The sequence below is a fragment of the Delphinapterus leucas genome, chromosome 8 (genome assembly GCF_059928025.1).
Source record: "Delphinapterus leucas isolate spDelLeu-1000000601 "Yukka" chromosome 8, BTC_Dleu_Yukka2, whole genome shotgun sequence".
NCBI classification, from domain to species: Eukaryota; Metazoa; Chordata; class Mammalia; order Artiodactyla; family Monodontidae; genus Delphinapterus; species Delphinapterus leucas.
In genome coordinates, this window is record NC_143136.1 from 66,382,814 (window position 1) to 66,526,992 (window position 144,179).

At 37.1% G+C, this 144,179-nt stretch overlaps 2 protein-coding genes across 2 annotated transcripts; one reads left to right on the plus strand and one right to left on the minus strand.

The window, feature by feature from the left end:
* Window positions 1-867: 867 nt before the first annotated feature.
* On the minus strand, window positions 868-70,472 carry CSRNP3 (cysteine and serine rich nuclear protein 3). The gene is made up of 4 exons (XM_022569929.3): window positions 69,928-70,472; window positions 19,234-19,493; window positions 4,282-4,578; window positions 868-2,235 (listed from the first exon to the last, which is right to left on the minus strand). The coding sequence occupies exons 1-4, from the start codon at window positions 70,193-70,195 to the stop codon at window positions 1,198-1,200; spliced, it is 1,863 nt and encodes a 620-aa protein (XP_022425637.2). The 5' UTR covers window positions 70,196-70,472; the 3' UTR covers window positions 868-1,197.
* A 23,197-nt stretch (window positions 70,473-93,669) lies between these two features.
* Window positions 93,670-95,339, plus strand: LOC111172815 (small ribosomal subunit protein eS4, X isoform-like). Its single transcript, XM_089916743.1, is given in 2 exon segments — window positions 93,670-94,355; window positions 94,358-95,339. Coding segments are annotated over 2 exon segments (846 nt in total). The 5' UTR covers window positions 93,670-94,240; the 3' UTR covers window positions 95,089-95,339.
* Window positions 95,340-144,179: the final 48,840 nt, after the last annotated feature.

A 144,179-nucleotide genomic window follows, 5' to 3' on the forward strand; every position in this document is an offset into this window, starting at 1 on the left:
TCAGCTAGTCACTAAATGGAAATTTCATTATACGCTCATTGTGTAGAGATGGATTGATCACGCTGTAGAAAAAGGCTGGTTGCTGAGGTTCTGTCTCTTCCGTGTTTTCTCGGCCTCCTCTGCTTTTACCGAGTTAGGTCTTGAGAGTGGTGAAGGAAAACAGGTCATTTTTCCTTCATAAAGTATCACTGGGTGATTCCTCTATTTAATTATATGAACCTTATAATAGTTACAGATTAAAAAATGTTTTTTTAAAATTTTTCATCTCAAAGAGTTCTTAGTCCCCACCCCTCACAAGGTACCATGAAGGGGCACTAAAGTGCATTTTGATGCAGGGGAGTAGAGTTTGAAGGTGCTGTCCAAGCTAAGAACCAAGATGATGCTGTTTAAAAAAGAAAGGCAATTCCTTCTACCTCCATCTCTGGAGTCAACTGAGGGAGGGCAATGAACTAGACCCTCACCAGAGGATTGTCCTAACTGTTAACTTTAGAGAAAACTGTGTAAGGACCTGCACATATAGACTCATTTATTTGTCCAAAATAGCAAAAATAGGCCTATTTCACCCTTAAGAAAGTATTTGCAAATTTGATCAGACACGATCATAAAAATGTGAATGGATTCCAGAGGCAATCCATGTGGGCATGCTCGGTGGTACTAACTATGTGTCTTCAGCTTAAAAGAACATGCTGCTGTTCGTTTTCATCAAAACATGACTTCTAACTACCATAAATAAAATACGCATGGAACAATTAAATCTTTTTCTTACAATAATTACTTTTACATTAAAAAGTCACCATCATCTTCAGATATATCGAAAATTAGGACTCTAAATCTTATTATTTCCCAGTCTTAGTTAACAATCTTGCACAGGCCCGATAATCCAAAACTTGGAGCTCTGATCTACACAGCTTGGCAGGTTTCACACAGTTTCACAGGTAGGCAACTGTGAGATATGCTTTTTTAAAATTAGCATTTTCTATCAAAACAGTCTGAAATCGTTTAAAACCCTCATAGAGACTGCATTTGTGCAACGGCACAGTCACGTAGCTAGAAGGGAGAAAACAAAATACAGTCTGGAAGATTCACCACGGTCCAAGTTTTCTTGGTCCTCAGCTGAAACCACGATGAGCCCACGAAATCCAATTAAATACAGTGCTTTACATAGGAGAGGAGTTGGTCCAAGAATAACTTAAGCTACTAAACAGGGACAGTCTCCACCACGGGCGATTTGATGCACTCTTCGTGCAATCTGCTCTTTTCTGCGAGGCTCAAAGAATCTTCAGCAGGATGCTCTGAAATGTGACTGTCCCCATTCAATGCAGAGCCAAACCCTTCCTGGGAGGGGCCTTTCAAGTATGAGTGAAATTCCACTTGAGGATGATTGGACCTGTGTTCGGGATATAAGCTATTGCAGGGCACACCGCTGTCGTTTTCCGAAGAGGAGCAGCAAACGATGACAGAGGGGTTGGCAGCTGGGTAGTGGGAGGCGCCGTACGCCTCTTCCGCTTGTCGGGCATAGTCCACGAATTGCTCCGGGGTCATGGTGTAAGGCACCAGCGAGAGGGCACCGCTTTTGACAGTCTCTCTTTCCGAGTAGTTCTCGGGGATCTGGTTGGGAGTTCCTGGAATGTGGCTGTCTATTTGGTAATAGAGGGTAGAAGAGTTGGCATAAAAGGGAGCGCTTTTCGCGTGGCTTTCGTGGACAGCCGTGCCATCGGAGTAACAAAGGACGGAAGGAAGAGGGACCCCTTCGGCATGGGGACCCAAAGCTTCCACGAAACTGTCCCCTTTCTCGTCGTCGTCCTCGTCTTCCTCCTCGTCGTCCTCGTCTTCCTCCTCATCTGACTCGCTGGGGGCCAAGCTTTGGGTGCTGGAGTCCGTGACTCCGCTGCAGAAGCTGCTACCGTCCTCCTCTTCCTCTCCTTGGCAATCTAATTCCTCCGCCGACTGCAGGTGCAGCACTGCAGCCTGGGGTTCCGTTTCAATCTCAAAATTGTCTGCGATGGAATATCCGACGGAGTGAGCCACAGGGCCCATGGAACTACTGTGGGCACTTATCTCCCCGTGGCAGCCGTTCAGCGTGGGGATTTGCTGCTCTCGGTTTTTCTCCAGTTCAAGTTTCATTATTGTGTGCAAAAAGTGAGTCCGGACACGGATAGGATTAAATTCAATTCTACCTGCTGTGTTACTACATCCTTCTTTAGTGCAGCCACATGGGAAAGACATTCGATCCACCTTGGAGGGAAGAACACAGATTAGCCCCCTGGAACTCTTACAAATCAAATAAAAATCCAGTACCTCAGGGCAAAGCCTTTGAAATCTGGGATGACTTAAACCCACTTACGCCAGAACAAACGACAATCAAACTGCAGACAGAAACAAAAAGGGAAGTGAAGGCTTAGAACATGAGTTAACCTAATTTTAAACCCATACTCAAAATAAAAATGAGTTATGGTGTGTAGTTTTGTTCATTTATCCCTCCTGTGCTTTCTTTACTTCTGTCGCCATTCTCCGTTTCCCTCTTCTCTCCATCCCATTAATTTTGCTCCCATTTTTTTCAATGCTTCTGTCCTTTCCCCAAGCTCCCTTTTTTTCTGCTGCATGCCAGCTCACAGGCTCAGTTTTAAACAAACTTACTGCCCTCATCCCCACCTGCTATTTTTAGTCTAAATTACATGACATTCCTCATTCTAGCCAGGAGTTTTTCTTTGCTTATTATAAAATGAACTTCTCTGCCCAAGGTGTCCAGATTGACACCACCTTAGTATCAAGCAGTGTGATAATTCACTCTCATTGGTGTACCTTCTCATTCTTTTGGATCCTTGGTAGGTGATGCACGTATGCAACTGCAGGCTGCGATGCGTATGCACATTCATGATGGTGACTGGTGGATTTCTGTTTAGTTGCTGGCTCCCCGGCCTTCCCTACCCCTCCCTTAGACTACAAGCTTCTGGAGAGAAGGAGATGTTCATTTAATCAATATCCCATGATTATTCGAGTGTTTGGACTCTGTAGATAGAGTGATTAGGTTCAGCAAGTGTTGTTGGACTGAGCTCTTCACTCAGGTGATGAGTGGAATTCTGGGCAATCTAAGGGACTCCTAAGATATTTGCTGGCTTAGATTCCACCTTTATGCAGACCAGAGCACAGGCAACCAGAAAGAACTTGCCCTTCTTTCCACCTTATCCAAGCATGGGGTATTTCCCATGCAAGAGAGGAGAAAGTGGATTCTAGCACAGTCATCCCGGTCCCCACAAAAAGTAGTAGCAGATGTCGAGCCAGAATCTATAGCTACTTTCTTACCTGTGATTCCATTTTCTGTGAATCTACCTCAAGCAACTGTTCAACTGATAAGAACTGTCCTCTCCTTTTGTCTGCCTGAGAGGCTCTTATTGAAAAAGTTGAGTTTCTGCATACAATAAAAACCCCCAACTAATCATGGCGCACCAATGATATAGATGGATAGGAACCTGAGAAGCATCTAGTTCAGGGGTTGGTAAGCTCTTTTTTTGTAAAAAGGCCAGAGAATAATTATTTTAGCCTTTGTGGGCCATACAGTCTCTGCGACAACTACTCAAGCTCTGCTGTAGAAGTATGAAAGCAGTTATAGGCAACATGTAAACACACACAAAAAATACATGGCTGTGCTTCAATAAAACTTTACTTACAAAAACAGGGTGGCAGGCTAGATTTGACCTGTGAGTTATCGTTTCCCAACCCCTGATCTAGCCCAGCCCATTCATTTTAGAAGTGGGAAAACTGAACCCAGTAAGTTTACCTGACTTGCCAATTTCACATTGTGGCAAAAGGCAGAGCCAGGAGGAAAACTCAGTTTTCTTAAGTCCCAGTCTACTAATTTTTCCACTAATCTACACTACCTCTAAGCAATCATCATTTTATACCCCATGGATGGATCAGAGAATACAAACTTTAAATGTTAGGGATGTCATGATCTCCCTGAATGCTTGTAAAAAGACAAAATAAGTTTGCATAATAAATGAATCCAAGAGCAAACAATTTCAACTGACGATTGCAGCTTGGATTGCCTTTCACACTATAACATATATATATATATATATATATATATATATATATATATATATTACATATACCCCTAAATGTCATTGAATTAGTATTTCTCTCTTCTTGAATCATGTGTCTTGCCTTACCCCAGAATTTTCCTCCACGTGTGGGAAACTTCATTACATGGAACACAACTGCATCTTTAGGGGTTGGTGTATAATGTCATGCCTTCGGATTCCTCGAAATCCCAATCCTTACCTGACACTTAATGCCTGCCAGGCTGCAGGTACATGTTTCTGGATCACAGAACACCCGGCAGTCACAGCCACAGTCCTCTCGAGATAGGCGGATGGCTCGTAGCTCATGCTTTTCCTCCACATCAATCTTTTTCACCCCAGAGGCCCGCAGCAGTGCTCTCCGTTTTTTTGTTGGCAGGGGTTGGAGAAAGAAGTACTCATCTACCTCGGTGTTGTCTAGATCGATATCATCATCGGAAATGTCATCCACTGTAAGAGTGCTAGCTTCTTCAGATTCCACGGTGCCATTCTTCGTCATCTAGAAATACAAAGCAGCAAAAAAGAGACTTAGCATGGACAGGGTCTAAAATCCCTACTTCTGCGCTTGTTAAGAATGAAGCTATTATATAACATTATGTCCCCATAATCCATAAGTGTTTGTGGATAGGTGTGGGAGATTAAGAGGTATAAACTTCCAGTTACAAAATAAATGATTCATAGGGATGAAGAAAATGTTTGTGAGTCAAATCATTTCCTTTTACTTTTCTCTTTAGAGAAATTACAGGAAGGAAAATGAATGCATCAAAATGATAGGCTTTTAAATGGACACAAGACTTGTTAATTGGAACTCTTAACCTCTTAATGTTAGGAGGTATAGTTGCTGGAGCTTTCAGCCTGCGCGATGTGAAAAAGGCCAAAGGTTACAGATGCCCATCGGTGAAAGCTATTGTTAGACTCAGTTTGTGATGGGCAGATTTGATGTTGGAATAAATGTGTCCTTGTTCAGAGGTGATAGCATCTTAGCGGAAGCTACTGCCACCTAACTAAGCAAACATGTCCTTGAAGTAACAACCCTGTCTTTTGGGCTCCAAAGAAACTATGTACTAGGAAGTAAAGTTTTGCTGTCCTGTGCTGTTGGGATTACAAACACGGTTTCCCTACAGAATGTTCCATGAACGAGAGCTTGATGTGACTCACTTAGTCAGGTCACTGTGCTCTCAGTAAGACAAGGAGCAGAGGGCAGTGTGGCAGGCTCTTGCCAACAGGCAACCCAAACAATGAACTCCTCCCTCGAAGAAGTTCATAGGAAACTGCCCAGAGCACTACCTTCCACATAATAGCACCTGTGGACGACTGTGTCTCATACCCATAACTTTTCTGCTTCTGTGTATGTTTCTTTTCTAAATTAATTTCATCCATCGGGAAACCCTGAGTCAGTATTTCACTTCTTACTGCCATATCACCACATAATATATTTTCTTCATAAAAAAACATTTAGAAAGAGACATTTCCTCTGAATATAAGCAAGAACTATATTCTGGGAAGCAGCACAGGAATAAATGAAGAAACTCAGAGATTATTCAAGGAAGTTCTAGATAGGGAAGCTAGTTTGATTCTTTAACTTTTATATGTATCACTTTCATGAACTTCATTAACTGCAATTATTACTATGCCTTTTGATCTTAATAACAATTCAGTTATTACACAGTTAAAATACCCTGGTGACACCAGACATCAGTTTCTTATCTTCCTAGGAAAAATCCTATATTTAGATAAGAATATTTATTACTGACCAAAAATCCCAACCTGGACAACTCTGAATGTATTGAAAAACAAACAGAAGACTGATTTTTGCCCTCAGGTAGAGGAAACAACACAGTAGCAAGTGTATATTAAAATATATTGCAAAGGGTCCCTGAAATGCATTGTCAAAAGCTACTAATTTATGTATTTTTTTATATTTCAGAGCTTAAATCTGTGTTCCTATAAAGTTGGGCATTTCCTTTTATTGGGTTTTGTTTCTTGGTGTGATCTGTAATTTATTTCCTTCCTTGGAATTTCTTTATAAATGTATTGGTTAAGCTGTTTCCATTTTTCTGTGATGTCCACTAACAGTAACTGGTAACATCACAAAAACAACAAAAAACTTCATTTCATATCAACAGGGTTTGATTTTTTAAAAAATAATGGTTGCTGTCATATAATACATGAAATCTAAAAATCAACAAAAAGTAAGACTTCAGCAAACATTTAAAAACATGACAATTTTTAAGGCAACATGACTAACCAAATGGCATCTAAGAATGAAAAAGAAACAACTGTATCTCAAATAAACTACAGATGATGCTTATTCCAATACCGTATGATCCCACTCCTGGGCATTTATCTGGAGAAAACTCTAATTCGAAAAGATACATGCACCCCAGTGTTCACAGAAGCACTATTCACAATAGCCAAGACGTGGAAGCAACCTAAGTGTCATCGACAGATGAATGGATAAAGAAGATATATATAAACACACACACACACATATATATACATACACATATATGTGATGAAATATTACTCAGCCATGAAAAAGGATGAAATAATGCCATTTGTAGCAATGTGGATAGACCTAGAGATTATCATACTAAGTGAAGTCAGACAAAGACAAACATCATATGAAATTGCTTATATGTGGAATCTAAAAAATGATACAAATGAACTTATTTACAAAAGAGAAACAGACTCACAGACAAAAAGGAAATTTATGATTACCAAAGGGGAAAGGGGAGGGGAGGGATAAATTAGGAGTTTGGGATTAAAATATACACACCACTATATACAAAATAGATAACCAACCAGGACCTACTATATAGCACAGGGAACTATACTCAATATCTTATAATAACCTATAATGGAAAAGAATCTGAAAAAGATATATCTATATATACATATATATATGAAGACATATATACATATTCAGTTACATATATATGTATGTGTGTGTATATATATATATATATATATATATATATATATATATAAACTGAATCACTTTGCTGTATACCTGAAACTAACACATTGTAAATCAACCATATTTCAATAAAAATTAAAAAAATACAATAAAACAATTCTTCACTCATAAAAAAACAAATATAAGAGCCCTTAGAAATAAAATCTGCATTTCTTATTCCCACACTTAAATTACAATAAACAGTTTCATTTTTAAATAAAAATTCAATTAAGAATCTAAAAGTCCTTGATACACAGCTAGCTACATACTGTTCTTACTCTTGTTCAAGAACCCACAAGGGCCCTAATTTAGATTTTCAAAAAAATTTCACATTATCATTGAAGTGATCTGGCAAGGTTTTCTCCTCATCTATCCAATATCATCTCTGCCATTTCTAGTGAAGACTGGAAATATTCTAGTTCAGCCCGGTTAATTGGCTTATCCCTTTGTCCTCACGGTTTCTGGTTTGGTTACGTAACCACTGACAGATACTATTCTCTGCTGTCCCCTTGGAAGTCCTTCCCCAGCCCTCTCCTCCAGGATATGCCCATTTGCCCCTTTAAAACGCAGACCAAACCTATCGAGTTTAAATGCTCCTTTAAATCAGAGTATTACATACATTATTTTCAAATGCATTTTTCTATATTAGAGCAACAGGGAAATAAGTCAATGAGCTCTCTATTTCTGTCCATCAACTCATGTTCATCATGCTTTCAAGATCTTGTACAACAAACTCTAGGGAGTCTTCCATGATTTCCTCATCTGTTTTTGCTGACTCCTTTACCCCATTGGCCCATCTTCACAAGAATATTTATTTTGTACATTTTGTCTCTTTGACATGAGTGATACCTATAAATGTCTTCTTCCTATCTCAAAATAGAATCATTGAATTTTCAGATGTTAGTTCATCAAATACAGCCTCCTTATTTTATGCATTACTGAGGCTCAGATTAATTGTGTCCCTTCCAAGACATGCTTATAGAACCTAATTCCCTGACCCCTATTTTAGCATGCTTTTCCCTGTGTAAAACAGATAGATTCCAAGTTTTCAATGGTACCTAATGCAGTACAGGGACTGTAATGTGGAGTTAAACCTCAATGTGTCTAACAAGCTATTTTGTTTACAAAATAAATACATACAGAGTAACCAGCATATTCAAAGGAATGCTCTCTTTTGAAGTAGATTCCTTAGAAGCCAGTCTGGGATTTGGACCATTTCTATCTCAGTGTTCTTTTCCCAAAGAACACTGCCTTTCCAAGAGCTCAAACAAAGCTTGCCAAAAATGTGGTTTAAGGAGACCACCAAAGGATCCTGACCTTCAAGCCTGCTTGTGTGTGTGTGTGTGTGTGTGTGTATGTGTGTGTGTGTGTGAGAGAGAGAGAGAGAGAGAGAGAGAGAGAGAGAGAAAGAGAAAAGAAGAGAGATTGGAGTTGGAGGTGAAAGAAAGGTGAGAGAATCAGACATGAGACGATAATAGTAACAGTTCTGAATCTGTGTGTCACTGCTGCAAGCACTTTACCTGCGTTTACCCATTGACCATCACAAAAATCTCATGAAGTAGATATTAGCATTCTATCCATTTAACTGATGGGGAAACTGAGGCACAGGAATGCTAAATAACTTGTCCAAGATCATAAGCAGTGAGGTGTGTACCACATCAGAATCCTAAATATTTAACTCTACAGCTTGGGTTCTTAACTGTCTTGATAATTATATAGACATACTTTTTATATATTGAATATATATTCAGTAATCTTTTGTGCTTATTTTACATTAGGCTCTAAGTGTGTTGGTGCACAAGACATGGGTCTTGAAATCAATGGATTAGAGTAAAGAGAAGAGGAATCTAGTAATTTTAATCCAATTTATAAGGATTTCCTAGCTGAGCTTGAACACAAGGCATTGAAACCATGCAGGAGGGCCACCTTGAGGTGGGGCTGGTGATGGGGTGAGGAGGGTAGACTTTCACACCTAAGCTTGAATCTGAAGGTGGAGTAGCAGTTAGCTGAACAGGTGGAGGCAGAAGGTATTCCCCACTGAGCAACAACAGCTTCAAAGGCCTGAGATGGGACAGAGCATGCATTCATTGGCTTGCAAATTAGCCAGACTGGCTGAACTTTTGTGGCATCCCTTCCTGTCTTGATCCATAAGCAAAAAACAAAAAAGTAAATAAACATTAGGTTTTCAGAAAGTAGCATCTCCCTTCCCCTGCCTTAGCCATTTTACAGGTGAAAAGTAATGACTTAACTCATAATTTGATTTAGTGATCCTTATCTTATTTTATATTTATCTCACATATATGTGCATTTATTTATACTGTATTGGAAGTATCTTAAGGGGTGTGTGTGTGTGTGTACTTGCTTTGTTCCAATGATGCTACTTAAGATAGGACTTAGTTCTTGAGCCACTGTGTAAACTTGTCCAGACTCTACAAATGAAAGGACTGTAACTTTTCTTAAACAGAATTGAAACATCTCACTTTTGCAAATCTGTCTGATATGTACTGTTACGTATGAGTAAACAGTTCCCAAAGCGCAACAGAGTAAAACCTTTGCCCATCTAAATACATTTGCGGGATGGGACACATTACACATTACTGTCAGAATCGGCGGAGTGATTCTCAGACTATCCTGAATCAAGTCCAGGTCAGGCGGGGGAGTGAGTGAGTGGGGGGGAGGGGATTATCAACTCAGCATTCAATCTTTCGTGTTTTTTTTTGGCTATAGCATGTAGTGGATATATTCCACTGTAAATTCCTACAAGATGAACTTTTTGATGAATTAAGTGCTTGAAGAAACTAATTTAGTGCAAAATGATTATGGAGAGGGAAACAATACTGAAAATGTGGATGGACTATAATGCTGAAAACAAAACAAAACAAAATAAAACCCACAGAAATAAAAACACTTCCCTTCAGTGGTTAAAAGGTGTTCTTAGTAATAAAATCTCCTGGTTATTACAAAGTTCTTAACACATGTAACAATGACAGTGGAAACAAGAATGTGAAAGAATAATTCAATTCCACAAACACTGATTCCTGCCTATTATAATGATGATGATATGTATAATGAGTGGGCCAAGCTATCATATACTGAAAACCAGGTACTGAGCTCCCTCCATACTTTATATAAATTATCTCACCTGATTTGCAAACAATCTTAGGAAGTATTTTTACAGTTGAGAAAACTGGAGCTTTTGCTTTTGGTTTTGTTTTGCAACAGTGCTTTTTTCTTTTTTTTAAAATTGATCTTTATTGGAGTATAATTGCCTCACAATACCGTGTTAGCTTCTGTTGTACACCAAAGTGAATCAGCCACATGCATACATATGTCCCCACATCCCCTCCCCTTTGAGCCTCCCTCCCATTCTCCCTATCCCACACCCCTAGGTCATCGCAAAGCATGGAGCTGATCTCCCTGTGCTATGTTGCTGCTTCCCACTAGCTAACTATTTTACATTCGGTAGTGTATATATGTCAGTGCTACTGTCACTTGGCCCCAGCTTCCCCCTCCCACCCCGTGTCCTCAAGTCCATTCTCTATGTCTACAGCTTTATTCCTGCCCTGCAACTAGGTTCCTCAGTACCATTTCTCTCTCTTTTTTTTTTTTTAGATTCCATATATATGCCTTAGAATACGGTATTTGGAGAAAACTGGAGCCTTGAGAAGATAATTTGCCAACGTCTAGTTACATAGATAATTAGTGATTGCACTGAGAATAAAACTCAGGTCTATTTGACTCCAAAGCTTGAGCCAGGCTCACGAGACCAGTTTGGAGTGAAAATTCTTAGAGTAATAGGAAACCTGTATGGAAGAAAAGGATATGGTTGCAGCCACGCTCTAAGAGCTGATCTTAGCACTGCAGGGCAGGAGGCAAAGAGCAGACAAGCTTCCTTATAATTAGCTCATTCAGAAATAAAAAAAATATATGACTCATATACAGAGAACAGGAGCTCAAAAAAGAAGACAGGAAGCCAGCTGAAGATATGACATTCTCACCAGTTAGCATTTCCTTTGAGTTTTTATTTTGTGGGCTTGCGGAGGTGTTCTTTCTAATAGATATGCCAGCAAAAGAAGCTGGTCCAAGTGACAGCTACCACTGTTGAAATAATGTTACTTTTGATTTCCTCAGCTGACTTTTAACTCTTTTACCCTGGCCTGCGTTTAATCCGCATAGCATGCTGCCTAATTTTGTAGTAATATATTAGTGCCGGTAATTGGCTTTATGTATACCTCCCTCATTCATTCTACTGTGAACACATTGAGAACAAGGACCATATCTGTCTTGCTCATAACTCTGTCTCCAGCACTGTGTTCACTGCAACCTCATACTAATTGATTAATAAATATTTTTGAATGAATGAATGAACATCCTTAATCACTGTGCTATACCGCCAGCCGCTGTATGAGGTATCAGGGTTTACACGTGTATAACAGTGCTTCCAGCTAAGCAGCTTCTAGTCTGCTGGGGAGATGACCATGTAACAAATATGATACAGTGTGGTAAGTTCAATAAAATATATGAGCAAGTTATAGAAGCAGTGGGAAGGAGGAAATGACTGACAAATAAAATGGGAGGGGAGGTACAAAGACACAAAGTAGAATTATTTACTTCTTATTCTGATTCCACAGTCTCTATCAAGGAGAAAAACCTTTAAACAAGAAATGGGAAAACAGCTAGGAAGGATTTCATGTAAAAACAAGAGGTGGGAGAGAGTGAAAGAGTACTCAGCTGTTTTATGTAAGAATACCCAGGCCCAGGGTATTCATGTTTTAGAGCAATGAAAAAGCTTAAAGTTATGACTGCTCAGTCAAATATCTGTGAAGAGTCATAGGGAAAGGAATTAAAAGGTAATCAAAATGCAAGTGAATTATTATTTTAAAAAGTGCTAATTCTAGGGCTTCCCTGGTGGCGCAGTGGTTGAGAGTCCGCCTGCCGATGCAGGGGTCACGGGTTCGTGTCCCGGTCCGGGAAGATCCCACATGCCGCAGAGGGGCTGGGCCCGTGAGCCATGGCCGCTGAGCCTGCGCGTCCGGAGCCTGTGCTCCGCAACGGGAGAGGTCACAACAGTGAGAGGCCCGCGTACCGCAAAAAAAATGAAAACTAAAAAAAATAAATAAATAAAAATAAAAAGTGCTAATTCTAGACAAAATTCCAGAAAAGATGATTTAAACAGATGGTCTGTACATGTGAAAAGAGGGAACAGTGACTGTTGCCTGGGCTCACTAGGGAGAAAATGTCCATTTGTCAAATTAAAGCCCATGAAGAATCTTAACATATAAAACAGACAAAAGCAAGAGTGAGGCACCCAGAGCCCTGACCCCATGGAACACAATTAGAAAACCAGTGATCTAGTCTTGAGATTCTCTGACAAAATTTCTTATGTTCTGTACATGGAAGGATGGAATACAAGATGATTAATAAGGGTATGGTTGAATGCATGGATTTTTTAGTTAGATGAAACGTTGAAAATGTTTCAAAGAACAGCGATGCTCGGCTCCTTTGCACCACCAATGAGGGATGTGGCACCTACACATCCTATCGGCAGCAGTGACCCACCTGGCAAGGAATCTCCAGGGAGGTCGCTGTGGGGTGGTGACAGGAAAGTCTCCCCCTTTTCCTCTTGAGGGTCACTACTCTGAGAAGGTATCCTGAACTTGGCCCTGTCTTGTTAAATATAGTTTTAAAATAATATATTGGATGAATAACTAAAAGGCAGGCTAATCGCATCTTCAGATGACAAGATTAGGTTCATTAAAATAAAAAACAAAACTTTATTGATCCTTCCCTGTACACCATGTCTAGCACTAAAGAGGATTCTTGCCCAGGAGATGTTAAAAAGTTTTAATTTATGTAATGATGCAGACCTGATTTACCCGGGTTTTGTGTGTTTGCTTGCTTGTTTTTTGTTTGTTGTTTTACTTACCACCAGCATAATATGAACAAAAAAATTGATTAAGGTCCAGAAAGCTACTGTACCTTTAGTGTATACTGTGGATAGAGTATCCACAACTTGGGAGAATGTAATGTAACATACTGAACAAATCTCACTAGGAGTACAATGTCCAGAGCAAGTACCATATTTTGAGGTGGACATAAATAAATAGCATTATATCCAGAAGAAGGTAACCAAGGCCATAAAGTGTCTGAAAAACAGCAGGATTAGTGAAAAGAACTAGGGATGTTTAATCTTATAGGACAGAGACACATGGAGCCCATCCATATAGCCTATTATCAAATATTTGCGTGTCCATCAACACTGCTTTCAAACACTTGGAGTTTGGAGAACTGGGACAAGATTTATTCTACGTCCTTAGAGGCCAGAATTAGGGTCAAAAGGTATAATTTGATGATAGCAGTTTGATCAACAGAAAGAAGAGCTTTCTAACAATTTACAGCTACAAAATGGAATTGGCTTTCTCAAAAAGCAGTGTGCTTTTATATATAGTAGTGTATATATGTTAATCCCAACCTCCTAATTTATCCCTCCCCCCTTTTCCTCTTTGGTAACCATAATCAACTATGCTACAATAAAATTTAAAAATCAGTGTGCTTCAGGTTGCCAGAGATGTATAGTAAGAGGCTGTATATACAAATCTGCATTTTTATATGCAAATACACACACGATATGTATTTGATGAAAGGAATTCCTGGTTACATGCTACGAGCTGGATAGATAACCTGGTCATTAAGGTCTCTGGCAAACTGAAGTAAAACATTCATATCATTTTGATGTTCAGTCAAATCTTATAGTATAATTCTTTGGCTCATTAGTTGTTAATTGCAGGTGGCAAATTGGAACCAGATTAATCATGTCCTTGAAGAACCAGAAATGTTAGGTTGTTTTGTCAGCTAATAAATATTTTTACAACCTGAATTTACAATGAGTCTTTGGTTTACATATCACCCCAAAAGTCACCAGAAAGGATGATAATATCAACAATAAGACATATAAATTTTTCATACATTCCTTTATCCTCCCTTCTGGTTCGGACAAACTTTGTCTCTTTTAGCGGCAGCTAATAAGCTAAATGAATCCAAGAGTGTGCTGATAAATATTTAACAACTGGGTCTCTTAAAAAAAAAGGGAGGGGTGTTTCTAATTTGTTGTCGAATTTGTTTGTCTAATTGTGCTGTTAGTTTTGTGTTTGGCAAGTCGCACGGTGTGAATACTCCCATCGTGGGTGATTTTGAGCTACCATGGGGAAGAGATGAGACAATCCTCTTTAGCGAAGAATTTTTACAAGCTGGCTACAGCACACCACTGCATGAACTCCATATTTTAATCAGGAGAATCAGTTCAACAGATTTCTCCTCAATAAGAAAAGAAGATCAATGTTTACTGTACAGGAAGAATGTAGAGATGTGATTACATATGCTTAAGTTTTCCATTTAAATGAAAATGCCAGCAATATTTTGAAAGAACCTATTCTTAAATATATTGCATTTGCTCAGGGCTGAAGCCCAGTCTCTCAGGATGCATCACTTTGGTTAGGTGTGTCTTCTCTGTTCTTGTCAAAATAGGCTGTACATGTGACATGGCAAATGGAAATCAAAGTTTTGCATTCAGTGTTGGAGCAGGCCTCCACTGAGGGATGCATTCTGGAAGCACTGGTACTACGTATGCTCCTGAGTAATCTCTACAGAGGCTGACAAAGAAGTTCTGTAGGAATAAGTGGCGCTTAAGACTACCAAGATCAGCAGATTCTGACCCGTCTAATAAGAACTGTGGTATAAGGAAATAGTTAAAACCACATCCCCAAATTTTGAAACTATAGGTTAGAGATATTCGGTGTCAACCACCTCTCACAAACCTCTAATCCCTCCTATCTCCTAGGTATTTAAGAACTTTACCTGTAGGTTAGTTAAATCACAAGACTCTTAAGAGGATACAAGGGGCAGGGCTGGGGGTGAAGAGGAAGAATTATAATATTGTACAGGTAAATTTCTAAATGAATAACACACAGTCATAAATCTAAGATTTGGGGCGAAGGAGATTTAGATAGAGATATTTTCAAGGTTGCTCCTTAAAGGAAGAGTCACCATCTGGTAACTTTTTTTATGAAGAAAGACAGCAAACAACCAAGCATTAGTCAAGGAACACATGAGAAAACTGTATTAACTTTGGAAAGCCTCTGGAAATGGTACAAGAGTAGAGAAAGGCTTGATCTTAGAAAGGAGAGGAAAAACAATCAATGTTGAAAAAACATTGAGAAAGAGAGTCCAGTGAAAGCTGTGAAAGCTAAGGTACATTTCCTACACCAAGGTAGGAGAATCCAGTAAGATATAACCCCAGAGGCAATTGGAATGCCAAGGCTCTTTTGAAACATACAAATAGCCGCCTAATGCATTTTACAGACCCATGTGAAATGGGAATAAAGTCTAATGTAAGTGTTCAACAATGTGGCACAGATGATGAAATCTGAGTACTTAATTTGGAAAAAAGTATAGTATTAAGATGACTGCATTGATTACTGTGAAGAGTACAACATGTCTGAATGGGCTTGACAGGGAAAAAGTACTGTGCTCTGTAATTTAGAAATCTAAAGCTAGTTATTTCTTCTAGAAACATGCACTTTATTCAATAAGCTTTCTCTATTAATTGTTTCTAGGCAATGTTTGGAACACCAATGCCAACAACGAAAACTTGAACCCCCAAAATAAAATTGGATTTGTTCTACAAATCTAATTGCATATATTATTTCTTAATATATTTAACTCATAATTTGATTAAGAGATGAATCACTAAATAAGAAGACATTTTACAATGAAGAGCTAAATTTCTATCTTATTTTGTTTCCAAAGAAACATCAAGAAACATCAAGATGCGTGTCTGTGTTCTTTTTACTAACCTTTCACTATGAAGGCCCCATGGAAGGAGGTGTTGTTGTATAAATGCGCTCGCTATTTAGAACCTAGAGAGACACCCTGGAAAGATGCACAGGTAGAATGGAAAGAGAAACTTCTTACTCTTCTGGGGCTGTTGGTTCTGAAGTAAGTAGGAAGGAAACTACCCAGTTCCAAGTCCAATGAGTTTCCTAGCAAGGGCTTAGGAAAAAGTTTGATGCTGAGAGCTTTGGAAAATGTTTTTTGTCAGATGCTGCCTTCTCTTTCCTTACTCAATGGGCAGTTCGCTGTCACCCACAGAGGGCCACCTCCAGGCAAAACCGAAGTGGCAAAGTTTGTCTTTAATAATCCTCCCTTTCCTCTTTGGACCCCTCTCTCAGCTACTGACCCTCTCTTGCTGCTCCAGCCAAAAAATGGAATCAATTTAGTCACATTTCGTTGCTTATGCCAGAGGTATATTTCAAAACAAACGTCACATTAAAAGTGAAATTTCAAGTATCAGAGTGAAATTTTTGGATAGGTAATGTTTTTGGATAGCTAATGTTAGATTTGGGGTAGTTAAACCTTAGACACGCATAGTCAATGATATTTAAAAACTCATAAAAGTTAATACACTAGAGGAATCACAATTAAAATATGTTTTCCTTCATTAATTCCCCTCAGATTTTTTTAGCCAGTGAGTCCACATTGCCGTGATCTTTCATTCGTTTTATGTGACATGTGTTTCCGAGTTTTTGAATACTTTCAGTATAGTGAGGCTTAGATCAGATCACCTTAGAATCCCATTATCTTTTTGCTTGATATTCATTTGGAAGGAGTGATAATGTCCAAATGCCTTTTGTTTATATCTTCACCAAAAGGGAAAGCTGCATGTTTTCGGTTATCAATGACAAACCAAGACATGATACCCACTCGGATGAATGTCTTCCCAACTTCCAAAACTAAGCACAATGACAAAAGTGAATCAATAATAGAAGCCTCTTTTTTGCTTCTTCTTTAGCTTTTTAAAAATAAAAGGGTAGAAGTAACTGAATACAAATTATAGTATCAGAATATATCATTGCCTGGTATGGAGGAAGGACCCTGCAGGTGTGTAGCTCCCCCTAATAGTCATGGAATGTACAATGTGCTTCAAAGGTCACCACAATAAATCTTCTCTCAGATAGAATTACAGTCCCCCAGTTGTTAAAAAACCACTGCACACAGTACCAAACCCCAGAAAGGGACAACTCCCTATAGGTACAGAGATTGTCTTTCCCAACGCCTATAGGGAATAATCAATTAATTTTAGAATAGTAAGGAACAGGATAACAAAACCAGTTTTCTATTGAGTGAGCCAGTTACTTAACATCTTTGTGCTTCTTCTTCTTCGGCTGTACACATGGTCTCATAATTTACCTACCAGTGGGGTTTTGTTAGGGTTAAATAATGTTTATAAAATGCCTGGCAAATAAAAATCACTTAATGAATAGCAGCCATCACTATTGTTCTGCCAATATTTGAATCTGGGGAATGACTTCACCCTTTGGGTAGTGGGTAGAGTTGGTTTGCAGCGGGTTAGAAAGGCAGAGGGTGGATTTCAGAAGCAAATCTGAGCATTATCATTAAATTAGGCTACATGCAAAGCAATCATGGAGAACAACAGTAACAGTGTCTTGCTACCAAAAAATCTTAAGAGACTTTCATTGAAATCTGTCAAAAATACCACCAAAGGAAATATAAGGCACACTTTAGGCTAGGTTGTGTCTAGCTTCATTTAAGCAACTGCCTTCTTGTAAATTGGGAACAAAGCACATGCATACATTGCAAAATACATAAAAACAAGGTGTTTTGAAACACACATCACACCTCTGCCAACTGACTTCATACTGGAAACTAAAGGTACAGGTAACACAGATGTGCTTATGGTGGTTCTGCTATTTAACCAGTGATCCTTTATGTTTAGCACTCTGGATTTCCTAAGAAAGATTTCCTTTTTCATTAGATAAAGATGGGAGAGCATTTTCTACATATTGACAGGCTGAGGGCTCAATACAAACATAAAGAGTGTCTCCGGTTGAGGAAAAGGTTTTCTGAGCTGTGTTTCTCTCCAGTTAATCTCTAAGGTGGCACAACGATAGTTATCTCCACCTGGACCTCTCCCAGACATCACTTTGATAACTCAAAAGCCTCTCAAAAGCAGTATCTCCAAAAATGATCTCATTATATAGAGATGATCTCATTATATAGCCACCACGCACAGCCTCCACCCCACCCCCCCCGGCCTGAACCTGCTTCTCTTCCTGGATTCCTTGTCATATCCTTGTTATTGAGAAAAGTAATATCACCCACAACCCATTTAGTTTTGCAAGCCAGAAATTCAGGAGTCATTCTTGACAGTCCCCCTCTTTCCCTTCCTAATCCAACCCATCATCAAGGACTGTCGATTTTATTTCCTAAATTACTCCCTCTGTCCATCTCTCTTCCTCTCTCTGCCATCAGTCTAATCTAACCTACCATCATCTCTCTCCTGGACCACTGTAATAGCCTCTTACCTGGTCTGACTCCATAAGCTCCCCCAACATGGCTGCCCCTGCCCCGAAACTATCCTCACATCATAGCATGAACTGAATCACATTACCCTGCCACCCCCAACCCCACGCTTAAGACTCCTGTACGACTTCTGATGGCATCAGGATGAAGAGGAAAAAAATGCCTCAACCAGACTTACAAAGCCCAACCACCACCACCACCCACCACGTTATTCTACTTTCTTCATCTCTGCTCCAGCCATGCTAGCTCTGTGTGCTCACCGTGATTCCTCCTGCCATGAGGCAGCTTCAGCTCTCCCTGCCACCTGAACCACTCTCGCCAACACTTCCTGTCTATGTGTGATTTCAGTTCAACCATCACTTCTTTGAGGAAACCTTCCTTGACCTCTGGACCACATCAATTCCCTGTTACTTACTTTCATAGCACCTTGCAACTCCCCTTCATAGCACTTCACGAAGATGTGATTTTATTTTGTCTACATGATTAATATTTATCTTTCCTATTGATACGTAAGTCCCAGGAGAAAAGGAATCACATCTATGTTTCATACTACATAGTCCCAGCCCAAGCACAGGGTCTAGGATCTAAAGAAATATTCATAGGATGAATAAGTAAACAATGTCAGGTAAGTTTTCCACACTGCTTTCAGGCCACCATACTGTTTTTGCTTTAAAAAAGCCTCAGCAGACAGTCTGTTGTGGAAAATGCCCAGTTTAATCTGTGGATCTAAATATGAAAATGGTTAATGCAACCAAAGTGAGGTAAGGATGGGGGTTTGGCAAAAAAAAAAAAAGTGAGCGTCTAAGGTTTTTTTACCTTTAGCTTTAAAGAATTCAGCTTTTCCTCCCTGAGGTGTTCTCTCAGCATCTCGCGGTGGAGCCTCTCCTGCTCTCTGGCAAATTCGCCCAGGGTGTACTGGCGCACGCTGTTGTGACGGCTAGACATGCCCAGGGTGCTGCCGCCTTGGCTGGGCACGCTCGTGAAGCCCTGCCTCCTGGTGAAGTAGTACACGGTGACACAACTGAAATGCACATTCTTCGTCCTCAGCCGCTTCTCCCTTTTAAGGATGGAGGAAGCTGAAAGGGAAAGAGACAGTTCGGTGAACAGCCAGGGCAGCAGTCTTCAGAGGAGGCGAAGAATTAGAAATTGCCACTCGATGATCTTCAGTCTATGGGCAACCTTGTCTGGCTGGGAGACACTAAAAATGTGGTCTCTCAGAGCTGGCACCGGTTTCTCTTTCCTCTCCTCTATTTTCTTCCAGCTGTGGCGGACTAGACTTTCAAGTCCTTCTATAATGGTGGTCTATGCAAACTTTTAGGAAAGTTGCCGGTCGTCTGTGGATCAGTGGCACAATTTAATTTCTTATTTCCCCTAACCTTTTACGTTTTACTTTTATGGTTTTCACGTGAGCCGTAGCATACTATAATCAGAAAAGACACATACTACAAACGCTTTGGCTCTTATTTTGATATGGAAGGCATCTGGCATGAAAACCATGTCTGTTTCTAAATTTTAGAAAATTCCAGAAAGCAGTAAAAATGTACACCAAAAAAGGCTCAAAGGCACCATTTAGGTATTTTTATAATCTAAATCTAACCAAGCTTTCATTTGATGAAAACTCCAATAAATAACATTACAGACAGTGGGATTTTAATCCAAGTATACATTGAGAAAATTGAAAACGTCATGAGATATATCAGAACCTTTATTACTAGTTACAGGGAAATCAAGATGCACACAGCACCATGGAAGGTTGAGATACACACTGTATTTGAGGGAAAAGAGAGCTACACATTATAATCCTGACCTTTTGGAGTTGGAAGACATGCTAGACATCATCTAGCCCAGTCTTTTTATTTTGTAGTGAAGTAACCCAGTCTTACAGAATTTGAGTTATTTCTTTCATGAAGAAAGAAATGAATGAAACAGACAGAAAGAAACAATGGACTCCTTGGACGTAAAAAAATACATATATGAGCTAACATTTATGGACTATGCAGAGAACTTTACATGAATTATCTCGTCTTATCCTTATAACTCCTTGTGTTGAAATTACCCATGTCTCCATTTGAGGAAACCAATCCACCAAAGGTTAAATAACATGGCCAAGGTCATATAACTAGTGGTGAAACTGGGATTCATTATTCAAGAGCCCAGTCTTTTAACCATCATTTCACAGTAGAGAGCTGAGGTCATGCTAAGGGAGCTGAACAAGGCTGAGATTTGGTGTCCCATTGCTTCTGGTAGATGTCAACTGCTGCAGACTCCAAAGATGACTTTTTTTGGGGGGGGTTGTATATCTCTTTTTAAAAATTGTTTTATTTTTATACACTTTTTAAATGTTTCTTCCCATTTACAGTTATTTCAAAATATTGGCTATATTCCCTGCGTTGTACAATACATCCTTGCACCCATTTTACACTCAATAGTTTATACCTCCCACTCTCCCATCCTTTTATTGTCCCTCCCCCCATCCCCACTGGCAACCACTGGTTTGTTCTCTATATTTGTGAGTCTGCTTCTTTTATATTATATTCACTAATTTGCTGTATTTTTTAGATTCCACATACAAGTGATATCATATGGTACTTATCTTTCTCTGTCTGACTTATTTCACTTAGCATAATGCCCTCCAAGTCCATCCATGTTGCTGCAAATGGCAAAATTTTGTTCTTTTTTATGGCTGACTAGTATTCCATCATATATATATACCACAGCTTCTTTATCCATTCATCTGTTGATGGACACTTAGGATGTTTCCATACCTTGGCTATTATAAATAAAGCTACTATAAACATTGGGGTGCATGTATCTTTACGAATTAGGGTTTTTGGTTTTTTTGGATATATACCCAGTTCATATGGTAGTTCTATTTTTAGTTTTTTTTTTTTGAGAAACTTCCATACTGTTTTCCACAGTAGCTGCACCAATTTACATTCCCACCAAAAGTGTACAAGGGTTCCCTTTTCTCCACATCCTCCCAAAATTTGTTATTTGTAGACCAAAGATGATTTCTATTTGGAAGGCTGTATAAGCAATGAAAGAAAAGTGAATACAGCATCACTTTGGATTTATATAAGAATATTCTTTCAAGGGGTTCAAGTTCATTTATCTCATTTTTCCCCCATAAAACTCTCAAGCCAAATACAGAGAGGTGCTATGATACATCTCATTTCAAGGATTTACTAATTCGATAAATATAAACCAAGGGCCTACTGTATGCCAGGCACTTTCTAAATGATTGGACATACTGGTGAAAAAAACAGATGGTGATCCCTGCCTGTATGGAACTTCCACTTCCAGTGATGAGAAACTCAGACAGAAGAAACAGACTCAAAAGATTACAGAGCAAGAGAAGTAGGACATTTGGGCAAGAATTTAGCTTTCCCAACTTTCTCTCCTCTTTATTGCTTTACCTCTCCAGAAGAGATTGCCAGGAAGCAAATTTCAAGCATGTACGTAGTTCTCCCATTTATTTATGTACACGTTCACGGCAAAATGCTTGTACTCCTGGCAGCAGTGACAATTTTCAACTTAGATTTAGAAGCTCTGATCTGCTTCATAACTGTATGTTTAAATCATCTCAAAACAGAGAAGAATTTGTCAAAATGTAAAAGATCACTGTAAAAAGCAAAATTCAATAATCTGCCCAGTAATCTGCTACCCTATCTGACAGCCTCATCCGTCACCACCTTACAGCAGGCTAGAGACTCTGCTTTTTGGGTGATAACTTTCAACCTAATTTACTCTTAGTATCATACAAATGATGCCCTGAAGACATTATCTTTCAAGGCCATAATTTACAAATGAAATAAAAACATTTTAATGTACTCGTTTAAAATAATTACTATAAACACCTCTGATAATTTTATTACTTATTTTTTAGACAATTCATAGTACTCTAGACAAATTTCCTTTTAAAAAAATTTACTTAGATTTTGTACCTGTATTTTTAGATTATAAGAATTCTTCATGGACTTCCCTGGTGGAGCAGTGATTAAGAATCTGCCTACCAATGCAGGGGACATGGGTTTAAGCCCTGGTCCAGGAAGATCCCACATGTCACGGAGCAAATAAGGCTGGGCACCACAACTACTGAGCCCACATGCCACAACTTATGAAGTCCGCACACCTAGAGCCCATGCTCCGCAACAAGAGAAGCCACCACAATGAGAAGCCTGCACACCGAACTGAAGAGTAGCCCCGGCTTGCCGCAACTAGAGGAAGCCTGCGCGCAGCAACAAAGACCCAACGCAGCCAAAAATAAATTTATTTAAAAAAAAAAATTCTTCAACCTTCTGGATGAATCTATCGTACCATCCTTTCACCAAAAGCCAGATTACACTTTCCCCAAAAGACAGTTAAGAGATGTTTTTACAAGGCTTGGAAGAAGACAATAGTTGCAGAGAGCAGAAGCCCTTTACCTGGGCTCTTGGCATTTCTAACACTGTCAAAGTGCACTAGGATTAGTGCTTCCTCCTACCCACTAGGGTTTATAATTCAAACATGTGCTTATACTTGTTTTAGCACTTGCATGTTATAAATAGCACTGTAGAAACAATGATCAAAAAGCCTATGGGATATATTTAAGAGGAAGGCTTTGAAATGCCACAAGATCAGCCTTATGAAGGATATTTTAAGTGTGGCTTTCCTAAACTTAGGAGCCACTCACGTCTCTCTTCTGATGATTGAATTGGAGTCCCAGAATGGGCTCTTGTGGGCTATCTCCTGTCTCCAGGCCCCGATTTGACTAACATCACAGAATGAAGTTATCAAAAAGGAGTCTGTGTTCTTCAAGCCTGGGAAAAACAGATTAAATTCACTCAGCACATCTGCCTTAGGGAATCCGAAACCTCCCTGATATATCTACCTAGTAATTTGTGCCCTTTACAGAATGATTGAACTCAACTTTGTGTCTCTACAGAGTTCAGGGTTCATTTTACTACCGTGAGGTCAAGAGCAAGAAGAAAGAAGAAGGAGAAGGTGGCTTTCATTACTGCTTTGAAAAAGAACTAGTCTGTTTTCATACACAAGGCTAAGTTTTTGTTGCCTCTCAGCTCCTCTTCTTTTATCCCATTCACCATTACCATCCTGAAGCAGAAGTGTCTAAATGCAACAGTACTATATATCCTGCCCAGCACACAGCTTTTGGGACCACCATTATGGTGGTACAACAGGGCATACTGGTGTTGCTGTAAAATGATCACATATTATGGAGATAATATTGACCCTTGTAAATTAAAGGAATAAAAGGCACAGAGTAACTGACATTAGCCATCTGAAGACGCTACCCAACCTTAAAAAATGCTTTTAAAAATAAGTGAAGAAGAGAGTTGAGAAACTGACTAATTCACAATGGCAGGGTCAGAATGTAAGTAGATAAAATAAAATAAGCTGTACCATACATTATAATAAAGAGTTCATGATCAGAGTGGATTAAAAATGGAAGCCACTTGGGATTAGCAGATGCAAACTACTATATATAGAATAGATAAACAACAAGGTCCTACTGTAGAACACAGGGAACTATATTCAGTATCCTGCGATAAACAATAATGGAAAAGAATATGAAAAGGAATATATATATGTATATGTATAACTGAATCACTTTGCTGTATAGCAGAAATTAACACAGCATTGTAAATCAACTACACTTCAATAAAATAACTTAAGAAAAAATGGAAGCCATAGTGCAGCCACTCTGGGGCCAATGCAGCAATCTAGTTACCCTCCTAAGGCACACCTGGCTCTTTTAGTGTCAACAGCTATCAGCAAAGCCCTGGTATAGCTGGAAAGGCAGAAAGCAGTAAACAGAACTATGTATTTTGGCACTAAAGTTGGCACGTGGAGGTTGAGAGTTTATGGTCCAGTCTGATGCTAAACAAGGGGTAAATTGTGGAAAATATTAACTCTACCATTTGGGTCTGAAGTTAATAGCATACTTCTATGTGCTATGCTCAAAAGGAAAATACCAGGTGATTTGTAAGTCAATATTTTGAGTCTATTTTTCATTTATTTGGGGGAAATTCCGTAGAAGCAAAGTAAGATTGCTGAAATTAATTTGTTTATCTTGGTAAATCCTGGGCAATAAAAACTTGTGTTTTTGCATCATACAGACCAAATTAGTCAGGGGCTCTGAAAGTATGCATGTTGTTTCTTACCTTTTGAAGAACAAATCAAGATCAAATCAGTTACGAAATCATGCATGAAAACTAGCTTTCAAACAGAAAATCCAGTTTCATCAGAAAATATTTTGCATAGAAATTAGCATAACAGCTTAGATATTATATCAATTTCCAATGTTTAAAATTATTAAGACTAAAAAAAAATGTCCTCAGTCTTCACAAGTGACTTCTGAAAATTTCCTGTGATCATATTTTCACATCTTCTCCAGCTTGACGTGATTGTCAAGGTTGGCCCCTCTTGATCATGGTGTCACACACATGGTCTCAAATCTTAACCACAAGTAAGGAGTGAAAATGGATCTAGTAACCAAGAAACACAGGAATAGTTCCTTTGAAAATGAAGGCAATTTTGCTATCAAAAGCAATCCCTTCTTGTTCTAATTGTCCCCTTTTATTCCTTTAAGTCACATTCTCAAGTTTCTCAAATATATTTGCCCCAGTTGTGTTTATTTTGTTACTTTGCTCAAGTAAGGTACTTAGGGCCGTAGTAAATCATTTTAGTGGGAGCAATTCCAAAAGACTGATAAGAAGGAAATATCTTAAGGCATGGGTAAATGAGAGGCAAAATGAAAGTAAAGACTAATTGGGAATATTTTCCTTCCAGTCATGAACAAAATCCAAATTACCCTAAGTATGTAACATAAAGTGATGGCCAAATCAATGTTATGGTATTTTATACTCAGTATGTTACTTTATACTCAGTTATGAAGGATATAACGCAGGCAGAAACAATCACAAAGGAAAGAAAGAGACTTTCCCAAACACTGAACATGTTAGAGACAATATTGGGGTATTCCCAATATTTTGGAATTGAAGTGCTTTGCATTTCCCAAAATTTCATCAGAACTGAGACAGTCAGTTAAGTGTAAGAAAATGTCAGAATCCATCAAAGAGCAAACCAGCGGCTTGTTTTTCTTCTACTACTGACTTTATTTCTATGAAAGCAGCATTCAAAAGCAAAAATCAAGGAAGAGTAGCTCCAACTTGAAGTGATGCTCAAGTTATCAAGTCTCAATTTGTATTTGGTTTCCTATAGTGTGAATGATAGCTCTAAATGCTTTTCAAATTGTAGCGCATCTGTCTCTCCAGCTCCTAAATGCCATTCTTCCCCATCTCGACCCAACCAACCAATTTATGTATTAGTAAAGCAGCAAATAGACTGGAGAATATAAAATATGATAGACATACATAAGAACCAGTCGTCTTCATTCTGATGTCAGTCCTTCTGTAGAGGACTAGGTTTATAATTTGTAGACAAGATTAGGTAGTTTAACCATAAGTATTTTCCATCCTATAACAAGATGAAAATATTCACCAATGGATTACTTTTGAGACTAATAATGTCTTTTGTTCATTGCAGCTTCTGAGTGAAATAATTCAAGATGAGACCCTTTTGGTTAAATCCTTAGTTTACAAAAACAAAACAAAAAACCCTCTCACATAAGACTGTGTGATAATACATTTTCTATCAAGATATGTAAAAATATTGTATATGCATTTAAGCAAAAAAAAATTAACAAGAAGAGAAATAATATAAAAAGATGACCCTTGAGGCTAAAGCTTTGTTTTGGATCATGAACATTCATGTCACGTCGTCATCCACTGAGTCTGTCAGCTGCGTCCACACAAGCAAGCACGAGATCTGTGTGGAGGGAACCAGCTCTCTCCTGAGTCTCTCCTGACAGCTACAGCCCAGGCCACGCAGCACACTGCAATTATAGGGGTGGTTTAATAGTGTAATCATCTACTTGCAATCCTCAGCCTGAAAAAAAATAAGGTTTATTGCCCAGGATTTTGATGTAAATTCAGAAAGCGGCATATAAAAATTAAGTGCAAGCTTCGACCTTCCAGCTTTGATGTCATAAATAATTAAGATGATTAACTCACAAGGAGTGGTTGGTCATTTCTCAGAACTAGCTGTTTTTCATTCACACATTTTTATTTATTAAAGGTGCCCCCTGCACTTTCCCCCTAATTCTTGTGAGTAATCTAAAAAAATAGGGAGGAGGTCATTTTGTTCTCATACTTGTTAGGACAAAAGGAATAAATACAATAGTTTGGAGTTATAAACTTGAAATTAAAAAATTGGGAGAAACTAGTAAGGACCTAGTGTATAGCACAGGGAACTCTACTCAATATTCTGTAATAACCTATATGGAAAAAGAATCTGAAAAAGAATGGATATATGTATATGTATAACTGATTCACTTTGCTGTATTCCTGAAACTAATACAACATTTTAAATCAACTATACTCCAATAAAATTGTTTTAAAAATGGAAAGAACAAAATTTTAAAAAGAAATCATGTTCTCTCTTTTATATAATCTTAATATATAGTTGACTTAGCACTGACCCTCTCCTGCTTACATTAAACTGCTGTTCCACTGAAAATGTGATGTGACTTAGAAAGCGCTAGCCATCAACATCAAATGCAGTTAATACTGGGGATGGTGAATTGTTAAACTAAAACAAATTTAGATTAAACCGTAGATTAAAATAGCACCACTAACTGAGCGATCTACCAAGTTTCATTCTAATTTTCCTTTTTCATCAATTCATCCATCAAATAGTACTCGGCATCATGAATCTTGGAGTTTTAATTCTATATTTGACATAAAGTCTTCCTTCTGGTCTTTATATGATAAATTGTGTGTTTATATGATACGTCACTTAAAGTTTGCACATTAAAATCCTTAAGCAAAATATTCGAAAGACAGTATAATATTAAAGTGTTTTGCTAAATCTGGGCCCTGCATTCTGTTCAGTTCTGCCCCAAACAGACTGGAAGTTGGGAAATTTCTTTCCTGTTCCATATATTCAACTGGCCATCTGACCTTATTACTAGTGAGAACAGTTTCACAGAATTGTGATCAACATTATTATCACCTCTTTTCTCTGTTCACACTATGTATATTCTTTTAGATAACATTAAAATTTTACAAGGAACCTAAGATTTCTACAGAGCTGATATTAACATTTACATATGGAACATTCATTATTACTGAGGGCTTTACTGTCTTCTCATTTTTAAAGAATGCTTCTTTATTATAAGCATACAGTATTACTAATGAATTAGAGAAAATATTATCCTATCCTGATACCTGGAAAATAGTAAATTGTTAGATAATGTACTTAAATCAAAATCTGAATTCTAAACTTGCTGATCTCCATTATACAGATTAGATTAATGGGCACCTTCATTTCTCAGTCATTAGTATTTTCAGAATTATGTTTATCTACCTCACAGGAATATTATCAGAAATAATTACCTTTGTTAAAAGCCTTAGGAATCACAGATGGAAAGCATCACATATGCAGACTACTATCTTGGTATTGCTGTTAAACCAAGCAAAAAGTGTGTTTCTTTATTATCAGTGAGAAAATAAGTACCACCTACTTCCCAGCTTGTTCCTTTCATCTCTCATATGTGCAATTAAACCCTAAAACTTCATGCTTAAGAAATACATTTCTCTGCTACTAAAGTAACAGCTATTTCCAAAATATATAAACTTAAACTCTCACTTTATTAAAATCTCAACATGGATACCATCTTAAGACTATACCGTTTCTTTAATTGGGAAAAAAAGGTAGTCATTACTAAACATAAATATTCGCAGTTCTGGCTGCAGTCCAAGTTGTAAGCACTTTCCTCTGCTGTCTCAGCAATTCTCCTGATGTCAAAGACACATTAAAATAAATGGGAACCATATGGCTCCGCAGCAGAATACCCACGCTCTTACAACGGAGAGGGCAATGCAATTCATTACCACCACTGGAGAAATATTTTGGGGATATAGAATATCTCAATGCAAAATAAAGCTGCATGAGGCAGGTCATTTGATTAAAATGCTCACACAGTGACAGAAGGAGACATTTGCTATTCTTTGGCTCTACTAACCTGTTTTGCTGCTTTTTACATTTTCTCAGTACCACCATGAGCCTCTCCTGTTAGAAGGATTAAACAGCACTTCCCACCTGCTCAATGACTTTCCCACACAGTATCTCATCTGATCCAACAATACAGCCCCATCAAGCCTCACATATCTTGACAATCCAGGTCAGAACATCACTGAATAATGACAACAAAACAAAGCAAAATCCTCTAAAACAACAAGAGCAACAAAACTCTTCTAAGAGCAAGTCATTCTGGAGAACAACACTGGGTCAAAGATAGTACACTTGAACTTTGAACTTTCCCAGGAAGGATGAAATCTGGAATCACCTTTTTTTTTTTTTTACCCTTAGGCCTAAAAAGTCTTTATTATACTTACCCCCAATAAAAATCCAAATCATTAAAAACATAAAAGGAAGAAATTCATCAATGCTGTATTATTGGCTCCATATGTTAGAAATGCTAAATTTCAAAAAGAGATCCAGGGCTGCAGAGTTGGGATTAAAGCAGAGGCTGGGAAGGCAGCTGGGAGGGGGGCAGCTGGGGTTACTGAGGTGCCTTCTGTTTCCTGGTTGTCAATGAGTGATTTGGGAGGCTTGTAAACGTCAAAAAAAAAAAAAAGAAAAGAAAAGAAAAGAAAAGAAAAACTTTATGATTTTTCTACAAACATATATATTTTTTGATTGAGCATATTCTTCAAGTTCTCATAATCTCCTCCTTGTCTGTTTTAACACTTTTTAAAACTTCGAATAAGGAAATCTCTAAAGTATCACGTCTGGCATAAAATTACTACCCAATATCTAACAATACTAGAAAAATAAATTGAGACTCAGCTCAAATGTCAACTTCAGGAAGACTTTCATAGAATCCTTAAGATGAGGTAAATGCTCTTTCTACACATTTTCAGAACATCGCTGCCTTGATACAGATAATATGAGTGTGCGTTTCTCCTCAACTGCCTGGTAAGGACCTAGGGGGCAACGACTGCATTTTGCTCCCTGGGGAACCCTCAGCGTACAGCACAGAGCTGGGCATCGAGGACTCACTTGATAAATGTCTGCGTCACTAAATTCGATGAATGAATAACTGAACTATGGGCTAAATAAGTAAACATATACATTTCCTAAATATATTTTGCTTAATTTTAAATGATAAGATGACATTTGACAGTTTTCCCCTAAAGCCTCGTGGTCAGTGTCTTCCTTCCTCACTAATTTCTATTCACTTTATTTTCTAGAGACACCTTTCAATAAAAACCATTATATACTGAAGAGGGGACACATCGCCCTCATGGCTTGAGGGTACACATAACTTCTGTATTAACAAACCATTTGAAATATGCTATATTTTACATTTCACTAGACCTAACATACAAAACAAACCCTGGCACCATAATAAACCTCTAAATAATCCATTAATAATGAGTTGGTAAACCCATCTCTAAAAAGCAAGTAGCTGGCAAGGGAAAGAGTTATCTGAATATTATAAAACGGTTTTGAAAGAGAAATCCTGTTGATAAAATATCACTAACTGGACGGGGCTTCCCTGGTGGCGCAGTGGTTGAGAGTCCACCTGCCGATGCAGGGGACACGGGTTCGTGCCCCGGTCCGGGAAGATCCCACATGCCGTGGAGCAGCTGGGCCCATGAGTCATGGCCGCTGAGCCTGTGCATCCGGAGACTGTGCTCCGCAACGGGAAAGGTCACAACAGTGAGAGGCCCGCGTACCAAAAAAAAAAAAAAAAAAATATATATATATATATATATCACTAATTGATATTGACCTCTGGCAAAAACAGGATTGAAATTCGTGCCTTTAGCAGTTCATTAGTGATAGATCTACAAAACAATTCTGTCTCTTAGTATTTAAATTGTTATCTTCACCTTAAAGTAGTTACTTACCTTAAAATATCATATTGCACAAGATTTATAATTTCCTATGAAATTTTATAATAACATCCATATTCTAAGTCATCTAATTTTTCTCTTTTTGTTGATAGTGATGATTAAACATAAGTAAAAACCATGGTTGATGAGCTCCTGAGAAAAGTTGCAGAAGGAAGCAAGGAGGATTTAAATTTTTTTTTTTTTTTTTTTGCGGTACGCGGGCCTCTCACTGTTGTGGCCTCTCTCGTTGCGGAGCACAGGCTCCGGACGCGCAGGCTCAGCGGCCATGGCTCACGGGCCCAGCTGCTCCGCGGCATGTGGGATCTTCCCGGACCGGGGCACGAACCTGTGTCCCCTGCATCGGCAGGCAGACTCTCAACCACTGCACCACCAGGGAAGGCCGGATTTAAACTTTTATTGAAATATGAAAGCAAGATAGAATTGATACAATATGGGCTAGAATGTAAATTGAATGAAGGCAGAGATTTGTATTCTCTGGGACGATTTTACCTTGACACTAAAGAGTTATCTTGTTAACGTTTTGCAGATGGAGGCAAAAACATGAGTTTCTGGATCAGAAACAAACTACTTCATTGTTCACAGTACAGCAAGCAACATGAGCATCTTGTTCTTGTTGGTACTCCTTGTCCCCCAGATTCTATGGGGGCAATGTGGAGGGGTCAAATAGATGCTACATGCACAGTAGGTTTGCATTGTACCGAAAGCATAGTAAGTTTGGGAACCCACTGTTTTTTTAGTAAGCAGTAAGCAAGCCTGCTCTTTGTCTGGAAGGAAGGAGACATTACCTCATCCTTCAGGGCTGCCTGCTACAAATTCAACACTGAGAAATGGCCCAGGTATAGAGGAGACAGGGCAGTGCATTCTTGGCAAGGGTCTCCCAACAGATTTTTTATTTATTTTGTTCATTCATATATCCCAAGCACCTAGAATAGTGTGGGGATATATTTAATACATAGTTTTTTAATGAATGAGGGGAATTTATTGATAGGGTTCTACTTTTATTAAACTCTGTAATTCTTGCAAAATAAAAATTTCATAAGCACCTACATCATAACTATTTATTACTTAGTATGTGAAAGCAATATTCAAAACACATAAAGAAACAATTTTCCCTATAAAGAGTCTATGAACTAAAGAGTTTCCTAGAGAATGCTTCGTGAGGTAGTTTTATTCCTGTAAAGTATAGCATTGTTCCTCTCGGTCTCTTCATAGCTCACAGATACCTCCCTTTGCAAACATCTTGCCAAAGGAGAGAATAAGTCCAAAGTTCTTGGGAATGATTTTGGCAGCCCCCAGGAGTGGTACCAGTTACGATTTGCTATCACATCTATGGGGCATGTAAGGGAATACAGGTGTCCCTCAGTATCCATGGGAAATTGGTTCTAGGACCCCCCATAGAAACAAAGCCCATGGATACGCAAGTCCCTTATATAAATTAGTATAATATTTGCACATAACCTATGTACATCCTCCTGTATACTTTAAATCATCTCAAGCTTACTTATAATAGCTAATACAATGTAAATGCTATGTAGATTATTGTAAATACAATGTAAATATTATATAAATATTTGCCAGAGCATGGCAAATTCGTGTTTCTCTTTTTGAAACTTTCTGGAATTTTTTTCTGAATATTTTTGATCATTCATTGGTTTAATCCGCAGATGCAGAATCCATGGATATGGGGGGCCAACTGTGTGTATCCATACATGTTCTCAGGTACCTCTGGAGGTATAGAAACAGTCCTCCTTTTGGGATCTATGTTTTCCCTTTCCTATGCTACTCTTATGACATATGGGTTGTTACAAGAAATATTTTTTCCAAAGCTAAATGTGACCTCAGGTTCGGGCTATGTAAGGGAGAAGCAAAGGTGTAAAAAGGTTTCTTTTCCTTCTACATTTTAGGATTTTATATTCCTTGGGATGGAAGAGAAAAAATGAGCGGAATGAGTATACTGTGTTTAATAAAAGCAGGATTCAGCCTCTTCTATCTTCAAGAGCACCACTTCTCAATGATTTCTATGTTTCTTTTATTGTCTGGAGTGAACTCAAACTTGGAATCTTGGTTCTCAGCATCTTCCACTAACCAGTTCCCTGACCTCCCTCTCATGTATATGTGGTCTTCAATGTTGCTAAGTCCAAGTTTTAAGTGACTTTCACACGCAAAATACTCATCTCCAACCCCTGCCACAGACCAATTCATTCACCAAAGGGAGTTGGTGCTGGGAGTTGGCAAAAGGAAAAATGTGAGAAGCAGAATCAATTTGAGGTAGACCCTGCCTTGACCCCCAGACTTCTGGCCTTTGATCAAGAATTCAGTAGGGATAACGTAGGATGTTTTTTGAGTATGTGAATAATCTTGGAAGAGTTAAGGGACTATTATTGTTCCCAGATGGTAATGGATATAATTACTTTCCATCAACAGAAGAAGTTACCCCTTTTTCTTTTACAAGTCATTGAAATTAAGAAAGACTAGAGGAGGCCATAGGTAGCTTTGAGCAAAGAACTCTTTGGGGAGGGGAGGTCTGGGTACAAGGATCCAGGGTGCCCCAGGGCAGCTTAGGCATATTAGGGAAAGATAAACCAGGACTTGGTGAACTGTTGCTGTTATCTAGTTTAAAATTTCATGCAATCTGTTACTACAATCTATTGCTACACATTTCGATAATCTATACATAAAGTAAGGATGTTTGTACATATGCCAATTTTAATGATAAAGGTGTGCAATCACAAAGTTTGGAAACTTACTAGTACATAAGAGGTGAAATTGTAAAAGACAAACTTGGATAATTTTAAAATGTTGCTTCTATTATTGAAGTTTTATTTGTGTATTCACCGTGTGCCAAGGACCTTTCTTATTGCTTTATAGGTAGTAATTCATTGAATCCTCACACCAATACAAGCATGGTTTGAATAGGTAGAACTGTTCAATTTTGTGGCTAAAACTGAGGTCCAGAGAGGTGAAGTGGTTTACGAAAACCTCACAGCCGGTAGCAGGGAAGCCTGATCTGAATTCAGATAGTGTCAGTCCATAGCTCAAGCTGTTAATCTTGACAATATCCTGCCTCCCTTCCTTAGTTCCGGAATGGGCTAATACTCTTTTTTCTTCCTTCTTATATTCCATGAACACCTGCTCTCAGGACTCAGAAAAAAATCTAGAATTAGGGCAATGACAATCTAGCCGCATTATTAAGAAACCAGGAAGAGAGAAAGCAAGTTGTTTGTGTTTTAGAAGCCGTTAGAAGCAACACAGGTAGTAAGCCATTGTAAGCCTCTGCTGTTTTATCACCAGAATGCTAGTGGCCTTGAGCTATAAATCCTAATGACACAGGCTTTGGAGTCAGACACACCAGCAGGTTCATTGCTAACTTAGGTCAGTTACTTAACCCCTGTTTCCTTATCTCGAATCTCCCAGGGCCACTGTGACAAAGTAGAGGTTATAACCATGAACTCTGGAGCCAAAGCACTTAGTTCAAATCCTGGGTCTGCCATTTACTTGCTGTGTGACCTTGGACGAGTTACTTACTCCCTCTATGACTCATGTATAAAATAGTTTTAATAATAAAACCTACGGCATAGTGTTGTTACAAGGATTAAACAAATTAACATTTGTCAAGCATTAAACAAAGCTTGGCGCATAATAAGTACTATATGTTTGTTAAATAAAAATAAAGAAATTAATAAATCATTCATATAATTTGAATTCACATAAATCATTTATGTAGAGCAGTAGAGCGTCTGAAATGGAGTGATCGACGTTTGTTAACTATTCATTGGCAGGGACTAGTCCTGTAGGACAAGTGTTTTACAATGAAAATGCTTTGTTCTGTACTTTAAGTGTAGAATATTCTGAACTTTAAATATATTTCTTTTCATTTTTGGTACATTTTGGCCATTGAGTATCTGACATATATATATCTGACATAGCTGACATACATATTTTGGGAATTATGCAAAGTCCTAGGGCTGTCACTGAATAAAAGACAAAAGGTACCCCTAAGGGACATTTAGTCTAAGGAGGATATTTTAATCTTGATTTTGTGGAGGAGACAATGGAGGCTCAGAGTGGTTTTCATCCAAGGTCACAAGCTGGCAAATGAGCCTCACGTTCAGCTCCATCTGGCTTCTCGCTGGTGCCCTTTGCATTGCCCTGTTCTGCTCTTTCTCCTCAGGTGTCAGCATACCTGCTTTGCCATTCTCAGTTTTGCTCTCTCCTTGCTGTGGGTATTGCAACTCCTGTCTATACTTCAAAATTATAGGATTTAAAGAACACTTTTCTTTTTACTTGTTCCCTTCAACATGAATTGATTTACATTTATCTGTCTATTCATTTCTTTACTCACCCATATTTATCACCATTTATCTGTGGCCAGATCACGAAGATATGAAGATACAGTCAGTCCTCATTATTCATGGATTCTGTACTTGTGAATTTGCCTACTTGCTGAAACTTATTTGTAACCTCCAATCAATACTCATGGCACTTTCATGGTCATTCATAGACATGCCCAGAGCAGTGAAAAGTTTGAGTAGCCTCATGTTGTCAGCTGAGACTGAACAAGGGGACTGCCTGACTCTCTGTTTCAGCTCTCCTAGTGTAAACATGCATCCTTCACGTAGTATGTTTAGTGCCACAGGATTTGCACTTTGGGGCTTCTTGTTGGTCATTTTGCTGTTTAAAATGGCCCCGAAGCGTAGTGCTGAAATGTTCTCTAGTATTCCTAAGTGCAAGGCTGTGATGTACCTTACAGAGAAAATATACACGTGTTAATGAGCTTTGTTCGGGCGTGAGTCACAGTGCTTTTGGCCATGAGTTTAATGTTAATCAATCAACAATAAATATTATATAAGGTGTTTTGAAATAGAAACACACTAAACAAGGTATGTATTGATCAGTGAATGAAAATCTTATGACTAGAGGCTCCTAGAAACCTAGCCCTGTATTTCTCCTAGGAGCAGTGGTTCAGTATTTGCTAATTTGGTGTTTGCTGCAACTTTATAGAACACAACTACCATGAATAATGAGAATCAGCTGTACTTCTTCTTTGTTCATGGGCCATTTTCTAACAATTGACGGCTGAGCAAAGTTAATAAATAGAAAAGTGACAAAAATGGTATTTAAATGATTAAAATATATAAAAAGCGTTCAAACTCACTAATAATCAAATAAGTAAAAATCAAAACAATAACAAAATCCAATTTTATCCCATTTAATTAGCAAATAATACAAAATTGTAATAATCTTAAATTGTGGCAACAGTACAAAGAGATGAGCACTTTTCTATACTACTGATTGGTATATAAATTATTGCAACATTTTCAGAAAGCAATTTCTCAATGTATACCAAGAACCTTAGAAAATCTTCATCTTGTTTTGAATAAAAATAATTCTGAATCTAGAAATTGATCTTAAAAAATTAAGAAATTTAAAAAATTATTTATGTCCAAACATGTTCAAGTTATGCATACTGCCCAACTGAAAACCCCTAAATGCTCAACACTATGGAAACGGTTGAGTTAAAACAAGCCTCTGTCCATATGAAGGGATAGTTCTGTAGCCAACAAGATTAATAAGATTGTGCAGATGTTCTAATAATACTAGAAAATGCCTGATATAGTTAGTGTTCAGTAAAAAACAGTAGCAGATTAGAAAAAAATGCTTAACAATACATAGCAGCTATATAATAATACATGAAAGAAATACTGGGAAAATATACCACAATGCTAATATTGATCATTTTGGAGTGATAGGGTTATAGTTTTAAAAAATCCATTTCTTTATGCTGTTTTGAATTTTCCAACTCTTCTACAATGAACATCACAAAAAGCTGAAAACTTAGACTGTAAAATCTCCATTGTGCCCTTTAAGAACACTTCTATAGCTTTCTGAACATAAGACAATAAAATTGTTTAGTGCATTCATGAAGTGGCATTATTATAAATGAGTCATCTTATACCCCAGCACTTATGACCATATGTTTCACATTTTCTAAATTCCATTAAATACAAGCACAAGTACTTATACATAGAATTCCATATAGTATGTTTAAGAGCCTAAACTACTCCATAATGGTTATGAATATGTTATTCCTTGCCTGTCTCATCACAACCAGCTGTGAGTACTAATTTGGAGCCAGTGAGGATGAGCCTGGAAATATATTAATAACTTCATCTCCATTAGCATGCCAGGTATACAATTAGTCTGTTCTTCCTCACAGGGCATACTGACATCCACTGGATAGTAGCGTTTCTGCCAGATCTCTATATAAAGACCCAGACAGTTTAAAGCAGCCTCATTCTTGGTTCTGAATTCACATTCCATTTCCCTGTTAGAACTGAAGCTTTCCTATCAGAGCCCTGGTCTCTCTTAGTTCTTTCCTCCTACTCAGGACTTGGTCTTATTCCTTCAGTTCCAAGTTATTTTATGAGTTAGTGCTATATGGCCTTGTTGAATCTACTTAGAATCTTAGCTCTGTGACCTGCCTATTTCCTTGATCCCACAATATCTTCTGCCATACTTCTTTTCACCATATCAGACGTTTTAGCTAAAAACAAAAAATTGGCCTAGACCAGAACCATATGCCATGATACCTGTGGTATCGTGAATAGGACTGCTGATTTTCTTACATAGGGGTCAACCCTACTGCCCAGTCACTGCCCTCAATCCCAATCTACCAATCATAAACCACATCTCTGTGTGCTCTGCTCCAGCACTGGTAAAAACCAGAAGAATTTGTAGGTAATGAGTCAACTAATGCTTAATTCTCTAATTATTTAAAAAATAATACAAGTGTAGGAGAATTAGCATGATGGAATTTTGGAATGGGTGGAAAAAATATCCATAGAGTCTAAGTTTTGCTAGAATTCAAATATACATGTGACTTACATATATTGGGCTGGCCAAAAAGTTTGTTCGGCGTTGTCCGTAACATCTTATGGAAAACCCAAACGAACTTTTTGGCTAACCCAATACAAGTAACATAGATATATGTTTTTATAGTCATATATCCATTTGTGATTAGTATCTGGTTGATTTGCTAATTTGAGTCTAGCAAAGCCAAGGTTGTACACGGTAACAGTAATCACCTGTCCTGTCTTGTACATCAATGCTGTCAGTTATGAGAACTAAATGGAAGAGATGAACTTGAGTAAGGCAAATACATCAACATTACTGGGAAAGCATCTCAAGACATGTCTTATCAATGAAGTTAGAATGGTTTTCCTCATACACAGATCTCTAAAAACACACAGATCATCTTCTTATGTTATTCACTCCTTCAAGGAGTTCCTCACATATACGCTCCTAATTTATGCACACAATTATGTAGGCATGCATTCATACTCATTCACTGAAGAAACATATATTAAGCACCTATAACCCAGGCAATTTCTAGGTGGCTTCTGCATAAATTGCCAATCTGCTGACAAAACGAGTGTGCCGCTGGCCAGAGCCGATAAAGACAAGGAAGTTCATCTGACCCAATGGAAGACATTGTTTTTCTTAATGTCTATAGGAATACTATTAAAACAGTGTCAGGTGTTTACACAGATTCAGGAAACTGAGTTACAACAAAAACCAGGTTTCTTTACTCTTTAGTCTGCCACTCCCATGCTGTGTTTGAATGTTTGGGAGCAGAAACTGGAGGGAGCTAAATGGTTCTGCATAATGAAAGGATGTGCCTTGCAGCTCTCAGGGGAGCAATTCAGGGGGAAAAGAGAGGAGTATGGAGTGAGGAAGAGTAGAGCCAGGGAGAGGAGCAAGGTTACACATTTTGTTATGCAATGATTACCTATGACTCTGAAACAGATTTTCATTTCTACAGAATCATGCCATTCTCATCTGCAATCCTGGTGAACTGCACTGGACCATGGCCACAACATCGAGATGACTACTGTCATCTGTCACAAAATCTAGACCAGTCCCGACCAGTCTCACCATTAAGTGAGATACTGTGTGCAGACAAGATAATACTGTCTCATATGTAAATAGTATAATATATATAGTATAGTATAATAAATAAGATTAAGGATTCAAAATCCTGTCCTGGGTGTACCAACATTCTATGATGCCATGTTTCTACCTGCGTACAAATCACTCACTTGCACTTTCTCACTTGCTCTCTTTCTTTCTGCTTCAATGAACGCCAACCTCCTTGTTAAAGCCGACAATTATCCCAGAGAGTAAAGTCTCAGATGTGCCTCTGAGAATGAGGGTGAGGGTTTCTGAAGACTTTGGAATTTAGTTTCTATTTAAAATTCCTTCTTTTCCTGGGAGGAAAATAGAGGCAGGCTTTTACCAACCTGGATGAATCAAATTACCCCGTGTGGTACTGGGGTACATTTTTGATATCTATATATAGAGAGAGAAAAGAGTAAGAGTTTCTCCCAGTTCCACCCACTCACCTCCACTGTGATCACAGTAAGCTTTTCAAACAGAAAGCAAGAGGATGACCTCACAGGTGCCCCGGGGGCCCAGCCTGGCTGCACTGCTTTGGCAGCTCTCCCACTCATCAGATCCGCTGCCGAGGGCTTCTCAGTGTGGACGGTAATTCATAGGGGAGAGCAATCAGCTCCCTCTGCGGAGAACACCCAGACGGAGCTCCAGGCAGCTCCTCCCTCAGTTCCAGCCTCAGTGCCGGGAAGGCTCTGCTCAGGACTGCACTGGCCAAACCCACCAGTCTGCCGGGCCGGGAAGGCACCAGGCACTGTGAACATGCTGGGGGACACCAAGATGAACAACCCATGATTTCTTCCTAGACAAAAGGACAATATAATAAGGAACACAGAAGCATCTAAAATAGCAAGGCAAACACATCGGTGCTAGAATGGCTTTCGTCTACAGGTTGTGTTGGCATTGTTTCCAGACACTAGAGTGCAATTATTATCACCTAAAAGGTAAGTTTATTCATGTTGTTGAGAGCAAGGAGCATGCTTCACAGTCTTTATCTTCTCAGCCTCTAGCACAAGGCCTTGCACACTTCCTTGTGTAATCTAGGTCTCTGCTCACGTGCCTTTTCCTCAGAGAGGCCCATCCATCATTCTCCATTCCTTTCCCTCCTTTATTTTTTGTCAGAGTCCATATCACTGCCTGATGTGATACATTTGTCTGTTTGTTTTCATTATGACCATCAGAATATAAACTTACAAGGCCCTTATCAGACTTTTCACCACTGTATCTTCAGTGCCTGGAACATTGCAGAATAGGTGCTCAATACATATTTTATAAATAATATTTCACAACAAATAAATACTTGTAGAATGAACGAATTGCTTTAATACTGTTAACAGATGTAGGGAATGCTATGAAAACTCAATGGAGAAATTAATCTTGGCTGCTGAAGGATCAGGAAAGGTTTAATGGAGCAGGGCCTTGAAAGTGTGGGTAGGATTTCAACGGTACTGAAAAGAACCCCAAGGGTGCCAGGGACAGAACACATTCAGGGAACCACAAAGAGTGGATGGTTGCAGTTCTGTTCATACTTCAGTTACTAGTTAAATTTAACAAATATTTACTGAGCACCTTACTATGTACCAGGCACTATTCTCAGCACTGAAGAAATGAACAGAGGAATTAGACACAAGCCCTAGAATCCAACATACAATAGAATAGACCAGGTTGGTTTTAAACTCAAATCTTGTGATCAGGAGACCGGATTTTAGTCTGTTCCCAGTGGGGAGTCTTGGAAAGCTTGTAAGCTGGGGGATTGAAGTTATTATGTGGAAAACAAAGAAAGGCATTAGAATGTTGAATAAAGCAAGACTAAAGAAGCTTCAATTATCAGAAGAGATTTCTTTCTTTTTGTAATTAAAAAGTAAATATTTCCTGGTCAATTTCATAAGAAATCTTAGAAAAATAACAAGATCAAAATACAGTCGATGCCAGAAAGCTGAGGCTTGATGACAGACAATTACATTCTTCCTTAAAGACAGAAACTCAAGGGCTTCCCTGGTGGTACAGTGGTTAAGAATCCACCTGCCAATGCAGGGGATGCGTGTTCGAGCCCTGGTCTGGGAAGATCTCACATGCTGCAGAGCAACTAAGTCCGTGCACCACAACTACTGAGCCTGTGCTCTAAAGCCCGTGAGCCACAACTACTGAGCCTGCGTGCCACAACTACTGAAGCCCGTGTGCCTAGAGCCTGTGCTGGCAACAAGAGGAGCCACTGCAATGAGAAGCCCGCGCACCACAACGAAGAGTAGCCCCCGCTCGCCACAACTAGAGAAAGCCGGTGCAGAGCAACAAAGACCCAACACAGCCAAAAATAAAATAAAAAAATAAAATAAATTTATTAAAAAGAAATAGAAACTCAAAACCTGCTGACTCTGGGAGGTTAATGATCTATATTCCAACATAGTTACAGGTGATTTAAGTGATAGAAAGAAACAATAAAAGACAGTCCTGGCTGCCTTCTTTTTAACAATATTATTGCATTATTAGTCCTTTGGAGTTGAGCATCCCTAGGTTTCAATCAGTTGAAATGGTATTTATCAGGTAACGACAGAGATGAAGGCTTTCAGAGACAAGAAACCAGCTTCACCATTCCGTCAGCATTTGGTTCACTCGGGTGGTCCTTTTGCTAAGTTTAAGGTGACAGGAACATTTGCATTAAGTATGACATGAAAGAATGGTCAAATATCACAGAATGTATCAAAAAAAGGGAAGGAAAATAACATTTTTCACACATCTACCACAGTGCTCAATGTTTTTCAGGTTTTATATCATTAATTCTCGGCACAGCCCTACAGATAAGATAAAGGGCTTCTACTCTGCAGATAGGAAATGGAAATTGACAGCTGCTAAGTCGCTTGGTCCATGTGGTTCAACTAGACTGGAGAGTGCAAATTCTGGTAAACACAGGAGCAAAGTAAAAATGCGGGCAAATCACGGGGTACGCCACAATTATATTTATTGGAACTATGTCATGAGGAGATATTCATTTAATCCAAGGTTTTTTTATGAATCACAATGAAATATTCTGCTGGAGAATTTATTAAAACACAAATGGGTTTGATTTGTTGATTTCCTAGATTTAGATTTTTTAAATGTAAATGTAAGACTCTAAACTCCCATTGCAGGGAGAGACTGTTGAAGAGAGAGAAAACAACATTTGGTTCTTCTTATTTCACTTTTTTTTTCTTAATAGGATGTCAGACTTGTGACATTGATAAGAAAATAAAAAGAACATTTTCTCACTAAATTCAGAATTAGTACCTAGGCAGTATTCTAAGCACTTATACAATGCTTAATGGTTTTCTATCAACATTAGTGTGAGGATGGTCATATTTCATTATTGTTTCTAGGTTTGGCCACACAGCACAGAAAGTGTGAAAATATTGCAAAAATTCTTGAGTCAAATGCTTTAAATGCCAATAGTATTTGAACCCAACACTTTGAAATAGGTTCATACATATTTTATTGCAGGGGTCAACAAACCTTTTTCTGTAAAGGGCCAGATAGTAAAAATTTTGGTTTTGTGGGCCATTCCATCCCCTGCAACTATTCCACTCGCCATTACAGTGCAAAGGCAGCCACAGACAATGTGCAATATGTAAATGGACCAGGACGGTTGTATGCCAGTAAAACTTTACTTACGAAAGCTGGTGACAGGAGAGGCTTGGCTTGCAATGGCTGTAGTTTGCTGAACTCTGAATTATAAAATAGATTATTGCTGTAAAAATATCATTTAAAACAAGACATATTCTGATTGTCTAATTACCAGTTTGTGTAACTTATCTGTTTCCAATTCTGCTTCTTCTATTGGATTGAGGTATTTCAGAGCATGGAGTGCATCTAGCTTTTCCTTAACATCCCTGATATATTAAGGGCAGGACAGCTGGGCAGTTGCCAAGCGTTCCTATTAGGGTGTCCATAACGGGATATTAGAATATCACTGGAATAAATAAAATATATGTGCCAATATAGCTGGATTTCCAAAGGAGACTGGCAACTTGTAAATTGGTCTCGTTCCCAACAAAGTATATAAAAAAGCCTTCACTGTCACCAGTCATCTTTGTTGAGGATATGCATGGCACACACACCAAGCTTCTCCTTGCAAGGACAGGAATGAGCCACATCCCTGCACACGTGCTGCCCCCAGCACCTAGTCAGTTACCTGAAGTCATGGTCACCAGGAGATGAACTTCTGAAAGCACCTGATGCATGGCATAACTACTGTTTACCAGGAACACGTGATTTATTTTATCATTTAAATTTCAAACTCTCTTATATGCCTCCTCAGAAGTTATCTAGTTCAGAAAATTGCAGCAGCAAGGCAATTACGTTTAAGTTATAATGTTACAAAATGTTTAGTGCAGGTAATAAATCTCTCATTTTGAACATAATGAAAAAGGTATACAAATAATTGAAAACCCTGGCCCTAGTAAGAGAATGTGGAACAAACGATTAGCCTCCCTGGGGCATCCACCTGTTCCTGTGTGTCCTGGGGTACGCTTTCAATAAATGTTTGTTGAATGAATGAAGGCAATAGGCCTTTGCTCCACCAGCTTTGAAGAACTGAAGAGCTTACTTTGAACATGCTGAATATTAGCAATTTTATGATAAGAGAAATAAAAGAATTTCTGATAAAATTCCCACTAGAGGATAGCTGTACAAAGTCAATGTTTCCTGAAATGGTGTTGAAATTCACCATGAGGGAGATATCCATGTACAGGGTAAATATAAAATGTCTACCTTGTCTTTCATCTGATATCTGGGAAAAAAAGAGATGCAGTGTGAGAGCAGTTTTGGAGAGGATACTGGAGACCCAGGCTGAAGAAATTGTTGGCATCCAGCTGAAGGGACAACGTCCCACGGCAGGCTCTCACAGGTACCCGAAACGTGTCCACCACTCACTACAGTTAATGCCCCGGGGAGATTGTGGGCTAACAAACAGGAGAAAATATGGTGGATTTCAAAGTGATTAAGGAGGAGGAATTACAAATGGGTAAAGCAAGAAAGGCAACAAAGCAGGGTGAATCAACACTGAAGGAAAAGGAGTCAGATAAAGCAGTAGAAGAAATAAAACTTGCAATTCTAAATGTCATCTTAGTAAAAAAAGAAAAGACCAATCCAAAATATGTATGCATGATTAATACATTGTTCACTAGAATTTAATTTTTCAGGCAGAAAAGGAAACAAAAAGGAGCTTTCAAAAATGTCTTCAAAAATCAAAGAGCAGGAACCCTCAGATGGTGCCCCCCCCAGGTCTTATTTTAGTCTATATACAGATACGATGATTAAGCTTTTGTACAGTCTGTTGAGACTCTTTGAAAGAAAGCTTGTTTCAAACAATCAAACTCACCTGCATACAAAAGAAAACGCTGCAACCTTTCTTTTAAGTGGTTGAGAACCGAACCACAGGAAATCAGCTCAGCGTCCTCTAGATCTGAGAGAAGGAAGAGTTTCCTGAATACACCAGGCAGGGCGTCCGGGATTAAAAGAGGGAATCAATGAATGGTAGAGTGCAAAATGAAGATAAATAAAGATGAAAACTTTGAAACGGAAGAAAGAGAGGGTGACTGAATAGGATTCATGCTCAGCTGATGCTTCAGGTTTTCACAAGCACAGAAATTTGATGGTTCTGGAGCTTACTGATTTGGTTTCTGAATCAAACACGTAGAGACATCTTCACTTCTCACTTGGTAGACTAAATCACGGCGATCTGGAGGGAGAAGATTACACCCTACCTCTGACTCTGCCCTCTCTCCTGACTTGACAGGTAACCAAATGACCTTACGATGCTTCAGCCGCTTCACAGAGATAGACAGATCATAAGCGCACTCCTGAATTCAAAGCATTTTGGAGAAAAGTCATGGGAGCTTTACCTCTGTGAAGGAGATGTACGAACCGGGGAATGAGAAAGCATAGCTACTCCAAGTGAAATGGATATGGGAGCGTTCCGGGGTCATGGAATCTGCTGTTGTTGCATATTATTTAATGAGTCAGCAGGAGGCAAACAGTGAGCACCCACGGTAGTCCTCTATCTGTCCCTGGGCCCCCAAGCAGGAAGGAGGGAGGGAGGTCAGAACAACTTGGTGAGGGCCTGAAGGAGCAGACTATGCCTCTAGCAGGGTCACATGTGATCTGTGAAAATGTTCTCAAGCTTTAATGTGTATCAAACTCTAAGGTGTATTCATCAAGTTGAACAGGTTGAGGCTAAAAACTACCCATTCTCTTTTTCAAGAATTCTACAATGGTTCCAAGAAAGGGCACCAAAAGCATGGTTTGCATGTGGTTCAAGCAATCAGTACAATGTGAAGGGAGAAAAAGGGTTTCAAAAAGGAGAGACTATCAGTGAATTCTTTTAAAAGAGGGAGAAAACGCTATTTCTTGCAGATTGCCACAAATCATTTCTCAGTAAAGGTAGGCTATGCCTACTTCAAGGGTCCAGAATGAAAGAGAAGAGAACTCAGGGAAGCTACCTGTGGCTATCATAGCACAGAAAGAGCAGCTAGTGCAAAAGGGCTTGCAGGGGAAATGGCAGAGGATTTCAGGCAATGGAAAGCAAAACAAACTAGCCCAGCTTGGACAATAGACAAATCAAGAAGATGAAAGGGAAATGATTGCACCTGCTGAAGAGAGGAGATGGGTAGGCTTACATCAGAGGTAGAGGTCTTCTCAGGGTAGAAGGAGAAGATCGAGGGGAACATCCAGCCTAGTTAAATGGCTCCCACAAGCTCTCAATGTTGTCAACTAGTGGATGAGAAGAAGAGTCTTTAAGAGAATATTTGAGATAACCAGCAGGGAGTAAAAGAGAAGAGTCAAATAAGGGGTGAAGGGGTTCAAAGGAAGCCATGAAGAACCTCTTCTCTAAAGTGCGTGAAAGCCTAAAGCCAGAATAAGCAACACATATCACACCAGAAACAAGGAAGCCAGAGATGCAGCCTGTACAATGGTGAGGGAAGTGCCACTGGAGAAAGAAAAAAAGAATCTGTTCATTGTGTTCGTGGGGAAGTGGGATGTGACTGGGGGTATGGAAAACTAGAGGCAGGAGTAGGGATTTTCTCTGGTTTGGGGACAAATATAAGTAACTTTAATCTTATGTTAAAAAGCATGGCAGAATCAAGAGCTTTCACACTGGGAGAGATTGGTCCACACTGGGGTGAAGCCACTTGGCCACTGGGTACAAAGAGGAGAGACCAGGGGTAGTGAAAGGTGGTGGCAGAAGGCCCAAAGAAAGTGCACACCATAGCAGTGGAGCAAAACAGGAAGTCTTTAGATGTGGGCAGCTCTCACATAAGATTTGGACAGGAAATATCGAGTGTTGGTAATACATGAAAACTTTGAAGGGGAAAAGATGACATTTATGTGCCTGAAATATACCAATCCACACACACTGTAAGGATTAACTTAATCATTAACAAGCTTTTGAATTAGTTACTACTGAATCCTGCCTTTGGTCCTTTGCCCTTTCCTTTTGCCTGGAATATTCTTATAACAGGTACCCATGTTGCTCCCTCCCTTTCTTATTATGAGTCTCTGCTTAAGTTTCACATTCTTGGAATGGTCTTTTCTTCCCCTCTTTTGTCTCACTCTCTCCTCTTCCCTGTTTTATTTTTCTTTAGAGTGCTTACAACTACATGATATGTATATTCGTTATCTGCCTTCCCACTAAAATGTTGGTTCCTTGAGAGCAGGGTAACGTCTGTCTTAGTCAGGGCCGTGTCCTCATGGCCTAGAACTGTGGCCGGCACGTAGGAAGTGCTCCGTAAATATTTATTGAATAAAAGAAAGGATCATTGGCCCCATGTTACAGGTGAGAAAATGAACTCAGAAGTTTAGTAACTTGGCTAGGACACAAACCAAATGATGGAGTCAGGATTTGAAATTGGATTTTTGTACTGTCACGTTGTTTCAATGACTCTGTGCAACTTCTTTAAAAACAGAATGTGACAAGTATGTCTGAATGGCAGTGTGACACAGTGTTGGCTTCAGAGCCAGACTGGGATTTCGATCCTGACTCAGCCACTATTTAGTTTCCCACCTTCTTCCAGCTTTATAACCTCTCTTGCCTGTTTCCTCTTTGTAAAATGAGAATATCTACCTCACTGGGTTGTGGAGATTAACAAGTATAACGTCTGGCACCTAAGCGATTCCTAGTGAATGGTAGGTGAGACAACTGGAGTGGACAGAATAAACAAAGGAATGAGATGTTAGGAAGGAGGAGGAAATAGGGAGAGGCTGGGGGAGGAAAGGTGAGAATCTTGGTGTGTCTGGCTTTCCTTGAGGGCTGTAGGATGGAAAGAAGGCTTCTTAGTTAAGAAGAGGAAACCAGGGGCTTCCCTGGTGGCGCAGTGGTTGAGAGTCCGCCTGCTAATGCAGGGGACACGGGTTTGAGCCCTGGTCTGGGAGGATCCCACATGCTGCAGAGCAACTGGGCCCGTGAGCCACAACTACTGAGCCTGCGCGTCTGGAGCCTGTGCTCTGCAACGAGAGAGGCCGCGATAGTGAGAGCCCCACGCACCGCGATGAAGAGTGGCCCCCGCTCGCCACAACTAGGGAAAGCCCTCGCACAGAAACGAAGACCCAACACAGCCAAAATAAATAAATAAATTAATAAACTCCTACCTCCAACATCTTCTAAAAAAAAAAAAGAAAAGGAAACCAGGCAGCATTTGTGAAGAGGGAGGACCTCTAAGGGGAAATTTATGAGGCACCAGTTTGACAATGGATGAGAACAGCTAGCCAGCAAGGGACTCTGTAGGTACTATGGTACCTCGGAATGGATGAACCTTCACAAAGTTGCAGTGATACAGGGTGAATAAGTCTGGAGAGCTAAAGTATGGCATGATGACTCTATTAATAATACTGTATTGTAGACTGGAAATTTGTTAAAAGAGTAGATTTTAGGTGCTGTAACCACACACACACACACACACACACACGGTAACTATATGAGGAGATGGAAATGTTAATTAGCTTCACTATAGTGATCATTTCACTATATATGTATATCAAAAGATCATGTCATATACCTTACATATATACAATTTTTATTTAAAAATTTAAAAAACAAAATGAAAGGTGTATCTTGACCCTTCAAGGGAAAAGCGAGAAAATCAAGGTGAAATTTTAAAAATGTATCCTGGGTTTCCCTGGTGGCGCAGTGGTTAAGAATCCACCTGCCAATGTAGGAGACACAGGTTCAAGCCCTGGTCCAGGAAGATCCCACATGCCGCGGAGCAGCTAAGCCCATGTGCCACAACTAGTGAACCTGCGTGCCACAACTACTGAAGCCTGCATGCCTAGAGCCTGTGCTCTGCAACAAGAGAAGCCAGGGCAGTGAGAAGCCCATGCAAGGGAGAGTAGCCCCCTCTCGCCACAACTAGAGAAAGCCTGCGCACAGCAACAAAGACCCAACGTAGCCAAAAATAAATAAATAAAATGAATAAATTCATTTAAAAAAATAAATAAAATAAAAATGTATCCTACATTGAATGTATACTTTAACATGATGATTTTATTTTATGTGAATTTCACCTCAATGGAAAAAAAAAATACACGGAGAAAAAAAAAAAGGGTGAACCCCCAGAACATTTGTAGTAATTTAAAACCCTGAAAGTGAGAAAATTGTGAGCTTACATCAAAGGAGAAAAAAAAAGAAAGACTGCCTTTGGAGGCCGTTTTAGGAAGAAGAAAGGACTGGCTTGATGGAAGCCCTCTATGTGATTCTGCAGAGCTGGCACGGAAGCCTTTGTTCATTCCCTCAGGAGGTCCCACAGAACCAGGCTGGGGCATATATACTCAGAATCCCAATACAGTTTTGATAAAGATTGTTGTACCCTTTAGCTTCTGAATATATATGGAAAAGCTTAAGATAAATAAAATATTTAATAAAATTTCTTTATTAAAAAGCCAAAATTATATAAAATAGAAACTATTCCCCTCCCCCCCCCCCAAATTCCAGGATGGCTTTCCTGAATCATCTTTAGGGTCCAGGATGAAAGAAGAAACAAGATAACTGGGCTGGAGTAACAGTGCAGGGTAGCTAGGACTCTTCTGCTATTGTTTGTAATGGTTGGGGATTGGCAAGAGGAAGCTCCAGAGAGGAATGAAGAAATGAGGCTGACAGACTTCCTGTGGAATCCCGGGAAAAGCCAGAGAAGGAGAGCATTGCTTTTGTGGAGAGAAGGAGACAGGAAGAGTCACTTCACTTGAGGTTGCTCTAAAAACGGAAAGGAAGAGTGTTAGAAAAAGTAATGGTAGGAGACAAAAAGCCAAGACAACAGCCACCTAAAAGAGAAATCAAAAGTGGGAATCAGAAGGGAGGGAGAGAGACAATCAGTGACCGCACACCATCACAATATCTGACGGCTGAAGGCTCTGCTGGGCAGGGTTGTCAAAGAACAAATACATGAAACATCATACGAAAGCCTGGTATGTCAAAAGGCTTGGGCATGGAGACTCTTCAGAAAAGTGAGGGACAAGTGGATTTAAAGACAATAGGTCTGGGTTGGAGGAGAAGAAAGTGGGATGTACAGGTGTAGATTAGCATAGAGACTGGTAGTTCTTTCGCCAATATCTTGACTTTTTCTCTGCTAATATTTTCAAGCTTGTCACCCAGCCTCCCTGGCAGTTAAGTGGGGTCATGAAGTGGCTAGGTTCTGACCCATGGGTATGAGTAAAAATCATATGTGCAATTTCTGGGTCTTGTTTTTAAGAGAAGTGTCTTTCTCCTCACCATTCTTTTCTTACCCCCTACCCACGAGTAAGAATGTGAACATGGTGGCAGGAGACCAAATAGCCAACCTGGAAGTTGTATGTGAAGTATCAAAGGTCAACAAGATAGAAGTAACCTGAGTTCCCACAACCAGGGAGCTGCCATACGGGCAGTGGGCTCCTTATGCTTAGACCCTATGTTTAGAGATAAACTTTATTTTCTTTAAGCTACATAATAACCTTAATCATAAGCTATATTCTATAATGTAGCTAAAGCGGCTATTACTTTGTTACATCAGCCAAACTAATACATAGATACTAAAGAAAAGCTATTTAAATATATGCCTCTCTTTAGTATACTATTTTTAAAATGCATATTTTGATTCTTACAAAAATATACAGACCCAGAACTAACCCATCAAAGATCTATAAAGCCAGATGAGAATTAAGGAGGCTTACCTGGATAATAACATGGTGGAAAATACACATATGAAAGAAGGGAAATAGGCTACTAGAATTAAAAATATTGATTTGCAAGAAAAAAGAACTTTTTGAATTCAATTTGAGACATACTCTCTTTTCTGACTGCCACAGTAATTTCAGAAATTATTTTTCAATGTGGAAAATATGGCAGAAATATATACAGTAAGATGCCTATTAGAAAGGAGACATTTCAGAACACAGTAGAAAGACCAGCACAAAGAGGAAAGTTCTACCTGACCTTCAAGATCTGTAAGAGTAGGGGAGCATGTTAAATGATCTGAAGAAAATTCCCTACGTGGTAAAGCTGATGTCTCCAAAGAGCAAAATAAACATTCGAATCCCCTGTGAGAACATTTAATAGCACACCTAGGTAGAAATATCAAATGAGAAGTCAAAATAAGAAGAGGCAAGGAGTAAATGAGGCTAAGGCAACAGGGAAGCAAGATAAATCCTGTGTGGGTGTGGGTGTGCGCGTGTGCACACTTTCAAGCATGCATAAAGACAAAATGTGTTGAGACTATTTAAAATAGATTAATTTTTTCAATGGTACAAACTATTAAGAACAAGAAAAGATAGAGAATTTGATGAGAACATATGTTAAATTCTCTTTAATAAAGAAATGTTATTATTTTCAACTAAATAAAAACAAAACAGCTCAAATATCCCCTCATCTGTAAGACCTTCTTGGTCCATACCCCTTTCAACAGAAATATTCTGCTCTGTGCTGCTTCACACACTTTTCCTTACTTTTACCAACTCATTTTATGCTCTACTGAAAACTGCTTGCATCTTCTTTTCCCATCACTAAAACTGGGAGTTCCTTGAGGGCCAAACCATGTTTTATTTCCTAGTGTCTTCCATTCTTAGCATATTGAATAAAAGAATACTTGAGGACAATTTTGCCTGCTGGGAGGAAAGGGAGATGAAAAGCCAGAAAAGAGCTGGCATCAATGGTATTTCAAAAAAAGGACTGAAGAAGGCAAGTGGAACACAAATAAAAATATTTTGGTAGGACGCCTGCAGTAAAAGCTGCCAAGAACAGCTGTGGTTGGAAAAGACTCAGCATAACACCCAGGACTACAATGATCCACAATTGCTTACCAAGGACTGGTATTTGTTTAGTTTGGCTTCTGATTTCCAGCTTAAGATGTATCATAATGGGACCATACTCTTCTGTTCTTTCAAACATTGGGGAAATAAAGTAAGAAAACTGAGGTTACTATATAGTGGTCATTGCTCTCCTAAAAGTGTAAGTTTGAAGAAAAGCAGACTAGAAAGAGGTCAGCTAAAGAACTGATCATTACATATATTATACTATATATATAATTATATATAATACAATTATAATTATATAATATAATCATTGTATATCATTATATATGAATCATTTTATATATATATGTATATATATACATATATATCACATACACACATGAAAGAGAAGATAAAATTAAGGGATGGTAAACAAAGCTTGAGGCCATTTAAGCCATAGGCAACATTGACATTTTGTTGTAGAAAAGGAATTATAATGTAATATCCTTCAGGTAAACTCCTTCTATGAAAATACGTGAGCATTCACTGAATGAAAAAGCACCTTACAAATACCAAACGTAAGATATCAGCCACCACATTTATGGGATACCAATACTACCCACTGTGAGCATATATCACAGAATATAATGGAAAATGAGTCACAATATATCAAGGGTGTGCTTGCAGTATTTTGCAAATTCTACAGCAATATTATTATTATTATTTATTTTATTATTATTATTATTATTTTTGCGATACGCGGGCCTCTCACTGCTGTGGCCTCTCCCGTTGTGGAGCACAGGCTCCGGACGCACAGGCTCAGCGGCCATGGCTCACGGGCCCAGCCACTCCGCGGCATATGGGATCTTCCCAGACCGGGGCACGAACCCGTGTCCCCTGCATCGGCAGGCGGACTCTCAACCACTGCACCACCAGGGAAGCCCTCTATAGCAATATTCAAATAAAAGTCTTTTCTGCTTTATTATCCTTCTAAATAAATTCTTAAAATAAACATTTATGTAGTATTGATTTGAACAGAGTAATCTATTTGGAAGCGACAGAGGCAACTATGCGATACTAATAAGTGCTGAATGGTCTACCTTAACAACCCCATTGGACATACCCTTATTTCTGAATAAATCATATTTGAGGATCTAGAATAATGTTTTTTCAATGTTTTCAACACTGAGGATCCCTTTTAATATCAATATTACCATTCCCCACATTATCTTTTAATTGCGAAATACACACCAAAAAAGCCACTTTGTACTTGTAATCAGTTTAAGTGAATACATTTCATTCAACTACGACAGCATAGATTTCAAAAAAAAACAAAGAAAATTAAAAATATTTATTAACTTTACAAGGTTTCATTATTTTTTTCTTTTTTTGAACAGTAGATGACCAGATACCTTAGATAATTTTTAGAAGGTTATAAGCTCTGGCTGGATCAAATTGATCAAAAAGAAAAACTAAAAATTTAAAGTGCTTATATGTTTTATCCAATAACATTTATAGAAAATGATGTATCAAGTAATTATTAACTAAATACAAAGCTGCTTTAATTCTACTTTTTAAAAATTTTGCAATTAAATATTTTTGCTTAGGTGATATATAAAATCTCTAAAAATAAGAGAAGAAAAAAGGTTGCATTTCCTGTGGGTGCCCACTTCAGATACATGCCCTTCATCTGAGAATTTTTCTTTGATTTCCAAGCCTTGCTCTTACTAAGCATCTACTCCTCCAACCAGAGTAGTAAGTTTAGTCTTATTAATAATCAAATGAATGACTTCACTAGTAAGTTTGAAAGAATTCTTTAAATTCTTTTTCCTTGGAACTTCTAAGCACTTCTGACTTAGGTGGTTGTATAAGCAATTCAGTAACTTCATCAGATTGAGCGAGTAGAGAAACAGCACAGGTCAAAGTTACCTACACCAGCATATTTGCCAGTGAATAAACTCTAGGATACAAGGCAAGCATTTCTGAGCCTCCAACTCTCCTCTTTTTGATAATGCTTTACATTGTGTGTACAGAACTTTATAACTGATTTGTAAAAAAACTTATTGGGGTATAGTTGCTTCACAGTGTTGTGCTACTTTCTACTGTACAGCAAAGTGAATCAGTCACATGTATACACATATCCTCTCCCTTCTGGATTCCATCTAGGTCACCACAGAGTATTAAGTAGAGTTTCCGTGCTATACAGCAGGCTCTCACTAGTTATCTATTCCATACATAGCAGTGTATACATGTCAATCTCAATCTCCCAATTCATCTCACGCCCCCTTCTCCCCCTTGGTGTCCATACGTTTGTTCTCTACATCTGTGTCTCTGTTTCTGCTTTGCAAGAAAGCAGGAATAGAGAAAGGTTCATCTGCACCACTTTTCTAGATTTCACATATATGCATTAATATATGATATTTGTTTTTCTCTTTATGACTTACTTCACCCTGTATGAGAGTCTCTAGGCCCATCCGTGTCTCTACAAATGACCCAATTTCGTTCCTTTTAATGGCTGAGTAATATTCCACTGTGTATATGTACCACATCTTCTTTATCCATTCCTCTGTTGATGGACATTTAGTTGCTTCCATATCCTGGCTTTTGTAAATAGTGCTGCAGTGAACACTGGGGTACATGACTCTTTTTGAATTATGGTTTTCTCAGGGTATATGCCCAGTAGTGGGATTGCTGGGTCATATTGTAGTTCTATTTTTAGTTTTTTAAGGAAACTCCATACTGTTCTCCAGAGTGGCTGTATCAATTTACATTCCCACCAACAGTGCAAGAGGGTTCCCTTTTTTCCACACCTTCTCTAGCATTTACTGTTTGTAGACTTTTTGATGATGGCCCTTCTGACTGGTGTAAGGAGATACCTCATAGTAGTTTTGATTTGCATTTCTCTAATAATTAGTGGTGTTGAGCATCTTTTCATGTGCCTCTTGGCCATCTGTATGTCTTCCTTGGAGAAATGTCTATTTAGGTATTCTGTCAATTTTTCGATTGGGTTGTTTATTTGATATTGAGCTGCATGATCCGTTTGTATATTTTGGAGATTAATCCCTTGTCAGTTGCTTTGTTTGCAAATATTTTCTCCCATTCTGAGGGTTGTCTTTTCATCTTGTCTATGGTTTCCTTTGCTGTGCAAAAGCTTTTAAGTTTAATTAGGTCCCATTTGTTTATTTTTCTTTTTATTTTCATTACTCTGGGAGGTGGGTCAAAAAAGATCTTGCTGTGATTTATGTCAAAGAGTGTTCTTCCTATGTTTTCCTCTAAGAGTTTTATACTGTCCAGTCTTAAATTTAGGTCTTTAATCCACTTTGAGTTTATTTTCATGTATGGAGTTAGGGAGTGTTCTAATTTCATTCTTTTACATGTAGCTGTTCAGTTTTCCCAGCACCACTTATTGAAGAGACTGTCTTTTCTCCATTGTACATTCTTGCCTCCTTTGTCATAGATTAGGTGACCATATGTGTGTGGGTTTATCTCTGGGCTTTTATCTTGTTCCATTGAACTATATTTCCATTTTTGTGCCAGTACCATACTGTCTTGACTACTGCAGCTTTGTAGTATAGTCTGAAGTCAGGGAGCCTGATTCCTCCAGCTCTATTTTTCTGTCTCAAGATTGCTTTGGCTATTCAGGGTCTTTTGTGTTTCCATACAAATTAAAACATTTTTCTTCTTCTAATTCTGTGAAAAATGCCATGGTAATTTGATAGGGATTGCACTGAATCTGTAGATTACTTTGCGTAGTATAGTCATTTTCAAAATATTGATTCTTCCAATCCAAGAACATGGTATATCTCTCCATCTGTTGTGTCATCTTTGGTTTCTTTCATCAGTATCTTATAGTTTTCTCAGTACAGGTCTTTTGCCTCCTTAGGTAGGTTTATTCCTAGGTACTTTATTCTTTTTGTTGCAATGGTAAATGGGATTGTTTCCTTAGTTTCTCTTTCTGATCTTTTGTTGTTAGTGTATAGGAATGCAAGAGATTTCTGTGCATTAATTTAGTATCCTGAAACCTTACCAAATTCATTGATTAACTCTAGTAGTTTTCTGGTGGCATCTTTAGGATTTTCTATGTATAGTATCATGTCATCTGCAAACAGTGACAGTTTTACTTCTTTTCCAATTTAGATCCCTTTTATTTCTTTTTCTTCTCTAACTGCCATGGCTAGGACTTCCAAAACTATGTTGAATAATAGTGGTGAGAGTGGACATCCTTGTCTTGTTCCTGATCTTAGAGGAAATGCTTTCAGTTTTTCACCATTGAGGATGATGTTTGCTGTGGGTTTGTCATATATGGCCTTTATTATGTTGAGGTAGGTTCCCTCTATGCCCACTTTCTGGAGAGTTTTTATCATAAATGGGTGTTGAATTTTTGTCAAAAGCTTTTTCTGCATCTATTGAGATGATCATATGGGTTTTTGTTTTGTTTTGTTTTGCGGTACACGGGCCTCTCACCGTTGTGGCCTCTCCTGTTGCAGAGCACAGGCTCCGGACGCGCAGGCTCAGCAGCCATGGCTCACGGGCCTAGCCGCTCCGTGGCATGTGGGATCTTTCCGGACCAGGACACAAACCCGTGTCCCCGGCATCAGCAGGCGGACTCTCAAACACAGCACCACCAGGGAAGCCCGATCATATGGTTTTTAAAAGATAAGTTCTATCATTGTTTTTGACACTTTCTTGATTTTGCCAGCAGCTATGAGGTACACTATGGGGGGAAAATCACATGTGGCCCCAACCAACTAACTCACCAAGAAGCACTCTTTACTCCCTAGGCTCACTCCTAATGTAATGAAATATTTTGTGGTAGCAAAAAGGGTCAGTTGTAATCTTCAGATTGTGTGAATCTGACTTGAAAGGAGTTTAGGTAAGTAGAAAAAAAATACCTCGTAATTTTTCACTTCACAACTCAGTAAGTGGAAAATTAGGACACAGAAGAGGGGATTTTCCTACAATCCCTCATCTACTCTGCATTCTTTTAGGAATAATTTTAGGTAAAATTATAAATTAGAAGAGCTTCAGCTCTAGTTCTCTTTTTGTTGCTCTTTTGCTTGATTTCATTGGAGCTCTTCTTTAATTCATATATGTAGAACACTACTGGGGCCCCACAAACCTTCTCTTAGAAACCAAGTCACTCACTATGCTGGTTGTGATTGACAGCTTTATGGCTTTAAAGCCCTGATATTAACCATCCCCAAAGAAAGAATGTGAAGGGTGGGTCTAAATGAAAAGGAATGTGTTCCTAACATATTACAGCACTTTTGAACAGCCTCCCAAACTCATACCACATAAATAACAACATTCATAAGGATAATCCACCATAATCCTACTGTATACTTCTTTTTCCACTTCTAATACATTACCAAATCATTCTTTAAGCCCAACTCAAAATTTGGGTCTCCTAATAAACCTTTTATAATTAACCTCAGAGCATTTCCCATCCCTGTGAAGGCTATTATTTCTAGCACTCCATAATCCTTCCACATATATAATTTTCTCTGCATGGGCTGTAGACAGGGCAAAGAGGTGAATGGATAGCAAACATGTCCTGATGCTGGCTTCACAATTATATGAAATGGTGCAATCTGTGTAAATGTCAATTCGTTTAGTTCTTGGTTCATAGTGTCTTTCTGCTGCTATTGCCCCTAAATAACAAAGGTGCCTAACTTTGTGAATTTCAGAGTCCAATTAAATGAAAGAGCTGTTTGGGTGTTGTTAGTAAATATTCGCTAACACTGATGACAATGAGAGCTATGTTAATAAGATAACACACTTCAATTTCCAAGAGGGGGAAAAAGACACTCTTAGTTTTTCAAGCATCTGCTTAAAGATAGCATAGCAAATGACCTATCACCACTGTGCTGAAAACTCACAGATGGAACATTTTTGTTGGTATATCATATGTGACTATGATCTGTGTACAAAGATCTTTGAGCACCACACACTTTGAACTCTGTTTTTCTGTTGCTGTGGAACATTTTCGTTTATTTGTCCTCTAGCCCATTTCTGTAGCATTGGAGAATAGACAGTGTAGCTATATGATCAGAATTGGGGGTAGCCTGTGTCAGCGGAGGAGAAGGAAGCTGATGCAGTTGTCAGTCTGGAATTGTGCCTGATATTCACACTCAAATTCTAACTGAGCTAACTGACCACAAATTAGACAAAAGCTTACAGCATAAAAAGACCTGAAATGGTTGAGAAACATAAAAGAAAAGCCGGATTATTATTATTTTTTATATTTAAATATCTATAAATTATCACCCAAATTATTTTTTCATTTTAGTGTAATGAGTGGCTTTCCCCTCTATTTCTTACAGTTTTAAGAATTTGTAATGAGCCAATATTTATGAAAATTAACAAAATACCATTTTCTCAGTTAAGAAACACTAAAATTTTATACTCAGGGCATTCAAAAGGATAAAGGAAAAGTGCAAAATAATTTTTAAATGCACAAAACACTGCTGGGTTTAACAATAATCATAGAGCTAACGAAGTAGTTAACTGGCTCTCCATAAAAATACATTTATTTATATAAAGAATGCATAGCCCATGATTTACAAATAATAAAATATAAATATTCTTTATTGTAATTCTATTTAATCAATTGATTCTCACAGAATCAATTATTAATTGACTTTTGCCTAATTTTTGTATCTATCACCAACTTCTGGTTGCAATTGATAGATGAGTGTAGTTAGATATGAATACTGATTGATATTTTCATTTAAGTAAATGGGTAAAAGGAAAAAAAATATCAAAAACATGTTGAAACTTCACTCATTCATCAATGACATGAATGACTTCTCTCCTAAGTAGAATAATAATTTTTGATGACTAGAAGAATATTCACGTTTTTGTGCTATTCACAATGTAAAAGGTACAGAAATGATATAATTTTAATTTGCATTTTCACATTTTTTCCATCGCTCTTCCATTGCACAATCTACAAAACAATAAATGGATAGCCCTGATGTGTGGTATTTGCCAATTTCTGTGGAGTAAATAACTTCACCATGGCTGGCAAGTAAATATAATTTTATTTCAATATAATATTTATGGGAATAACTCAAAGTACAAAATAAACATACAAGCAAAAGCAAAACAGCTCTTATGATAACCATCAAAATAGTGTAAAACAGTATTGGTAGAATTTCACTGTTTTGATGATTATGGTGACATTTTTAAGATTATTTAAAAATCAAAATGGAGTAACTATGATTCGGGCATCCAAAATGGAGTCGGGTTACCATTGTAGATGTGGTTTCAGACACATTCCTGCATCACTGAGAACTTGAATTTTCTCTAAACTGTATCAAACTGAAGGACACCACCAGCCATTTTCAAAACAATATCTTCTAGCAGCTGCTAGCTGCAACCTTGTAGTTTCAAAGTCCCACCTCCACCTTTGCAACTATGTAATCATTTCAGACCCCAAACAAATCCTTGCTTAACAAGCACCCTTAGTTCTTGCCAGCTCCAGTCCTAATTATTGACAAACAACTTATGGAACCTTGTAGTTTTTTTTGTCGTTGTAAGCCTTCCCCATTTTGTAGTCCTAGCAAACACAATTCAAGTGCTTCTTAAATCTGTTGTCTCCCAGGCTGCAGTCTTAACAAACCCCAAACAAATTCCCCTTTATTTCAATCAGGTCTCCGTTTCTGAAAATTTGGTTACCGTTACAAGCAATATTTTCACCCATATGTCCTCAAAACTTTGGACAAATGAATGCAGCTTATATAATACTCTGACATATACTCCTTTACACATGCATAGTTCTATTATTCAAGAATTCTAAGGTAATTGATTTTGCTACTCTATACAAAACACAAATTTGAAAATTGGAGAACTAAATGATTACCAAGAATAACCACAAAAATAATATTTAAAAAATCTTTGCATGTGGCAAATTTGTATTTAATATTTTGGCAAGCATCTTGTGGTTTTTTAAGTATTACACAGACAATATAAAGGTAGTCTTTATTAAAAGCAAGGGCATATATGATAAATTATAAATGTTTTTACTTTTTAGGCAATACTAATAAAAGCTGTACAATGAAGACTTTCTTGAATTAATGATTTTATTTTATACTTAGAAAATTAAATCACACCTACATAGATTTCTGCAAGGGTTAAATTCAAGCCTAGATTAAGAAGCAAATCAGAGAAGAAAAAGATTTCATTGAGCAGGTCCTTTGAGACTTCCATAGAAAGGGAAAGGTGCATGGTTAAGAGTGGAGGCACTGGAAGGAAGCTGGCCAGGGTCTGAATGTGGTTCTGCCACTTATTAAAAACAGGACCCTGAGGGCTTCCCTGGTGGCGCAGTGGTTGAGAGTCCGCCTGCCGATGCAGGGGACACGGGTTTGTGCCCCGGTCCCAGAAGATCCCACATGCCGTGGAGCGGCTGGGCCCGTGAGCCATGGCCACTGATCCTGTGCGTCCGGAGCCTGTGCTCCGCAACGGGAGAGGCCAAAACAGTGAGAGGCCCGCGTACCGCAAAAAAACAAAACAAACAAACAAAAAACAACAACAACAAAAAAAAACAGGACCCTGAAAAAAGTCACTAACCTTCTCTGAGTTCCAGTTCCTTCATGTGAAAAATTAGGATTAAAAGTAATAGGCATTAACTGTATAAATGCATGTAAAGTATAGCAGTAAACATCATTTTTTTAAATCTCACATTTCTTTTACCATTTGAAAGGAAACCCACCCTTCTTGCCAGGTTGCAATGGACTCTGTCTCTTAACTGGAAACTTTAAGAGATGCTAACTGGAACAGTAGCAATTGGTTTTTTAATACACATTCTTATTTATTACTTGTTTGCTGTCTGTGCTGCGGGCCTGAGCCAAGCACACGCCTCTACCCTATGATGCTTTTCCTGCTTACTACCCTTTTCCTTTCCTAATCCCATATTCTGAGTATATAAGTACACATTTTCAGTGCAATCGACTGCATTATCTTCTTTCTCCCTCCCTTCCTCTCCCCTCCTTCCTTCCCTCTCTGACTTTTAAGCCTCAAGTTACTATCCATTTCTTCTAGTAAATTGTCCTTGATAAATGTTATAGAAAATTTTCCAGAAATACCTGTGCCAACACTTATTTCTCTGTCCTGGTATTTACACAAAAGTCACACTCTCTTGATGTTCTGATGGTATCTAGAATTCAGGAGAATAAGTCCAAAAGACATCAAACACCTGCTGTGACTATTTCCCATAAATCCTATCCTAGAGTGCACTCATAAAAGCTCTCACGTTTCCATTAAGATGGTCTACAAGAGAGCTCTGCAAATGGCTGATGCTAATGAGATCATAGATATTTTTAAAGCCTGATGTGGTCAATCAAAGGGGAGGCAGCTGACAAGACACCCTCTTCTCTGCAGCTCCGAAGCACTTCCTGCGGGGAAGTGGGCCTGGCTGGGAGGTGCCACAATGCCCAGCCTTACACCCTCAGTCATAACAATGTCAGCAACTCTTCTTCCCTGTTCCTTTTACTCTAAAAAGAAAATGTCATTCAGAAAAAGACTAAGTGCTTCAGCTTCAGAAAAACCTAAGAGGACAAAATTCTGACTATCTGCCCTGCAATTTAAACACAAAGGAAAGAGTTAGTCAGCCAATACAGCTTATTTACTTTGAACCCAACCCATGTAATATTTACTGAGTGTCTCTCATTTGAAATGGAATCTATGTGCTATTTTATTAATTAGCAGTAGATTATACCATATTTCCTAAACAGTTAGGAGATGTTTTCAGAAGTCTGAGAAGTGATGCTCGAATGAGAAAGACTGCTAATGCTGTTTTCAACAATAATTACGGGAAACAATATGATATAATAATACAGAAGTACAGGTTCCAGAGGCACACTGACATAAAGACTAAAAGCTGGCCCCACTACATATTAGCTTTGTGATTCTGGGCAGCTACTTAAAATCAGCATCAGACGCTTCATAGGTTATGCTAATTAAGATAATAACGCACATAAAATGTAAGTGCAGTCCCTCGCACTGAGTGTTTAATGAAAGTTCAATAAGTGGCAGCTAGTACTGCTATGACTATTATTCTGAACCCTTATGACTTTTTAGGGCTAATGCCAGCAAGAGTGGAGAATATACTTTGGAAATTCTTACTTCCATAGCTGTTGTGTTGAATCTCATGATATCCTCTGAATAATGTTCCAATGCCTAGGCCAGGAGTAGCAAACAGGTAGTTAGTAAACTGAATACAACCTCAAGAAGAATTTCATTGGATTAGACAGGTTTATTGTTATTATTGTTACCATTAAGTCTAATTCCTTTTAGGGAGGTATACTCTAGATCCGCCATACCTTCATGTCATACACCTGGATGCTTTCTCACAGTTCTATGACTTGCCTGGTTCTGAAGATATTTGGATTTGCATCTCTAATCTATATCTTTTCCAGACTTTTCTCCCAGCCTACCAAAACCACAGCTATCATATGTCTCCTTTCCTCTGGAGAGTTATTCTCTGCATAGGTAGTTTTCCAAAATAACTGTTAATAAAATTTGTGTTGTCCCTCATTGGAACCATTATCATCATCATAGCTAACGCTTCTTGGGCACTTACTAAATATCAAGTACAATGTAAAGCATTTTGCCTATATCGCCCATTTAAGCCACCATTAAACTTATAATGTAGATACTAGTTTTTATTGGTATTTATAGATGAGGAAACTAAACATCAGAGATACTACCTTACTCGCCCCTGAGTAGACAATCTTTGGTGAGAATATAAGCAATTTGAGTATAGACATTACATTTTTAACTACTAGATAGACTACATAGGCCACCTATATGTGGAATTTTTTTTTTTTTTTTTTTTTTTGTGGTACGCGGGCCTCTCACTGCCATGGCCTCTCCTGTTGCGGAGCACAGGCTCCGTGCCCATGGCTCACGGGCCCAGCCACTCCGTGGCACGTGGGATCTTCCCGGACCGGGGCACGAACCCGCGTCCCCTGCATTGGCAGGCGGACTCTCAACCACTGTGCCACCAGGGAAGCCCTGTGGATTTCAATAGACATTCCAAAGGAATCATCCCAAAGCGATTACATTAATGGTGGGAATTCCAATTATGTGGTAGAAGATATTTTAGGACAGAAAAGCTTCTTAAAGTATACTGCCTAAATGCCTGTACATTCTGTTGACAAGTAGGGTTGACCCTATCAATATTAAAACACAATTAGCACATAAATGAGACAAATTTAGTTTTATAAATAACATTCCATGGCTTCAAATGACTATGCATTTTAAACATATTCCAGATAAATCATTCCTTCCAATGCATCATTCTTTTGCAGCTTTCTTTAGAAATTTTTAGTTAGAATATTCCTTTGTGGTAAGGAGATGTTCCAGAGTGTTCACTTATACATCTCAGATAAAGACAGCTTTGAAGATAATTTTTAAAATCGTAAGTACATGAATATTCTATTTATTCTCCAACATTTCACTGTCAACAAAACAACATACACAACTCCTTATTCCAACCATCATTACTTAATTTTACTCAGTCCTTATGAAACTGTCTTTTTTACAGTTCTAATGTACTATTCTTTGAGTGCATTATCTGTTTAATCAAGACAGCCCAAAATGTCATCAATTAAAATAACCCACATGATTGTCTTCTTTTTGGGGGGTAGAACCTACAAACTAAAAGCACCAGATGGAATATTCTATTGGACTTGTATATAGGTACACTAATAGTACACAAGCATAAACACTGAAAACACAAAGATGTCCTCAAATACAATACTATAAATAACTCAAGCAAAAAAGACTACCAGAGGCATATTATATTTGGAGGGAAAAAGGATTATCTGAATCTTATGCAATTTAAAATACCTTAAAATCAATCTATTTTCACATTTTTCAAATGAAAAAACATGATATAATCACGGTCAGAGCTACTTGTAACAGAACTAAAACTAGATTGAGGCTCTTCTGGCTCCTTGGTTGTGGCTTTTTCAGTTACAACAAATTGAAGGAATTTGCAGTAGAGTCTCATTCTCACAAATTCACCTGATGCACTAGGGAAAGCAAAATCATAGTAAACCTAAATATTTTTCTTTTACAATAGCTCCCACACACAAGCAGCTACTTCACTGATAAATAAAGAAACAATGTTCTATATTAACACCATAGAAGAGGCAAAAATGTTATGTGGGATTTACTGTATATACACTATAACAGTGTATAGTGTTAATATTTTGCATACTTATTTTAGATTGCTCCTTTTAAAATATAAGTGAAAGTGAGAAAGTACAGCTAAAGCAGCCACCACCCCTTCTTATATCCTTTCTCTCTAGAGGAACCAATCCCCACATTGTTGTGTATCAGCCCTTCCTATGTATATTTTTACTTCCGTAAAATAGAGTGTTGTCTGTGTGTTTTAATTATGTAAGTACTGTCTTATTTGCAACTTGTGTATTTCACTCAACAGTATATATATATATATATATATATATACACACACACACACACACACACACACACACGTACGTTGTATACATATATATAAACCTGACTCTTCAGTTCAATCAGTTATCCAATATTTATTAAGTGCCTACTAGATACTAGGCATACAAAGACTGAGTTCCTGCCTTTGATGAGCTTACACTCATTCCTTTAAAACTCATTTTGACGGCTCTGCTTAAAGGTAGAATGTAAGGACATGCAGATAAGGACAAATAGGAAGGTAGCATTCACAGTGAAGGCAAGGTGATCTGTTGAATATGAGGTAGGAGGTGGAGGGACTTGATGAGTCTGATGAACACTCTGCTCTTTGAGATAGAAAAGAAAACGACCGTGGGCACCTTAGGAGGATGTTTTGTGGCAGTAACAGGCAGCTGAGTTTGAAAACATACAGTTTCGTCATTTTCTCCAAAACTTCCTTAAAGTGTTTGGATGTTTTGATTAAAAAGGAAATAAGGAGTGAAGGATATGGGAGGAAAATGGTTGAGTCCAAGACTCCAAAAAAAAAAAAAAAAAGCTGAAATAATGGAGCGAATGTAAAGGGTGGAGTGGAAAGATATGTAAAGACAAGACGTGGGTGTTACGTTGGGGGAAAACAGGATGAGGTAAAAAAAATGGGTAGGGGGAGAAAGGAAGTGGAAGGAAAACAGGTTATGGTCTGAGTTTGGAACACTGAAATTTGATATTTCGGTGATAGAGCTGTACTAGTTTATAGAACTATCCTGGGTGAAGCTGTGGACGTAAGCAGCTATATGGAGTGGTGGTAAAGGACGTGAATGGAACGGAAGACTCCAGAATAGAGGTGGTCAAGGAAACATGAGGCTAATGGTTCAATGAGCCATCACATGGCTACTGACATCATGGCCTGGTGGGCAAAACTGAGATGGAAAGAAGTTAGAAAACCATTGCCAAAGGTTTTGTATGTTGGTGAAATACCGGGAGATTCAGGCAAAGAGGATGAGTATCATGAGAGATGTGGTAAAGTGTTCATGGAGAAAGAAATGTTTGATATGAGCCTTGTAGCAGGTACATAACTTTAGAGTTAGAGATTGAGAGGCAGAGTAGAAGACATTTCAACCTGAAAGATGGTCTAAGTAAGGTCAGAGGAGGCAGCAATGGTTGACTATTTCTGATTTATCATACTGGATCTCTCAGATCTCTCAGATGAAATGATCTGAAAATAATTCCACTGTATCAGCCAACGGCTTTTATAGTACATTCAAGTGAGTATTTTCCAAATGGACCACTAACTCGTATCTATTTCCTCCACTCGTAATTGTGCCAACTACTTAAACTCCCACGTTTCCACTAAACTAAACTTAATACTTAATGACTCAACTGGTCCATGTCTGGTGTTCAGATAGGGACATGACCTAGTATAATAGATCTGCAACTGGTTCCAGGTCTGATCTCACAAGGCCAGGCTATTTGGTTCTTTTCCAACATAAGGAGCTGCAGAGTCAGAGTCTGGAGATGTCTTAATTTAATAGCTCATCAGAGGTGCCTTGACCTACGCTGCTTATCTTTTCCCACTTGGTGTCTGCTCTAACTTAAGATGCTATTTTGATCCTTGTTCTTAGAACCATATTATTACAGGGTAGTAAGGAGTTTTTGAGGGTCATGTGGTCCTAAGTCCTGCTCAAAGACTTCCCTAAAATTTCTATGTTCAGTTTCTGCCTTAACACTCCTCCATTGTTTGAAAAATCACTGATCTAGGGATAGATTGCTATGTTTGTCTTTGCTATAGTAAGTTCTCAAATTAATACCACAATGCTGAGTAGACATGATCTGTCACTGTATCTCTGAGTTGTATTTATTACTTGTAGTCTACCATTTTGACATGTCTGAAAGCACCTACCACAGAGACTGTAACATAAGATACACTATATTTGTCAAAACTGAATCTAGATTTTCAATGCATTTTAACTGCTCGGTAAAGAGAATAGATATGTTTCGGTCATACTTCCACTACAAAGTTTCATGTCAAGATCTGATTTCTTTTGATTTTTTGTCTCTAATCCCACTAGGAAATGTGCAGTCATTGTGAGGGAAATGACATTGGAGGAAGACTGTGACTTGGATGCACATGGCAGCGTATTTATGCCTGTTTATTCAGAGAGAAAAGAGAGGGAAGTAAGAAAGAAAGGAAGGAAGGAGGGAGGAAAACATTAAAATCTCAGCCATTGGATAAATTAATAATATATCTCTGAATGTTAATTTCTACTTTTATAAAATGGGTACAATAATGGCTCCTAATCACACAACAACTTTAGGATATCAAATGAACCCAAGAATGTGAAAGTGTAAATTAGAAAACTCTTATCCCTATATAAGACATACACTACCTGTTTTCATGTGCAATTTAGAATACCTATCATTTTGCCTTTTGATATTTCCACTTCCTAAATACTATATATTTATCTGTAGAAACACTCTGTTTCAGGAAAAATGTGTTCCTTTCATCATACAGCTTCTCATTACTCGTGTGAAGCGCCAGGAACCTTGAGAGGGCAGAAAAAAAAAATCATTCCAGCTTCTCTGTAGCTCTCCTTTTGACAGCACTCAAGTACAGGCTGATTGGCTATAGAGCCACAGGGATTTGATGAAACAAAGTGTTCCACAGCAATACAGAATCCAGCTACTTCTATCTCAAGGGAAGTATAAGATATGACCTTGGTTCATTGCTGGTAAGTATGCTAGTTGCCTAGCAAAACTCAAAAGTCCAAGGTAAAAGCCATATGCCTTTACTGATTTAATATCATAATGTGATGTGCTGCAAGCTGAATAGCTTATAGAAAGCTTAGAATAGATGGAATTTTCTACTACCATAGCTGCTGTCTTGTACCACACAGTTTTATCAATTCCTGTATTTGCAATGATAACAAAATGTTATGTTATACAATATGTTAATGCTTATAAAGCACTGAGTGCATCTGACATTTTAAACTTGAAAGATGAGCTCATGATGAGTGAGATTTAAATAACTGTATCTTAAAAGATCTCAGTGTGAAGCTAAATTTGGTTTCCTAATACTATACAAATTTGATAGTCATCAAAAATCCTTTTTTACTCTAAGGTAACTACTTTTTTTCTTGAAAGTAGAAAAGTATATTAAAGAAATAAGATTCATCAATAACAATATTTCTAAAAATGTATGTTCATAGATTCATATGCAGATAAGATCACTGTACTTTAGCTGAAAAAATAAATGAAACATTTTATAAAAATTTGTGCATCAATTTGGGGCTAGCAAATAATCTGAAATACATTTATAGAAACAAGAAATCTTTTAAACTATTTCTTTTACATTGGTTAACATGTTCAGATCTTTTATACAGCAAATATTTGAGGGAGAATTTTTGATTTTTGGGGTTTTTTTCTCTCACTTTTTCTTTTTTTCCTTCTCCATAATGTGAATATGGTGAACTAAACAGACTATTAAATCAAAAAGGCACTTTTTATTAAATCAATCATTTAATTATCTTTAAAAATCATGAAAAATCTCCACCAGATTTCATTTAATACAAAGTTAAATCAGCAATTTCATAAACTAACCATTGCCAACTACCACTGATAATAAATGATGAGTTGAAAATTTCAATAAATTCTTGGGCATCACAAAATATTTCTATTTTCTTCAACAGGAAAAATAACATCTGTTGGACATAACTCATAAAAACCCTTTACTAGTTAGCTGAAGTATTGCATGATTTAGCTGATCATGCCATTTGCTTACATAAACACAATCAGAACTACAGTTATCATTTTAGTTTAAATTTAAAATTGCTTTGTTGTGGGATGTATAAATATTAACTGAAATAAAAATTAATAAATATGAAAATTAATCTATCATTCTAATACTTCAACAAATCAAATCGTTTTCAGTTTTTAAAGCACCTTACCATTCTTTGACATTATGATACAGAGACTTTCCCTGACAGTGTAGGTAAAATTTTGTGTTCTGCTTTTCTTAACATTATCTCCTGTCTTCATACCTATCATGTAAATTAATTAGTTGTATAAGCTACCATAACTTAATGCATCACTTCCCCACTCTTAGACATGTTACCTTCCTCTTCCCTGCCCCAGTTCCCATTTTTTGTTATTTCCCTCAAGAACCAACATTTTCAGTTATGCACTTTTCCCCATGTTTTTGATGTTTCCCCCTTCAGATAAATTCTCTGAAGTACAGACTTATAGATATGAATATCATTATGGCTCTTATATTTCCAAAGTGCTAAACAGACACTTTTATAAATTTCATTGCCATCAAAAGCAATATGGATGTATGCAAAATTTGTACTGCGACCTTCACCAGCACTTAGGTATTAGTATTTTCTGTTGAAGGGAGGAACACTAATTTCAAGCAGATGAAATTTCCATGATTTCATACTAATGAAATCTCATTAGTATTATTTTAATCTGTGTTGTTATTACTACTGGTGTTAAATGCTTCAAAATATTTGCTAATCATATTTCCTATCATGTAGATTATGTTTGGGGGTGTGTATCTTAATTTATATAAAAATTTATGTGTTTTTTTATTCGCTATTCAGACAGTAATGCTTTACCATATTAACTGCAAATATTTTTTTTCCAATATAGATTATTTTACTTTGGGATTTTTGGGGATCAGTTATGTTTAATATTTTTATATAAATATGTTAAGTATTTTGCAATGTAACTTTTTTATGTTACTTCAACTCTCAGATAACAATCCTACCAAATATGAAACTTCCCCTGTGATTTGATTTTTAAAAATATTTGTCTACTTAATCCATCTGAAATGTATTTTGGCAATGTTGTGAGATGTGTTATCTAAATTTTTCTTTTTCAAACTCTAATACCAAAACCATTTACTAAATACTCCTTTTCCCATTGTTTTATAATGCCCTATTCATATACATTTATGTGTGTATATAATTCTTATCTATACTATGTTGAGATTTTCTCTATTTTCCTAGATCTAACATGGTACCGAAAATGTTAAACTATATAATTTTCTACTATTATTTGATATCTGGAGTGGCTTTTCAACATTTATGGCTTCTTTTAAAAAATATCCCCTTATTCTCATTAGCTTATTTTTCCAAATGGATTTTTATTATTCCATCACCTTCTAAGAAAATCCAGTTGAGGGTTTTATTGAGATTATCCTTTTATATTCATAAATTAATGTGGAAAGCTTTAACAGATTTACTTTTATAAACGTTTACCAGAAACATAACCTGTCTCTTCATTAATTCCAGTATTCTTTTCTAACTCACAATAAATCACATTTTAAAGATATGTCCACTATTACATAACTAAAGGGCAGAGTGAGATAATGGAAAAGGTGAAGGCTATGGGGTGGAACACATAAATATATGGACATATATATATGTGTGTGTGTGTGTGTATATATGTATGTCTAGGCTTTAATCCTGTGTGATCTTGGGCAAGATGTTTAGCCTCTTTGATCCTCAGTCATTTCCTTCGTAAACTGAAAGTAATGGTACTTCCAGGATTGCTATAAAGAATAGGAATAATGTATATAAAACTACTGAATCACAGCATGTACCCAGTAAATGTTAGCTATGAGAATAATTTTTAATATAACATGTGCTTAGTACTTGACATTTTATAAAGTTTCTTCATATGTATTATCTCACTTGCTCTTTGATCTTCACAGAACCCTGTCAGATGATGATGTTGTTGCTATTATCACTGTTAATATTAAGGCCAAAGAGGTAAACATATATCTTCTTTTGAATCAAAACACAAGCTCATTTCACATCATAATGATATATGTAAATGTATTTGAAGATCACCTACATCACACAATAACCTTGTCCCTGAATATTTGATGACTTTTTCCTGTTATAATAAGTGTAGTTGCCCTTTCATTATATTTTCTATTAATTTTGCTTGCGTAAAGGAAGGCTGTCGATTTTGTATGTTTGTTTCATGTTCAATAGTTTTACTGAGTTCCTTATTACCTCTTAAAAATACGGTTAATTCTCTTGGTTTTCTACGTTGTCACATTTCCAAAATAAATTTTATGTTATGGAATCACATATTAATAAAATCAGCTACTTAACTGAAAAATAAACAAACTAAGACTAGTTATCTATCATGATATCATGATATATTAAAATCTTCCTGTTGTAAATATAAATTCAAGATTATTTAGCTATTAATAGTCAGTTTCCTTTAGCCTGTAGATTGTATTTCCTTACAAAATCTTCCTGTCAGTCCTTCAAACCTCACCTTGTCTGACAGGAAGGAGTGATGTTACAGTGTGGCAGAAAAAGGAAAAAGAGAAAGCATACACCTTTTTTTTCTTTGTGGGCTTTAAATATTATTCTTAAGGATAAGAGAATAAAGAGATGAGTGGAAAAGAGGTATAAACTGCACTCGCACACTTGGGAGAGTTTTGCTGCTTTTTCATTTCTTAACGCATGGTTGGCTATGCTCTTTCCCACTGAACCTAGAACCTCCACTGCCAAATACACCCTCCCCACTTTTTTTTTCCTCCTAGAATATCATTTCAGCTATGGGAGGATACATATTTTTGTGCCTGGACTTGTCCTTCCCCATCTACTGTTGGAGTAGGGTGCTTCCCTTGAAAAGTAATAATAATAAAATGTCATTTTTTCCATCGAATCAGTTGGTTAACACTATCAAATAATCCACTCCCAAAAGCATTCTAAATAAAGGAACCCACTGATGCCTCAGAAATATTTCATTTTTACTTAATCATGTTTTGTTTTTAGCTCAACTGTAAAAACAAAAACAAACTAGTAATAAAAGTTAAAAAATGACCAAGATGATACAATTATTTTCACTGTAGAAGCAGACAATCAGTTTCAGGTATAGTTTCCATACTCACGGGGAAAATGATTAGAAGTGGATGGATTGACACTGTCCCCACTGTCAGCACTTTCACTGCTGGAAACTTCATCATCTGATTCCCGCACAGAGGAGCAGGGGGAGGAGCCGTCAACTTCTTCAAACTTCCTCTTTAAAATTCCACTCATCGCTGCAGCGCTGTCACATGTACCTGTAGCAGGAACGGGAGCAACGAAGCATTGAAATATCTGACCGCTGGATGTGCAGCCAAGGTCTCCGGAGTCATTTTTATGTGGCTTTTTATACATGAGCTGAGCTTTCCCTTGAAAGGATCACTAAGCAGTTTTTAAAACAACATTTTCAAATTAACAAAAATTAAATTAAATATGAGCATTTGACCATTTGCTTACCAAAATGTATCAACTTTTTTAGGCATAGTTCATTTTAATGCAATACCTTTATTCCTTTTTGTTGGCAAATTGAGAAAATCCACCTAAGTCCATAAAATTCTGTATCGAAAACAAACGCCAATGTTCCCCAAAGTCCTAAATGATTGCTGGAAGGAACACATGTAAATATGCAAAAACTTTGTACCCAAGTTTTAAAATGTAAGAAACCTAATTAGCTGAGCACTATATGAAATCAGATCTAAATTTTAGGTAGTTTCCATTGAAATATTACAATAAGGTGAAGTATGTCCCTATGACACCTGGTTGCTGAAGCTGTTGCTACTGTTTCGGAAACCTCCTAAGGCTAGTTAGTTGGGACGTAGCACTAGTTGGGTGGGAAGAGTGAGGTGTGGGGAGTGGGTACGGTTTCTCCTAAATCCTTTCTCTAGGATGAATGGGTTTTCCCCTTTCCTTGAGCTGCCCTTTCTCTACCTTCCCCATTTACCTTGACATATACATAGTCAGCTGAAGGGCATAAACTTTCCTTGCAGTGTAAGAATATTTTCAGGAATAACTTATATATAAATTAGCTTAGATATATGTGATGGTCTTACATTGTTAAATTAATTTAACTTAGCTGAAAGTATTGCTAAATTGATTCCATGCATTCTATCTTCCATCTCATTATGTCAGCTGATTTTAACTCTCTTTTGAGTTCTTAGTTACATTATCTAGGCACTGCCCTCAGAAATCTCTGTAATAACCCCTTCTCTGTGCAGATCACAGAGCAGGCAGCCTGACCAGATACCCTTAGCTGGGCGAGTTTTCCAAATTTTAATTCAGTAGTTTTCAAGGTCGGCTACTGGGATTAGCAGCATAAGCATCACCTGGGAGGGAAAGGCAAATTCTCTCTCTCTTTTTTTTTTTTTTTTGCAGGCTCAGCGGCCATGGCTCACGGGCCCAGCCGCTCCACGGCATGTGGGATCTTCCCAGACCGGGGCACAAACCCGTGTCCCCTGCATCGACAGGCGGACTCTCAACGACTGTGCCACCAGGGAAGCCCCTAAATGCAAATTCTCAAGCCTCGTTCCAGATCTACTGAATCAGAAACTTCCAGAGGGTAGGGCCTAGGACTCTGCTTTATGAAGCCCTCCAGGTGATTCTGATACATCCTCAAATTGGAGGGCCATTTGTCTAATTTCTAGTCTGTTCTCCAGTAGCTCCTTCCTTGGACTTTTCCTTCCTTGTACTTTTCCTTCCTTGGATGTGTCCACACACCAGCCCTAGAGAGTTATATAACCCAGCACTCAATTCCTAGTCAAAATATTCTTGGTCCGTCACTGGTGTGAATTCTATAAGTACAGTATTAGATGTCTCTTAAGTATCATTAATTTCAACTTACTCTACTCATCTATTCACGTGTTTAGTAACTGGTAGGCATATGCTTGCCTCCTTGTGTGGAGTAGGGGATACAAAAAGGAGTAGAATGTGTTACCTGCTCCCAAGGAGCAAGCATCCACTATGCTGGGCTGCATGGAATTGAGAATATCCTGCAAATTCATGTTCTACTGCCTTGTTTTACTAATTTATGCCTTTTTCACGACTTATATTAACAATAGAGATAACTGATAGCAATAAGAAGATACTACACTGTCTATTGTTTTGAGAATAAAATCTCTACTTTGACTGATTTTACCACTATTCAGATTAGCTTATTATTTTCTCCATCTTAAAGAGTGTGAAATGCATAAGATGTTCATGCATATCTGAGAGGGTGGAGAGAAAAACAGATATTTTAAGTAAAGTTCCTGAAAGAAAAGTAGGACAGGATATAAATTTTAAAATTGTTCACTTCAAACAAGATGCAAAGTAATTCATGAGGGAGAGACACCAAGACAAAATAATACAAAAAGGAAATCCATGTTTAAAAAGTACATTTTTATAATAAGATATTGCAATGGGAACAGTTAAAAACCATGTCCTTAAGCTCTACTTTCCCATCTGATCTCCCCCAGCTTCCTTAAGAAAGGCAGATTTCTCAAGGATACCCAACAGGCCCAAAGGAAACTATATTCAAACATGGCAAAATGTGGTACGTGGTACTCTTCTCTTCCTTTCTCACCTCCTCAAGCACGAGAGGGGAAATTTTTGGAGGAATGATGAGGGAATTCAAAAGTCTCTTTTCCCTTTGTTATTACATTTGTACTGGCAAGACTTGAAGCAATGGAGTTGAAGGTTGGCTGTAATTTCTGTCTACATCTTTGAGACTGAAAGAGCCTGAGCTATTCCCAGGTCAAAGGGACAAAGGAACTGACTGTTTAAGGTGGGATTAGTATCTATGCTGGAAATTAAACATTCAAATAATTACAAGTGGGCATAACTTTAACTTATACCCATGAAACTGGTTAAGTGCTAAATTGCTTGTGCAGCAACCAAGCGTAACACCTGTCTAGTTTCACAGCCTTTAAAAAACATTGTGAGCATAACAAGATGTCATAACGAATTATGAGGGCCAAATGACCTATTGCTTACAAGTATATAAACCTTGATCAAGACCTAATAGTGGAATGGTAATGGGAGCATGTGGTTTTCGCCTACAGCATCTATACTAGCTCACTAGGAAAGAAAAGAATACAAGAATTTAGGAAAAAAAAATAAAAATAAAAGAAAGAAAAAAAAAAGAAAAACAAAGAGATCCTTAAACAAATACTAAAAAAAAAAGAATTTAGGGAAAAGACCCTGTTAATAAAGGAGTTGTATATACTTGGTTTGCTTGTACCCTGTATTGATTCTCTCAGAATTTGAGGACGACAATAGGTGGCTAGCTAGGCATAGATGCAAGTGAGCAGAATCAATGCTTGTCCTGTGGCTGCCATAGCTCCTTAAATAGTCATTTAATAATATATTTTTGTTCCCAAAGACGAGGCATAATTAAACTTGGTAGGTATGAAGCCAGTGAAAAAGTGGTCAACATTTCAAGTTGGCAAACAGCATCAAAGCTCAAAGAACAGAAGATAAACCTGAACAGGCATTAATTTACTCTAAATATGATAAGCTGAGAATCTAAGTCTCGTTATCAGCCATTTAAATACAGCTACTATTTTCCAATTCAAGAAACACATGTTAGTCAAGGGTATCACCATTTCTCATTTGGACTAGGACAGCCACATCCTAATTATTCTCTCCCATCCACTACTGTTTGCTTTCAATGGGTTTTCCGGGTTGGAGGAACAATGATAAATTTAAATTGCAAATGTGATCATGTTCAGCAGCTTAAAACTCTTAAGTGGCTTTGGATTACCTTAGGATAAAGTTCAAAATCCTCAAAATGGTTTATAAAGTCCTTAACAATATACTCTGGCTAACTCTGGCTAACTTCATATTCTTTTTGAGCCATTGGCCTTTTCGCCAATATCTCAGCGCTAATAATAACTCAGTTTCTCTAACCTGCTTTTTCTCTCTGGACTCTAAGCCTTTTGATGTATGCATGATTCTTTCCAATCTACTTTTTGATTTCTTTTCCCACAGCACTTATCACCTCCTAAATCCATATTATTTATTTATGTATTTTTAGGTTTATTAATTATTTTTTTTTGTGGTACGCGGGCCTCTCACTGCTGGAAGATACCAGGGCAGGGATCTCTGTACTGATGTTCCAAGGGTCTAGAACAATGCTTTATATCTAATAGAGGCTCAATAAATATTTGTTTGATGAGTGAATGAAACCCTTCTATTTCCATACTTTAATTATTTTGTCAGTGTCTATTTTCTCTGATAGACTAAAAGCTCCATAAGCAGAATCATGTACATCTCATTCATCACTCTATCTCTCCTATCAAAATATCTGGCATATTTGATTAGATGAGAATTAAAATGAGATGAAATTGACCTCAAAGCGTCATATAATTTTTTTTTTTTTGCTTGCAAGCAACCCAAAAGCCAATTCTAGCTAACTTAAGCACAAAGACATCTGTTGGAAAAATACTGAACTAGTTCATGCAATCTAAGATAGAGCTGAAATGAAAAATTGAGGAACTGCAGGAATAAGGACAGCTTCTGGGATTATGGTTGTAGAAATTCCATGATCCTTTTTTTTAGAGCACCACAGTTACCAGGTTTAAGCCCAACAACTTCTATGTCTCACAGTTCAAGTTTAATGCTCCAAAGCATGAGCAACCTTTTAGCCCATTTTGGGTCAGGTGTCAGCCCTGCGACCATTCGACTACGTGGCCAGTAGACAAGGAGCCAGCCAATTTGCTATCACCTCAGAGAACCTCACTCAGAGGCTTCAATAAGTTCAATTGCATTTCAAAGCCAATATTCTTTCCTTGTCTAACACTGATTTATCTAATTTTTTCACTTATTAATATAGTCCATTGTTGGGGAAGCTAGTAAAGTAGTCTTGTTCAGGCTTCAGAGGTGGCACCAGGCCTCTCTGACTGGATAATGATGCTAAAGCTGACTGCATGCCTAACTGCTGAGCTACACCCAGGCCAGAATCAATAATAAACCCCTAGATAAGATAGAGCGTAAGTCATGGGACTTCTTTCACCTTGAGGGTCTGGCCAGCCCCTGGGGATCAAGAACATTCCAAAACTTATGAGTTAAGACCAAGGCATTTATGACAACAACCAGAGCTGCAAACTTGCAACTAGGCTGATTGTTAGCAGCCTGCGGCCTGGTGCTAAAAGCTGGGCTCCTTCGAGTGGCAAACTGAAGTCTCACCCGAGGGGTGGACGCACGGCCCAGGACCTTCTCAACTGGGACTCCAGATTGCTGTTCAAGGGACTTCCCAGCGCTGCTTGGACCTGGATGTAGGTGCTTCCCCAATTCGGTGATGTATATACCTCTTCCTTTACTATTCTTCCCTTAATTAGTATACTGTTATTTGTTAATTCAATAAACTCTCTCTAAATTCTTGTTTAACTGAGTGTAGAGAGGTTTTTTTGCGAGGGAATCCTACAAACTTTGAAACTGAAAGTAAGGCTTTCGGCAAAACATCCATGAATTCAACACTTGGCCAGCTTCTCAGTTTGGGATTCCTCTTTCCCTACACCTAAGTGCCCTTTCTATTGCCAAATTCAATTAAGAACTACTTTATTTTATTATTTATTTATTTATTTATTTTGCGGTACACGGGCCTCTCACTGCTGTGGCCTCTCCCGTTGCGGAGCACAGGCTCCGGACGCGCAGTCTCAGCGGCCATGGCTCACGGGCCCAGCCACTCCGCGGCATGTGGGATATTCCCGGACCGGGGCACGAATCCGTGTCCCCTGCATCGGCAGGCGGACTCTCAAACACTGCGCCACCAGGGAAGCCCTGAACTACTTTATTTTAAAACTCTAATAAACATCTTGTAATCTTGGATACCTGTTATTCTTAATTATCATATACTATTTATTTCATATTTGTGTTAGATGTAAGAAGTCTCTGGACACATTTAAAGAAAGAGTAGTAGAAAAGTATAAATGTTTCCATTTCTCCTCAAAAAGATACTGATCAACTACACTAGATTTTCTATGGTTATAAGTAAATACAATTATTTTATTTAATATATTTCTGGAAAAAGTGTTGGAAACCAGAAGGCTGCAGGGTGAAGATAAGTAAGACACTGGATAAAAATGTACATTTTAATGCCTCTGGAAGAACTACTGAAGCTAAACTTTGGGTATTTGTTAGAATCTGGTTTATATCCCTCTCTTTTGACTGCCTAAAAATTTCATAGCTTTCCCAGGTAACCCATTGAGTTCTTACTATCCCATTTATATTCATCTAATGTTTAATCCTTTTTTCTTCATACATTCTGTCCCTATTTCCCAATGTTTTGCTCTGCATTATAGGGAAATGACCACAGGAAAAATGCCTTAAGAGCATCATCAATGTCCTAGTTCTGAAGAGCAAGTTGTCTGATTTGGAGAAGAATCATTTTAGGGTTGCCAGATTTAGCAAATTAAAATATTTAGCAAATTAAAACAGGACACCCAGTTAAATTTGAATTTTAGATAAAAAATAAATAGCATTTGAGATATCATTTTACTTATTATTTGTTGCTTATCTGAAATTTAAATTTAACTGGGCAGCCTGCATCTCTTCTAACAACCCTAACTGGTGCTCTTGGTGAGAAAGTAGAATGACTATAAAATCAACAAAACATCTACATAAAAAAATGCCACCTACCAACTGGAAATACCATACATGAATATTCCTGTCCTTTACCAATCAGACAAAACCCAGTACATAAAATATGTAAGGCTATTAGGGCGAATCAAGAGTTTATCAAACAATTGAGAAAAAGGTGAGGGGGTGGGAGACGGTTAATTGGCTTAGGGCAGGCATGGCCTATCACTGACACAGGAAAAAATGAATTTAAAAGGAAGTAATTCTGGCATGGCAAGAATTTCCTTATATGGTAATGAGGAGGTCTTTTTGGTAAGATGCTGTTTCTTCCCCGGCCTGATAAAAGAAAGGGTGGTGAGCTGTGAGTTCCTGGTTCATTTGACCTGGCAGGTCCTTAATTCCAATGGAGGCTGCTTAAACCGGGAGCTTTACATGGTCCTCTCTCAGAAACAAGGCGGGTGTCTAGAGCCCCTCTGTTCACTTTTACCTGGGAGTCTGCGTATATCCTTTGCATTGCTTGCTTGCTAGTTTTGTAGTTGATCAAAATGAGAGCAACCTTTAACTGCAAAGGTCATTAACAAACACCCTTCTGACTTGGTGATATGGCATACATCAAAGGAGCATGTTAACTGCATTATAACCTGACATGAAGGACGTTTCTTCATGATTTGTCAAAGAACAAAATCATCTATTTTACATCTTCATCAAATTCTTCCAGCAAGCACAAAAAGCTAAGAAACCATGACTGTTCTCTCCCAACGACTTTGATAAGCTCAGGCTGTTCGCCTTGAACAGGAAACACCAGTGTCAGGATTAAGTTGCATAGAAAAAGAAGCTTATTCTTCTTTACTTTCATGCAGAATGGAAAACAATTTTGATGTTTCTTCTGGTTGCTTCACCAAATTCAAATGATGAGATGAGAAGTACTGCAAACAAATTGATGAAAATACTGGTGTGTGGCTCATCTGTGATAGCAGGTGGGAGAAGTTGAGTTGGCAAAAGCAAGATTATTCACAATGTCACACTTCATCAACCAGATTGTCTACAGGGCTAGAGAGAGGATGAAGAGGACAGTTGCTCAATTGATGGTGTGTAGGTTTTATTCCAATACTCAACAAAAGAGAGCTTGGCTAAAAAAAATCATACTGTGTTATTTTTATTTTCTGGTGGGATATCATTAGTTATCCAGATGTGTTCCTAACTATCAGGATACAATTTTTTAGACGAGTTAATTTATATTCAATCCTTTTCCTACTCAAATTTTTTACACCATGAATTTGAGTAATCTTTGTTCTGCCCTAACACTCACACTGCTACTGCCCTTACACTGTTATGTTAATCAAACACTGACTATTGGCTAAAGTTTCTGCTAAATAAGATAATCATTATCTTAAGAAGTTGGCATCAGATTTCAATGCCTTGAACACTTATCACACCACAGGTCTCAGAATGCTTATGCATTTCTCTTAAAAAAAAAAAAAAGGGGATAACTTCTTTCACAATACTAGGGCTATTTCTGCCTTAACCCAGTTGGCAAGAAATTAACCTATCTGCCGCCAAGAAGATAGGGATTTGGCAATTAATTCACAAGGTAAAATCCTGCAAGGTGTTTCCATGGGGCACCACCAATGTGAAAAATGCTACTGGTGGCTTGCCAATTCAAGAAGTACAAGTTAGCCAAATACACTTCTCTTGTCTAGGTGCCTGCTTAAGCCAAAAATGCTGGGAGCACTCTTGTCTCATGAATATTTTTGTTGGAGAAATGATTGTAGGGTTCCCCAATTATGTATGAATTCCTTGTGCCAGAGTTGCCCATGACCTTGAGTTAGAGGTCTGAGTTACTTTATGTGCTTTGGATTTCGACAGTTTTGCAGCTTTATGATTTGCAGTTTGAGAATTTGATTAAAGAAATGAGTGCTTATCCCTGAAAACAGTGCACAAATGCACGTCATTTACCCATGGACTCTCCATCAAAGGTAGGTGCCTCTAACTGTCCATACCTCTTCCCTCACCGTGTGCAAACTGCAATGGCTAAATTGATTTATGCCCTGCTGACAAAGGGATGGAAGGCTACTCCACTTACTAATGGTAAAGGGGTTCTTTATGAATGTCTGGCTGGGGAGACCCCAAGAAGCTTTCCATATTACCTGTCATTGGGATTAGGATCCATATAAGATACCCAGAACTTGGTTTTTAATGCCTCTTAACCCTAAACATTGTTCATTCCTTGTTATTTGTCAACATGATATAGCAGAATACATGTGAACTGAAAGCCAAAAGTCCTTCCCCAATGTTAACTTTCAGGACGTGTTTTCAGTTAGCAAGAGCACAGAGACCCAACCAAGAACATGATAAGGCTTTTAAAACTGTTGAAAATTGATCAAGTGTCTGTTGTCAGCCTATTTTTCCTACCCCAATGACAAAAGTACCAACGATAAATTTATTTGATGTGCTTGCTATTACGACTAAAGAGGAGTATTTAGCCTAGTTTCCTGGAAGATTGGCAAGACTTACCACATTAAGGGAAAAAAAAGACCACACAGACATGGAAGAATTTAGAATTACTATTGCAGCACTGGAAGATAACGTATTTTTTTCTCCTTAGCACTTAAGAAGTTTCTCTTCAGTCTTTTAGAAAGTTTCTGACTAAATAATAAAGTAGTCAGTGTAGCTCAAAAGGTATGTAAGAAATATGACATCCTTTTCCTTCAGAAGAATCATTAGAATAGTCTGAAGTGAAAGGATATTTAAAAACACTTCCCTCAAAAGTACTCTAAAGTGGACATCAGAAAAAAATATGGTCAAGCTTTAGGACTATACCCATCTAAGCACTGGGATCCTGCCAAAGATACTGTGCAAAAAAATAAAGAAGATTTAAAAAATTAGAGTAAGTAGAAGAAAGTACTTTGGATGTTCTTTAAAATGATTACTACCTTAGGCAAGATATAGATTTCTACTATCTAAGGCAGAGAACAATAGTTATTCAACCTTCAGCTGACATCAGATTAAGCAGCAATTAGTAAAAATAATTTAGAGAGTAAGATTAAATACTTGGATTTTCAAGTCTCAGTGAAGGTTCTACTGGCATAAATTAAAACTGCTTCACAATAGAAATAAATCACACCACGCTCATACAATCTTTTAAAACTTGGAAACCCACTATTTAGAAAAGTTTCATCATTCAAACAAGTTTCACAAAAGCAGAGTCATGATATTCCTCCCCAACCAATTTATCCGACACTTGCTACCAATGTATAGTTATCACTTCTAGGTATGCTACTATTATAATAATTTTTAAGTAAAAAAATGTAGATATGTTTTCTAAATTTCTTCTGAAAAACCTTGTGGCTAAATCAATTGATGTAATATTTCTAGACATCATTCTGATACACAGGAAGTTTAAAATAGCAGCAAGTCCATGAATAGAGATCGTTTCATGATTCAAACAAATTAGCACTTTTAAGTCATGAGGTAGAACTGGACTCATGCTCCACAACAGCACTGGCTCAGCAAACATTTCTTGGGCGCCTAACATGAGCCAGGCTCCCTCTGTAATTGAAAGGTCCATAGTCTATGGATAAGATAGGAACTGCGGTGAATAGAATGAACAACTAATGCCTTAATTGTACAAAGTCAACATGGAAAAGAAAAAATAGTAGGCAAAGGCCCAAAGATGAAACATTTTAAAGCAACAAATGATATAAAACAAGAGAGCTCAGAAAATCACGTATTACTACATCATCCTATGTGAGGATTTTGTGGTTATTATGCTTCTGGTTGGTAAGATTTAAGCTATCTATGAAGCCACATGTAGTTTGAATTTGGTGACTGCCTTCTCTACTTGTCCCATCTGATTATGAGATATCAGCTGCTTAGTACCTCCTAGGTATGACCTCCAATAAACTCTCAGTGGGTTTCTATTTTTGGAAAACACGTCTATTCCTCATCCATTGAAGTCTAAGATGTTTTATCAAGGTTATCTGTAACTACAGGCTTAAGCTGAACTTGTCTTATCAGCACCAGGGAATCAACCCCTGTGGGATGAAAAATAGTAATATTAGTTATCACTTAAAATGATCTTATTTTGTGCCAGGCATGCATCATGCCATTTCATTTTCATAAAAACCCTTTGATATAGAGACAGTTATCCCCACTTTGCAGATGAAGATGAGGCTTAGAGTTTTCAAGTACCCTGTCCAAGGCCACATGGATTGTAAGTTGCAGACCATGTCTTAGAAGTGACACCAGGGTTGGGACATGAAGGTAAGCTCCAAACCACTGTCCTATTCAGTCTTTGCACACTCCATGATACAGCTTGAACTCACACACTCAATAAACTACAAAATAAAAGCACTTACTTATCAAGAAAACAATATACAATACTTTCCTGGTTTTTCAATTGTTCATGAATTGCCCTAAGTTTACAACATTTTATTGTATTAAACAAAGTTACCCAGGTTTGTTAAAGTAGTTCTCAGGCCTTTTTAAATATTAATGGGCAAAAAAAGACCAGAATATGGAGCTTTTCCCCAATAGTTTGGACTATTCTAATTCTTACAGAATGAGAAGCAATATTCCTTCAGCTTTTCAAAGGTCTTCAAAGTGTAAGAGACCACCTATTAGCTTTTATGGTATTAGCCACCTCGTGTATCTTTACACATGCATTATACTAGTGAATTTTAAAAGAAATGGGGATTGATGGCTCTGTTGTCTTACTTTTCTTGTATGTGATTGGGGAGAATGTTAGGTGTGCACACGTGTACGTGCATGCATGCACACACACGCGTGCACACACACACACACGACTAAATGCATTTCTAAATGAATATGTGGATTCGTAAGCTTGCATGGAAATAAGAGATTGCCTGAGTAACAACTCTTCCTAACTAGCATGGTGATGGTGCATCACAAAGCCCCAGGATTTAAGAATGAAATAGACACAATTCCTGAAATCGGCAAGAATCGGTATATGACACCAATGTTTAGTCAAACACCACCAAAACAATTGGTCTGCGTGTTTTCTTTGGTATACCTGTTAGAGATCCCTCATTTCCTTATTAGACAAAGTAATTTCAAATTTCTGTTGGTGGTTTACTATGACAGATTCTCATTGTAGCAACAAGAACCAATTTCTCATTTATCTAGAGCTCAAACATGATTTTCAATATCCTGAACATAAGAAAACTAAAACAAATTCTATTTTCTATGTTTCTATGCTCAGTATACTACATATATGTACGTGTCAGAAGTTCAGTACATAGGAGAAGTATAGAGGGATGTTATCTCTCTCTCTCTGCCCACTGAAGTCTAAATGATTTAGAAGTTAATGTAAACTAAAGTGCACAAACTTGATTTTCGAATTACTCTCAGATAAGGAATAATTGTTAACTATTAAAATAAATATTAACATGAGAAATGGAAGAGTAAATTTATAAAAAGCATATAAAGTATATAGAAAACATATAAAACTATATGCAAAAAGCATATAATAGCAACACCATTTAGTGTTGGTGTACAGTTGGGGAACAGTGTTATCATTTGCAATAAGACAATGTAACGATGGAAATAATGATTCTTATGCATGAAGAAAAGCCTAAATGGATTTCCACTTTGCTCAATAAGGCAGAATGGCATGCACTGTATTTTGCTTCCATGAAAGCAATTAACACATTTAAAAAAACTGGCCATTTAAGTCATAAACTTTACCTATTTGGAAAATTGGTTAATTTAGTACAGATTATTTTCCAACTGTCCTAGACAAAGTATTACTATAATGTTGCCATGTGTCTAATACTATGGAATAAAAATAAGACCTTTAAAATCATTTTGCAATTTTATCATCCTTATACTCTTCAATAAAACTGATACAATTCTATTTAAATTTTAGAATAGGCGATAAAAATGCAATCATATGTTTTGTTTCCTAAGAAATGCCAGGTTAAAATGAAGAAATGTGATTGTTTTGAATACTCAATTATTTTGAATATTTTCCTGCTATATGTTATAAGTTATTTTCTTCTTTTTTCTATTTCATAGGCACCAGAAGTTCAGGAGGACACATATAGTGATAATACAACCTAAAACCTACACATGCGATTTTGAGATGACAACAGTTATTTGTAGATTTTAGACTATGTTCCATACTGCTAGACTGAGTACGACATGTTTGCCCTAACATCTTTTCCAAGCTTACAATATGGTCTCTAGTTTCAAGTGATGACAAAGACAGACTGGTAATCAGAAAGCAGGAAATTAATTTTTGAAAAATCCTTAAAGATTCCTTTGAAGTCTGATGTAACATCACCTCTTCAAGTACACTAACTGCACTTCCTTCAATGATTTGTTTTTACATTATTCTATTTACTCTTTAACTTTCTAAATTTAATTTGAATTGCACTTACACAAATGCATTTTTCTATATACACCCAACTATCCAGACCATGAACTTACTAGGTACATGCTGCTGAGATTTGAATGGAAGCAGTATGGCTCGAGCAAATGCAAAAAAGACTTCAAAGTTCTGAGTGAATTTGCATAGAGACATAAATTCTCCAGGATATTCAAAGCCATAAATTTGCTGCAGGACATATATAGCTCTCTCGTGGCTCACGGAAGCACAACAATTCTCTTTATTTCACATTTGTCTATTACCACGTTTTCTCCAAGAATCTTCACAGGCTCTCCTTCTTTGCCCGCACTGTTTTTATTTCTATATTCAGAATGTGCTAACGGGTAGCGGTTGCATTTACAAAGTTAATAGTATTGGACAAGCTAAATGAATTTTAAACCCAGTTCTCTCCTCCTCCCTGTGCCCTGCCTAGAACACACGCAGAGGTTGGGAGGTATAAACTATGGGCACTACCTGAGTTAAAAATGAAATAAAGAGTTTTTGCTTTTCAGAATTGTTGGATTAAATATGGTTGACCATAAGAAAGATTCTATTTGGCTGTTTGAAATATATGTATGTATGTATACATACAAAATATATATAATTTATAGTATGCATAACAATATATATAAATATATGTAAACATAGGTATTTCATAACCTATGTGTGTATATATATATTTATATATAATTTATATATATATGTTTATATATATATAAATTATATACATATGTATAAAACAAAAGTAAACAAATACGTTGTTTGGACCAGAGGACAGAGGACAGCATTTTCCATTCAACATAAAAAGGAAATAATTGATTTAAAATATACCCCCTTAAGCTTCAGTCATTACTGAAAGTTTCAAAAGAGAATTTAGAAGAAAATGGCAGTTTATTTGTTTTTTAAAAACTCATACCAAAATATGAATTTCTTTTCCTAAATTAATCTCGGGATCCTGGATAAATGTCACAATGTCCCCATAGAGTGATAAAGGGTGAGAATCTGGCCCTGGATGACTACTATGAAGTGATTTCATAAATATTTCAAGTAATTGTCTTTCACTGTTTTAAATCACTGTTTTAAATGGCCATCCTCCTGTTTTGGTCTACCTTCCATGCTCCCCCTCACCCCCCATTTAAAAATAAAAGATATTGTTGCCAAACTGCCAAGCCTTAATCATTATAATAAAATAAACACCCCCTTTTCAATGCAAAAGAAAGTTTATCTAAACGTGTACTAGCTCTTTGTACGTAAGCTGCATAAAATTCACTCCAAAATATCTTATGCAAATATGAAAGCATAAAGCAGTTATTTCATGGCTAAACATTATTTTGCCTCTTCATCTTTCCAATTTATTTTCATACACGTACAACCTATAATGTAGACAGATGCACACTTGATGCAAATTAAAATAACATTTTTCCCATCAGCATTGTAACTGCTGAATTGATATATTTTAAAATTTTAATGATATAGACAAACAGTCTGATCACGATGCTTTAAGTTTATTTAAAAATATGCTTTGGAAATAAAAAAGCAATATGAACAATAAAAGTGAGTACACATTTGTTTGGTTCAGGTCAGACTTTTCTATGATGTGATCACACATTTTACAAAAGTGTGAAATTTCGTGCATGGAAAAAGAAGACTTTTGTCCTGCCTGTGACATTTATGAGGATCACTTCACAATCCAGATTTAACTGAAAGGAAAAGTCATAGTAAGTTGAACATGTTGAGTTCAAAATAGCATTGTCTAAAAAGTTCCAAAGAAAATTAATAACAATTATGAAAATTAAAGTATTTAAAGGATGGGACCCCCAAATAAATTATTTCTTTGATAAGATGTTTAACGATGAAATATAGAAAGAAGAATCTCAAAACTGAAACCCTCTCTTAAAATGAAATGAAAATATAACTTATTAAAACTGTCCTTATGATATCATGTGGGGTATGAACAAAAGAACTCCATTATTTAGTTCCAGATACCTCATTTAAAATACATTTCTTAAAAATGTGAAAATCCTCAAAAAGTTGAAAGTCTTGATATTCAGCTAGATGTTTCAACCCAGACACCTCTCTGCAATCAAAAACTTTCCTCAAAATGGAATTATTTAGAAGCCCCAAACCAATTTTTTCTCTCATGACATTATTCCATTGGAACAAAACACCTACGTTTCAAATTGAGACAGCATTAAGAAGATTTAATAAACTAGTTAAGGGAAGCTGAAAATCGAGAACACCCTGCCAATTTCCACAATGAGTTAAAATAGCCAATCCTCATCAGTGTCTTTTATAGAAATAAAATCAGGCGCATCATGAAATCTGTCACCATACCTGCGTTTACTTTAAACGACTACGGCACACACGCTGTTAAGATCTTCACTCTGAGAAATAAAGCACACTTCATGTAACTGCTGCAAAACACTGCTGCAGAGGAGCCCAGTGCATTTTTTGGGGGGGCAACCGATCCAGCCTTTCCACCAGCCCTGTGACCTCTGAACTCCCTTCTGCCCCCCTCCTCTCGCTTCTGCAGTCAAAGCCTCGGAGCTGGTCTCATTTGCATAAGGCTCAGGCAGCCCTCCAGCAGCTGAAACGGAATGCTGGGTAAGGAATTGTGGAACTGCGGTTCTGCCAGAATACCTGAATCGCCCGAGAGCTGGAATACGCGATGGGGAGTGGGCACCAACTGCGCCGGGCTGTCCGCATCACACCCTCCCGCCTCCCCACCCCACCCCCGCGTCTATTAATGGATAAGTGTTTTTTAACTCTTTGTTTTGGAGTGCTGCTTTCCCCCCTCCCCACCAAAAAGAAGCTGTCAGCAGCGACAGTGGTAACCAAGGAAACTCAAATAGTCAAATACTTCATTTAAATACATGTGGAAGGCCAATTTAAAATTTTCATTAACTTCTCTTGTTCTTGAAACATAGCTATTTTCTTTTCCCTTCGAATACATAGTACACGCATAATCAGGGACATAGGGTATTTCTTTTTGTTGTGGTTTAAACAGCATCTTACAGGCATACAATTATTTGAGTCACTATACAAATACATGAAGTCACCGGTAATTCTATAAAATGTTAAATGTACTCTAGTGCCTTAGAGAAGATCATCCTAAACGGTGTCCAAGAAATTAATTGTAAAGAATTTAGATCCCACGATGCCTTTAAAACAATACAGCAGTAAAAATGCAGAGCAAAGTTAAACTATGTGTTTTAATGTAAAGATTCATGCAGCAGTAATGCTTGTATGTCTTTGACAGAGATGTTCAGTGTTGTGCTATTATTTGCTAGAGTTATTTCTTCCTTGTCTTCCTACACACAGCAATCTCTCTATTTAAAACATAAACTCTCTTGCTCATAAACCTAAGAAGTGGTTATTTTCTAGATACAGAAGGTCATGTGTGTACATATTTTTATAAATACCCATGAAGGCACATATTCTTCTTTTCTAAATGGTGAGTCAATGGAAATATGCATCATAACATAATTAATCAATTCTTCTTTTTTAAATTAAGCTAATTTGTTTTCTCCACGAATGAGTGAATATTTATGAAATAAAAGGTTTAATGCAATAATATTTTCCATCTATCAAAAGAAATATAACATGAAAAATAAAAGGCACACAACAGATTACTATAGATATATACTATATTATAGTTAAATATAAAATGCATTATTCTGGGAGATAGCATTATTAACATTTCAAAATTTTCTTGGTTTTAAAATTTTTTATTTAAATAATTAAATATACTAAACCTCTTGCAGTGCACTGAAAGACATCAATAGATTTTGAAGGATATATCATCCAAATCATAAGACACAAACTATTGCAATACAGGATTTTTTAATACCGGAAACATTAATGTGAAGCTTTTTATTTGAGCTATTTGTTAGTAGTATTCAGCTTTATGTTCTTTCTGAATCATAGAAGATTAGAAATTATTGAATGATTTTTAACCCATAAATTTTTAAATAGAATAAATAACTTTTCAGTTTACTATAATCATATAAATGTTTCTCTATCATATCTGACTACATCAGCCATTTAATTGAATTGGGTCAATTCAAGTGCATCCTTCATATTACACACTGTAAATATCTTGCAAAGTTTTTGTTTCAGGCAAAACACACATCAGATCATCCTAATTTAAATCCAATCAAACACAAGGAAGTGTAGGAGTAATTTATAAAATCACTGACCTGTTCAAATAGCTGTAGTCTTAGTCCTTGCACTCTTTATTCATTAGAATCCAAAATAAATTGATTATCATTTTATAATGTGTGTCAGCATCACCGAAGGCACTGTTCTTCCTGGTTCAGCGGAATCTTCTGAAATTTGCCAGCCCTGTGTTTTATTGCTGGTACCGTATGCTTTATTGTTCAGCGACAAGAGCTTCACTCTGCACAAAGACTCATTACCTACTGCTTGCTGCACGGCATCAGCCTCACTGAGGCTGCCTATATGTGATCACATGGGAGTTTTGTCTGAGAAAGCCAGGCATGCCACTGACTTCACTGTGTGTATGGATATTTTTATCAGCTGAGGTCTGCTAGGAGGAAGGAATAACAGATTAGGAAGCTGCTCTAAGTCATTAATGCAGCACAACTTATGGAAATCCCTTCACAAGATTTTTTTTTATTATAGAAAGCGTTTGAGCAGGCATTCAAAAGAAGTTCACTAGATTTTATTTTAATAAGAGGCTGGATAATAAGTTAAGGAAGGGGAACTAGCAAAGAGCTATTTCCTACCTTCTGCTTTCTGAAAGTACTGTTGTACAAATGTTATTAAAGAGCCTTGCTTAACTGAATGATTTGACAGTATGTTTTAACCTTTAGATTGCTGGTGTTTATTTTTATTGGAGGAGGTTGCTCTCTAAAAGGATAAGTGGCTGTTTCCCTAAAAATATCCTCAGTGAAAATCTCAATCACTAATAGATACAATATATGAATAAAAATAAGATATAATATATGAATAAAAATATGGATGTTCTAATTATTTTTGATAAAGTAGATGAGAGGGTGAGTCTCTTTTATTGATGTATATAAGTGAGTAGATGATTAATTTATCTTCTCAAAAGATGACACATCCCTAGAACAGCTGACTTAAAAGAACAATGAAGATTTCAATTTAAAGATCTAAAGGACATGTGGTTCATATTAATTCTTAAAATCTCAGTAACTTATTTTAGACCGCTTACTTCAATAAAGCATATGGTTTACCTTATCTGATTTCAGTGTTAACAAGTAGTTTCAGAACTGAGTACTCAACATTTACAGGAATTTTCTGCTATGTAAATATTGAATTAATACATATACACACACACATAGGTATAGTCAGATTATCTTTCTGAAATACATTTAAAAATAATTACCTAAAATTATTTCTCAACATTTGAAAATGGATTGTGTATTTCCAAATGAAAAAGCTATTTAATAATGGGAAGTTGATGAAAAAAATAAACTTCTTATCTCTTTAATAATCTAAATTGAATTTGTAACTGAAAGCTTGTTGCTTGTTAATCTCAATGGAAATCCTATGACAAGTACATGCAATGTGCAACAAAGAGCACAGAAAGAAAAGTCAGAAGCATCATAAATGAAGATCAGAAAATAAATTTTCTGTACAGTTATATAGTACATTTTAATAGTGTTTGTAAGTAATACAGTAATCTTAAAAATAGTAAATCTATATACCTGCTTAAACCTTCCATTAATGAGAAGTTATTTTTTGGAAATAATTATAACAAAAATTTTTGTGTCAATGGAAATTTTTAAAAATAATTTAAAGCCAGAATAGGCACATGTGGCTAAATATTTTAGCCAGTCTCTAAATACAATGATTTAACATCATTCTTTATAATATTTTTTGTAGTGGTAGCATTGATTTAGAATGTTTCATGACTTAAATAAATGCCTTTTCATGGATTTTTCTTAACATTGAAAAAATATTCAGATATGTTTTAAATGCCACCATTTTAATGCATTTGTTCCAAAATGCTCAAGTTCCTTTTTCCCCCTGCACACAAGAGCTACACTAAAGCTGCAAAACCTTGGGGCATTAAGAGGAAAAGGAAAACAGAGTGTTTCTGGCTTATAGTGTACCTCTGGGTTCTTAAAGATATGTACATTCTAGCTAATATCTTTGATGATGTCATCATGTTAATGTACAAGGAAATAAACAAAAGGCAGCCATTTTTCTCTTACTGCATCACTTCAAAAACAGTGAAATAAAATGGTTGCCAAATGGAAGGAAAGAATCAGTAGAAAACTGTTACTTCCAAATTCTTGGGATAGGGAGGGGCAATGGGTGTGAAATTAGAAATAAAAATCCATATATGTGAATTTTGTATGAATGTATGTAAAGAAATAATTTACAGTAAGAAAGAACTATAAATAAATACAAGGGATATAGAAATAGCTAGCAATTAAAACAAATCAGTAAAATAATGTCTCCAATGGAAAGACTATAGTCTGTAAACAATGTATTAAATGTAAAAGCTTACTAAATTCATTAATGTTGAAAAAGGTATTTAAAGGTGGACAACATAGTTGGAAAGACCTAGAAAGAGACAAAATGATCATGAAACAGTAATAAGCTTCCCAGGTCTACTATTATCTTAAATGACCTTGGTGAGTTATTTTATCATCTTATGCCTTATTTGTCAAGTCTGCAAAACAGGAACAGAAAAATTTTTGGAAAGCATGTCATGGAAATATATAGCAATATTTTTATACTTCAGTTCCCTAAATTAGTTTTATTCAAGCATTGTCCACTAATATTAGTAAAATGAGAAAAAATGATGTAAAATTCTAATGATTATTTAAAAGAATTTTTAAATGCATTATCCTAATAGCCAAGACAAACAGATATAATAAGTAGATAGGACTTTTGGAAACAAGAGGCAGTTTTTTCCTAGTACATACAGAAAAAAAATAGAAATGAATTTAGTAAGTAATTTGAAACAAATCTCATAAAACTGCCTCAGGATTAAAACAAATTATAAAATATACCCATCCTTCCAATCAAAATTCTGGAACTCTGTCAGCGACATGACAAGAGAATTGTAGTAGAGTTTCTGATTCTCACATTACACAACGAACAACAGTGCCTCTGCTTATACAACAGTTTCATCAGCCAAGAGTTCTTTAAATTTGAAATTAACAGAGAAACACAAGATCACAGCTTAAAGAAGGAAATTCCATTCAAGATTAAAAGGACGTTTTAATTTACTTTGTATATTAAAAGCTGCGAATTCAAAAAGATATGTCAGTTCTTATTATTGACTCTTAGTAGCTTGGCTTTTCTCTAATGACAAAGAGGCATAATAGAATCATTTTGTCTGCCCCCCTTTTCTCCAAAATAACTAAAGCTTGTCAGAAGTAATCCAGAATGTTTGCTATCCAGCTCCTGCAGTAATTTGGGCATAGACATGCTAAGTGGATGGTCTCTTGAAATTTCTACTGCATGAAGGAAGATGGGAAAGATTAACTGATACCATCACCTGTGTTTTCTAGAACTGTATTAGTTGGCATATATATATTAATATATATTTATATATAAATATATATTAACATATATTAATATATATATTAATATATATATATATCAGTACCTCCTGTTGGATTTACCCTTGATAAGGCTGGATTTTCTTGCTACCTTTATCCTTCTTTACGGTATGTTCAGAGAAGTCATTAAGTTGGCCATGTCAGCCTCAAAATCCAGGACTAATTCAATTCAATTCAGCAAACATTTATTGACAGTTTACTGTGTACCAAGCTCTGAGACAGTTGCTAGGGATATAAAAATGAAATATACATTGTACCCAAGAAGATTGTAGTCTATCTAGGTTAAAAAAAAAAAAGTGCTGAGCAAGTTACGGGAGGGTGGTAAAGTAGAGATAATGTTTTCTAAAGTTTGAATATTTTGTTGACAACATGCATTATAGGTACAATCAATACAATTTCTTTTCAATATTGTTTCCTAAAGTCAGAAAGTCATTACTATAATTAAAGTCATTTATCAAAAGACTTTATCTATCATTTATCTAATCTCTATCTCTATATCTATATATTACATATAATGGCTACATATTCCTATGCTATCCTTCTCATCAAGAGGTTGAATCCAATTTCACTTGCCTTTACTCTAAGCTAGTCTTAATGATTTGCTTAATCCAATAGAGGCTGCAGAGGTGATGTTTTAGAAATTCCAAGGTTAGGTCCTAAGAAACTTTAAAGTTTCTACTTGGGCCTCTTGGAGCCTCTTGAGTCTTCCAGGAGCCTTGAGTTGCCATGTAAGAGGATTAATTACCCTAAGACTGCCTTGGAGAAGCCACATATAAGCACTTTGTTCAAACAGTCCAAACCGAGCCCAGGGTTCTGGCCATTCCTGATGCCTAACACATATGTAAAGCCACCTTGGACCCTCCAAACCTACCCATCCACCAAACGGATATTATGAAGTGACCCTAGTTGTCACTATGCAGAGAATCACTGAGCTGAGTTTTTCTCAAATTCTTGTCCTACAGAATTCATAAGATGTAATAAAATGGTTGCTGTTTTAGACACTAAGTGTTGTGGTAGTTACTCGGCAATTGATAACTGGAACCTATTTACATGTGTATGACAGAGACAACATAATAAACTTAAAAGTACATGAAATGACTGTCTGATACATATATTCAGTGAAATGGATGAATTTAATGGATGCATTAAAAGAAAATACAACTTAGGAGGGCAGAGAAAGAAGCAAAAAAAAAAAAAAAAAATTCAGGGTGTGTCCAAAGCACATAAGGACTGATTTATCTAAGAAGATTGTATTGCAGGAATGGGGTTTCTGAACTAATAGGGAAGAGATTGCCTCACTAGCCAGGAGAAAAGGGAATTCCCAGTAATGGTACTTTGGGAAAAGCCCAGAAACATGGGCATGAGCTTTACTAACTACAATGAGAGGACTCTGAGGAGGTGTTTTGGGTGACAGGAGATTTAGGCATGTGTTGGGAGGTTGAAGGAGAAAAGGAAGTCTGGTGCCCCTTCTTGGAGTGCAATGAAGCTTGAAGTGAGGAGATTTTTGCAACACATGAGATGCTGGGAAGTGACCAAGGCATAGGAAAAGCGGTATAGTCAAAGTGATGAATAAAGAAAGCCACTTTGGCAGTTGAGGCGTGTCTAGACTCGTAGAGCACCAAGGCAGCATGGAGGTTGAGGAAGAGGAGTTAAGAAGATATGATGAAAGCCTGAACTAAAGGTGACAATTGAGGAATTCGTCAAAAAGAAAGAAGGAATTTTATATTGGTTGGATAAGCCAAGCTCTGATCTCATTTATAGCCTTAAAAGTCAATGGTTTTATGATTCAGTTACCAATTATATATGACAACTAGAGAGCATTTAACTAGTTTAGTTAGACAGATTTAGTAGTTGTACGGGTATTTTGATTTGTATTGGCCTCAGTTTGTCTACTTTCAAATATTGTGAAAATTTGTTAATATCAAATATTGTTAATGTTGTGTTTGGGAAGCTGCAAAAGACTATAAAACGACAAGACCTTCCTTAAATACAGTACATAGAGGAGACCATTTATATTTCTTTCTGCTGTCTGATTCCTAAGTTGGGAAAAGACAAACATGTCTTAATTCTGCAAAGATTAAAAAGATAGATAATTTTGGATAATGCAAACTAAGACAAAACACACCCCACCCCGCAAAACCACACACCATTACCTATCGAGGTAAACAAGCCTATTGGAGTTTTATTTTTCTGATTCTTCATTCTATCTGGATATTAGACTACCAAAGTAGCAGATGCTAAGTTAAGCAGCCAGTGAACGGCCACTCAGAATGATGCAGGTTAAAGGGTAGGAATAGCTCTATAACTGCTGCTGCTGCATATACAATATGTACATAAATCATCTGAACGTGGCTGTAAAGAAGTCTTTATGCAAAGTGACCCAGAGAAGAAAGTATCTAGGTTTCCCCCCCACCCTTCATTCTCTTTATCACCACAAAGGCATTAGAAAACAGCATTTATAAAGAGAAAAGAGTAAATGAGGCAAACCTCCTCTCTGAGAACACAAAGGATACATTTATTTCTTAGTGACCATCAGAGTTGATTATAATGATTTCTTCTTATTAATGAATTAGATGTCTAACCAGAGACCAAAAATATGGAGTCAAACAGCATATGCAAAAGCAAACGTGGACTGAGCAGGTAAAAAAGAAAAAAATAATAATTTAATAGGACCAGTGGCTTTTCCATGTCAATGGGAAGGTTACGTCATAACTAAAAGGGCTACGACACTGCTTTGGAGTTCAAGGCACAAGAAAGAGTTTCCTATATTTTATTTCACCAATACAAGTCTATAGATACTTGGCTAATAGATTGAATCTACTTTGATTTGTGTAACAGACACATACAGAAACAGTTTTGGCATATTATTTACCTGAGTTTGTTCATTCATTCATTCATTCATTCACTCACACGTTTATTCATTTTACATTCACTGAATACTATATGCTTAGGATCTGGTTTGGTGCTCTGACAGGTTAAAGAGATGAATAAGTCACAGTCTTCAAGCTAAGTGGCTTTCCGTCTAGAGGTAGGGACCTATATAAAGAGATAGATACAGCATAATGGGATACATTCTCTAACTGAAAATTATATAAGAACATAAAGACGGGAGTGAATAAACTATATAAAAATAGCTAACAGTTATCAAACACTTAACCAAGACTGAAGTGTTTTACTTTACGTGTATTAATTGATTCACATAAGCATTGCAACAAGCCTATGAGGTAATTACTTTTACCATCTCCATTTCATTGATGAGACAACTAAGGCATAGACTGGTTAAGTGACTTGCCAAGGTGACAGAGTCAGTATCCAAATCCAGGTAGTATGGCTTTAATGCAGTGTGGCTCTACTGGTATCATGTTACTTAAGGTAGTCACAGTGGGCTTCATAGAGGAGGTGACACGGAAAATAAATCTTAAGGGATGAGTAGGAGTTCTTTTGTGGAAAAGGAAAAGAGTATTCTGGGAAGAAGAGCTATAATATATACAGATTCTGAGGCATGACTAATGTATATGTGAAAGAAACTCAAAATTTCACTGTGAAAATGGTAACGTTATTTGATCTTGATATGGGATTGTGCATTTGTAATGCTGGGTTGTTTGGAGTTCAACTAAGAATCAATTTGTACTTATAGGGGATGTTTAAATGGCTTGACTACAACTGTGTTTTATTAGGTAACTCAGGAGAATGAATTAGAGAGAGGGACTAGAAGAAAGGAGACCAAATGAGACAGTTGAAATATCCTAGAAAAAAGTTATAAAGCTCTGAATGAAAACAGTGGCAGCCCTGGGGATGGAGAGGAAAGATATTAAGGAAATAAATCAACAGATACTTAAGTGGGAGTGAGGGGGAACCCTGAATCTAGGATTTTTAATTTAGGAGACAGTATGGATGATGGTACCAGTAACCAAGGATAGACATATAAGAGGAACTCTTTTCGTGCCTAGTGCAGCTATGGCTTGTGGTCCCAAGGAGCACCTGAATTGTGTAGAAACTCCAAAGCATTGGAGAAACTGACTAGTGTGTTTGCTCGTTGTCCATCTACAAGTCCCCACAAGCTGAAGGAATGTCTCCCCCTAATCATTTTCCTAAGGAACAGACATAAGTATGCCTTAACAGAAGATGAAGTAAAGAAGATCTGCATGCAGGGTTTCATTAAGATGGATGGCAAGGTTCGCACTGATATAACCTACACTGATGGTTTTATGGATGTCATCAGTATTGACAAGACTGGAGAGAATTTTCGTCTGATCCATGACAACAAGGATCGCTTTGCTATTCATCATATTACACCTGAGGAGGCCAAGTATAAGTTGTGCAACGTGAGAAAGATCTTTGTGGGTACAAAAGGAATCCCTCATCTGGTGACCCATGGTGCTCACACCATCAGCTACCCTGATCCCCTCGTCAAGGTAAATGACACCATTCAAATTGATTTGGAGACTGGCAAGATTACTGATTTTGTCAAATTTGACACTGGTAACCTGAGCATGGTGACTGGAGATGCTAGCCTGGGAAGAACTGGTGTGATCACCAACCAGAAAAGACATTCTGTTTCTTTTGATATAGTTCATGTGAAAGATGCCAATGGCAACAGCTTTGCCATCTGGCTCTCCAACATTTTTGTTATTGGCAAAAACAACAAACCATGGATCTCTCTTCCCCAGGGAAGGGGTATCTGCCTTACCATTGCTGAGAAGAGAGACAAGAGACTGGCGGCCAAACAGAGCACTGGATAAAATGATCTCTAGGTGACATGATTGGGAAAGTCTTTGTACTTAATTAAAGATAATAATACATTAGAAAAGAAAGGAAGAGGGCTTCCCTGGTGGTGCAGTGGTTGAGAGTCCGCCTGCCGATGCAGGGGACACGGGTTCGTGCCCCGGTCCGGGAAGATCCCACGTGCCGCGGAGCGGTTGGGCCCGTGAGCCACGGCCGCTGAGCCTGCGCGTCTGGAGCCTGTGCTCCGCAACGGGAGAGGCCACAGCAGTGAGAGGCCCGCGTACCGCAAAAAAAATAAAAAAATAAAAATAAATAAAAGAATAAAAAGAAAAAAAGAAAGAAATACAAGAGGAATATCAGATATGGAGCCACTCAGTGGTAAATATTGAATGTCTACCATGCACCTGGCAAAAGTACATGGTTCTAAGAACACAAAGATTCCTTCTTGACCTCTGAGTGCCCAATGCCTGGCAGAGGAGCTCACAGACAAAATCGATTACCTAGATAAACAATTCCCTCCATCACAGCTAACTTTTAAGAGAACAGAACTTCCCTCAGTGGCCTGATTAAAGGTAAAGAAAGAAAAACAACTTCACAATCAAACTTCAAATCTGGAATACCATCAATTGAACTTAATTGTGGTACTCAGATAAGGAAACTATTATTAAAGTGTTCTATGCAGATTAAAATCATGATCCAGATCACAAAATCCACCTCTGCGCTTTATATTAAACATACGACATGAAGAAATACAAGAAACAAATGAGATTTATCCTTTAGGCAAATTTTTTAATGAGCTTAATCCCGTGGCTTGCTATTAATGCTAGTGACTGGTTTCTTTGAAATGAAGCATGCATTTTCTTCCTTGTTCATATAGTCGGCTTCCTGTTTAGTATTCACTATTCATGTCTGTTTTATCAAAGAGCACTATTACATGAAACCATGATCCAAGCATGTTTGGCTCTGATTTTTATCTCGGGAGGGAAGGAAATTATACACCCTTATAATACTAGTATATGATTGTTATGTACACATGTGATCATAGTGCATATGTGTTCCTTCGTATTGGAAGGTGGTGTTATTTAATTCGGTCGTTAGGCTAAAGAACCTTGTCTTAGTCACATGTGTCTTAGTTTAGAACATCAACATGCCATTGAAGAAAAGCCATTAGCCTTGTAAATAAACAGTAAAAACAAGTTCTGATCACAGTCTCATTTAAACTCTAGATATTCTAAGAATTTCTTATGTGGGATTAAGAATAGAGAGAATGGTAAATACATTTTATCTGAATACTATAACTCCTGATAACTTTAGCCAACAACTGGGGATACCACAGCTATTGCTACTCTTTCGAAGCCAAAGCAAGATTTGGATCTTTGCCTCTTTAATTACTGATAGTTATCTATGGAACATGCAATTATGACGGCTGAGACAAAATTGGGCATTATATTGCTACTGTTTCCCAGCCATTCACAGTGAGGTGACTTTAAGGTTGTCTACATATGCTTATTACATTTTATTTATACAGTATTTCTTTGACCTAGGACACCTATGGCTACATTATTCCATTTCCCCTTTATTTTAATTTACTATATTCTATGGCCACTGTGGAACCAGGTGGCAGCAATAAATTTATGGTTTAATGGGCTACAAGAAGAATGAGGTTTTTAAATACAAAGCTATTTCAAGAAATCACACAATAATTAAAACTTTAGGGGCTTCCCTGGTGCCACAGTGGTTGAGAGTCTGCCTGCCGATGCAGGGGACACGGGTTCCTGCCTGGTCCGGGAAGATCCCACATGCCACAGAGTGGCTGGGCCCATGAGCCATGGTTGCTGAGCCTGCGCGTCCGGAGCCTGTGCTCCGCAACGGGAGAGGCCACAGCAGTGAGAGGCCCGTGTACCGCAAACAAACAAACAAACAAACAAACAAAACCAACTTTAAATTACCTAAATATACTTAATATATATTTATCAATGTAGTAGAATATCAGATAGCCATTGAAATCAGTATTTTGACTATGTAAAAACAATACATATGCTTAAAAAATAATTAGTGAAGAAATTTCCCAGAAATATAAAGAAACATGATTACAACTAATATGTATAGAAGAAGACTGGAGAGGAATTAAAGGAATTAAGTGACTATGTGTGAGTTTAAAGCAATACACACACTATAGGCTCAATATTTTAAGTATCTATAAGCATAAAATAATTAGAAAAGTAGAATCAAAATCATAAAAAATAGTTATCTTTTGGACGTTAAGTAATAGGTGATTTTGATTTTTGACTTTGGCTTTTTCTATATTTTACAAGTGTTCTGTTTCCTGTTACTGATACAATGTAAAATTAATAACATTAGAACTTTTATATTAAAATTAATTATGCTAACTTAATTTAATGGTAAGAAAGGCATTTAAAAATAAGGATATATATATTTTTAACATCTTTATTGGAGTATAATAGCTTTACAATGGTGTGTTAGTTTCTGCTTTATAACAAAGTGAATCAGTTATACATATACATATGTCCCCATATCTCTTCCCTCTTGCATCTCCCTCCCTCCCACCTTCCCTATCCCAACCCTCTAGGTGGTCACAAAGCACCCAGCTGATCTCCCTCTGCTATGCAGCTGCTTGCCACTAGCTATCTATCTTACGTTTGGTAGTGTATATATGTCCATGCCACTCTCTCACTTTGTCCCAGCTTACCCTTCCCCCTCCCCGTATCCTCAAGTCCATTCTCTAGTAGGTCTGCATCTTTATTCCCGTCTTGCCCCTAGGTTCTTCAAATAAGGATATTGTTCAAACAATTTCAACTGCTGTAAGTTTAAGCCTTTAGATATGAAGGAAATTGAACTCTGCCTCCACACTCCACCCTTAGGCTGCATTGGACACGATGCCATCCTGTCTACCAGCTTTGTTAAAGATGTGATTTCTTTTGATTGATGAACAGATTCCTTTTCAACATTTTCTTTAAGGAACTACATACTGCACTGCTTTTCTAAATTCACTTTTGAGGTACTGCAAAGAGATTCACATATCTACTCCCATGCCTTCTCTCAGTGGCAGTGGACGAGAAGGGGTGACTGGAGGTGGCACAAGAAGGTCTCAGTGAGTAGAGTAACCCTACTTCTGACCCGGCTGCTGAGCCCTACATTATGATAAATTACTTTACTTGCCTGGAGGAGAGAGATTGTATTTTCACAAAAAATGGTAAGGGCACTAGAGCTAAGAGATACATGTTTAAACTGGAAGAAGACCTTGAGAATTAAAAAAGAAAATCTACAGCTGGGCATTATGTAGTTCCGGTTGAAATTTAACAGCAGAAAAATTGGAAAGCCTGAGGTAAAAACATCTAATTGGGAAAATATTGATGCATTCATACTAAATTTTCCTTATGCGTGGAGAGTGCCTGCAAAGCAAATGTCCAGGAGTGGAACTCTTGCTTTCTTGCTATCCCAGAGAGAAATGATGCTAAAACTTCTGAACCTAAATATACTATTGTCGGTTTTGTTATAGTTATTAATTGTATACTGGAAAAGAACCAATCATAACATAGTTGGAGAGTGTTTCCCAGGCAACAATTTGAGGGGCAACTTTTAATCTGTAATGACCCCTACATCTTTAGCTATAAATAGAAGAGTCTGGAATAGAAGCCCATTCTCAGTCCACAGGCCAGTATTAACTGTGAGATGGTCCTCTGATTTCTTATACTCTTATTTCCTCCATCAATCAACTCTTGCCTCCCCTTTAAGACTTAGCTCAAAATTGCCCTCCCTTTAAAACCTATCTCCATATCCTTTGCACATGGAGAGAAAAGGCCATTCCTTTCTCTCTCTTTCATGTGTCTTTGTTTAGTACTCTACTATCCACTTTATAACACCATACTGTATTAATGTGTCTACATTTCTAGAAAGATACCAATAAACTGGGACCTCAAAGATAAAGGCTCCACATTTTTCATATTTATATCTTTAGTGCCTACCACAAACCTTTCACACTGGAGATGCTCAATGCTGTTGCACAAGTTCTTGCAAAAATGTTTTTAGAATATAGACATAAGGTGTACACAGCTTTTATGATTTTTTTTTTTTTTTTGCAGTACGCGGGCCTCTCACTGTTGTGGCCTCTCCCATTGCGAAGCAACAGGCTCCGAACGCGCAGGCTCAGCGGCCATGGCTCACGGGCCCAGCCGCTCCGCACCATGTGGGATCTTCCCGGACCGGGGCACGAACCCATGTCCCCTGCATCGGCAGGCGGACTCTCAACCACTGCGCCACCAGGGAAGCCCGTACACAGCTTTTAGATAGCTGTCTTTATAACGTTTGATAATGCTGGCAACATGCAGGTTGTTATTCAGAGGACAGAATTATTGTTTAACACCAGCTTCCAGTTTGTGTTTTCTGAGCTTGTTTCAATAAAAAACAAATGAAAAGCTGGAGATATTGTACACACTTCCTCCTCCCACCCATCACAACAGGGTTATGAGAATTGGATCAGACAGGATACCTTGCAATTTTTCTCCTCTTGTAGCTGTTCCACAGCTGGTAACACATTTTCAGCCTTGTTAAAAATTCCTCCAACTGATAAAACGTCTTGGACCTTTTCCTCAAGTACCAATCATCATTACTACCCTCTTTGCCAACAACTTTTCTCCCTTTCCTCCTTTTCTTCCAAATACAGAAGAGATGTGCTTCAACTGTTCCCATGTCCAAGAGCAGTGCCTGTGATTTTGCACGTACTTATTTGTCCAACATAGTCTCTTTGAAGTCAGAGGTAGGTTTCTTTTAGAGTACAGACACTTGCACATAAGAGGTATTCAGGCTTTGCTAATGGGCCTTCACAAACATTTCACATTTTGGATCAACATGTCTGCCAATATGTAAGCTATTTTAAGAATGCTATTTCTGTAAACAGAAGCTTTCTACCAATTCACGACATGTGTTAAATAAAAGTATGCTAGATAGACTAAAATGTCCACACACTAATATTACATATAGAAGAGCTTTGTATTTATATTTTTTCAGCATTAAGTTCACTAGACTTTAATGGCCATTAACATAAGAAATACTTATTGAGACACTGATTGATGATGAGAATACCCTCCTGCATCAAATCTACAGCAGATGGACCAGAAGAAAAAAGGGTTTACAAAGTAGGAACTTCTTACTCAATTTTTGTCTATCACAACTGTCTATTCTTTCCTCTTGAGGCAAGGGACATACTGTGCTATGGAAAATAGTAAGATTTCAGTTTAATTGTGGTGAATTTCATAGGACAAAAGAGAATATAATGTGGCCTGTATTGCAAGAATTTTATAAATATTGGTGTTAAATTTATAGAAGAGAGAATAAATGTAATTTTATGATATTTGCAGAGAGAATGAAACCCAAATGAACAGTTCATTTTCGGTTTCGGTGAATATATTGCCAAGATCGAAATGACTTTTTGTTGAATATCAAGAGCACAGAATAAACAGAAGAATCGTTACTGAATTGGAAACGTAAGAAATCATTCTTGGAGAGGAAGAAAAAAACATTTCAACCATTCTCCCTTTATGAGTCCAATTTCATATGGCCTTTGGGAGGGTTTTGCTGGGTAACTTGAATTTATTCAATCTTTTGATGGACTTGAATTTTCTCCTGAGGTGTTTTAAATATATTTTTCATCCTTAAGTAGCCATGCAAGGAAGAAGTTTTACTGGTGGGAAAAGTAAGGCATAAATATTTCAAGTAGCCACTTTCTTAGCTTAGACTAGTGCTCTTTTCAATCAAACACTCTGGCTTTTTATTATTTAACTGCAGAAATGTATTTGACAAGTGGTAGCCCTTAGTAACTACTATAAGGAATTAAAGTCTTTCCTTTTATATGTTCGATAAATGGATAGTGTTTAAGGGGATGTTTCCTGTTCCTAAATGCACTGTGTGAAAGTGGACAGCTATAACTAAATATAAAAATAATAGCATTTTTTACCCCTCAAAGGTTTAAGCTTCAGTGAGCCAAATCATATCATAAACACCAGTGAAATAAACAGTTTAGAGATTAAAGGCAAATCACTAACAGAGTAGATCTGCAAGCCAAGCACATAATGGGAAAAAGTCTGGTTTGCCATACGGGCCTGCATTTCATATCTGATCAAGTAGTTAACCAAATTATACACAGATATTTTGAGCTTTGCTTTTGCGGTACGTGGGCCTCTCACTATTGTGGCCTCTCCCATTGCGGAGCACGGGCTCCGGATGCGCAGGCTCAGCGGCCATGGCTCACGGGCCTAGCCGCTCTGCGGCATGTGTGATCTTCCCGGACCGGGGCACGAACCCGTGTCCCCTGCATCGGCAGGTGGACTCTCAACTACTGCGCCACCAGGGAAGCGCTGAGCTTTGCTTTTAAATAGTACCTTATCACCTGATTACTGTGTTGCTTTTCTTCTTATCAAAAACAGTGATTTGAATAACTCAAGCTCAGCATGGTAGCCAGGCTTCCAGTGGTTTGGGTAGACACTGTCACAGGAGATGCAGGGGCTGCGGGGCATGAATGGAATCACTCAGTGAGAACCACATGGCTTAAGGGTAGAGAGAAAAGACAGCATAGAGCTTGGGTTGGCTATAGAATAACATGATAGACGAAGATGCAGGAAAAGAGATGGGCATATAAGGATTGTTCACAGGATATTATGAAAAGTATGTTTGAGGTGAGTGCTAAAAAGCAGTCGTAACTCCCTGATCTTCTTACTACACAGATCAGTACCATGGGTCATTTTCAAAAAAGCTTTACAGAAGTCACTAAGCAACTTCCTCTGCTCCTGGGAGTATATGTATACTATATAAAATTGACACTCCTATTAAAAATATATTTTTAGGGGAGAAGTCCATTGAGCCCATCATTTAACAAGAGGAAATTTCCAGATAAAATAATAGTTTGTGAGCTCTCTAAGACAAGAAATAGGACCTAACTATAACCTTTTGTCCTTGGATAAGGATGAATAAAAAATGATATTAGGTTTGAAAAAGTATCACATGCAGAGTAATTCCATAATATGGGACAAACAGGAGACTAGAAAGATGGCTTAAAATGCAAATTTAACACTCTTCCATTCTTATAGATCTCAATTTAGTTATATTCCCTTAAATTCTAATGTGTCAAAACTAAATGGTGACAATAGAACCTGATTTTGCTCATTAGTACAACTATTAGTTCTATTATACATCCCTTTTCTTTACTTGTAAATAACTGGGACTCCTTCCAGAGAACAGTCTGCTAATAAATTACGTTTTGTTCATTTTTTTAAAAAAATGTCAGCTTCCCAACATTTACCCTGGTCTAATGCATTTAAATGTTGTTCAGATAGAAAGCCTGAAGTAAGATACTTAATGAAAAGCATGTTCAGCTGCAACCATATCCTGTTCCTCCTAGCCTTTACCTATGAGGAGTTTGATACCATTTAGAACAAGTGATCTTAAAGGTACACCTCTATCAATAGAGATCAACAGTTAAACTGACTATTTTTATTGATGTTTCTGTCACCTTCACAGACCATGCACTGCTTTGTTTGGGGATTTTTTTTCTGGTACCAGAGTGATTTATTGAAGAAAGTGGCAAAGAACCAAAATTTTGTATTTGTTGAAAAATAATACAGTTGGAAAGAAGAAACAAAAACTCCCATTTTCCAATTCTCATATCCCATGAATTGATTAATAGGCAAAATATTTTGCTTTTTTTTTTCCTTTGCATATGTCCTCTCTCTCTCTCTCTCTCTCTCTCTCTCTCTCTCTCTTTTTCTCCCCCAAAGCTCCTGACACATCATTTTACTGCAAGTTTGTGCTGTACTTTACATCTGTTAGACAAGTTTCTAGATTAGAGGCGGCAGCCTGGGAGTGTGTAAATGTGCCTAGTTACTATTACTTTGAATGTATAGATATGTTCTCTGTCACTGGGCATTATAACGCTATCATCAGTCACTTCAGAGTATTCTTTTCAGCAGTCTATGCCTTACTAGAAGATTACTATAACGATGATCATGCCAAGATGAATATCATTATAGGTCGTCGCATGTATAGCTCCCTTCGGAGATGGAAAGATTTATCGGGGGGCTAAAGAACATTAGATAACTGAGTGTTTGCAAAATTAATTTTCACAATAGATTAATAGGTAAAATAGACACTTTCACAAACATGCTGTTACTTTTTTTTTATTTTGGTGCTTATTTATTTGTTGACTTATAATTGGCACATAACATTGTGAAAGTTTAAAGTGTACAACGTGTTGGTTTGATATATTTATATATTGTAATATGATTACCACTGTCATGTTGTTACTTTTTAAGCAAACAAGGGAGAGCTGATGATTGGGCTGATTGGGGTGAATTTATGTATATTCATGTAAATATTCTTGTATGGATATGTGTGCATGTATATTTAAGCCATGATGAAGATAAACCTCAAGCTGGTCATCTGTACCGTTCTGTGCTTTCAGATAACTCTTCATTAGCAATTATAAATTTAAATGCTTTTCAGGTCCGGGCTGGCAATATATTCATATGAGCAGGTACAAGACAGTAGCAACTGTGACAATGGCAGTGAAGAGTAGTGTATACCCAAGCGTGTTAAAATTCAAACTCTTAAAACTCACCACGCTGGCTAAATAAAATAACTAAGGGTTGTCATATATGCTACTCTATAATAATTTTTCCCCTTTAACTTTTAAACTTTCCTGTGGTTCCTATTTTCTTTTTACATTGTTAGTAGCTTTAAAAAAAATCTGTATTAATGACTTATACTTGTATAGTATTTATTCTTAAAACACCTTACTGATATACAAAACTATTCCAGCTGAAAAAAGGGAAAAACAGAACAATTTTAATAAGAATATTAACTCTTTCTGACTATATGGACTCCATTTAGTGAACTGGAAATTAACTGAATAAGAAGTCAGCTTCCATTTTCTTTACACCTCTAAACATAACATCAAACTTGAATAAATGTGGGCTCAGATAGTAAGAGAATTAAATGCAAGGCCCTAAAGGCAGAGGTTTCTAGGAATGCGCTTATAATAGAGTTTCACCTGGGATTCAATTAAATATTTAGTGAGAGTGGCTGAAAGAAAGGTTCTGTGCTGAAAGCTGTGGGGAAGACAGAGATGAATACGACACAGTTTTTGTCCTCTAGAATGTCATGATCGATGGCAGCTAACACATTTCACTTAGAGTGTGAGGTGTATGTGGTGGGGACGAGCCCCCACCTCTTTCTCCTCCAGCCCCTACAAAACTGCTTATATTTGCACAATCCTATCATCCTTTCCCCGTTTTGTAGGATGAAGCATCTTTTTTCCTGTTCAAGGCCAATACCTCTGCATGTGCCCTTGATCCCATCTTCTCCCTCTCTCTTCTCAAGAATTGTACTATAAATCAGTGGTCAACAAGTTTTTTCTGTAATAAACCAGATAATAAATATTTTAGGTTTTTGCAAGACATATGGTCTCTGTTGCAACTATTCAACTCTGTTGTTGCAATGCAAAAGCAGCTGTAGATGGTATGTAAACAAATTGATTTGTCTGTGTTCCAATAAAATTTTATATATGGGCACTGAAATTTGAATTTCATGAAATCGTTATGGGTCATGAAACGTTCTTCTTATTTTTTCAATCGTTAAAAAACGTTAAACCGTTATTTGAGGGTCATACAAAAAGAAGTAGTAGGCCACATTTGGCTCTCAGCCATAGTTTGCTAACCTTTGCTATGAATAATTGCCATTTTCCCATATCTTCAGCCATTCCTTTTCTACTTTCTTCCCTTTAGCCTATAATCACACTAAGGAGAATATAAAAAATATTTAACAATGACCCTGGACACTGACTGCTGACTCTAGATTCTGAATAGATCGGAATAGATTCCACCCTGGAATCAGAATAGATAAATCTGCCTATCGGATCTAGTAGGAGCCATAAGCAACTAGTGAATAATTTCAATGTGTATAGGATAAATACCAACCCAGAACACACCTTCTCATTTCATTTGAAAAATGAAACAAAGCACTTTTTGCACTGCCATCTTGATATTACTCCACTTCTCTCTTTATATCCAATAATTTGGAAAATTACTGTAATTTGTCATCTCTCATCTATTCTTCCATAAGGCATCTGCTTCCATCATTCCTTTAGAACTGACCTTTCCAGAAGAAACTATCCCTTAAAAATTTTTCAGCCCTTTTTAAGTGTTCTATTTCTGTCACTTGCATCAAACTCCCCTAGGCATCTTCCACTTTTCCGACTTTTGATTCTTGGTTGCCATGGCAGGTTCCTCTTCATCCAGCCCTCTTTCCTGCAGCCATTCCCACCTGGTGTTCCCCAGCATTCTCCACCCACTGCTCCCTGTTCCCCGTTCTTGCCTTGGCAGTCTGATCCATTCTCAGGGTTTGATTTTCACTTTTATGCAGATGACCTCTATGTCTGCATCTCCAGCCTTGATCTCTCTTTAGACTTCAGACTCATTTTGTCACTTGGATTTCCCCGAGGCATCTCAAAGTCACTGTGTCAGACAATGAACCTGAAGTCATCCCCACCAGACCTGCTTCTCTCGCATGTTCCATATCTTAGTCCAGCAACACCATCCCCGTTGCAGAAGCCAAGAAACTTGGAATCACTCTCAGTGCTTTCCTGCCCTTACTCTTAATTCCACCTAATTAAGCCCTGACTCCTCCGCCAAATATTTCTTAGTTCTGCCCATTTAGCTGCATCCCTACTACTGCTGTCTTTGCCCAGGCATTTTCACTGAGCTGGACCACTGTGCTGGTCTAGTCCCTGGTCTCCCTCTTTACACCTGGCACTGGGTGGGCAATCGCAAACAGAAGTGTAATCAAGGAACACTCCCCCTCCCCCCCCCCACCCCGCTAAACTCCTGCATGACTCACTATCAGGATACTTAGCATGGTCCCAAGAGTCTCCACCATATGGACTCTTCTTCCTGCCTCACTCTTACCTTCTATCAAATGCTATATGGTTTTTTTTTTCCATCCCACTAATAGGGCACTGAACATAAAATGCAACTATACATCTCCATGTATTTGCAATGCTATTTCTGTCACCTAAAATACCTCCTCTTTTCTCCTCTGGCTATTCCTACTCATCTGTTAAGATTCAGCTTCTGGGCATGGGGTGGGAGGGCGAAGCTGGGGCGAAGTGAGAGTAGCATCGACATATATACACTACCAAATGTAAAATAGTTGGCTGGTGGGAAGCAGCAGCATAGCACAGGGAGATGAGCTCGGTGCTTTGTGATGACCTAGAGGGGTGGGATAGGGAGGGTGGGAGGGAGGCTCAAGAGGGAGGGGATATGGGGACATGTGCATGAGTATGGCTGATTCGCTTTGTTGTGCAACAGGAACTAACATGGTATTGTGAAGCAATTATAATCCAATACAGATCTATTAAAAAATTAAAAATAAATAAATAAATGAATTTAATTAGAATAAAAAGAAAAGATTCAGCCTCTGAATTCATAAAACTGCTCTAAGAGCCCTTCCTCATTGTTTCCATTTTATTTTCCAATTTGTATTGAAAGTACAACTTCTCTCCTGTAACTATCCCAGCTTCACCATTAATAAGTAAGCAAGGGATGATGAGTCACTGCCACTCCAGGTCCTACTCCAGCATCTGGTGAACAGGTCTAGTGAAGAGTACTTGGCAAGGCATGGGACTCAGAGTGCCTGGGTTCCGGACTCAGCAGCACAGCTTACTTGCTGTGTGGTTTTGGTCTTATACTTTCTAAGTGTCCTATTTAAAATGGGAAACCATTCATGAAAAAATACTTTTGGGACATTGACTATGTTTCAGGCACTTTTCTAGGCACAGAAAAAATTCTCACCTTCGAGGAACTTCATTCTAGTGGACATAGGAGAAGAAGGGGAGAAAGAAAATAAATAGGTAACAAGAAAATAACTAAATAAAACATACACTGTATCATGTGGTAAGTGCACAAGGGATAGGGAGTGAAGTCTTAGGATGGAGAAGGAGGGGGCAAATTTTAGAGAGTGATTAGAAAAAGCCTCACTGAGGAAGTGATTTTTGAGCAAAGACCTGAAGGAGGTGACGAAGTGAGCCATGAGAGCATCTGCAGTGAAGAGAATTCCAGAAAAAAAGAAATGGCAAACACAAAGGATATGGCCTGTTCCAGAAATAACAAGGAGGTGAGAATGTTGGAAAAGAGTGAGCAAGGGAGGGAGAGAGGAGGAGACGAGGGCAGAGACGTGTGTGAGGTGATTGAGGAATAAGAAGAGCACCAGATAGTCCTGTCATTTGTAGCCCCTTGTAAGGACTTTGAGTGAAACAGAAAGTCACTGGAGGGTCTTGAGCAGAAAAGTGAACAATACGAATAAGGTTAAGATGACTCTGAAAAAAAAAAAAAAAAAAGAGGACTTCCCTAGTGGCGCAGTGGTTGAGAGTCCGCCTGCCGATGCAGGGGACGCGGGTTTGTGCCCCAGTCCGGGAGGATCCCACGTGCCGCGGAGCGGCTGGGCCCGTGAGCCATGGCCGCTGAGCCTGCGCGTCCGGAGCCTGTGCTCCGCAACGGGAGAGGCCACAACAGTGAGAGGCCTGCGTACCGCAAAAAATAAAAAAAAAAGATGACTCTGGCTGCTGTGTTGAAAATACACTGTGTGAGAGTAAGGGTAGAAAGAAGGGCCAGTTAGGAAGCTGTTAACAATAAACCAGATGAAAAATGATGGGGACCTGAATCAGGTGAAGGTGATAAGACATGGTTTATTCTGAATATATTTTGGAGTAGAGTCAAAAAAGACTTGCTTGATTTGGGATTAGGGAAAACAGAGGAGACAACCTGGACTCCAAGGATTCTCACCTGTGCAATTATAAGGAGGGCGTTAGTGTTTTATGCCTGGAAAGCCAGCAAAAGTTTTCCAAGGGATAAATAAGAATAAGAGTTTAGGTTAGGTCAAATTAACTTTGAGATGTCTATTATATATTTAAGTGGAGAAGTCAGATAGGTAGTTTTACCTATCTATCTATATGTATGAGTTGAAATTTATGGAAGGACTTTAAGCTAAAGATAAACATTTTCCAGTGAACAAATAATATGCAAAGCCTCTAGATTGCAGATCAAGGAGAGAGACAGTCTGAGGACTGAGTCCTGTGCACCCCAATGTTTAGTGACTGGGGAAATGAGGAATAACCAACAAAGGAAACTGAGAAGAGCCAGCAAACATGGCAAGAGGAAAACAAGGAGTGTAGTTTCTTGGCAGCAAAGTAAAGAAAGTTTAAAAAATAAATAAAATAAAATAGGGCGGCGCACAGGAGGGAGTAATCAACTCTCTCCAAAGCTAGTGATGGGTCAGGTAAGCGGAAGGCTGAGAATTTACAATCATATTTAGAAACTCAAAGGGCACTGTGACCTTGATGAGCAGCTTTGATGAAGTGGTAGGGGCAATGCCAGACCACAGAGTGTAAATAGCTCTCTCAAGGAGTTTTGCTAAGTGAGTGGATAGAAATGAGGCATAGGTGAAAGGTGATGTGGGAGAAAAGAGACTTCACTTTTAAAGAAAAAAAAAGCATACTTACAAGCTGATAGAAGTGATATAGTAGAGGGAGATATTGATGATATAGGAGAGAAGAGTAAATACCAGAGCAATATCTTTGGATAGGCAACAAAGAATGAGATCTTGTATACAACTTGAGTGTCTGGCCTTGATAGCAACACAAACAGTTCATCCATAGTGACAAATAGAAGGTTGAGATATGGAGGAGAGCCTACGACATTTCTCTTCTGCTTCTATTTTCTCAGTGAAATAGTGAACAAGACCATAAGCTGATCACAGAGATGGGGGGAGGAGGTGTTGGAGTTTTGTTATAAGAAGAAAAAGAATGTCTTCTGGATGGGAAGGGATTAGTGGACCTGGAAAATAAGATAGGATTAGTGACTGCCACCTAGACTCAGTTGAAATTAGTGGTTATGAATTTAAATAGAAATAAATCAGTATAGTTGCACATTTTTCTTCAGTCATGTTCAGCTGGAAACAGGTCTGAAATAGGCAATGTAAGGTTGAACCTGAGGTGGGGTCATGCCAGGAATGTATTATAAAGCAGGAGAGATGGGCAAAGGGAGTTGAGGGTAAATTTCAGGAAGTGATTACAATGATGGGCCACGGAATCTAGTTTATTTTGGGAAGAAAGGAAGACATGAGTGGAAAGGTGGTGGGATCCATGCATGGTAGGTCCCAATGGGGTTGAAGGATTATAAGAATCATATTACTAGGGGGAGGAAGCAAGTAAGATAGGAGGTAGTTAGAGAATGGAGATCATGGAAGGGTTACAATTATTGGTTGTGAACAGTTGTATGGTATGTACACAGGAGGAAAGTAAAAGATAAAGCTATTGGAGAAGGTAGTCAGAAACCTACCACTGAAAGGCTTATTTACATGGATATAGATATAACCAAGAATTAGGTTATGAAGGTATGATGTTAGGGAGAGTAACAGTAAGACAAAAGCTAAAATTTTCAGGGAAGGAGGGGGTGATATGGGGGTTGTAGATGGCTGTGTACAGAGATAATGATAATTTGTACTTTTCAGGTTACTGAGGATTAAAGAAGATATGAGTGTACTAGTCCATGGTGAACTCAATAAATATTAACTTTCATTATCCTACCAAGTCCATAGCTGACAACTATGTTGCAAACACCAAAGCATATCTCACCTTAACACTGGTTGATGCAGGATGAGTATTATACTAGAATAGATGCTTGGTTTTCTGTCCAGATTACTGTTGGAGACGGCTGCAGGAGTCTGAAGGGAATGGGCTTAAGGGCACCAGGAAGTCGAATTCCTGTGATGAGACGATTTTGGTATATAATACACTTATATTAATCAGAAATTCCATAAAATCATGATTTACCTATTTGAAGAAAAACTGGTAGCTTTTTTCTCCTTTAATTAAATTTCCATTTGAGCCACTCTGCCCAACATGCTTATAAATGAAAAATGTAGGGCAAGAGAATCGGTCAGAGATTGTGTCAGAACACTGGCCTTCCCAGCAATGTGAGTTCTCAGTATTCTGGAGGATGGTGTTCATAAAGTCTTCACAAATCAAGGACGTAGGCTCTCTTGTTGTTTATCATTATGTCATGAGAATAGGCTAGATTCTTCATTGAAAATAAATGTGAATGCTTTTCCACACTTTTTCTATTTATTGAATTTCTGTATTTCTTTGGCAACTCTTAAAAAGCCCTCTGAAGATTTCTTTCCATGTATCTGTCTCATTTGAGAACAGGTTGACATTACGGCTTTAACTTGGAGTTCTGAGCTGTTCTTTTTGGAATAATCTACATATTTTTGTTTTGTTACCAGATCCAGAGTGGTGACCCAATATTTTATGATATACCCATAAAGTTTGCAAATCAGTGAACATTATTTTTACTTTGTTATGAAGAGCTACTGTTTAGATTTCTCTGGGAATACAATTTTGTCCTGCTCCCAGCTTTTCTATTTTAGCAATGAACAACCAGAATTAGAAAGAAATCGTTATTATCAAGATCTGCAGGGGCTTTTGAAACTGACTTCTGCCATTGCTGGATACACATGAGAGTTTTTAATGTGTAATTTCTCTATCTCCACTTGTGATTTAGCACTCAGGGATAACAGAGAAAGAGAAAGCTGAGTGGTAGCGAGACAAACAGCAGGAGTTCCCACCATTCACTTGGGTATTGGGGGAGACTAAAAGATTTGGGGGGAAATAGATAAAGCATTATGGAAATCAGGAGTGATGGATCCTTCATTTTCTCTTAGTGGGAACTTTTTAAATGTCTGTTTCAACATCCTTTTACAGAGTTCACACTTGGGTAGGGAGAACACATAACAGTGTGCCTTTCCTAGGGTTCTGAGTGGAGATGAAATGAATAGGGGTATTAGCCTGATCTAGCGAGTGTGAAACGGAAGCTTCAACACTCTGTGGGGGAATGACCTTGGAATTACATTTAAAGCTCAGGCAGATTTGGAATCAAAGAATGAGAACGCAGGAAGGGACTGTGAAAGCTGTCTAGCTCTGGAAGCAGATGATAGAAAAAGGTAGGAGAAGGTGGATCTGAAAGAGCAACTTCAGGGGTAAAAAAAAAAAAAAAAGAGTCTTCTTCAGGAGGTGAGGCGGAGAAAGTGAGATTATGTGATAAAACTAAAATGCAGAGAAACTATGTTTGAGGAAAAGCTGACCACTGTCATTTTATCAAATAGCTGTTCTTGTCAGAGGCCTGAATCCAGTGCAGGGCAACTGATGAGAAAACATTATTCACCTATGGAGTGACGGTGCCTCCTAAGACATAGTTGGTGAACGTGTGCTGGAGACGGAGAGAGAAAGTAGGAGAGCGAGGAATGCGGAAGATTCAGAATAGTTGGGCCAAACTTCTCCAGTGAAAAAGTATCTACATTAGCCTAAATATAGAAACTTAAAGAATTTGTGCCCTGACAGTGTTCTAGAAAGCAAAGATGGATGAATCTTCATTTCTACTCAGCAAGTGAAGCCTTTTTTGGCTTGCTCTGTTGTCAACAGGAAAAATGTAAACACATTTTAGTTCGCATTTATGTGAAACATAAAGCAAGTTAGAAAAGCTAGAATATATTTGTCCCAGGAAGACAATGACTTTTAGCTAATTCTAAACCATTGGTACTTAATTGAGCTGTTAATACCATTCCCACTCTATTCAAAATAAATTGTCCACTCTGTTCCCCTTGATTTTTCTTTTTCCCACAGGATCACATCATAATTCATCCACAGGCTCACTGATGTATTGAATTGCCCTCTAAAATAAGGCCTTACTTACAATAATATTCTACAATATCAAAGGCACATTTTGCCTTCTTTCATATTGATATTTTTACATTGAAAAAGTGACAGCCATTTCTGATACTTCCCCGATTTAATAGGGCTCTGAGATGAAGACTTCATAAAAATGCAGGGTCTATTAGCTCAGATTATAAATAGAGTCATCTTCACAATATGAAACACCAGCTCAGAATTATTCTTTCAGGCAATCTCAGCATCACTAAGAGCAGATTAAGTAGACAGATTCAAAGAATTCAAGAATTCAAAAGAAGTTTCCCTTAAGTAAGCCATAAAAGCCTTCACTACTATATATACACAGTGTGTGTGTATATATATATATATCTCAGTAAAATATATATAACCTCAGTAAAACAATTACCAAAACAAGTTGAAAGGATAAGGAAAGTTAGTAGTGGGAAAATATTTTTAAAAGCTAATTCCCTTTTTATTTAGACTGGAATAGAAATTCCTAAAGGAGTGGTTTTGAAAAATGCCATGAATATGGGTTGTATTAATTTTTGACATAATTCTGTCTAAACCTTCTATTTAAAGACTATCCTGTCCACAGTAGATTCTTCATAGGAATATTGAGATACCATGATTAAATATGCTACTCTAATGTCACGTAAAAAAAAAAATGATGCTACTAGTAGGTTTTATGTGCTTGCTCGTGTTTACGCTTCTCAATTTTTAGGACGTAATGATTTCCAAACAATTTAGATGCCCTGTGCTTGAAAATAATAAATGTTATGACCTAGTGAAGCTCTTACGTTTTATGTCACAACACTTAAAGACTTGTTTGCCATCTTTGTGGTAAGTCAAAGACTTTTGGTTATAAATAAATGATGTGAAAATAACATTATTTCCTGTGTAAATCTAGTTATAAGATAAATATAGCTATATGGAATAGTTTGGATAATTCAAATTCAAACGTATTTATTGGGCACTTTGCCATGTGTCAGGCAGTAATGTCACTTGATCCTCAGAGTACCTTGAAGGGTATGCGTTACTAATCCCAGTTTGCATCTGAGGAGGAGTGAAGTAGTTCTTAATGTCAGACTATTAATAAATGGCAGAAATGGGACTCCAATCACGTCTTCATACCCCATGGCTATGTTTTACCCATGATACTTCAGGAAAAGCAAAATTCTGTGATTAATTAATACCAGTGCATATTTTGAAGGAATTTTCACTTCATTATTGCTTAAGTAGGCTTTCTCCATGGGTCTGAACACCAAAATAATAAGGCAATTGTTGACGACATAATTTAGCAAACCAAAAAGTTAGCTTGTGCAGGAGCAGGGTTGAGCAGAAAGTTTTGAGTTCCACATTACACTTTTCTAGGTATTTGTGTGCTTCACCATGAGTATGAATTATTTTCACAATAAAAACAAAATAAATTACAATTTAAAATACTTTAAATTGTTTAAAAACAATGTGTACTATCATCTTTTATCACTTTTGTAAAATGGTATGCTACAAAATAAAGTGTATAGATCCACCCAAATGTTGATAGTGGGTACCTCTGGGTTGTTATTGTAACAGGTTTTAACATTTTTCTTAATTGTGTTCTTAATAGTTTTTTAAAAATGGTTTTCTGCACACCTGGATCTTGTTTTTCTTATCATTATCATGACTTACTTTTATAGTCAAGAAAAAAATCCACAAAAAGAAATATACTTTCCATTTTGAAAATAATGATCTGCACATGCACCCTTATTTCCTGGGTAAAACTTGGGTACTCTCTGGAATATTTCAGTCAAACCTAAAAGGAGAAATCATTGAGAAACTGGGCATATTTTGAATTCTATGCAGATACTTAATAGAAAAAAGAAATACCAACTGCCAATATACAGATGAAAAGATGCTCAACCTCCTTAATAATCAGGGAAATGCAAATTAAAATCCAGAGGTACCAATAAAGCACACACACACACACACCTCAAATTGGCAGATTTCAAGACTGATGATATCCAGTGTTGGCAAAGGGCTATGATAGCAAGCTTTGGCCTACTTCGTTGCGGAGCAGCTTTTTTTTCCCAGTAATTTGGCACTATCTGTCAAAATTTTGGAATGCCCAACGCTTTTGACCAGTAATTCTATGTCTAGGAACATATTCTCTGGAAATACATAGGTGCTTATTATAGCACTCTTTGTAACAGTGAAAAATTGAAAAGAATTTCAAATGTCCTTCCATAGGGAAACAGTTAAATGAGTATTGACACATTCATAACATGGGATGCTCTGCAGATGTAAAAGTGAGTGTGGCTCCTACGTATGTTCCAAAGCAGAGAACACCAAGATAATGTTTTTACTGTACACAGAAAAAGTCTTGAAAAAAGACATAGTCAGCTTTGACCATGCTTACCATTAGGAGAAGGGAGATAAAGAAGAAACTTTCAGTTTTACTTAATATATTTAAAATTATTTGAAAAGATTTTCACAATGCTTACTAATATACTCCAAATTTTTAAAAAATCAGGATATGGCTAATGTAATCCCAGATGCCTATCCAATGAATTGAATTCTGTACTTTAAGTCAGTTAGAATTCCAACTTTGACAAAAGGACAAATAATTCACTTTCTGCTTTGTAATGTTTTCCAGGGTCTCAAACTATAAATGGGTTTCCGTATTGTAAGCTCCTTCTCTTTTCCTACCTTCCCCTGGGAGGAAAGACAGGTACGTATCAGAAAAAGCAATCCGGCTGCACCTTGTTATTTGAGGAAAATCCTCTGAACTCGTTCAAATGTGCTTCTACCTTTCTTAAAAGGCTACTAATTAAAAATACATTTTAAGCCAAGATAATACTGCTAGGAAACAATTCTGAATTTATGTGGTGAAGAAACTGCTTAGAATGAATCTGATACAAAGAAAATGTTGCATTAGGTTTTGGGGTAATATTTTTATGCAGGGTACCAGCATTGCAAAACACAGATTTGTGAAGTAGCGAAGAGCAGGAAGTCAGAGAGACCTTGGTTGAGTCCATGTCTTTCACTTCACCTTGTGATTTCTGTCAAGATACGTAACATCTCTAAGCTTTGGTTTCCTCATCTATAAAATGGGGTTAGTTGTAATATCTTACTACGTAAATGTAAAAGCCTACCATATTATTGGCATCCAATACATATTATTTTTATTTTGGTTTTGCCATCTGAAAATTGGCGTTGCCATCTGCCTCTGCAAGGATTAAGTCACTAGCTGCTGCAACCTCTGACCGTCAACACCCCCTGAAAGGAGCTCAGGGTGGAGAGCAGGAATGAGGCCCTCTGTGCTCTGGGAAAAGCTGGCAGAACAGGCCTTCAGATAGTTAGATATTTTCAGGAGAAGATTTTATGAGCCCAAATTCTTGTATCTCCTCATATCTAGAAAAGCACTAAAATCATGAATGGAGACATCTGCTCCTCGTGACTAGCAGCAAGCCTCTGTCGACATGTGTGCTTCACTGCATGTACTGCCTTCACTAAAATCATATACAACACTGACATTTGCCTTACTTCTCTGGAGCAGTTCCTCAGAGCTATCTGAGATGCTGTCTCCTGGGCTATAGTCCTCATTTTGCCCCAAATAAAACTTAACTCACAACTCTCGTTGTGCTTTTTTTTTCAGTCAACAGTTCAGAATTACACAGTATTTAGCAAGTCGCCCAAGGTAGTTTATTTTTTAAATATTGCTTTTCACTTGAAATCACCAATTATAGATTCCTGGTTCCATTCATTTCTTTAAGATGAATAACGTTCATTTTTTAATTTAAAAAGTAATAAGGGTATACATTTTAAACTTATACAGTGCTATATGTCAATTATATCTCAATAAAACTGCGAGAAAAAAAGTAATAAGGGTAAATTATGCTAAATGTAAGAAATACAGAAAATAAAACATCTCCTTCACCTAATCAGTCAATTAGAAAATATTTATTAAGCACCTCTTTAATGTGCCAGAACCCATCCTAGGCGCTAGGCACACAGAATAAATAAGATAGATATGGTCACTATCCTCATGGCCCCTGGTTAAGAATTAATAACCTAGAAATAAGTGACAGTAAGCCCAGATACCTATCCACATGCCACCCACTTCTACTCTGAATCTTGGACTCTTTGAACTATTTATAATGAGACTGTCATGCAGTGTCAAAACAGTATATTAAAATTTTCCCAATATGCTCACCTCCCTTATGTATTAGACCCTACCCCGTCTTGTTTACTCAAGGACACTGAGCCAGCAATTCTCTCCTTCTGCCACGTCATTAATTGTTCACTCTCCACTGGATCCTTCTCATATAAATATGCTGTTGTCTCTCCCAGTTAAGAAAATGACAACCTTCTCCCAACACTGCTTCCCATCCAGTTACTGCCCCTCTTCTTTGCTCCCCTTTGTAGCAAAACTCCTTGAAATAACTATCTACACATACACTAAGTCTTCTCCACCCATACTCTCTTAAACCCACTTAAGTCAGGCTTTAATTCCACTGACCCACTAAGGCAGCTCTCATCAAGACCAGCGGTGATCTCCGTATCATTAAATGCAATGGCCAATTCTCAATCTGCCTTTTCTTGGCCTATCAGAAGCAGTTGACATAACCAATCACTTCCTTCTCTTGATGCACATTCTTGTGACCCATGATGTCACATCCTTTGTCTTTTCTCCTACTTCACTGTTTTAGTCCTTCTCAGTCTCCTTTTCTGGTAGTCCTCTTCTCCCCAACCTCTTGATTAAATTGGGGAGGGTCAGGTCTCAATTTTTGGATCTTTTCTCTATTTACATTTACTGCCTTTGTGATCTCATGCTCTCTTGTGGTTTTACATATCATCTCCCTGCTGAAGCTATATATTTTGTCCAGGCTGTTCTCCTAACTCCATGCTGCAATGCCTACCTGCATCCTCACTATCTCTGCTTGAATGTATAATGGATATTTTAAACTTTTTATCCTCACCTGAACTTCTGATTTCCCCTACTCAGTCCTGTTATACGTGGCCTTCTCCAACTCCACTGATCATACTTTGATCCCAGTTGCTCTGTTATGCTTGTCTTCTCTCTTTTTCTAGCACTTCACAACCTGTCAGTCAGTCCCATTGCAACTACCTACAAAACATCCAAAATTAGACCACTTCTTACACCTCCACTGCTATCACCCTGGTCCAAACTTCATAAGGGGTCTCCCTTCTGCCTTTTTTCTCTTTTACAGTTTTTAATACAGCAGCCTGGCAGATCCTTTTAAATGTCTAAGTCAGATCATGTCACCTTCTTCCCAAAACCTTTCAAGGGCTCTTCCATTTACTCAGAGTAATAAAGTTTTTCACTAGTGAAAAGGGTCTGTATAAACAAGACCCCTTTACTTCTTTGACTTTATCACCTACAACTCTTTTCTTAGTCATTCTTCTTAATCATTCATGCCATCCCTGGCCTCACTGCTGTCTTTTAAGTGGAGTCACTCCCACCTAAGGGCCCCCATTCTGGTCGTCCCCTCTGCCTGGATCACTATTGCCCCTGGTAACCCTTGACTACCTCCTCCACTTCTTCCAATTCTTTCCTTCTCTCAGTAAACTGTCCACCTTATTTAATACTACAATCTGCCCACCCTCCTACTCTGCACTTCAGATCTTACTTCCCCAGTTCTATTTTTCTTTTTTCCTTATCACTTTCTAACCTACTATATGATATTCTGGATAGTTTACATATACAGAATCTATATTATATATAGATTATCATATATATGATATATACATTATACACATTACATGATATATACACAGAACATAATATTACATTAATTGGTAATTGTCTATCTTCTGTTGCTAGGGAGTAAATTCTTGTAAGGAAGGTATCTTCATCTCATTTGTTGATGTGTTCAAGGCCCTAGAATAGTGTCTTGCACATAAAATAGAAACTTAACTTATAAAAAAAAAAAAAAAAAAAAAAAAATAAAATAGAAACTTAATCAATATTTATTGAACGAATGATTTAAAACCACTGATTTTATTGCAACTTCAAAATAAGTTAAATCCTACTATTTTAATCAACTTCTACCTTCATTAGAACATCAACAAATCCTGAATAAGAAGGAAATAATTGAGCTTGATGACTGAGAAGTCTTCTCCTCTATCCGTGGTAAATCAGCTTTTTTTTTAACAAATAGAAAATAACATATTTGACCTTTTAAAGCTATAACTAAATGACAATGGAGATGTGGTAATAGTCACATACCAGTTTCAAATTCTGATTAAAATATAATTGAAATGTTCACAATATTTTACTTAAATCATTTCAAATAACTTCTATTTCTATCTTTCCTAACTAAATGTACTTTTAAGTTGCATGCCCTTTGCTACAAATATTTTCTTCTATTAAAAAAAAAGCAAATCAGTTAGATAAAAATTCCAGTAGTAAAAAGAATAAGGGCAGCTAGAGACAAGCTCAGCTCTAGCTCTGCAGTCCAGGGAGATGCTGGGCATAGTTAAGGAAGATGGATGAAACAACCTGGTCTAGTAAAGGTAGAAAATCCCAAAGCCTCAAATTAAATGTGAGTCGATTGATGTTTCAGCCAATTCAGGAAGCCAGATAACTGTCACCCTCAGCGTGTTCAGGAGAGGGACACAACCACATAACATATCTCAACTACTAGCAAGAGCTAACTAATTGTTTGACCTGTTTCAGAGGAGTTTGAGAATCTACTGCTGCTTACAAAAGCACAGATCCTCGGTAAATTCAGAAAAATGTCATTCAGATTTACTCCTGGATACTCCATAAAGACTTGTCACCAGAAATCTTGAAGATTATGAATATTCCTGAATAATCATGTTTATTCCAACGTAAAACTTTACTACTAAGAGAGAATACTATGATCAGTTGGAATTAGAATATGCAAGATAAATGTCCACTGATTGGCATTTCTTATCAAAAGTCCTAAAATTCATTTCTAAGAATTTATGCAGAGAGAACAATCATAGATGTATTTAAGCACTTAACTCTAAGGATCACTATGAATAATGGAAAAATATAAGCAATCTCACTGTTTGGAAATAGAGGATTTACTATGTAATCTGATATACCTATGGTGTAATACTATTCAGTCATTAAAATTATGAGGTCATTGGATAACTGCTGATATGAGAAGAGATTCATAATATATTGACAACTGAAAAAAGGAGTAATGAATTGCTTGAGTATTTTTGTTTAAGTATTACATGTTTATATACATATATACTTACATGCATATGCATATACTGTATTTCACTATATATATTTCACAATATAAATCTCACATATATTATATATATACACATATAATATATATATATATGTATTTTTTCACTAATGCTGACAAGATCAACACCAAATGGCAATAGGGAGTTTTAAGAGATTCATGAGTCCTAGGAAAGTATATGCAAAAAGTTGTGTGTATCGGCTTTTTATTTTTTCCCAGAAAGCTTCATCTAATTTTCAAAGGTCTGGTAGTCAACACTTTTACTTTCTCCACGTCACTCACTTGCACAGAACAGTCCCATCAGTGATATTCTGCATTCAGCAAACTAATTTTCCAGGGGAGGGACTAGAGTGTCAGGAGTGTTGGGATGAAGTTATCAGAAGTTCTGGAAAGGAATAGGCAATTTAAAAAATATCTTTGAAAATTCTAATCACTGCTCCAAGGCTGTGATAGCTATGTTGGGAAACTATCAGCAAGGACACTGGAGTGGTGAACAGATTTCCACCGAGAGCCTGCATTCTAGAAGATATGTGAAAAGTCGTCGGTAGAGAATAAGGCAAAAGGGCTTTTCCTTTATGAACGTCTATAATCTCCAATATGTGAATTATACAATAAGTAAAAGAACATGACAACCTTTTCTCACGGTCTAAAAAAATCCATTTGGTAGAGAGGATGTAATTACGTAGCAGGTAATCAGGTAGAAAGAGGCCAGAAGCTCTAGACAGGGACTGAGCCGAAATTTGAACTCTGAACATTAACTGATCCTTCAGATGAATATTCAAGTAAAAGAAGTTGATTGTTTGATGGAATATAAAATACTGACTCCAAATTCAAGCAGTCAGAGCAATACAAGATGTTATAATGCAACATTTTCTTTGGAAAGGCATGCTTTTCAGAGAAAACCTTGCCATATAGAAATATTTGATTTTTAAAAATATATGCAAAATGTTCCTGTGATGTTATTTCTAGATGCATAAATTATACAAATTATACAGAAACTATGGTAAAGATAAATACAGAATGACTACAAACTACCAACCACAGAAATGGATTATCCTTTCCAGGCAGGCCAGGCAGCTAAATTCTCCCTCTAATTTACCAGAATCCAGAGTTCAGGCTTTAGAGATTTAGACTACGTATGTAATTTAGAATGCAGCCAGAATCCTGTAGGGACAAGCCAGCAGGGATTCCTGTGGAAAACAAAGAACTGGTGCAATAAAACTGGAAAGATCAATGAGGTGTCTTGTGGAATAGGAGGGGAAAGTCTACATGTGTCTCCAGGGCTTAGTGAGCAGAGAATGATGAAGAGAAGCTGACTTCACAGTTGAGCATTGGAAGGAGCTAAAGAAGAGAATGCCTTGCCCAGCAGTAGAGCAAAGGACAAGTTCATAGGTATTAACTATGTTTCCCATAGAATAAACATAATTTTAAATGCAAACATAGAGGCTTTCTTGGTACTGGGTAAAAGAATGCCAAATAGAGGATGAGATAAATTTTATAAGCTTCTTTCTCAGAAAGAATATCAACTTATCCAACACTGTTTACACTAGTAGAAATGTTAAACACTGGGCTACCAACTAAAATTAAAACACTAGCAGTACACTGAATTTAACAATAAAGACAGGGAGTAATTTGCCAAGGCAAGCCACTGAAGCAAATAATATAAACAAGTTCAACAGCCTATTCAATGCATTTTAGAGCAGAAAAAGAGAGAGAACTGGTTGCCTGCCAGCACCTTGCCTCAATGAGACAATGCACTCTGCTCTCCAGGAATAGTAATAGGCTAGAGGTTTGGGCCAGAGAGTATTGTAATTTCATGTTGTTTCATTGGGGATGGACTACAGGTCAATTACTTCTAGCATTTCATCTTTTAGGTTTATTGGCATATTACCAGCAACTCTGGAGATCTCTCAAGTTCAAGAATTAGGCGTCACCTGTGGAGTTATTATGATTCCCAGTACCTCTAGTTTTAAGTCAAGAAATTTCCTTACAGTTTGCTCTGGCACAGTCACTAACAGACACCCTTAACCAAGAATCAGTCTCACATGAAAACAAAAGAAGCCCAAGCATGTATTAAATTAATTTTTAAAATTTATGCCATTTTTATATCAACAATCACTACTGTTATTGCTGATTTCTTTCTTATTATTAACCATATCTCTAGAAGGTAACCACTTGATTGCAAATATAAATCCACATTCATTCAAGCAAGAAGGTTATATAAAGAAAGCTGTGGAAAAGAAATTTAAAAATCATCATCAAAATGCATGTATTAAATATCTTGTTATCCATTAGCCGTACAAGTCACACTATAAATTAGATTAAGAAACAAAGCTTTTGTCTTCTTGGAGTTCTCAAAGACAGCTAAAAGGATCTATGTAAAAATGTTAAAAATACACATTCATTTGGGAAAAATAACCAAATATTGGACAAATCAGTGAGGCTTTTATATCATGTCAGGTGAAACGTCACATAGGAGTGGGGAAAAGTGGGTTTGTACATGACAAGGAAGAAGATCAAGTTGATTAACCATAAAAATTCAGTGTCCTAGTTGGGCAGGGTGAAGGAAAAAGCAAATTATTGTCTATTCCTGTTTCTCTATTAAGGGAGGCATGGTAGACCTAACACAAAAGCACAGAGTAAAAACAATGCATATTGATCTATCGGTTTTAATGAAAAAACTTAGAGAAAATGCTGTAAGTAATCAAAACATCCCACCTGTATTATAATAAACATAAAGATAGCATGAAGTTGCATACAAAGACCTGCATGAATTTTAAAGATAAAGGACAAAACTCAAAGAAAATTTAAGCCTATCTTGGTTGCTTAAATATCACTTCACCTTCCCAACCTGCTACTCCATGATAGTTCATATTTCCTAAAATCCATCATTAAGAATATTTCTTCACCAAATGTGGGGAAAATTCTAAATATATTTGGGTGATTTTGAAGTAAGAAGTGATAGAAATTTATACATAACGGTTTTTGCTATTTGAGAATTGGCTAAGGCAGGTACCTAGCAATGGCAACAGATGCTAGATCTTTCATAAATGAGGTGTGTGTCCCTAAAATAGCATTCACAAATGTATTGTCACATTCCAGAAAATATGTCAAGATTCAGTGAAAGAGAAGCCATTTCATTATTCTTTAATGAAGGGGAGGGGGACACTTCAACTGAAGCAAGAGACTATTTCTATTTCTGGAGAGGTTATGAAAAAAATGGGAGAAATGTCAAGGCAAAATACTAAGGAGGATGTCATTGAAAATGTCAATGATCCATTTCAAAAACAATTCCATGAAATAGCTCTTTAAGACCATATGAAAATAGTGGAAGACTAGACACGCTCCTGTCTTCCCCAAGAGTTATGGAGGAAGAGATGGAATGGAAGTGGGGGCAGTGGGTAAGTGGTGTAGAACACAGAATTAGTTAACTCCTTTATGGAGATAGAAGAAAGAAGAGGCAGCTAATACAATCTTCAAAGAAGCAAGAATACCAGGGGAAGGGATGAAGGTAACGCTGGAAATTAGAATCCCAGGGCCTTAAAATGGCCTGTCCCACTTTTCTCCTACTGTTTTGGGGGAAATAGCACAGTTAGAGGCAAGATAGTATATAATGATAATAATAATAATAAAATAAATTAAACAGTGCACCATGGGAATCTCAAATAGGAAGAGCTTAATTAACTAGGTTTCTCTCAGGGGTATTTGTACTTATAGACATTCCTATAGTGTAGAATGAAAGATTTTGCCCCTTTAAGGAATTGTAGTCACTACTGAACTGCTAAGGGATCCGGTTGAAGCAGAGCTGGTTCTTGCTAATGATGCTAAAGATAAAGGCTGGATTTGTCTTCCCCTTTAACCACAAACAATCTAGTTTTGTTTTTCTTACCCTTCCTCAGGAGCCAAAGGGAAAAAAGCTCCATAGTTTCCTCAAAGCAGAAGCTATTTCTTCTTCACTTAGGATTCTCAGTGCCTGTGCACGTGGTAGATAATAAATGTTTCCTGAACTGAACAAATCAAAAAGAAAAAGGGAAGGCAAACAGCAGTTCTAGGTCATAAATTTAATTAAGGTGAGGGAAGGAAACTCTAAGATCAATGAGAAGAGAAGAAAATAGAAAGGGGAGGATGGAGAAGAGGAAAAGCAAGCAAAAGAAGTGAGGAAACATTAAGAGGATACAGAAAGAAAAGGAAATACTGAGTGAGTAATATAATATTTCGTTGAGTTACCATAAATGAAATGTGAAAAAAAAATATGAGCTCTTTGAGAGGAGATGTTACATTCTGAACAATTGCTAATAATTCATAACAAATGAGTTTAAAGTTAGTGATAAATTTTTTCTCACATGTACACTTATAATACTGATAAAAGATATTCATTGATGACAAAAACTCTTTCAGCTACTCCTCATATAACATTTTTGTGAAAGAGCAGATAAATATCATTCATTATATGTCTACGATCCAGGGATATTGTCATTTAGAAAATTTAAGGTGAGGTTTCTGATGTAAAGGGCCTTTGGGTCCCCTGTTGTTCAGTCTCTGAATATCTTTACCATGTGGTCAACAAATCCCAAAAGCTCAGTATTCACAAGGTCACGGCTGGTAAACCCACTGGCGCTCAGTAAGTAGCTTCTTTCCCCCTTGTTTTGTCCCTTTGCCATAAACACGAAAAAGCAGCATGGCACTGAATGTGTCAGTAACAGTCGAGTTTGTTATCCACCGTCCTTGTCTCCTGACATTTGAAGACATTGATTTATCTTCTGTCTTGGGGCAACAAAGACAATAAAGTGATGTGAAGGGTAGAAATCTGGACTGCTGTGGATAGTTCTTTTGGGGAACCCACTGAGATAGAGAGAGGAAAGGGAAGGCAGAGTTTCCTGCTTGATTGTTTGTTTTATAGATCCTTTTTTCAATTTCCCTTTGGAGACTACCATACATCTGATACAATATGGAAACAATGGCTATATCCAGTGCAACATATGGTCTCTTTGCAGATCTTAATTAATACATATTGATTAATATTAATGCATATTATTTATTCATCTACTTAATTGAAAACACAATTCAAAATCTTGTTCTCCTGTGATATAACATTTAATGTGTCCTATGACTGACACACAGGAAAGAATTACCTATAGTGGATCACGACTAAATATCACCTTTGGAAGAATGAGCAGATTCCACCAGAATCTATGTCTGTGCCAGTGTCTCTGTGGCAGAAGCAGAGCACAATCTTATATACATTTCTGTTTAGTGTGTTGCATTGAAGGGTTTAACACATGTTTAACACACACTCTAGAAATTCTGAGTAATTTCGTAAAGGTGAGGTCAGTAAACACCCAGAATAATATAGCCTTAAAGACAGTTATTATCTATTCGACACCTGACAAAACCAATACTTTAAATGACAAAGCATGGTTTTTATGTGATCATTGGATATTGACATGTTCATTGATGGCGGGAATCATGTGAAATCGTAGTCAGCTGAAATTTATGGAGACGTTGAGGAAACCTTAGTCAGTTCATTCTTAGGGAAGAAGTAAATAGCATGCCCAGATTCACTTTGAAGAAATCTGTTTAATCATGATCAATAATAAATAAACAAGAGAAATCTGAGGTCAAATGAATCTACATTTTAAAACTTTGAGTCTGCACGTCCTGGACTAACTTTAAAACAATAACAACAACAAAACTACTACTGTTTGTCAAGCAACCAGAATATTCGACACTTTATATTTAAACTGACAAATGCACAGAAAGTTTGTGTCGGCATATCTAATTAAAATGAATTTTGAGAGCATATTATTGGTTCACAAATGTGCACATTACCCTGGAGTTCAAAACCAGATTGTCTTTTCCATCTTTAGTGTTAACCTAAGAAAATCTTTTTGAAAGAAAATCAGGGATCTGTGAATGAATGAACCTCTGATTTCACATGTAAACTTCTGTGTGCATTTTTATAAGGAGAAGAGTCATAGTTTCATGGGAAACAGAAACTTTCGAATGTTACCAATTCTGGTGATGTCAAGAATGACTAACTATACCATTAAATCAACTGTGTAAATATATATCATTCTGTCAGCTTCTCCTGTGGGTTTTATAACGACAGCCTCACCACACGTAATTCAATGCCTTTCATCTAGTGGCTTCTCAGTATATGTTTGCTATTGATAATGATGACAATAGTCCAAGCCATGATCTCATTTTCCAAACTGCGATCCTCTCTTTATTCTCAAGTTCCCCTTAGGCCAGCCAGGTTTTAATTCCCTCTCATCTTGGCAATAAACCTGTCATTGTGATCAGATCAGACATAAAATTTTCCAAGGCTAGCACACAAATTCCTTCTTCTGCATGCAAGCTTGCCTCATTCTTGACCCTATCCTTGATAACAAGAAGGTCATCTTGTATATCATCTGTCCATTTGTAGACCAAATGGTCTACAAGGACAGGTCATCTAAATTTCGCCAAGTTTATTTTGTAACCCACTGCCTAGTTCATGATTAAGACAGAGATGACAAATTTTTCATCTCAACAGCAGGAGGAATACGCTTTTTCTTTCCTTCCAAAACAGGTTATTATAGAATTTTAAAATGTGAGTCAAAGAAGAAATATCTAACGCATTGAGAATAGACCTGGTCCACAGCATAAAAGTTTTCATGAAGCTCCACATATGCTTCTCTTCTTAAGTCTATGAGAAATATGTACCAAAATATTTGTTTTTCTTCTCCCTAAGAATGAGTTAGATTTTAACAATTTTATCTATACCTCTAACAATGCATTTTATTCATTTAAATAAGAAAAAAAGCAACAAAAATCTTGTAAACATAATCAAATGAATGTTTACAATCTGGACCATATATATACCACTGTTCTTAAGCTATGCCTAAGGTATAAATATAGGAAAATTGTTTCTTTTTTTTTTTTTAATTTACTTATTTATCCTTGGCTGAGTTGGGTCTTCGTTGCAGTGCATGGGCTTCTTATCTTGGTGGCCCCTCTTGTTGTGGAGCACGAGCTCTAGGCACGCAGGCCTCAGTAGTTGGGGCACACAGACTCAGTAGTTGTGGCTCCTGGGCTCTAGAGCGCAGGCTCAGTAGTTGTGGCACACGGGCTTAGCTGCTCCGCGGCATGCGGGATCCTCCCAGACCAGGGCTCGAACCCATGTCCCCTGCATTGGTAGGCGGATTCTTAACCACTGCGCCACCAGGGAAGCGCAGGAAAATTGTTTCTTAACTGATAATTTTTTTATAGAAAATTGCAGTGTTTTGGATGTCTATCGTTTAGCTTTTTATTATATGTCTTGTATGCTTGCTCTAATTATTTAAATGTTACAGGAGTATGGGTTTAATATATAAGAAACCCATCATGATCCCACCCCATAAAAGAGAGCTACAATTACCAGTTTGGCATACATTAGCAATATAGTCATGTATTATCATTTTAATAATATGAGATAATTATTCACACAAACACAAAAATATTTTGCCACTTTCTTTTTTTACTTAATAATATTTACTTGATATATTTCCATATCCCGTGCATTAGAACTACCTCATTCTTTTATTAAAGAGCTATATAATATTCCATTATGTATTTACTATAATTTATTAAACCAATACATTACTGACAGGTATTTGGAAGGTTTCCTATTTTTCACTCTTCATCAATTTATCAGTGAACATCTTTTACGCACCGATATGAGTGTTTCTGGAGAATAACTTCAGTGAGATAGAAGATTCAAAGGAATTAATGTTTTAGTAAATATTACCTAATACCCTCAGAAAACACTGTAAAGAATTTACATGTCTACTGATAGTAAATAAGAGAATCTGTTCTGCACACTTGCTACTGTTTTTTAAATCATGCAAAAACAATTTTTTAAAGCTGGGGTTACAAACCCAAATGACTTCAGGGCCAGAGAGATAACAAAATATGTGAAATAGCACAGAATAAGAAAATGGAAAGTAGTGGAAATTCAGCAAATTTAATGTTTTAAAAAGCCAACTCTGATAGCCAGAAAATATATATCTTCAGTTTTCAGGCTGCCAGTTTTCAGCCCTGTCTTAATGGAATATGTTTGTTTTAATTCTTTACTTTTAAAGCGTAGATAGTTCTTTACTAAAGAAACCAGTACAATTTGTGATAAGATCATTTCACCACACATTATTTTTACTGTATTTTCTTTCTTTACATTTTTTTTTCAAGTTTTACAGTTATGAGAATTAATTGTCTCCTAGATCTAGGATTCATTTTATGTGGTATTGACTTCATCAACATAAATCTTCATAATAGACACGTTGAAAACAATAAAAAACATAGTCATATTTTGCCCATTCATAAATACAATTTAAAAATTCTTGTCAGCTTGGTGTAAAGCTTTCACATTTACATTATGTTCATTTTAATACTCATTATTCATATATCAGTAATAGAGGGAAAGAAAAGGAAATACACTACTTGTTCTGAACATAAGCAATATTCTGCTAAGATTTATATTTGACCTAGTGAAACATCCTTGAGAAGAAAAAAGAAATCCCATTATTTTAGTTTGACAAAAAACAGAAGAGGAAAATTTTAGTTTCCTTTTGATAATGGTGGTTATCTTGTGGTCTGTGGGAAAGGGTGAAGGCCAGGGAGAAAATTGGTTCTGCTCTCATTTTTCTAGTCCCACTGCATCAATAAACCTCTGGAAGTTTCAACATAGAGCACATAATGTGAGCATGAGGCAGCTTGGCCTCTGTTAGCACTTTGTTATGCCCTTTAACCTTACTGATTTTCAAGTAGACGTGGCTAAATAAGGGATTCGCATTGTTACGGGATGAATCAAAAAGTAGATTTCAAAGCAGAATGAGTTTCCCAATCAGTCTCACATGAGGGTGATGCTGATTAAAAGGAGAGTTTGGAAACACTCATGTCATTATAATTATACTTTTGTGTTTCTGACTGTTACTTATGCTGTATTTATTGCTTTAGAAATCTAGAAAGTAGAACACCTAGAGATAAAATTAAGCATAAAATTGCAGCCATTCTTCCAACACTTCCCATTTATATTTAACAGAAAGGCTGAAGCTACCATCTCTGCTGGCTGTAAAAGAAACTAGTTATATGATGTTGACAACTGGAAATCAAACCTGTGTTGAAGAAAATTCCCTAAATGTTTGTCTTCAAGATATACCATATTATCCTGTTCTGAAAAATCATTTTGGAGACTAAAGAACTTTAAAACTAAGGGATTTTTTTAGGTGTTCTGAAATAGGTTCCATCTGTTAGTTTTAATTTTTTCTAATATATGAAGCCATGTGAGAAATACCGCATACCATATATTCATTTCTTTTGATTCTTACAGGTAATCATGAGTGAGATAAAAATAACAGTTTCAGGAAATGTATGCCTTAGAGTGGGACATAATTGTCCAAGAGTAACACAAATTTTTAGATGTTTATTTTTGGCTTGATGTTAAAAACCTAAAAAACCAACTAAATTAGAATCAGCTCTACTTAAAATGAAGCAGGGGCAGGAAAACACAAAGTTATAACATTTTGTAAGAAAAAAAAATCCAAGAGGGCCTCCTTATTCATCATGTTCATAAAGATCTTTTAAAAACTAATTAGAAGAGAAAAATTCCTTTCCAACATCTGATGTTATATTTAGATATATACTTTCAAATTTTCCCTGAAAGCAACACCAAAACACAGCTTGTGGGCTTCCCTGGTGGCGCAGTGGTTGAGCGTCCGCCTGCCGATGCGGGGGACGCGGGTTCGTGCCCCGGTCCAGGAGGATCCCGCGTGCCGCGGAGCGGCTGGGCCCGTGAGCCATGGCCGCTGAGCCTGTGCGTCCGGAGCCTGTGCTCCACGGCGGGAGAGGCCACAGCAGTGAGAGGCCCGCGTACGGCAAAAAAAAAAACAACAAAACGCAGCTTGTAAATATTTTATTATTCATTCATTTGTGTACCATTTGTCCTTATACAAACCAGGAAGATGACATTCCTTTACATTTTCCCTACATTCTTTGTCTGGAATTACAGAAAACTAGAACTATGATTTTATTAAAATTAGGAGAGTCATTCACTATAAGGTAATCAAACATTTGAATGGAATTTTCTCTCGGGTTTAGACTTCTGGTCCTTTTATCAATTAGTATTAATACTGATTGGCAGATATCCCAGTGCATATGTAAACTGGGCAACTCCTTGAAAAGGGAATTTTTAAAGGACTTTCAAGTTCTGAGCTTGTAGAATTGGGATACACAAACACACTCTATCCTCAAAATTTCATTAGCTTTGAAAAGTTATGCTCCCTTTTATAAATCCTCATAGATCTTTTTGTCTAAGACAATGTTGCATTTTAAGTACCTTTGGGAAACTATAAGCATGCATGTTAAAACTTCATTTCCTCATGATTTAAAACCATTTGCAATAATGAAAGTTACTTTAATATGAATTTTTTTCTCTATTGCTTTCTATTTTTCTCTCTCAAATTCCCTCTAACTCTCATACACATCAAGTTTAGTAAACAAGAGAGAGAGGATTTTCCACCTTAATCTAAATTTTTAATCACTTCACAACCAACTTCATAAATGTGGATAAGAGTTTGTTAAAATTTTACTTTCAGTTAAGTTCAACAGAGAGTCCCTATATGGATAAAAAGGATATGGATAAAAAGGCATATTCCTTGCCCTTGCAAAACTTCAGAGCAATGGTCTTCAAGCATGGTAAACCATACATTCCTACCAGCAAAAAAAAGTTTCTGCATTCACTGCAATCCTATATATGTATGTATATGCATTTATATATAATATAATGTATTATTGTACAAATATATAATCTCAATTGTATGAATACTTAAACATAGAAATTAGAAATGAGGAACAAACAGAAATAGAGATACTAATATTTTTACTTTGCTTCTCAAAAGATCTTCTTGTTCACCCCATAGGTTATACTTTGGAGCTCACTGGTCTTGAGGGGAGGATAACACATAAATAGATAATTTGGGAAAAAAAGCTGTTAATAATCTGATAGTAAACATAAGGAGCTAGAACATGGAAAAAGCTCTGAAAAAAACTTTTCTGCTTGAGGAGTCACTAGATCTAATCCTTTCAGTATAAAGAGGAATTAGTGAAGCAACAAAAAGAGAGGAGAGGATGAACAGAACAGCATTCCAACCAGAATAAGCATCTATGTCAAGGCACAAAGGTATGGAACCAAGGGGGTGAGTATAAGAGTTCAGGATGATGAAATGTAGAATCAAGGTTGAGCACGGTGAGCGAAGATGCTGAAGAAGAATGCAAAAAGCAGGTACTTGAGACAAGTGGCTTGGATCTTATCAATGTATGGGACATTGCTGAAGAAATGCAGGAGGGTGAATGAAGGTCATGGTCAGACATTTGTTTTAGATTGAGCCTCCGGGGAGCTGTATTGAGAATGGATTTGAAGGGACACAAGAGGAATCAGAGAAACTCATCAACAGGCTATCACTTTATCCAGCTGAGAGATGAAGAGCAGCAGAATTAAAGCGGTGGTAGTGACAGTGCAGCTCTCAGGAGGGGATGAGAAGTAGCATGAAGAAAAGACTTAGTAAAATTTGGTTGTGGTTTTCTGGAAATGACTGATGAGTGAGAAGCTTCCTGACTTACATGACTGGCTATTTTTAAATGAGATGGTCAACACAGTAGCAGGAAAAAGTTTGAGACATAGAGGAGATAAACAAATATTTTAAAATTAAGATTTACATGAAAATTATGAACATTTAGTGTCCATCAACAGATGAATGTATAAAGATGTGGTATACAATGGAATACTACTTCAGCCATAAAAAAGAATGAAATTTTGCCATTCACAACAACATGGATGGACTTGGAGGGCATTTGCTAGATGAAATAAATCAGACAGATATTACTTATATGTAAAATCTAAAAAATAAAAAAACTAGTGAATATAACAAAAAAGAAATAGACTCACAGATATAGAGAGCAGACTAGTGGTTACCAGTGGGGAGAGGGAAGGAGGGAAGGGCAATATAGGGGTAGGGGATTAATAGATATATTATGCATAAAATAAATAAGCTACAAGGATATATTGTACAGGGAATATAACCAACATTTTATAATGACTAAAATTGGAAAATAACCTTTAAAAATTGTGAATGACTATGTTGTACTCCTGAAACTTATATAGTATTGTACATCAACTATATACCTCAATAGAAAAAAACACTATGAACATTTAGAAATTAAAAATACAAATCACTTCCCATTCTACTTTTTAAAAAAAATCTGTTTTCAAATGCTATTTATAATATTTACCTTATTATACAATAATTTAAAATATTTTATTTAATTTCTCTGTCTTTGGTTTACTTTAATGCCCCTTTTATATATTTAATTTATATTTTCTCCACTTTTTCATGTCTATTTTTCTCATCTAACATATGATGAGTATTTTTCTTGTCATTAAAATTTCTTGTAAATGAAATTTCAGTGGATGTGTCACATTATATCTTCTGGATGTACCACAATTTTTAAAACAATTCTCCTATTATAGAACACGCTTATTATTTTCAATGATTCAAACAATTATATGTAATTCTATGATATATTTGCTTTTGTCTGGAAATTTATTGCTTAAGAAAGCATAAGCATATGAAAGCTTAACATATTTTGCTACTAATGTATTTCTGTCAACAGTATATGTCAGTGAAACAGATATGCAATAAAAAAATCTGTGCTGGTTTGATAGACATAAAATTATAACACTTTATTCCCATTTCTTTGAGTACTGTTAAAGATGAAGTTTTTTGTACGTTTATCAGCTGCTTATATTTCATTTTTATGCATGTTGTTCTATTATTTTAGCCCATTTTTCTATTGGAGTCCTATTGATGTTCATATTAATTTGTGAATTTCCTTAAATAATAAGGCTAATCACCCTTCACTGTCATCTATGAAATAAATAATGTTTTAAGTAGTTGGCTATTTATTTTTTATGTAGTTTATAATTTCCTATCCCTTCATATTCCATATTTTAAATTATCTTTTTTTGTAATAATAAGATGTATTTTCAGGAAATTTGGAGACTACTGAAAAACACCAAAAAAGCAATTAATTAAATTTACACCCAACCACACAGACCTAATCACTTCTATTATACGTACGTGTATATATGTGCATACACCCATACACATATGCATTTATATAATCATCCTTTCTTACATGCATATACATCATTTAAGAGCATAAATGACATCATACTGTAAAAGCTGTTTTATAGCCTACTTTTTCACTTATTGGTATATTTCAGATGTCACCAATAATAATAAAACATGCTGTGGAACACCTTTATTTTAACCATCTCAGGATATTTACATGGATATTTAATAATTTATTTAATTACTTCATTATTTTCAGACATGTGGATGTTTCCCATTTTCATTATTTTAAATATTATATTTAAGGATTTTTTTGATGTGGACCATTTTTAAAGTCTTTATTAAATTTGTTACAATATTGCTTCTGATTTTTGTTTTGGTTTTTTGGCCACAAGGCATGTGGGATCTTAGCTCCCTGACTAGGACTGAACCTGCACCCCCTGCACTGGAAGGCAAAGTCTTCACCACTGGACCGCCAGGGATGTCCCTAAATATTATCTTAATAAACATCTTTGTATACATAGTTTTGTGTTCATAATTGATTGTTTCATTAAGGTTTGTAAATATTTGGAGTTCCTAAGAATATGTAAGGAGTACGATTATTTGACACATAATGACAAATGGTCTTTGAGAAAAGTTGAAACAATTTACTTGTCCACCTTTGCAGTATGATACAGTTCATTTCTCCACATCTTCACCAATAATAATCCACTTTTGTGTTTACAATGTACCAGACTTTATCTTCTTCTACTTAATTGATAGAGTATCTGAACATTAGAAAGTTTGCTTAAATCCTCACAGATAAGTAAAAAATGAACTCAAAGTTCAGTCTGACCTTAAAATGATGCTCTCTGTCAGTATGCTACATTATTTCCCAAAGTTTTTGTTTTTATGACCATTACACATCAAATGTTTTTGATTACTTGTTATTTTAATGTTATTTTTTAAATTTAGAGCTGACCAGAACACCTTTTGTAAAAAGTTCCCACAAGGCCTTGCTAATTACCTTAATGAAGTTTATATTTTCTTAATGATATCTAACAATTCTCCATATTTTAATAATATTGACTGTTTGTATCTTATATATACAGTGAATATTTTTCAAGATTTTTTAATTTAAGTTTAATTTGGAGCATTTAAAAATATATGTCAATGATTTCCAATCAAAACCCCAGAAGAATTGGGTTTTTTTTAGATATTGACAAGCTGATTTTAAAATGCATAGGACAAAGCAATTTTGAAAAAGAAGAGGGCACACACTATCTGATCTCAAGACTTACTACAGAGCTACAGGAATCAAGACTGTGATAATGGGAAAAATTACAAATACATACATCAGTGGGACAAAATAGAGAGGCCAGAAATAGATCCACACAAATATGATTGATTTTTGACAAAAGTGCAGAGGCAATTTAAAGGAGAAGAGAGAGTCTTCAAGAAAAATAGTGAGGAAACAGTTGGATGTCTGTATGCAAAACACTGAACCTCAGTCTCTTACCTTATACAAAAATTTACTCAAAATTGATCATATACCTAAATGTAAAAATGGCATTATAAAATATTTAGAAGAAAAATAGATGAAATCTTTATGACCTTGGGATAGGCAAAGAGCTCTTAGATACAACACCAAAATCCGAATTCATAAAAGAAAAAAATTCATAAATGTGACTTCATCAAAGTTAAAAACTCTTACTCTGTAAAAGAAAAAAGTCAAGAATACAAAAAACGAGCCACAAAGGAGAAAATATTTGCAAATTCCACATCTCCCAAAGGATTTTTATCCAGAATATTTATAAAGAACTCTCAAAACTAAACAATAAAAACAACTCAATAAAAAAAATTAGGCAAAAAAATATATATATATACAAAGAACTCTTAAAACTCAACAATAAGAAAAAAAAGATTAAAAAATGGGGCAAAGACCTGAACAGACACCTCACCAAAGATATACAGATGGCAAATGGCATATGAAAAGATGTTCCACATCATATATCATCAGGAAAATGCAAATTTTAAAAATGAGATACCACTATACACCTATTAGAATGGCCAAAATCCAAAACACTGACAATACCAAATGCTGGCAAGGATGTGGAGCAATAGGAACTCTTCATTGCTACTGGGAATGCAGAATGGTACAGGCACTTCAGAAGACAGTTTGGCAGTTTCTTACAAAACTAAACATACTCTTACCATATGACTTAACAATTATTTATCCAAAGGGGTTGGAAACTTATGTCCATGAAAAAATCTGCAAGTGAATGTTTCTAGGAACTTTATTCATAATTACCAAAACTTAGATATCCTTTAGTAGGTGAATGGATAAAAAAGTGTGGTACATCCAGACAATGGAATATTTTTTAGTGATAAAAATAAATGTGGCTTTTCAGCCACAAAAAGACAGGGAGGAAACGTAAATGCATATTATCAAGTGAAAGAAGACAACCTGAGAAGGCTATGTACTATACTCTTCCAAGTATATGACATTCTGGAAAAGGCAAAAACTATGCAGACAGTAAAAAATCAGTGGTTGCCAGGGATTGAGGGTGGGAAGGAAAGATAAGTAGGTGGGGCACAAAGGACTCAGAGGGTAGTGAAAGTATTTTGTATTATACTACAGTGATGGATACATGTCGTTATACATTTACCCAAACCCATACAATGTACAACACCAAGAATGAAACCTAATGTAAACCATGGACTTTGGGCGATGTGTCAATGTAGGTTCATCAGGTATAACAAAGCTACCACTCTGGTGAAGGATGTTGATAATGGGGGAAGCTATGCATGTGTATGGGGTGGGGAATATATGGAAAATCTCTGTACCTTCCTCTCAATTTTGCTGTGAACCTAAAACTGCTCTAAATAATTAAGACTTTTAAAAAAATTGGACAAAATATTTGAACAAACACTTCACAAAAGTATATATGTATATAGATGGTGAATAAGCACAAGTAAAAATGCTCAATATTATTATTTATTAAGGACACACAAATTAAAAACCACAACAATTAGAATGGCTAGAATAAAATAAATTAAAAAACTGGAAGGCTTCCCTGGTGGTGCAGTGGTTGAGAATCTGCCTGCCAATGCAGGGGACACGGGTTCAACTCCTGGTCTGGGAAGATCCCACATGCCATGGAGCAACTGGGCCCGTGAGCCACAACTGCTGAGCGGGCGTGTCTGGAGCCTGTGCTCCGCAACAAGAGAGGCCGCGACAGTGAGAGGCCCATGCACCGCGATGAAGAGTGGCCCCACTTGCCGCAACTAGAGAAAGCCCTCGCACAGAAACGAAAACCCAACACAGCCAAAAATAAATTAATTAATTAATTAATTAAAAAAAAAACTGGCAATACCAAATACTGGTAAATGTGTGGAGCAGTGTGAATGTTCATACATTACTGATGGAAATGCAAGATGATATAAGCCATTTTGGAATACATTTTTGTAGTGTCTTAGAAAGTTATAAACTTAACATGTGACACACAATCCCACCAAAGCAGTTACCCATGATAAACGAAAACTTAGCTTCTCACAAAAAATTCTACTTGGATCCTTATAGCAGCTTTATTCAAAACATCAAAATCTAAACAACCCAAATGTCCTTTAATGGATAAACAAACTGTGATACATCTATACAATGGAATACTACTTAGTAATAATAAGGAAGAAACTATTGAAATATGCAACAACATAAATCTATCTCAAATGCATTTTAATTAAGGGAAAGAGGCCGGATGCAAAAGATTACGTTCTGTATGTTTCCACTGATATGACATTCTGGAAAAGGCAAAACTATAGTGACCTATACAGATCAGTTGCCAGGGATTAGGATGGGCAGGGGCCAACAAGGGGCACCTCAAGGGAATTTTGGGGGTGATGAAACTGTTCTGTATCTTTTTTCTTTTTTTTTTTTTTGCGGTACGCGGGCCTCTCACTGTTGTGGCCTCTCCCATTGCGGAGCACAGGCTCTGGACGCGCAGGCTCAGCAGCCATGGCTCACGGGCCCAGCCGCTCTGCGGCATATGGGATCTTCCCGGACCGGGGCACGAACCCATGTCCCCTGCATCGGCAGGCGGACTCTCAACCACTGCGCCACCAGAGAAGCTCTGTTCTGTATCTTGATTGTGGTGAAGTACATGACTCTGTGCAATTGTCAAATCTCATGAAACTGTACACCAAGAAGAGTAAATTTTATTGTTTGTAAATATAAAAATGAATAAATCATTTTTCTTTTGCTTTCTTGCATTGCTTAAGTGCTTTCCTAAACCCAAGCCACATAAATACCTGTGAGCTACTGAATTTACTGAATGTTCAATAATAATTTAAACATTTGAAAATATTTAAAGTAATTTTAAATCTTTTAAAATATTTTAAATCTATCCGCAGTTTACTTCAGTATAGTATGATGTATAGATCTCACCTTATCTTTCCCCACGTAGTTAAAGAATTGTTCTAGTACCTTCTTCTAAGTAAGCCATTGTCCTTCCCTGCTTCTCCCCATTCAAAGTGCCTTCTTTATCAGACACGAATTAATTATGTGTACTTGGGGTTGTTAACAGCCTTTCATTGGAAGGCCTCCCCCATTGACTGATGATTATTTCTTTGTTGCATGTTATGATCACATGTATATCGTGTCTGTTTTTGGACTTTGTATTTCCATTGCTCTGATGATTTGGTTTTGTGTCTGTCCCTACTAGGCACTGCTATCCTGTAGACATGTGTGTGTGATGTGCAATTCTGTAGTTTAATCAAAGAACAGGGTTGGAGTCACTGCCATCTATGCCATTCACAGTCTTAAGAGTGGCTTTGCTTGATCAGGGAGAGCCAGGAGGGTGGATGAGCAGTAAGCTGAGGGTGGGTCTCTAGGGAGCACTATCATGTGAGCACGAGTGAAATATCAAGGCCTTTCGTGGGCAAGTTGTTTGGCCCCGGCAGTGTTTATTGCTTTCAGTCAGCTGATTTCGCTCATTTATATTACCTATGGCTGCCTATTGGTATTTGAGTTGTGATTCCTGACTTTGTGAAAGAACAGAGAAAGAAGAGCCTGTGAAAGGGGACTTTATAAAAGCGTCTCCAAGGTATGAGGCAAACCAAGAGGGAGGGGTGTCACAGCAGCCCAGGGAGTGAAAGAAGAAAAATGAAGTTAACAGTGTCAAATACCCCTGAGAGAACCAGTCAAGATAAGGGCTGCAGGTCGTCTGAGACTTTAGAGAGAGCATGCTCTGTTAAATGGGGTTAGAAATCAGATCTTACTGTGCTGAGGAGTGGCTGAACCTTGGAGGTTGGAGATAACCGCAGCTATGGAGAGTTTGAATGAGCTGGGGAGTAGAGAAATTGGATGGTAGCAGCAAGAGAAATCTAGTGATGGGAGAGGTCAGCTTGCTTCTGTTTGTTGATTTATTTTTTGGATAGAAGTTTGAAGAGCATATACAGGTTGAAGAAAAAGGGCCAGCAAAGAAGAAAAAGTTGAAGATAAAGGACATAAGGGAAATTAATGGCAAAAGCCTCAGCATCAGTGATAGGGAATAAAATCAAATCCACGCTTTGCCTTGAATAGCAGGAAGGACTCCTGATCCCTTAAGATTGGAGGAAAGAAAGAATGGTGATTGATGTTGCTGTTTGGTGCTAGAGGGAATTGCAAGGATGCACAAGTAGTTTCCGCAAAATGACCTTAATTTTCTTGTCAAAACAGCAGGTGCACTGAGAGTGAAGGGGAGAGATTGTATGGCTTGTGTGGGGTGATATGGTTTTGAAATGGTGGCTGACCACAGTCAGAGTGAAAGGATTAGCGAATGCTACTGAGGGGCTGACTCAGATTAGAAAACCATCTATCTGCAGAGTGGTATAATTTGCTCCTGTAGCACTCATGTGCCTGTATGTAAGAAAAGAGATTTCCCCTATGGATTCAGGTTTGCATGTACACTGTAAAACGGACAGACTAAGAAATGTGGAGGGTGAGCTGCTGGTGTCCAAGCCGAATTCCAAGTAAGACTTGGGGGACATGGAAGTATCCATGAATTCAAGAAAAAAAAAGTGAGAGGAAAAGGGTTTATTCATTTGCAACTCCTGACAATCTTATGTTTTTACCTTATTTTTCCTTTTCCCTAATTTTCTCACTCATTCCGTTAGACACATTTTAGATACAAGGCCAGGTATAAGCAAATAAAAGGGAACTAAAAACAAATACAGATGGTCAGAAGTGAGTTTCACTTTAACAAAGGGGGCTGGAATTTAAAGGGTCTCAGTTGAGTTTTAGTGGAGAACAAGATGCTGTAGGTGGTTGGGAGGTTGTTGATATGGAGTGGATGCTTATTGAGGTTGTGACGGTTAGGATTTGATCAGTGGTTCTCATCTGGGGATGAGACAAAGGGACATTGGGCAATGTCTGGAGACCTTTTTGGTTTTCACAACTTGTGGGGTGGAGTACTACTGGCGACTACTGCCCGGGAGGCTGCTAAACATCCTACAGTGCACAGGACAGCCCCCTCAACAAAAAATTATGCCATCAAAGTGTCAGTAGTGCTGAGGTTGAGAAACCTGGATTAGACAGATCATTTATAAGAATGATGGAAAAGGAGAATGGTAGGAAGTCATTTGGAGAACCACTGAAGAAAGGTAGAGCGGGAGGAACAACCCAGAACATGGGCATGCCAGGTGATGTGAGATTCACAGATGTACATTTGTGTGTGGTGGTTTGTGACAGGATGCAAGAGTCATTTGGAAGAGTCCATGGGGAACTGGATTTGTGGTACAAATCTGCAAAATATTCCTGGGTTTAACTTTTGTAAAGCACATATACGGAAGATGAAAGCGAGCAAATTTAAGGGAAAGCATTTGCTATTTTCTACTTGCTTTTGAAAAGTCATGTTTTAGTTACCCTTAAACAAGTGTTTCTAGTTCTTTCTTTCAAAGTCTCTAGATAAATCTAACAAAGATTAATGTTGGTTTGGGAGGAATCTATCTCTGACACAGTGACATTAATAAGAAGTCTTTGTTTTTCCCATAATCTTCCACTAGTCCTCTGCAACTCTTATTTTTTCTTTTCTTTGGGTTTTCCCAAAACAGACAATACTGTTGTGCTGGTTGCCCCTATTTGGTCAGCTTCACAGAGCTGACCATCTCTTCTGTCTACAATACAGCATGTTATATATACCCACTGCCTTGGTTTAATTAAGATAGTCTTCTAAACAATCGTGACCTTTACTTTGTACTTCTTTTACTACTTCAATACTGGCCATTTATTTCCTTTAGATGATAATACTATTTATAATACCTGTCTTTTGGAAGATTAAAGAAATTGTAATACTTAATAGGTTTTGAAACCTCTTAATCTAAATTTTGTTCTTTTGGATGGCTAGATATTCCTTTCACATTGACTTATTAACAACGAAAAAACTGATTTAACTACTTTTCTGCACTTCAAGTTGGCTAAACTTTTCAATTTTATCCAGTAAAGTCAAGACTGAATGGCTTTTAAGATAATGTCAATTTATGTGATGAGTTCATCTATAGTGCAGACTCCAAAAAATGGGCAGGGTTATCTGGCCTGTAAACAACTCCAGAATCTTGTGCTCAGCACCTAATGTTTCACAGAAAAATTCCAACCAGATTACCATCAAAAGAAACCTGATGACTCATTTGTTGAAGATCACAAATAGATTGATCTATTTTAATTTCCAAATCTCCACACTTCTTCTAATAAATCAAATGTACAACGAAACACATATGTTTTTTAAAAATTAGTGTTCTACGTGAATGAGGTGGTGTTTAAATAATTTCCTTCTGTCTTCAATCCCAGTACTCAGTACTCTCCTAAAATGATAATAAGACTGATGATAGAACAATAAAAAAATTATATAGAGTCTTCTAGCACCATGAATCATCTATATGTATTGCCATAGAGATCTTTTACTATTAGGTTTATAATATTTATTCAATTCTAAAAAATGGATTGATTTTCCCCCATACACAGATGGATAGTTATAGTCTTTATCCTTTAGTAAGTGAATGGATGAATCCACGTTCAGTTGTATATTTCTTTTTTTTTTTTTTTTTTTTTTTTGCAGTAGGCGGGCCTCTCACTGCTGTGGCCTCTCCCGCTGGGGAGCACAGGCTCCGGACGCGCAGGCTCAGCGGCCATGGCTCACGGGCCCAGCCGCTCCGCGGCACGTGGGATCCTCCCGGACCAGGGCACAAACCCGTGTCCCCTGCATCGGCAGGCGGACTCCCAACCACTGCACCACCAGGGAAGCCCTGTATATTTCTTTATTGCAAACACTTTGACAGTATTTCATGTACATGTAGTAAATGTATTATCATTTTAAAAAGTCTTTTCTTTCCAGCGAAACTGAGATACATACTAGTTATTTTACGTACATTAAAGTGATATTTACCTTAGCAAATGATGATTTAGAAAACTTACCATCAGATGCTGTATTTCACTATACTTGCTTTTAGTTGGCACGATGTGGGGTAAAGTGACATCTATCTCCTTTGTACAAATTATGTAGTACTAGGTTATTAGGCGCTTTAAAAATTCTACCCCTCCTTACTTTCTATGTTCTTTACCTGTTTTCTTTTTCTCCATAGCACCATCACCATCTAATGTAACATATAATTAACTTTGTTTTTTATTGATTATATATTTCCACCCTTTAGAATGTAATTTCCACTAAGGCAAGGATATTGGTGTATTTTATTCACTGCTGTTGCCCCCATGCACATAGCAGGCAATTGATAAATATTTGTTGAATGATTGTAGTTCTTATATAAATTAATTTAACTACTTCAATGGAATCATTAAGAAAGGGGTGTCTTCACTGACTTTTCAAAAAGATGTTTACTATTTTTAATTACTTGACTTGCTTTAACTTCTTAAGATAAGACCTTTCTAAAAGCTCTTTGTGAGAAGCAGAGTGCTATGCGATTCCATTTCCAACAGAGTTTGGACTCCCACTCCACTGAAAATCTCTTTACTTATCCAGCTATTTGCATATGGATTCCTTAGGGGTTTATATCATTCAAACCTACATTACAAGCATTGCAAATCTACTTGCCTTTCTAGGTCATTGGGGAAATGATTTAATTCTCTGGTGAGCTTAATAAAGTTGCCTGTACAGGAATAAGAAAAACCAAGTAGGCAATGCTCACCTTTGTTCTTTTCATGTGTTTGCATAACTATTTTCTACAACATTAAATTTGCAGTTGTGGCAAAAAAGAGACTTTTCTTTCTTAGAATCTCATATTACTTACTTGTGGTGTACTTGAAGAGCTACTTTAATAAAAGGTCATTTGAGTGTGGGTTGTAACGGAGCATCATTCCCATTGGTATTAACTCTCAGTATTGTAGGCTAATAAAAGCCATAATGTGAAAATATGAATAATCCCCAAATAATTCCCATTGTGCTTTAGAATTCATTACATGCCCTTTTAAATCTAGCCTGTCTTTTTAATTATGTGTTGCTTGGGTTAATAATAAAATTAATTTCCGAGTAACATATTGGTTCGGCAATTCTCGAGAACAAGAACCATATCTTATTCATTTTGAAACAACCAAAGCAGCACTCAGCCATTGTCTTGCATATGGTAAGTCCTAAATAAATTTTGAATGAATATATCCTTGGATGAGTGAGGAAAACAAGTAGATATTGAAGGCAAGCCTGACCAAGGCAATAAAAATAAAACGATCATTACAGAGAACAGAGTAGTGGTTACCAGAGAGGAAGGGGCTGGGAGGCGGTGGAGGCGTGGGGAATGGGTAAGGAAGGTCAACTCTATGGTAACAGACAGAAACTAAATTTTTTATGGTGAGCATGCTGTGTTGTACACAGAAGCAGAAATATAATGTACACATGCATCTTACATAATGTTATACACATGCATCTTACATAATGTTATAAACCAATGTTATGTCAATAAAGATAAATAAATAAACACACAAAACAAATAAAAATAAATAAATAAGAATCATTAATACATTTCATTTAAAATCATGAATATTTGATATTGGGTCCCACAATATAAAGAAGTCAGAAATCATTCACTTTCTCAAGCTATCCCATTTGAATGAGCCATTTTAACCTACGTTGTAACTCAAACTTCCAAATGAATATTTTACATTTGTTTACTATTATAAAAAGCTGTTTAATGAGAGTAGGCTTATTTTGCTTTTCTTTTCTAGACATATGAGTCTAACAACTTAGAAAAGTTTCTCAAATATCCTTTTGTTCATTCATATCAACTGTCATTTTATTGAGGTCACATTTTCCGACAAGAGTAAAATTTCTTTCACTGTACTTGGGAAAGCTGGGGAGTGGGATTCTAAGAATTTTAGAAGGATTGCTGATCAGCTATCCTTCTAAACTATATGTATATATGTGTGTATGTTGTAACCAAAGATACAAAAGAAAGAAAAAATTTGCTAAATAGGTGTACATTCCTTAAGAAATCAAAAATAAAATTTTATAGGAATGCCTAACATTTATTTTTATGCTAACAGTGTTACCCTTTAAAAAAAGAAGAAAATTTTAATAACCAATGGATTCTCTACTAAAACAATATTTTCTTGTAACCATCCCAATTGAATGAAATAATACATTTCTGGTATAAATGAATTTCTAAAAATTTTGAAAAGATCTTTTAAAAAATATATATTTTATATAAGAGCATTTTTCCTTATTATCCAATTACACATTAGCAATAACAACACGGAGCAGTGACACAGTTATATCTCAGATCTGTAAAAGCATGAAAATAATAATGTATGCTAACCTTGAGATCTTATGAACGCCAGTATCTTCCTGAAGAATCTATGCCTCTGAAAACATCTTTTCAGTCTGTTGATATCTCCTTATTTTTTCCTTATAAAAGAAAATATGTTTCAATATGTTACATAACGTTGTATTTTCAAAGAGTAAAGCTGATGACAGGGTGTAAATATAATGTGACACAGAGGAAAATCAATAGGAATCTTGGAATATAAATAAGGCATTAAATTTAGAACTGAATGATTGTACTGTATATAAATTAGTGCAGAAAGAACATTCATCTTAGAAAAATGTAGTAAATTTCTAATCATTCATACATGTTCATTCATTTATTTACCTGTTATTCAATCAACAACTGTTACTATGGATAAGAAATTAAAGGCATTTTATCTTATCAATCAGCATTACACTAGATTTAAATAACTTTCTAGTCTCCAGGAGATTCGTATCTTCAAGACACAAAAATAAACAGGAAAATCAAAATATTGTAGCTAGATAGTTGATGAAAATCACAATGAATATTTATTATGATTAGTGCAATAATTTAAAGAGATGATAAAATCCTGGCAGTAATTATGTGCTTTTATTTCCCCAGACTAAAATATATATAATTACTTTTCCTAAAGATTAATAAACTTTCCATTCTAATATGTTAAGATAAATCATTATGTCCATATACAAGTGTAACAATTTTCCTTAAACATGATGTAGAGAAACTTGTGAAGTGTGGTTCATTTATTGTGTTTCCACAATAGCCAGAAATGAACTATTACTGATCATAGCCAATAACAATAGCTAATGTAGAAATACTGTAAATGGGTTATTGAATGAAGAAATAGACTGAGCAAACAATTTACGCTGATGGCATTCAAACAAGCTTAAAACATCAAAAATCCCTAAGAAAAAAATTGTCTCAGGACAATTGTGTCTCCAGGAGCTTCTTTCTCCATTTAAACTTTATGTGTGTCTATACAGATACACACGGTTACTTGGCAGAACAAACTAGAATACCTGCAGTACTCACAACACCACTATTTGAGTGGGATTGCAGTCCCATGGGTGGCCTTAGCAGTGACAAGTGACATCTGGGACTGATTTGTGGACACATATAACTATCTCAGGTACTATGAAAAATATTCAAGGAGGGTGACATTTATGGAAGACTTGGAATATGTA

Bases quoted from the DNA above. Each gene is read 5' to 3' on its own strand.
- CSRNP3 (XM_022569929.3), bottom strand. From the start codon at position 70,195: ATGTATAAAAAGCCACATAAAAATGACTCCGGAGACCTTGGCTGCACA. The intron at 19,494-69,927 runs GTGAGTATGGAA...TTTCCCTTTCAG, and splicing joins CACTTCTAATCATTTTCCCC to CTTCCTCCATCCTTAAAAGG. The intron at 4,579-19,233 runs GTAAAAAAACCT...TTGTATTTCTAG, and splicing joins TGAATTCTTTAAAGCTAAAG to ATGACGAAGAATGGCACCGT.